Genomic DNA, 144,179 nt, shown 5'->3' on the forward strand with positions numbered 1-144,179 from the left:
AGGCTTTTCTCCTAGTTGGTTTATGTTGTAGTGGAATATTGTCTTAGTGGGCTTTTCTCCTAGTTGGCTTATGTCCTAGTGGAATATTGTCTTAGTGGGCTATTCTCCTAGTTGGCCAATGTCCTACTGGAATATTGTCTTAGTGGGCTTTTCTCCTGTTGGCTTATGTCCTAGTGGAATATTGTCTTAGTGGGCTATTCTCCTAGTTGGCCAATGTCCTACTGGAATATTGTCTTAGTGGGCTTTTCTCCTGTTGGCTTATGTCCTAGTGGAATATTGTCTTAGTGGGCTTTTCTCCTAGTTAGCTTATGTCCTAGTGGAATATTGTCTTAGTAGGCTTTTCTCCTAGTTGGTTTATGTTGTAGTGGAATATTGTCTTAGTAGGCTTTTCTCCTAGTTGGCTTATGTCCTAGTGGAATATTGTCTTAGTGGGCTTTTCTCCTAGTTGGCTTATGTTGTAGTGGAATATTGTCTTAGTAGGCTTTTCTCCTAGTTGGTTTATGTTGTAGTGGAATATTGTCTTAGTGGGCTTTTCTCCTAGTTGGCTTATGTCCTAGTGGAATATTGTCTTAGTGGGCTTTTCTCCTAGTTGGCTTATGTCCTAGTGGAATATTGTCTTAGTAGGCTTTTCTGCTAGTTAGCTTATGTCCTAGTGGAATATTGTCTTAGTAGGCTTTTCTCCTAGTTGGTTTATGTTGTAGTGGAATATTGTCTTAGTAGGCTTTTCTCCTAGTTGGCTTATGTCCTAGTGGAATATTGTCTAAGTGGGCTTTTCTCCTAGTTAGCTTATGTCCTAGTGGAATATTGTCTTAGTAGGCTTTTCTCCTAGTTGGTTTATGTTGTAGTGGAATATTGTCTTAGTAGGCTTTTCTCCTAGTTGGCTTATGTCCTAGTGGAATATTGTCTTAGTGGGCTTTTCTCCTAGTTGGCTTATGTCCTAGTGGAATATTGTCTTAGTGGGCTATTCTCCAAGTTGGCTTATTTCTCCTAGTTGGGTTTTGACGTCTTGTCTGTGATAGGCAGGCTTCATAACCTCAGATCCCCTTTCAAAATTCCATTTTATTTTACAGTAAAAACTGTTTACAGTGACCTTCGATGGGAGAAAAGAAAAAAGGTCATTATAGACAGGGAGTCACTGTGAACAGTCTCTATAGATGTTGGATATTTGAACATATTTTGCCAATACTTTGTTGAAAAGCAGGATTATACATACCATGCTGAATTATATTTTTATGCTCCCTGTAGGGAGAGCATATAGTCGCCACCTTGTCAGTCTGTTGTCTTGTCTGGAGCATAACTTGAAAACCCTTGGAGATAATTTGTTTAAACATCATACAGTGTTAGAGGGCATTGAGGGGGAGTGCAGTGTCAAAGAACCATAACTCTATTTTGCCCGTTTTTTTTAATTATCTCCCCTTTTAGAAAAATCTTGTCCGGGACATAACTCTAAAACTATAAGTGATATCAACATGAAACTTTGTAGGTAAATAGATCTCATAATGGGTAGATGTGCAGTGCACAAGAACCATAACTCATTTTTGCCTAATTCTGGAGTTATTGCCCTTTGTTAATTTGAACACTTTGAACTTTGTCCCGAACATAACTCTAAAACTGCAAGAGATATCAACATGAAACATTGTAGGTAGATATATCTCATTGAGTAGAAGTGCATTGCCAAAGAACCATGACTCTGTTATACCCCGGTCACATATTCACGGAATACGCCCATGTAAGAGCCACGGATTAATTCCGGCATCGTCCGTAGCTACCCGTACTGGTCAGTAGCTCTCCGTACTGGAACCGTAATCATTCGTAGTAGTCCTTGTATATCCGTAGCGATCCTTGACAATTTTTGAACATGCACAAAAATTTGCTACGGAAAAATCAACCGTAGCGTATCCCTACTAGTCCGTATTAAACCGTACTGATACGTACTGGTCCGTACGAAAACCGTACTAGTCCGTACTGATTCGTAGTCCAAGGATTTCCACGGTTTGGTACGGAGAACTACGTATTTGTACGGTTACCCTACGTATAAGCTACGGTTTTAATACGGATTAATACGGCATTGTCACGGAAAGCCACGATCGTAATACGTTGTACTACGGAGAGACAGGGATTAGCACGGTCTTATACGGTTTATTGCGTTTCAACACGAAATGGTACGGAATGGTACAGTCCACCACTGTTTAGTACGGATGAATTAAAAATCTGGTAACAAAGTGATCCCTCGGAAGCATTAATTACAACAAAATTACAAGAGAATTGCAGACTCGGTTGTATCATGTACTTTTTCAAGGGTATAAATACTACCTTCTTGTTAAAAACAGACAGGTTTGCGAGAACAATCAATAACTGATAATTGCCATTTACTGGTTGCAACTTTATAATTAAAAGGACCAGAATGCTGAGGCAGTGGTCGAGCTGCTTGATGACATGCATAGAGGTCAAAATATATCAATATCGTACTAGAATTCATAAGTAATAGAATAACATTTAATGTTACATATTTTACAAACATTGGATCGTGAAATTGGAGTAAATATGTACATATAAGTGTCTCATAAGCCTCGGACGCTGGCCCTTGAGTGATAATTAGATTAATTAACAAGCTTTTTACATATTTTTAAAACATAAACATTCACGATAATTAATGTTATTGTAAAATGAATTAAAAGAGAAGCAGTATTGATCAACATTTTTCATTAATGATTACTAGTCCATATCTAATCAGGTAAGAGAAGACACATGAGATGGTGGACTAGAGATGGGCTTTTACAACGACCGCTTCATGTTTAGTATGAGGTTCTCATGTCCGAACTTGTTAAGGATCCAGCGTCCTTCAGAATTTCACTTTAATCGGACCTGATGTGTCTCAGGGGTCGGACGCGATTAGGCCGAAACCTCTCCACCAAAATCATTGAACTCTGCAATTCGTTTTCTAGATGTTCTTTTCTTGTGAGGCATTTTGAAAATGAGCATGCAAGAGAATGTGGACGGATGTATTAGGTCCGTATAGATCCGTGGCAATTCGTTCTTCTCCGTATCAATTCGTTCTTCTCCGTATCAGACCGTACTTATTCGTACTAACCCGTGCTTATACCGTAGCAGACCGTAGTGTATCCGTAGTGCGTCCGTCCTGATTCGTGTCGCTCCGTATCAAACCGTGTCGGTCCGTAACAATCCGTGTCTCTCCGGGGGCTTTTGGTGGTAAATACGTCGGACTCCGTACTCATACTGTTGTTTGTCCGTACTGGAACCGTAGCGGACTACGGAATTTCACATTTCCGTAGTAATCCGTGAACGATTAGACCGTAGCTCTTCCGTGGCATTTTCCGTGAATATGTGACCGGGGCATTAAGCCTTATTTTTGAATTATCTCCACTTTTAGAAAAATCTTGTCCGGGACATAACATAACTCTAAAACTATAAGAGATATCAACATGAAACTTTGTAGGTAGATAGATCTTAATGGGAAGATGTGCAGCGCACAAGAACTTGAACTCCCCTTTTGTAGTTATTGCCCTTTGTTCATTTTACATTTTGAACTTTGTCAGGGACATCACTCGGAAACCATAAGAGTTATCAACAAGAACTTTTGTAGGTTGATTGATCGCTTGATTAGAAGTGCAGTGCAAAGAACAGTTACTCTGCCTTGCCTAATTTTGGAATTAATGCTCTTTGAACTTTTTCCAGGGTCATAACTCTGAAACTACAAGAGGTGTACTTTCCTTTTTCCAAAACCTATTCGGAGAGCATCACCCGGCTCAAATTGGGCTCTTATTTATTTATTATCCCCCGCCGATGGAATCGGGAGGGGGATATAGTTTTGGCGTTGTCCGTCCTTCTGTCCGTCCGTCCGAGCCAACATTTGATTATTATGAGCTTCATTCCGTAGTTAAATAAAGAACATAACTCATAAAATTCAAATTAAGAGCTATTTTTTCGCTTTTATGAGCTTATTTTGCTTATGGACGTTGGTCCAGGTGGTGTTTATGAGCTCATTTGCCTCATAAACATCAAATTTTGGTATGTCCGAGCTCACTGAAATGACGATGTGGGGTGAATATCCATGTTCAATCCGTGGAATTCAACGAAACTTTATGCAAATCATCAATATCAAGAGGAGATGCGCATATCGTCGGCTTGTTCCGGTCCGACCCTTTAACTCAGAGTTATGGCCCTTGATTAGTTATGTAGTATGCATATAGAGTAAAAATTTTTTCCGGAGTAGTTCTCTGCAACTACTGGCTGGAATTCAACGAAACTTTATGCAAATCATCAATATCAAGAGGAGATGCGCATATCGTCGGCTTGTTCCGGTCCGACCCTTTAACTCAGAGTTATGGCCCTTGATTAGTTATGTAGTATGCATATAGAGTAAAAATTGTTTCCGGAGTAGTTCTCTGCAACTACTGACTGGAATTCAACGAAACTGTATGGGAATTATGAATATCAAGAGGAGATACGCATATCGTCGGCTTGTTCCAGTCAGACACTTATAACTCAGATTTATGGCCCTTGATTAGTTATGTAGTATGCATACATCTCATTGGCATTTCCAGATTTTACTATTTAACACAAAGTTATGGCTCTGTTATTGCCCTGAATATTTATCAAGTTCAAAGAATATTACTGTTTATGCCATGATTAATATATAAATAAAGCCTTATGTCTTCAGTTGTTGTGGTAATAATAACCAGTACTCGGCGGGGGATAAAAATTCAACGAATTTGCTTGTGTTAAACATGACATAAACATACCACATAAAATTTATAAAAACAAGACAGTATTATAATTGCATGTATAATTGGATAAGAACTACACAATTACATTAGTATTTTAAAGTCACATATTGATTAAAAATGTAATTTATATTGATAAATCTGTTTGTAAAAAACAACTTTGCTTAAATCCAATTTTACTAATAAGATACACCATCTACAATAAAACACATAAAAATGAATACAGGTATAGGATTCTGTATTGATGTACATTTATTAAAAAATTTTGGGAGAAAATGGTGTTTGAAACCTTTAGTTAAACTTTTTATGTACTCATTCTGGTTTCCCAAACCGTAATATTCACCTATTTTAATTTCATAATCATGGTCGTTGTACGGACTAAACAGGGAGTCTCTAAATACAGACCATTTATATAGTAAATACTGTTCGGCTAAGCTAACTATGGTCACTAATGACAGAACATCTAGTTAAACTTTTTATGTACACATTCTGGTATCCCAAACGGTAATATTCACCTTAATTTTAATTTCTTCAAAACGTGTTTTTTGGTAGCCCAATTCGAGTTACTCCACTTAGAAAAGTTGCTTTGCACAGCTTATATGCCGTTACAGGAGAGGCTAAATCATGGTCGTTGTACAGACTAGACAGGGAGTCTCTAAATACAGACCATAAAGACAGAACGTCGCTATATAAAGGGGGTCACTAAGACAGTATTTACTGTAGTTCCGCCTGTTGTTTTCTCATTTAGGGCACACACATTCTTTTACTTGGGGACCATACACCGCTTTTTATGCCACCGCAGCATCTGCAATGCGTTGGCATATAGCGATTCACCTGTGTGCGTGTGTGTGTTATATAGATTATATAGTGAAACTTAAAAATCTTCTTGTGAAAAACCACTTGTCCAATTTCAACCAAACTTGGCAGGATTGATCATTGGGTGAAGGGCTTCCAAACTTGTTCAAAGAATTTCATTACATGCAGAAATCTGGTTGCCATGGCAACCAAAAGGAATTATAAGAATAAATTTAAAAAATCTTCTTGTAAAGACCCAAAAGGCCTAGAGCTTAGATATTTTGCATAAGGCATTGTCTGGTAGACCTCTACCCAGATTCAGAGCTGCATCAGTACTAAGGGTGTAGTACTTAAGTACCAGTACCAGTACTTGGCAAATTATGCAGTACCAGTACCAGTACTAGATTTTAGCTCGGTACTATAGTACCAGTACTTTTTTTGGTGAAGTAATTAAGTATCAGTACCATTACTTTTATATATTCATCAAAGTTTGAATAAATACAGTGTCAAACAAATAATTGCAAATATTATTCAGCGAAGAAATAAAATCATAATTTACTTTAGAGCTGCATGCCTCCAGATGACCCAAAATATTTCAAAAAAATTAAACTTGGAAAAAAATTACTAAAACTTTGACAAAAGTAAACAAATTAAAGATTTATTTGCAATTAATGACTGTATTTTGTAGTATTTATCACCATATTTCTACTGCGTTACTAACGGAGTAGGGGCTATTTATGCATGATTAATTTGACCTCTTTTTGGTAATTAACATGGATTTTAAGTGCCGATTGTAATGTGTCAAGTACTATCTTTGTTCATTTAACAATTTTTTACCTTTAAATACTTTTTCAAAATTTTCATGAAAATTCGGATGAATCTGGACTCTGGAGGCGTGCTGCTTTAAAGTTAACATAACATATTTACAACTTTATAGTTTTAACATACTTTTTACAAACAATATTTACAACATAAATTCATGTCATATCTAACTGTTTTGTAACCAGTCAACTGTATAAATACAATGCAAACATCTTTTATTTAAAACACAACCGTCTTCTGTTGCCTTTCACACCTTCACACCTCTGTTCAATTTAAACCAAAGTAATTAACAACTTTTAATGGTGCTTATAATAAACAATATCACTTGTTTCACTTGAAATGAGTTTTTTTAGAATAGAAGAAATTAATTAATATTTTATTAATATATAAATTAATATATTTTAGGGTAAAGATTTATTGAGTCTGTCTATCTTAATTTAATTTAATTTTTACTTAAAGTCTTTGGTGCTTTTTATGATGAATACTATGTTAACATTTGGAAGGAATATTGCAGCAAATTATCTTTAGATTTGATAACTTACTTTTTCACAAAAATAAAATATAGTTAATGTAATTTACAGCTTTATTATATGACAAAAATTGATGTTATTTTTAATTTTTATCAAAACCAAAAGTACTCACTGGGTAATGCAGTAGCAGTACCACTTTTTATGACAGTAATGCAGTACCAGTACCAGTAGTAGCAAAATTTTGTAAGAGTAATTCAGTATCAGTACTTGCAAAATCGCTGCAGTACGTACTGCAGTACCAGTACCAGTAATGCAGCTCTGCCCAGATTGTTCAAATTATAGCCCTGGGGTCAAAATCGGCCCCGCCCCGGGGGGTTATTGGTTTTCCTTATATGTATATAGTAAAAACTTATAGTAAAAACTTAAAAAAAAAAAAATCTTCTAGCAATTGACAAATGCTAGAGGTTAGATATTTTGCATGAAACATTGTGTAGTAAACCTCTAGCAAGATTGTTCAAATTATAGCCCTGGGGTCAAAATTGCCCCCACCCCGCCGGGGTCATTGATTTCAATATATACATATAGTTAAAAATCAAAAAATCGTATTGTCTGAAAGTACAAGGCTTAGAGCTTTAATATTTGTTAAATAATATCATCTATAGGTACTCTACCAAAGTTGTTCAAATTTTGCCTCTAGTGTCAAAATTAGCCCCACCCCAGGGGCCATAGATTTTCCTTATATGTATATAGTAAAAACTTAAAAAATCATCTTCTCTAAATTTACAAAGGCTAGAGTTAAGATATTTTGCATGAACATTGTGTAGTGAACCTCTAGCAAGATTGTACAAATTATAGCCCTGAGGTTAGAATTGACCCCACCCCAGGGGTCATTGATTTTCACTATGTACATATAGTAAAAAATTCAAAAAATTCTCTTGTCTGAAGGTACAAGGCTTAGAGCTTTGATATTTGGTATATAATATCATTTATGGGTCCTCTACTAAAGTTGTTTTAATCATGCCCCTATTGTAAAAATTGCCCAGCCCCAGAGGCAATAGTTTTCCTTATATGTATAAAGTAAAAACTTGAAAAATCTTCTTTTCTGAATTGACAAAGGCTAGAGGTTAAATATATGGCATGAGTTTTTGAAACTCTACCAAGATTGTTCAAATTATAGCCCTGGGGTCAAAATTGGTTCCGCCCGAGGGTCATTGATTTTCATTATGTACATATAGTGAAAAAAATAAAAAATATTTTTGTCTGAAGGTACAAGGCATAGAGCTTTGATGTTTGATATACATGTATATCGTTTTATATAGGTCCTCTACCAAAGTTAAATTTTTCCCCTGGTGTCAAAATTGGGCCTGCCCGGGGGCAGTGATTCTCATTATGTACACATAGTAAAAACAGAAGATAAAACAAATGTTTTCTGAATGGAAGAAAAGCTACAGCTTAGTATTTGATTTGAAATGTTGTTTGGTTGACCTGTATCAAGATTGTTTTGAATTAAACCCTTGGGTCAAAATTTTGCCTTGCCCAAGGGGACAGTGACCTACTTTCTTGTCCTTTGATGTACAGCAATGAAATTTTGACCATGTGCACAGTTTTAGTTGTAAAATTGAACTTTGATATCAGGTGACCTAGATTTTGATGATGTGACCTACTTTCTAGTCCTTTGATGTACAGCTATAAAATTTGAACCGTGCAGTGGCATAGCATTTTTCTCAAATGCAATCTTGTTATGGAATAGCACTACCGTGTCACATTGAAGGTTCCATGTTAATCACCGTATGTATGAACACATCTGCAGATATCTCTAAATTCATAATGTCACCATTTTTTGTGTTTAAATGTTGAATTCTGCATTAGATGGTGCTATGGAGCGTGGACGGTAACTTGCACTTTACAGTACCGTTCATGAACTGGCTCAATCAAACCGAGCCTGCAACATTTTTAGTCCCCTACCGGTTTACTGGAGGGGACTTTAGGTTTACCCTCCGTCCGTCTGTCTGTCAGTCCGTCAGTCCACAAAACTGGATCCCGCGATAACTTGAAAAGTACTGAAAATATTTTTATGAAACTTGATATATGAAGAACTGAAAATATTTTTATGAAACTTGATATATGGATAGATGGCAGTATGGAGATTATGCACGCCTTTTTTTTTCTTCCTATGTTGAAAATTCTGGTTGCTAAGGCAACAAATAGGCTGAAAATATGGCAAATTTTACACATAAACTGGATCCAGTGATAACGCAAAAAGTACTGGAAATATTTTTATGAAACTTAAAATATAGGTAGATGGCAGTCTGGAGATTATGCAAGTCTTTTTCTTTTCTTCCTATGTTGAAAATTCTGATTGCTATGGCAACAATTTAATAGACTGAAAATATGGCAAATTTTACACATAAACTGGATCCAGTGTTAACGCAAAAAGTAATAGAAATATTTTTATGAACTTGACATATGGGTAGATGGCAGTCTGGAGATTATGCACGTCTTTTTCTTTTCTTCCTATGTTGTAAATTCTGGTTGCTATGGCAACACATTAGACTGAAAATATGGCAAATTTTACACATAAACTGAAACCAGTGATAAAGTACTCAAAAAGTACTGGAAATATGTTTATGAAACTTGACATATGGGTAGATGGCACGGTCTGGAATTTATGCATGTCTTATCTGCTCTTCCTATTTTGAAAAAATATTGTTGTAAATTCTGGTTGCTTTGGCAACACATAGACTGAAAATATGGCAAATTTTACACATAAACTGAATCCAGTGATAACTCAAAAAGTACTGGAAATATTTTATGAAACTTGACATATGGGTAGATGGCAGTCTGGAGATAATGCATGTCTTATCTGTTCTTCCTATTTTGAAAAAATATTGGTTGCCTTGGCAACAAATAGGCTTAAAACATGGCAAATATAACAATATTTGTGATTAGTCAAAAAGAGCTGAAATTTTTTTATGAAATTGCATCTTTAATTCAAGAGTTATCTCCTCTTTAAAAATTTTGCTTTTAAAAATGTTTTATTTTGGTAACAGGGATGTTTCAAATATTAACTTTAGAGTGTCCTTCAGTCCGTCTGTCTGTTCATAAAAACTGTTTCCTGTGATCACTTTTAAAGAACTTTTCCAACAAATTTACTTAAAATAGAGAAAAATTGAAACATTAGTGAATGGCCAATGGCCCTTCAGAATGTTGATGGGGTTCTAACCGGTAGGGGACTTATGGATTGCTTGCAATACTATGATAATTGCTTGGATCAATTTTGTCGTTTTGTCGGGTTTTCTTTAGGGATTCTGTATTTCTCTATTTTATTGTCACATCCGTGTTATTTGTTCTGTGTGGCGGCTGTAAAAAGTCTCCCCGTACATTTAATCTGAATGATGTTATAGTTTCGATCCTTGAAGATCGTTCAACACAACATTATTGTTGTGTATACATGTTATGTGGTACTTTTAGTTTCTTCTATTTGGCCTTTTTCAACCTTGGTGGTTCCAGTATTCCTACTTGAATACTGTTTAATCACCCTTAGGATATGTTGCCTGCTTTTAAATTTGTCTTTTGACCTCTTGTCTGTGATAGGCAGGCTTCATAACCTCAGATCCCCTTTCAAAATTTCATTTTATTTAGTTCCGCCCATTGTTTTCTCGTTTAGGGCACACGCATTCTTTTACTTGGGGACAATACGCCACTTTTCATGGAATGGCACAACTGTGTCACATTGAAGGTTCTATGATAATCGCCGCATGAACACATCTGCCGATAATCGCCGCATGAACACATCTGCCGATGTCTCTTAATTAAAAATTTCACTTTTTTTTTGTGTTTAAATGTTGAATTCTGCTTAAGCCGGTGCTAGGGGACATGGACTGTAACTTGCACTTTCCAATTCAAATTTTACTTAGACAATTTATGAACATCAAGGTCAAATATTAAATTTGAATAATAATCTGTTAGTCAGTTATGTTTTCTAGGAGTAATCTTTACTGTGTTGTTTGTCTGGTGTTGGCTCATGTTTGTTATTTATTGATGGCATTCAAGTTAATACTTGGACAAAAGAACATATATATGTATAGAAATTTTGTCCAGAGCATATCTCCTCCACCAGGTTGGGATTCTAATGAAACTTCCTAGAAATGTTCACCACTATGAAAAGCAGTCTCACATGTATGAACCAGATCTCTAGGTTAAAAGTTAAGGTCACACTTAGAGTTCATTGAAAAATGCTTGTTCTGAGATGAACTTCTACATTCATCGGGGGATGTAACTTGGCACAAATGTTCACCATTGTGAGGCTTATTGCACACATAATCCAGGTCCCTACTAAAGTTTGACACATGTAATGTTGGTTAATATTTGCAAGGTCAAGGTCACTAGAGATGATAAAATATGTAGAGTCAGTGTACCCGGAGTCGTACACTTTTTTAAGGAAAAATAAGAAAATTATCTTATAGTTAAAAATTCTTCTTATAATTGATATTATTTTGAAAATTACATCCTTTGCCCATAAAAACTGATGACCAAAACGTTTCTATCTTAAGTAGGTCATACTTCTAGGCGCACTTGATTTTAAGCAACAGGTATGGGCCAAATATGATAAATAGTGGACTCGGTTCCGCACACAAGGCCATTTTTATACTGAAAGGTACATCTTAAACATGTTTTATAAATTATTTAACATCATAAGTCCAGATAAGTTATATTGTTTTGCAAATTTTCAGGAGTTCAAATAAATTTAAAGCACATTCTTACTACAGTATACAAACATTTATTTCCAAGCATAGTAGCACACAGGAAACATGTAACAGCAATTGAAATTACTTTTTTACCACTTGTAGATAGTAAACACAGACATAAAACATTATTATTGAAGGTTTTTTCATCTGTTTAGTTATGACTTGTTCGATTAAGAGTTTGGTATCATTTTAAACAAAAGATTCAAGGTGAAATGACTTGACGTTTGGTTATTGGGAGAAGTTAAATCATGTGCATATATTTCATAACTAACAGCAAATTTGCCAAAACAAAAGCATACATTTATTTTCAAATATATATTTTATAAATATCTTAACATTGAAATAGAAATTAGCATGGTTTAATTGCTGAAAAAGATTTTTTTATGTGTGACCTACACAGCCATGTACATGTATTTACATTTTCGTCTGCACTCTTTAGGGAAAGGCTGGGGTGCAAGATCCCAGATTATGTCATATCCTGCTGAAAACATGCCAGTTCAGTAAAACACAAATGAAAACTGAATAAAATCATTTGATTTTTAAAGAAAAAATGAAAAATGGGAAAGTGTGCGGGACCGGGTCCTGTGCGGAACCGGGTACACTGACTCTAGATATTTCAGAAAATGCCCAGAGCATATCTCCTATATGCATATCTATAATGCCCACATCACTGTCAAAAGCAGGCGTATTTTGCGTCAATGTTGCCCTAGTTACAGTGATAGATTTGCTGTCTGCTTGAATGCATATTTTTGTCCTACATACCTTTTTTTTTTAATTTGCCTCAGGAGACCTCTTGTTGCAAATTGGTAAAAAGACATTTGTGGCCCCTGGTTATTGGAACTCTCATTTTAGGAATTAAAGCTGTATGAAGTGTGTATTAATCACCTTCCTTGTTAGTTCTTGTTTACTGTATGCCAAGAGTATAGAATAAATTATTAACTTTGTAGTATAAGAAAGAACATCATCATAGAATTGTAACTATTCATATTCAATGGTGTAATTTCAGCTTACTTTGGAGTTTTAGCAGCAGCATTACAAGGTGGCCTTGACTTAGAGTGGGCTTTGAAAAGAGTTCAAGAGCTTGGCTTTGAGGTTAGTAAAGATGTTCGGCCAGACGTGTATAAGATGTACTGTGAATCTCTTAACACACGGAAAACAGATATGAAAGAAGAGTTGTGATACAGTAGTCAACATAATACTTACTATACAGCTTATACCAAATTTTAACATTTCAGTTTTGTTGTTTAACTCGACTTTTTTTTTTTGAAAAAAAAAAGTAGAGGTATTGTTATAGTCCTGGCGGCATTGCCATTGCCATAGCCGTCTGCAAACTTGTACCTGGATCATAACTTTTGAAGTTCTTGGTGTATTTATTCATACTTGGCCACAACAACCCTTGGGACAAGACCTTTTAGTAGACCAGACTAACCTTGACCTTCATCCATAAATGACTTTGACCTTCAAGGTCAAATGTCCAAATTTTGCTTGTTCTTGCTATTATTGGCTATAACTTTGTTATTATACCCCCACCACTTAATGTGGTGGGGGGCTATAATGGATTCGCTTTGTCGCGTCGGTCGGTCGGACCATCTCCATTATCGTGTCCGCTCTATAAACCCTATACCAATTGAAGGATTTTCTTCAAACTTGGCTCAAATGTTCACCTCAACGAGGTAATGTGCAGAACCCATGTTACTTTTGCCGGCTTAAGGTCAATGAATATATATAAACACACTTATGTATTATAGAAGAAAAAATTTAAATATATATATGCTACTTTAAATATATATTATGCTACTTTGGTACTTGGATATCTAGAGAAAACACTCTATGAAAGAATATCAACAATACACGGAAACGACTTTTCAAACTACATTAAAATGAACTGGAAGAGATTTTTGGATGATTGTTTTTTAATAGTCGGAAAAAATATCAACACAGATGATTTATTAAGAGAAATAAACAATTTACACCCCTGTATTCAATTTACGATGGAATAAAAGTGAAACGGGCATGCCATTTTTAGATGTATTAGTTATTGAAATCTGGAACACATATAACAACAGATATCTACAGTAAAACCGACGGACACATACAACTACCTCAACTTTAAATCGTGTCATCCGAAACATACAAAGTTAAACATTCCTTTCAACCTTGCGTCAAGAATCATAACTATAGTAAGAGGAGAAACACTGCAAGAAAAGCGCCTCTCAGAACTAACTACAAGACTTAAAAATCAGAATTACCCAGATGAAATTATTACATACGGAATATCTAAAGCCAAATTAAAAGGTCCATCAAAAACTGAAGAAAACATAACAGCTAACAACAAGTACAACGTTATCCCATGTGTAACAACATTTAATCCCAAAAATACCAATATTTCCCAAGCAATTCGATCTTGTGAGAATGTGTTACGAAAAAGTGAAAGGATGAACAGTGTTTTAGAAAAGAAGCGCTTTATAAACAGTAAAAGACAAGCAAAAAAATCTTCAAAAACATCTTAACCTCTTCAAAGTTCGACATGACAAATAATACTGTAACAACAGTTTCTAAGTGCAACAGAGTAGGTGTAAGACATGTCCTTCTCTAATAGAAGGAAATGAAATACAATTTTGTAACAGTAAGACATTTAAGATAAAACAAAGTATGAACTGTGTTTCAAAAAATGTGATATATTCAATAATTTGTGACAACTGTAAACAGTTTTATATTGGCCAAACAAAAAATGAATTATGTAAACGTATGACTTTACATAGGCAACAAACAAACACTGAAGAACTCAGAATGTTACAAGTAAATAAACATTTACATAATTGTTCAGGAGGTAAATTTAGCATTTTCCCTCTATATAAGATATTAAATCGAAAGTGACAATTTTAGAGAAGAAAAAGAAAAACTTTTAATCAAGTTATTAAAACCACAGCTAAAATGCTCATTGGTAATAATCGTTTAACAAGGTATATATATATATAAGTACATCATATTATTACAATCTCTTCATTTTTAATTATGAAAGAAACGCTTGCGATTTTATTCAATCCAATTGTCCGTTTATTTACCAATATTTATTGAGTAAAAAATTGTTAATTACCATACAATTTGTGGCCATAAAATCATTAACTTGTGAATTTTATTACCTCCCTTTAATAAATGTCATTAATTCACTGCCAGATTGTACGGATTATGCTCAATGTCCGTAATATTATAATTTTTCAGTATAAATAACCATATTGTGTTTGCCGGGAATTAAATTATTCATTTAACGTTCCCGCTTTTTTCATGACGTTACGTCATTTGTTTATATTTTATTGTTTATTAAAGTTTCGGCTGAAGATATGCGAAGAAAGCATTGAAAGCGCTAACCGAATTTACATAGAGTTTGTTATTTCTTAAACATTATAATTTTATCTATATATATATATATATATATATATATATATATATATATATATATTGCATTATATATATATGAAAGAAAGAAAGTCATGAGCGAGAAATTAGACATAGAAAAATCGCACGAAAAATCGGCGTGCCGATTTTTCTATATATATATTTATATATATATATATGTTTTTTTTTCTTCTTAATTTTGATAACATTGACATTTATTTATGGAAATGATTCATACTTTGACAAAACAAGTGTGACAAGACAGACCTATTCAAGTTATAAACAGGAAACGTTAAAAATTTTTCAAACGTTTCTTTGTTTGCTTTTAGAAAAAATAAAAAGGTCGAGCGTTGCCCCCGCCCGATGGTGGCTCTTGATATTTTTATAGAATTTTGTTAAAAGATAATAGAGAGAATCTTTTTATAATTCATGAAAATAAATGGTATTTCTTTAGAAGTAATACTGATTAGAATTTGGGTACTATAATATGATGTACATTTGTATTGTTGTGTTGAAAGAAAATGTTAACTTTTACTACAAAAGTCTCATACAAAATTTAAAATGATAATCTGCACAATTATTGATGCATGTAACTATAATCTTAAACTGATAATTACCTTGAAGCTTACAGAAAAAAGGAGATAGAGTTGAGTTGATACCACTTTGTGTAGGTTAAAAGGCTCAACAAGCCCAAGAAATACTTTTATTTTTCAAAATCTTTATATTTTTTGTGTCCGGTTATAGTTTACAAAAAGATATTCCATTGCGGAACCATTTTTTGCTTTCATTACTTTTTGGGGAATAGTACAGTTTTAGTGATTGAGTCTGGAGGTCAAAGTATTACTTTATTTACATTTTTGCTACTCTTATGGAAAATTACTTCACATCCATGCCGTTTTTGCAGGTAATAAACATTAACATACTCTATAACTATCATGTAAACCTTGTAAAACTTGTTTTTGACCTTTCTTGAAGAGAAAAAAACTATAATCTGAGGCATAGGTTAAGAGCCACACTGTTGTCAAAAATTGATATTGCAATTAACTTGCAATCTTTGATACATGTTGTTAGCAATAAATATTTCAAGAACAATTTGCTTAAAATTTTGTGAAACTTTGTAACAGCTTTCAGTGGAAGACTTTAACCATTACTTGATGTGTTTCATAAAGTAAATTATGTTGGGAATGAATATCATTTCATTGTATCTTTCTTTGCATGGATGAAATCACAATTTCAGGATTTTCAGACTACTGAAATATAAAACTTTGTAAAAAAAAAGTTTATGAAATATAAAGTACCGGTATGTTTAAATTTGTAAACAAAAGAGGAAATGTAACAAGTCACTGTTAATATTTGAATATATCTATAAAAGTTACCATACATTATATCATTTATTTGATAAAAATGAAATCTCTGTTACTGATTTTATAATCTTCGAAATACGTCCTGTTTCTAAGGTATCATTCTGTGCGAAAGTCAGTCCGTCCTCGGTCCTGGCTGAATAAAAATCATGCGGTCCGAGAAAAATTCCTTTCCGTCAGTCCTCATGTCCGAATAAAATTTCAAAAAGTTAAAAATATCAATGACCTGATTGATAACAAGTTCCCGGTGATGCAAAGAATTTATTAAAGAAGATATTGACCAACCGTAGAACTATTTTGTACCTGTCAAATAAATACCAGTCAACTCTGTCTTCAAAAAGTTTCATCAACAACGGTAAATTTTGCCGTAAATTACAGATTTGAAAATTTTGTTGAAATAGCCGATGGGTAAAAATCTTAAAATAATCAAAAAATTGTTTAATCTAATATAATCAAAACCAACAACAAGTAGAATTGTGAATGTTTCTGCTGGAAACAGACAAATTTTCAATTGTCACATATTTTCGCGATGCCGCTTTTTTATAATTAAAAAAATCGTAACCAAAAGGAAACATTGTTTTGTTAAAATGTGTGTAATAACACTTAAATGTAGTTTAAGAATTAAAATTACTAAAGATATTGTTCACATTAGTTGAGATGGGGGTATTTACCAGTATGTGTTTGTCATATACAATGAATATTTTCTTATGGGAGGGGCGTGTGTTGAGTGAATCTGGAAGAAAACAACATTATGGTCTGATGATGTAGAGTTTTTGAAATTATATTTTAAATCTTTTCAATCAATTTTATGGTACAGTGTATTTCATTTGGGACATACTACCATTTTCCTGAATAAGCTTTTCCTCTGTTCAAACTCTGACTCTCCAAACCCTAGCTTATTTATACTCTGCTAATATACATCATATTCGTCAACTGCATAAGTGCAGCAAAGATGGCTTAACATATTCAACGTGCTCTGTGCTCCTACTTTTCTGTGCTTGGGAGTCCAAGGACTCCTCCTTTGAAAATCCTAGTGAGAACCCTGCTTAAGTTATTTCAATTGGTCAGCATCTTCTTATTTTTCTATATTGATGGTCTCACTAATTTAAAGAAAGACAATCATTTTTACATTCAACCGATTTATTATAAAATAATGCTTGAAATGTCTGGGCCGGAAAAATATCATCCGGGCAGGAAATAAACCTAAGGGTCTCGTCCTTGTGGCCTGAAAAAAAATTGACTTTCGCATGCATTAGACTGAGGTATCATTCTTTTTAGCTCACCTGTCACAAAGTGACATGGTGAGCTTTTGTGATCGCTTTTTGTTAGTCGTCGGGCAGTAATCTTTTACTTTAAACAACATCTCCTCATAAACCGCTAAGCCAATTTCATCCAAACTTCACAGGGATGTTCCTTTGGTAGTCAACTTTAAAAATTATTCAAAGAATTAAATTCCATGCAAAACTCTGGTTGCCATGGCAACCAAAAGAAAAAACTTAAAAAATCTTCTTTAAAAAAAAACGAGAGCTAGAGCTTAAATATTTGGCATGAAACATTGTCAAGTCAGTGTCTACCAAGTTTTGTTCAAATAAAAGCCCTAGGGTCAAAATTGGCCCCGCTCTGGGGGGGGGATCATTGAATTTTCTTATTTGTATATAGTAAAAACTTAAAAAATTTCTTTTAAAAAACCAAAATAGCTAGAGCAAAAAATGAGTCAATTAAGCATGAATCATCTTCTAGTGGGTGTCTAGCAAGTTTTTTCAAATAAAAGTCATGGGGTCAATGGGGTGGGGTGATGGGGTGGGGTCATTGTTTTTTCCCTATATGTGTATAGTAAAAACTTAAAAAAAATCTTCTTTTGAAAACCCCAAAGAGCTAGGGCTTAGATATTTATCATGAAACATCTTCTAATGGGTGACTTCCAAGTTTGCTCAAATAAAGCCCCTAAGTTAAAATTGGCCCCGCCCTGGGGGCCTATATACAGTTGAGCGATATCAGGGCCATCATAACCCTAGCTCTTGTTTGTATTGTTAATTTTATTATAATTGTTTGATGAGTAATTACAAATTACTGATTTGTGTTACCCTGTTCCCTCCTTCCGTCAGTCTGTCTTTCCCCCATCATCAGTTTCCGTTTATCATAATCTTGGTAACAGTTACACAAATTCAATTCATATTTGACATTTGGTCTTGGTCCGATGATTTTTGAATTTTCAGTTTTCGTTCATTTTCGTCCCAAACGGTATTACACATTCAACTCAAATTCGACATATGGATATGTCAAAGGAATTTGCAGGTCAAGTACGAATTTGGTCATGGTTCGCTGATTTTTTTGCAGTTATGCACTTTTCACTTTGAAAAAAATAAGAAATTTTCAGGTTCTGTACATTATCTCCCCAACAGTTGTACACATTCAACTCAAATTTAACAAATGGATATGTCAAAGAATGCACAGGTCAAGTTTCAATTTGGTCATAGTTTGACCTAGTCATGAAACCTTCCTGGAATGTTCATCAGCAATTGTAGTTGTGCAACTGGGTATTTTTGTGTGGATATTTTTAGTATTTTTAGAGTTATTGCCCTTGACTTAGTAACAATTTCCAATTTTCAACTTGTGTCGCACATTACTAAAAAAGTATTTGACCTAGAGTCATGAAACCTTACAGGAATGTTGCTCAGCATATGTAGTTGTGCACCTGGGTATTTTCGTGTGAATATTTTTAGAGTAATTGCCCATGACTTAGTAAGAATTTACAATATTCAACTTGTGTTGCACGTAACTTAAAAAGTATTTGACCTGTAGGCCTGAAAGTTTACAAGAATGTTGGTCAGCATGTGTACTTACGCACATTGGGGTTTTCTTGTGAATTTATTCAGTATTTGTAGTATTTGCCCTTTACTTTATAAAAGATTTTGTTTTCAACTTGGGCACATGTAGCCAAAAAAAAAAAAACTGACCTAGAGACATAAGATTGACAAATCGGTGGAGTGTGGGGTGCACCCATGTCCTTTGGACACATTTCTAGTTTTAGGTCTATTTAGCCAAGAAAACTAGTGTCAGACATGATTTCAGGTCTATCTAGCCAAGAAATCTAGGGTAGGACATGATTTCAGGTCTATTTAGCCAAGAAATCTAGTGTCGGACATGATCTTGGGTCTATTAAGCCAAAAAATCTAGTGTTGCACATGACTTCAGGTCTATTAAGCCAAGAAATCTAGAGTCAGACATGACTTAAGGTCTATTAAGCCAAGAAATCTAGTGTCGGGTATAATTTTAGGTCTATTAAGCCAAGAAATCTAGTGTCGGGTATGATTTTAGGTCTATTTAGCCAAGACAACTAGTGTCAGACATAATTTCAGTTCTATTTAGCCGAGAAATGTAGTGTCGGACATGATTTGAGGTCTATTTAACCAAAGCCAGGACACCATGGAGGATAAAATTTTAATAAAGACAATCTACAATTCCTCACGGGAAGTTGTCAAAGTGACATAAGGGAGCATCCTTAATTTTCTTGATTTTCGTGTTTTGTACAATCACTATGTCTTTCTTTATACTTATTACTTTGCAATCAATGTTAAATATGCTTATATATTTTCACACACCAATTTCAACCAAACTTGGCAGGATTGATCCTTGGGTGAAGGGCTTCCAAAAGTTGTTCAAAGAATTTCATTCCATGCAGAAATCTGGTTGCCATGGCAACCAAAAGGAATTATAAGAATAAATTTAAAAAATCTTCTTGTAAAGACCCAAAAGGCCTAGAGCTTAGATATTTTGCATAAAGCATTGTCTGGTAGACCTCTACCCAGATTGTTCAAATGATAGCCCTGGGGTCAAAATTGGCCCCGCCCCAGGGGTCATTGATTTTCACTATATGTACATATAGTAAAAACTTAAAATACCTTCATGTAAAGACCCAAAAGTCCTAGAGCTTAGATATTTTGCATAAGGCATTGTGTGGTAAACCTCTACCCAGATTGTTCAAATTATAGCCCTGGGGTCAAAATCGGCCCCGCCCCGGCGGTCATTGGTTTTCCTTATATGTATATAGTAAAAACTTATAATAAAAACTTAACCCTGGGGTCAAAATTGCCCCCACCCCGGGGGTCATTGATTTTCAATATATACATATAGTAAAAAATCAAAAAAATCTTATTGTCTGAAGGTACAAGGCTTCAAAAACTTAAAATACCTTCTTGTAAAGACCCAAAAGGCATAGAGCTTAGGTAATTATGCGGTGGCATAGCATTTTTTTATGCTCCCCGAAAGAGCTAGAGCTAAGATACTTAGCATGAAAGATGTTCTAATGGGTGTCTACCAAATTTGTTCAAATAAGAGCCCTGGGGTTAAAATTGGCCCTGTCCTGGGGGTCTTTGATTTTCCTAATATGTGTATTACAAAAGCTTTTTAAAAAAATCTTCTTTGAAAAAACCCAAATAGCTAGAGTTTAGATATTAAGCATGAAAGATGTTCTAATGAGTGTCTACCAAATTTGTTCAAATAAAAGCCCAGGGGTCAAAATTGGCCCCGCCCCAGGGGATCATTGATTTTCCCTATATGCATAAAGTAAAAACTTAAAAAATCTTCTTTAAAAGAGCCCGAAGAGCCAGAGCTAAGATAATTAGCATGAAACATCTTCTAGTGAGTGTCTATCAAGTTTGTTCAAATAAAAGCCCTGGGGTCAAAATTGGCCCCGCCCCAGGGGGTCATTGATTTTCCCTATATGCATATAGTAAAAACTTAAAAAATCTTCTTTAAAAGAGCCCAAAGAGCTAGAGCTAAGATATTTAGCATGAAACATCTTCTAATGGGTGTCTACCAAGTTTGTTCAAATAAAAGCCCTGGGGTCAAAATTGGCCCCGCCCCAGGGGGTCATTGATTTTCCCTATATGCATATAGTAAAAACTTATAAAATCTTCTTTTAAAGAACCCAAAGAGCTAGAGCTAAGATATTTAGCATGAAACATCTTCTAATGAGTGCCTATCAAGTTTGTTCAAATAAAAGCCCTGGGGTCAAAATTGGCCCCGCCCCAGGGGGTCATTGATTTTCCCTATATGCATATAGTAAAAACTTAAAAATCTTCTTTTAGAGAACCCAAAGAGCTAGAGCTAAGATACTTAGCATGAAAGATGTTCTAATGGGTGTCTACCAAATTTGTTCAAATAAGAGCCCTGGGGTTAAAATTGGCCCTGTCCCGGGGGTCATTGATTTTCCTTATATGTGTATTACAAAAGCTTTTAAAAAAAATCTTCTTTGAAAAAACCCAAATAGCTAGAGTTTAGATATTAAGCATGAAAGATGTTCTAATGAGTGTCTACCAAATTTGTTCAAATAAAAGCCATGGGGTCAAAATTGGCCCCGCCCCAGGGGGTCATTAAAAACAGCTGCATGAACTTAGACAAATTAAATGAAACGGTAGCAATCAATCACTGGCAAATAATAAGATTATTAGCTAATGAAACAAATCAGGTACAACGCTGCCTTGTCCGTCCGTCCGTCGAGCTTTCCGTCCGTCCGTCCCCTTTTCTTGTCCAGGACATAACTTTGAAACAACAAGAGGTATCAACATGAAACTCTGTAGGTAGATAGATCTTATTGAGTAGGTGTGCAGTGCACAAGAACCGTAACTCTGCCTTGCCTATTTTTTGAATTATTCCCCTTTGTTTATTTTTACACTTTGAACTTTGTCCGGGACATAACTCTAAAAGTATAAGAGGTGTCAACATGAAACTTTGTAGGTAGATAGATCTCATTGAGTAGGTGTGCAGTGCACAAGAACCGTAACTCTGCCTTGCCTAATTTTTGAATTATTCCCCTTTGTTTATTTTTACACTTTGAACTTTGTCCAGGACATAACTGTAAAACTATAAGAGGTATCAACATGAAACTTTGTAGGTAGATAGATCTCATTGAGTAGGTGTGCAGTGCACAAGAACCATAACTCTGCCTTGCCTAATTTTTTAATTATCCCCCTTTGTTTATTTTCACACTTTGAACTTTGTCCAGGACATAACTCTAAAACTATAAGAGGTATCAACATGAAACTTTGTAGGTAGATAGATCTCATTAAGTAGGTTTGCAGTGCACAAGAAGTGTAACACTGTCTTGCCTACTTTTGGAGTTTTTGCCCTTTGTTCATTTTGACACTTTGAACTTTGTCTGGGACATTACTCTAAAATTATAAGAGATATCTGAACATGAAACTTTGTAGATAGATAGGTCTCATTGGATGGAAGTGCAGTGCTTAAGAATCATTACTCTGCCTTGCCTTATTTTGAAGTAATTGCCCTTTGTTTATTTTTACTTTTTGACTTTTGTCCGGGACATAACTTTAAAACTATTAGAGATATCAACATGAAACTTTGTAGGTAGCTAGATATAATTGGATAGAACTGCAATGCTTAAAGAACCTAAACAAAGCCTGGTCTAATTTTGGAGTTATTGCCCTTTGTTCATTTTTACACTTTGAATTTTACCAGGGACATAACTCTGATATCATCAGGAAACTTTATAGATAGATAGATCTCATTGAATAGAAGTGCAGTGCAAAAAAACATAACTCCTCCTTGCCTAATTTTAGAGTTTTTGCCCTTTGTTCATTTTTTTATACTTTCCTGTGTCCAGAACCTTCTCGGGGAGCATCACCCAGTTCAACCGGTTCTTGTCTCAAATGCAATCTTGTTTTATACAAAAAATAATTAAATATAGCTCCACTTTTCCAAGACCGTGTTGGCATTTGTTAATCTTTTTGTTTAGGTTTTTGTTTATGGTCATTAACCCTTTCGCTGCCAGAGGGTTATTTATTTATTGATCACCTATTTGCCAGAAGGTTTTCTAAGAAATTACTATATTATTAATTAAAATAATTATTATTATTTGTTATTAGTATTATAATAATTATATATATTTCAAAATCTGCTAGTAGATAATAATTATTGTCGATGGTATAATTATCTATATATTCAATATTATTATTATCATTATTAATATTATTATTATAGAAACGGCAAAAGCCATCCATATGGCAAATACGCCGAAAATAATAGGGCAGTGAAAGGGTTAACTTCAATATTAATAAAACCATTACTTCATAATTATGTATATACACCTTGATGAGTTTAACCTGTCACACTGATTTTGAGGTCAAATAGAAAAGGTCAAGGTCACTGTGACCATTGATAGGTAATAGGTTAGAGTAAATTTTCTCAGAAACTACCAAAGCTATTCACTTTGAACTTGGTTGGCTCTTTGATATCACTATCATCATATGTGATATCAAAGAGCAGAAAAATCTTAAAAGTCACATTTTGCAAAGTTATGTCCCTTTTTTCATTTGCATTTTTTGCCCTGATTAACATGTTTGCTAATTTTTTCAAAAACTACTTAAAATATTCACTTCAAACTTGAAATACATTTACTTGTTCACTAATGAATTTCTAAAAGGCAGATAACCCTTAAAATGTTTTGGTCAGTTATTTCCCTTTTTATATTTTCATGATTTTGTCAAAAACCATCACAGATATTCACTTCAGGCTTAAAATACATGTCAAATAGTTAATCAGAATTATGTCATTTAATGTATATTGTTTGGCCTGAGACCAGGAACATTTTAGAATAAAGTGTATGGTTAAGTAATTTTGAATTTTTATGAGGGGCATGTTCTAAAATCAAAGCAAATCCCTATTTACAAAATAAATGCTTGAAGAAAAATCTACCTATGGTAGAATGGTCATCTAATTTTGTTGTCACTGGTAGTATTTTATAACATTACTAAAATGATGTTTTATATTTAGATAGATCATGTGCAAAATTCGTGTTCAACTAAATGTTACATGCATAAACTAAATATGCACTCATTTTTGTGTAGAAACTTGGTAATAAATATTTACTTTATTTTAACAATTCCCACCTTATACTAAAGAAAACTTTGTTTACTGTATTATTTGTATTTTAACATGGAAAATATGATTATAGTTGGAATTAAGATGCTCATTCTGATAAAGAATATATTAAGGAAGTTTAATAAGAAAGCACCTTGAGTGATAATGATGCATCAGAGCTATTAGTATGAGACACAGTCATATTATGTCTGACCTGGTTATACGCTAATCACTGCTCAAACATTACATTTTCAAATTGAAAAGAAATAAATTTGGACACTTCCAAATTCAAATTAAGGAAATTTAGAGGGATAAATACTAAATAATTTGTAGTTGATTTCGGGGGAGCATATAGTCACCGCCTTGTCCGTCCGCACTCACAGGACAGTAATTATGTGGCTAGAGGACAATAGGTAACTGTTCTTTCTCTTTGATGCCATTCATTCCGTAATGCTTTTATGTGGCTACTTTCTTTTGTGTGGCTAGAGAGAACAATACAAATGTAGAGTAGCCACATTATTACTCTCCTGTTAGAACTTTCGTCCGTCCTTCAGTCCACTTTTCTTGTCCGGGACATAACTTTGAAACAACAAGAGGTATCAACATGAAACTTTGTAGGTTGATAGATCTCATTGAGGTGAAGTGCATTGCTAAAGAACCATAACTCTGTCTTGCCTAATTTTGGTGTAATTGCCTTTTGTTCATTTTGACACATTAGTCTAAAACTATAAGAGATATCAACATGAAACTTTGTAGGTAGATAGATCTCAATGGATAGAACTGCTATGCTTAAGAACCTAAACACAGCCTTGTCTAATTTTGGAGTTATTTCCGTTTGTTTATTTTTACACTTCAAATTTTAGCTGGGACATAACTCTGAAACTATAAGAGATATCATCACGAAAAATGTATAGGTTGATAGGTCTCATTGAATAGAAGTGCAGTGCAAAACAAGAAACATGGCAATGCCACGAAACCAGCTTTTCAATTATCACCATTGTAGATAAATATGTTGTAGTTGAAATACAAATACAAGCAACATATTGTAACTATGTGCAATGTAAATCATGAATAATGTAGGAGGAATTGCACACAGAAGAACAATTCACTATATATTCTGTAAAAGGAAAAAAAAACACTTGATGACAAAGCTTCTGTGAAAGTTTGAACAAAATCTGTTGAGAAATGTAGGAGGAGTTGCGTACAGAAGAAATTGTTCACTATATATTCTGTATAAGGAAAAAAAACAAAAGGCCATAACTAGGTCAAATATTATCTAATCACAAAACCCCGACAATATGCGTCAGGGCACTTGATAACAAAGCTTCTGTGAAAGTTTGGTCAAAATCCGTTGAGAAATGTAGGAGGAGTGGTGCACAGAAGAAATTGTTCACTATATATTCTGTATAAGGAAAAAAAACAATATAAGGAAAAAAAACAAAGGGCCATAATTAGGTCAAATATTATACAATCACAAAACCCTGACATTATGCCCCAAAGCACTTGATGACATGTAGGAGTTGGGCACAAAAGAAATTGTTCACTATATATTCTGCATAAGGAAAAAAAACAAAGGGCCATAACTAGGTCAAATATTATCCAATCACAAGACCCCGACAATATGCCCCAGGGCACTTGATGACAAAGGTTCTGTGAAAGTTTGGTCAAAATCTGTTGAGAAATGTAGGAGGAGTGGTGCACAGAAGAAATTGTTTACGCCCGCCTGTCCGCCTGCCGACATACCTCAATCTAATTACCAGTTTTTTTCCTTCGGAAAACCTGGTTAAAAAACATAACTCTGCCTTGCCTTATTTTGGAGTTTTTGCCCTTTGTTAATTTTTTTTATACTTTCCTGTATCCAAAACCTTCTCGGGGAGCATCACCCAGTTCAACTGGTTCTTGTTTTCTCTATGATTCATTCATTGCAGGGTTAAAATCTTTGTGATAAACTGTTGATTATAGTTCATGTTCTACTTGCTCAAATAAAATATATCAGAATCAATTTGATTTGCTTGTTATTTCTATGAATGGCTGTAAGCATGACAAGTTTATACCAGGTGTGTAAAGCTGGTGTGTAATCAAGCTACTACCTGTTCATTATGTAACCTAGTGCTCATTCTGGCCATAGAATTGCATGATTCTGCAGAACTATTGCATAATTCCTGCATTATTTGCATTACTGCATATACTCAATTATTCCTAATCAATTAAGAATGTACTGAAAACCACAGATCATGACCTGATACATGTAAAACTGAAAGAAAAATAAAATCAATAGAATACAAAATCTCATATCAATTAGTGTGTAACATTTCATAAGATCTTTTTTTTAAATACATGAATATTGCATCACATATGTGGGACAGTACATGCATGAATGCTGCATCAATAAATGCCAGAATGCTGCATCACATATGTGGGACAATAAATGCCAGAATGGTGCTTTGCATATGTGGGACAATAAATGCCAGAATGCTGCATCACATATGTGGGACAATAAATGCTAGAATTCTGCATCACATGTGAGACAAAAGTGCCACATAGGTGGGGCTTTATACAACTGGATGTAAAATTTCTTTTTTTTTTAAAGAAAATATGAAACCCTTCAAGGAGTGAGAAAATATAGAATGGATATAAAATGTACTTACAGACTGTAATATAACTAAATATATAACATACACAATGTACTTAAACAAAGACTGAATTTTGATACTCACTTAATGACAGAGTTATTTTTCTTTGTTCAATATCTGGTTAATATATTGAAATTGAGCATGTAATAGCAAGAAGACTTGTCATTCTACTGACAACTACATGTTAATGGCAGCATAGACCTACTAAAGTCACTGCTAGCTCTTGAAACCTTTAAGCCTAAATTGTAGTTTATTCTAAGTAACACTAATGACAGTTTTTAAGCCACTGTATTGTATTTGAGTCCAACATCAATGTTTGTGTATCAGTATACTGCAGAAATATCTTCTGTATTATCTTGTTCATATACAATGTAGTCCGGTGTACTGATGTATAAATACTGTTTCAACTTGTAAATCATTGATAAGTTCTTCTAGTCATAATCATTTTTTCAAGCTCTGTACAGTATTTTCATCATCTGCGCTGAAATTAAAGGGATATGTGAATTTCAAATTATTTTTATTACAATTTTTGTTTGCTTAAGACTGCATATACTTTTTGTATGAACTTTTGATATTGAAATTATGTATAAATATTCTGCATTTTAAATACCAGGTCATCCATTCATTCAGCCCTCATAAATTGAATAAATTAATAGATGTGCAATTTGATGTTGTAACATCTTTTTATCCAGAATGCCTCAGAATAATCCGCTGCTTCCAAAAAAAACCCTCAGTGCACCTCCTTGCCAATTAAAAAGGGGGGTAACTGTTACTCCAAAAAAATGCCCATTGTCTAACAACTACACCTTGTAAATGATAAGCAAGTATTCTAAGTTGTTTTTTTTGTTGATACCAATGTTTGAACAATGACCTACCATGACAAAAATGACACAGCGATCATAGTAGCTCAACTTTTTATTTAAAACAGACAAATTTAACAAGAGGGCCATGATCAAGAGGGCCATGATGGCCCTGACTCGCTCACCAGAAACAACTGCTTTTCAGTGTTGGAAATTATTTTTCAAATGAACTTTCTGAAAGGCAAGTCCAGTTCTTTTGGCAAGTTCAGCTCAACTTTAACTTGCCCCTCTAGTACACTTTAAAGTTTTTTTTCCATAATAAACAATAGGGCCCTAAGATAGACCTAGATCACTCATCTAACCCATCATTTCATTATTCACTATATAAATTGAAATAGTTTGCCCTAATATTTTCGAAAGGCTTTGTTAAAAATATCTAGGTTGCAAGTGTGTTCCTATGAGACTGCAAGTGTGTTCCTATGAGACTATGTAGAATAAATGCAGAATAAAAACCACTAAAGCAGGATTAATTATGATTGGACAATTTTATATGCCTGAAAGCATATTATGTTATACCCTCTGGTGTCCGCCCTTCTGTCTGTACTACCGGATAGGGATAGGGGGCCATTTAACTGTAAACAGAACACAAAGAAAACCATAGAATTCATTTCGTAACAATAAGAGGCCATGGCCCTCTATTAAACAAAAGAAAATAACAATAGAAAGGGCTTTTATCCCTATTTGGTCGGATGTCAGTCTGTCTGTTTGCAATTTGGTTTCCGGAGCATAACTTAAGTTCCATTTGACCCACAATGTTCAAACTTCATAGGATGATTGTCCATATTGGGTAGACGACCCCTATTGATTTTGGGGTCACAAGGTCAAAGGTCAACATCACTATTACCTTAAAACTGAAAACAGTTTCCGCTCAATAACTTAATACTTTCGGGCATATTATTTTATATACCCGGACGTCTGTCCGTCCATCTGCCCGTCCGTTAGCAATTTGGTTTCCGGAGCATAACTTAAGTTCCATTTGGCCCACAATATTCAAACTTCTTAGTATTATTGTCAATATTGAGTAGAAGACCCTATTACTTTTTGTATCACAAGGTGAAAGGTCAAGGTCACTATTACCTTAAAACTGAAAACAGTTTTCGCTCAATAACTTAAGTATTAATCAACATACAGCTGTAAAATTTTATAGGATGAAAAGGCATGTCCAAAACATGACCCCTATTTATTTTAGGGTCATAAGGTCAGGGTTACAATGACCTTTACACTTAAAAATTGTGCTTTCTGGAGCATAACACAAGTTCCATTTAGCTAACAGTGTCAAACTTTGCCTATATTGAATAAAAGATCCATATCTATATTGGTGTCACAAGGTCAGAGGTCAGTATCAAATGACCTTAATATTGTTAATAGTTTTACAACTGTCAAACTTCATAGGATGATCACTTATATTGACTACATTAATTATATGCCCTAAAAAGTAACAAAGGGCAAAAACTCTTAAATGAGTCAAGAAAAAATTATGGTTTCTAAACACTGCGCTTTTTTTTTAGACTGGTGTATGAAATTGTATTGAATTCCAATTAGTAGTTTTCAAGTTATGCTCTGGACAAGAAAAAACAATGGAAAAGTAACAAAGGACAATAACTCAATAATTACTCTGGACAGAGTTATGGTTCTTGTGTTCTGCATTTCCTCTTATTGTGCTTGACCATTGTATAACATTGTTTTGAATTCAAACCGGTATTTTTCAAGTTATGCTCCAGACGAGGAAAAGTACCAACGGGGAATACTCTGTAATTTTACAAAATGGAGTTATGGTTCTTGTGCACTGCACTTCTTCCTCTTAATGTGCTTGATGATTGTATGAAGTTGTATTGAATTCCAACTAGTAGTTTTCAAGTTATGCTCCGGACAAGGAAAAGTAACAAAGGGCAATAACTCATTAGTCAAGATGGAGTTATTGTTCTTGTGCATTGCACTTACTCTCAATGTGCTTGATCATTGTATGAAGATGTATTGAATTCCAACCATTAGTCTTCAAGTTATGGTCCGGGGCAAAAAAATAAATAGAAAGGTAACAAAGGGCTAACTCTGTAATTACTTTAGATAAAGTTAAGGTTCTTGTGCCCTGCACTTCCTCTTATTGTGCTTGACCATTGTAAGAAGTTATTTTGAATTCCAACCAGTAGTTTTCAAGTTATGCTCCGGACAAGGAAAAGTAACAAAAGGCAATAACTCTGTAATTAGTCAAGATGAAGTTATGGTTCTTGTGCACTGCACTTCCTCTCAATGTGCTTGATCATTTATGAAGTTGTATTTAATTCCAACCATTTGTATTCAAGTTATGCTCCAGACAAGGGAAATGCAACGGACCACTGAAACGACCGTCCAACCAACCACCAGATGACTCCTATATACACCCCCAAACTTCGTTTTGGGGTATAATAAAAATTATTAAAGGGCCATAACTCGCACAAAAATCATTTAACCTGAAAATGCTGACAAAATGCACAACTAGAATTGGTAATGATCATTCCTGTAAAGTTTGGATGAAATTGCACCAATAGTTTATGAGGTGTAGTCCAGACAAGTTTTGTGACAGACAGACAGACCGACGTACTTACGAAATGGTATTTATGTGACTTTTCCTTTGATCTTTTTAGCCATTTTTAGTCACACAAGGCTTAAAAAAGACACACAAGTAAAAACGGAATGAATAGGATCAAAGAGAATTTACTGTTACCCATTGTTCTCCAAGTCACACAAGTACCTCTGGGTTTGTACGACGGAGAAGTGATCCCTATACTCCGTAAAGGCAACACAAAAAACACTTCCGGGCATATAATGCTCCGTCTAGCGGTGCTCTTGTTTTATAACTATTTTGAATGAATACACAAAATGTCACATGCAAAATATGTAAGGTGTAGATGTTTAAAGTTTACAGTTTGGGACAACAAATTTTTTATACATTCTATATGGTAACATAACTGTACCTAAAAAAAGACAAAAGGTAAAACATTGTAAAATATAGGCCAGCTGATATCAAAATTCAATTCAGCATAAAAAATTACACCCCTACTCCAAATTTCAAGACTGTATGTCAAAAACCAAGAATGTGGGTCAAATTATATCAAAACAAGATATGTTTGTGAAACATGTATGCCCCCTATCGGCAGCAAATTAGTCATGTGATCAGTTTATTATGACTGACTTTTTACCTAGTGACCAAAAAATCAATAAGGGTTAATTACTGGTCATGACTTAGTCACTAGGTAATTGTGACCACAAAAGTTGTGTGCAGCAATTTTATGACAAAGTTATTTCAAATCATACCAAATAATATATGCATAAATTTTATGAATCATGTAGGCCTCATTAATGACAGCCAAGTTCTTATATTACATAAGATCTTGAAATGTGTATACCAAAAGGATTTTGAGTTTAACAAGCAAATTAGTTGAATTTATATCCCCCGCCGAGTACTGGTTATTACTTACACAACAACTGAAGACATAAGGCTTATTTATATATTAATCATGGCATAAACAGTAATATTCTTTGCACTTGATAAATATTCAGGGCAATAACAGAGCCATAACTTTGTGTTAAATAGTAAAATCTGGAAATGCCAATGAGATAATTATATGCATACTACATAACTAATCAAGGGCCATAAATCTGAGTTATAAGTATCTGACTGGAACAAGGCGACTATATGCACATCTCCTCTTAGTATCCCATAAAGTTTCATCGAATTCCAGCCAGTAGTAGCAGAGAAGTAGCGAGGAAACAAATATTTTTCTATATGGATACTGCATAACTAATCAAGGGCCATAACTCTGAGTTAAAGTGTCTGACTGGAACAAGCCGACGATATGCACATCTCCTCTTGGTATTGAAGGTTCCCATAAAGTTTCGTTGAATTCCAGCCAGTAGTTGCAGAGAAGTAGTGCGGAAACGATTTTTACTCTATATGCATACTACATAACTAATCAAGGGCCATAACTCTGAGTTAAAGGGTTTGACCGGAACAAGCCGACGATATGCGCATCTCCTCTTGATATTGATGATATCCATAAAGTTTCGTTGAATTCCAGCCAGTAGTTGCAGAGAACTACTCCGGAAACGAAATTCGGACGGACGGACAACGCCAAAACTATATCCCCCTCCCGATTCCATCGGCGGGGGATAATAAAAAAATATCAACCAAGGCAACTTGAGTTGTTGAGTTATTGGTCAGAAACAGTCTTTACATACAAGGTCAATATGACATGGACCTTTGACCCTAAATCAATAGGGGTTATTTACTGGCCAAGACCAATGCACCTGTGAAGTTTGAAGGTAAAGCGCCCATGAGTTTGGATATTGATCAGAAAGCGTTGTTACCTATAAGGTCAATGTGATCTTGACCTCTGAACGCCAAAAAAATCCATTGAGGTCAGCTTATGACCAAAAGCAAAGCATCTGTAAAGCTTGAAGGTCAAGGGTCCATGGGTTGTCCAGTTATTGATAGAAAACAATTTTGAAATACAAGGTCAATGCAACCTTGACCTTTGTTCCCCTGACCCCAAAATCTTTAGGGGTCATCTACTGGTCAAGTCCAATGCAACTACCAAGTTTAAGGGCCAACAGTACATGGGTTGTCGGATTATTGATTGGAAACCGTTTTTACAGACAAGGTCATTGTGACCTTGACCTATGACCCCTTGACCCAAAAATCAATAGGGGCCATCAGCTGGTCATGAACAATCATCATACCAAGATTGAAATCTTAGGCCTAAGGGTTCTTTAGTCATCACTCGGAAACAGTTTTTACCTACAAGGTAAATGTGACCTTGATCTTTGACTCCTTGACCCAAAATCAATAGGGGTCATCTGCTGGTCATGAACAATCATCATACCAATTTTGAAGTTCCTAGGCCTAAGCGTTCTTAAGTTATTAATCGGAAACCGTTTCTACCTACAAGGTCAATGTGACCTTGACCTTTGACCCCTTGATCCCAAAATCAATAGAGGTCACCTGCTGGTCATGAACAATCATCAACCAAGTTTGAAGTTCCTAGGCCTAAGCATTCTTTAATTAGTGATCAAATACTGCTTTTACCTGCAAGTTCAATGTCACCTTGACCTTTGAGCCTTTGACCCCAAAATCAAAAGGGGTCATCTAATGGTCATGAACAATCATCATACCAAGTTTGAAGTTCCTAGGCTTAAGCGTTCTTTAGTTATCACTCAGAAACCGTTTTTACCTACAAGGTCAATGCAACCTTGACCTTTGACCCAAAATCTATAGGGTCATCTGCTAGTCATGAGCAATCACCATACTAAGTTTGAAGTTCCTAGGCCTAAGCATTCTTTAGTTATCACTTGAAAACTGTTTTTACCTACAAGGTAAATGTGACCTTGACCTTTGACCCCTTGACCCCAAAATCAATAGGGGTCATCTGCTGGTTATGAACAATTACCATACCAAGTTTGAAGTTCCTAGGCCTAAGGGTTCTTTAGTTATCACTCAGAAACCCTTTTTTACCTACAAGGTCAATGTGACCTTGACCTCAACATAAATTGGGGTCATCTGCTGGTCATGAACATTCACCATACTAAGTTTGAAGTTCCTAGGCCTAAGGGTTCTTTGGTTATCACTCGGAAACCGTTTTTACCTACAAGGTCAATGTGACCTTGACCTTTGACCCCTTGACCCCAAAATCAATAGGGGTTATCTGTTGGTCATGAACAATCATTATACCAAGTTTGAAGTTCCTAGGCCTAAGCGTTCTTTAGTTATCACTCTGATACCGTTTTTACCTACAAGGTCAATCTGACCTTTGACCCCTTTACCCAAAAATCAATAGGGGTCATCTGCTGGTCATGAACAATCATCATACCAAGTTTGAAGTTCCTAGGCCTAACGGTTCTTTAGTTATCACTCAGAAACTGTTTTTACCTACAAGGTCAATGTGACCTTGACCCTTGACCCCAAAATCAATATGGGATTACTGGTCATGAACAATCATCATACCAAGTTTGAAGTTCCTAGGCCTAAGCATTCTTTAGTTATCACTCGGAAACCGTTTTTACCTACAAGGTCAATGTGACCTTTGACGTGACATCATTCTTCAGGTGTGGACATGCTTTCTGTGCTCCTCTAAAAGAGTGCTTTATAAAAGGATATAATGTGAATATATTGGATATTTTTATATCACGGAATTTCTTATAATTTTCTGCATAAGGCTATCTTCTACTTATAATTGAAATATTAACAGAAAACTCATAAATTACTGAAAACAGTTAAAAAAACAAGTGCTATTGAATTTAACGAAGGGTTAACAAGATCTTAAAATCTACATTCACAACATTCCTATCGATAAGAAAGAATAGATTGTGCTAAAAGGAATACAATTTTAAATCAACAATGGCCAATCAGTCTTCTATTGATATGGGCAGCTTTGAGGGATTTTCCCAAAGTGACTTAATTGGAGCAGAAGAAATAAGACCAGGAACAATAACAGTGGACAATATGTTTGACTTATATGTAAGTCCAGCAAGTGACAATATTACAATAACATTCTTTGACTTATCAACACAAGACAAAATGCGAGACATTCTACATTCAAATTACAACATGACTGAAACACCTGACAGAAAGGGAATAGTAACTATAATTACACTGTCTGGTAAAAAAGTGGTGATAAGAATTTATCATAATACCTGACTGTTCAAGGTACAGGCTGCAGGGACTGGATAGATACTTTTCTTGAGGATTGCAGAAAGAAACTGAAATCACATAAATCAACTCTGCTCTTCTGTCATATCCAGTGATAACAGAAATCAGACAACATCCCCAAAGCAAATAATTGAAAGTGAACAGTCTATCTATACAAACTCTGATGAGTCGGATAAATCCTCATTAAACCAGCATGAGTTAACAAATGAAACCCAGGGCATGAGAAACAAGGGTGATTTCAGTTATATGATCATACCTAAGCCTAAAGCAAAGAAGAAAAAGAAGAAACTATTCAGCTTTAATTTTGGAAAACAAATCACATCCACTCCAGTTAATAGTCATTATTATCAGAATCCAACAGTAGTATCAATAGAAAGTCAAAGTTCTGATAAAAAGCGTACATCTGTTACATCTGGAAAAGCACCAACTATGGCCAATCCTACATGTGAAACAACAACAAAAGTGGGGGACACTGATATTTACAATATCAATACTGAACAGTTTAGGAAGCTATTAGAACAAAATGTTCATATCTCTACAGAAAATACAAAACAGCAACAAACAGATGACTTTTGTGAAATAAAATCTAACAAGAGCTGTCAGTAGGACAGCACGCTCGACTATTCTAAGTGCTTGATAGTAAAAGAGCCTTGATAATGTTAAATTTTTTAAGTTCACAAAAGGGCTAATTTTTTATATAAATTCATGTAATAAGCCTTAGAGAGAGTCTAATTATACAGTATTGGCTTGACTATTTGGAAGGTAATGTCACAAGGGTGTTTTATTGAGTATAATAATACTAATTACCTATGAATACATAAATTTGACAGAAAAGGTACAAAGGCTTGTTATTAAGATGTTTTATCAAGTAAATCACTGCTTTATTATTATGAATGCATAAAATTGTCCCCAAAAAGGCACAAACCCTTCAGTAGTTATTGAGATAACAGCTTACAAGCAAAACTTTACAATGAATTTCTAAGTTGAAAAAGGGGAGAAAAATCAGCCTAAATGCAAGATAGAATAATGGATATTTGTCAGTAACCTACAATTATGACCCTAAATGCATATGTGAAATTTTAAATAAATATCTTTAATAGTTATTGAGATATGTAAAACTTGCATGTAAACATTAACCAAGAGACTAAGTAGAAAAGGGGATATGAATCAGCCTTAATGCAAGATAGAGTTATGGAACTTGGTCAGTGACATACAATTATGACCCTCCAATTATGACCCTAAGTGCATGTGTATAGTTTCAAGTAAATATTTTTGAAGACCTGTAACCTTTAACCAAAATTTCTAAGTTTCAAAGGGGCAAATAATTCTGCAAATATTGCAGGCAGAGTTATGCAATTTTGCAAACTGATGTACATTGTTACTATAAAAAAGTATTTTGAATTTCAATTGAATATCTCAAGCAATAATTGAGATATTTGACTTTACAAAAAAAACTTTAACCAAAATTTCTAAGTTAAAAAGGGGCATAATTCTGTCAATATTGTAGGCAGAGTTATCCAACTTGTCAATCTGATGGACCTTGTTACTATAAATAAGTATTGTAAGTTTCAATGGAATATCTCCAGCAATAATTGAGATATCTGACTTTACAAAAAACTTTAACCAAAATTTCTAAGTTAAAAAGGGGCATAATTCTGTCAATATTGTAGGCAGAGTTATCCAACTTGTCAATCTGATGTACCTTGTTACTATAAATAAGTATTGTAAGTTTCAATTGAATATCTCAAGCAATAATTGAGATATTTGACTTTACAAAAAACTTTAACCAAAATTTCTAAGTTAAAAAGGGGCATAATTCTGTCAATATTGTAGGCAGAGTTATCCAACTTGTCAATCTGATGTACCTTGTTACTATAAATAAGTATTGTAAGTTTCAATTGAATATCTCAAGCAATAATTGAGATATTTGACTTTACAAAAAACTTTAACCAAAATTTCTAAGTTAAAAAGGGGCATAATTCTGTCAATATTGTAGGCAGAGTTATCCAACTTGTCAATCTGATGTACCTTGTTACTATAAATAAGTATTGTAAGTTTCAATTGAATATCTCAAGTAATAATTGAGATATTTGACTTTACAAAAAACTTTAACCAACGCAGACGCCGACGCGGACGCTGACGCCGACGCCGACGCCGGGGCGACTACAATAGCTCTCATATTCTTCGAATAGTCGAGCTAAAAATGAAAACTTGAAAGCACAAAACCTTCAGCTTAAAACAGAAAACACCAAACTCCAGAATGAAATGGAAGCACTAAAAAATAATATTAATGCAACTGTCTAAGCTATCAAAGAATACATTTCAAAGGGAAATTGCTAATTTAAAGGCAAAACTTCAGACATCAGAAGAACAGATGGCTAGAGAAGTCTTCCAAACAATCTGACAAGAGTGACTTATTTTCACAGATTGTAACATATGAAGAAGAAATATCAAAGCTGAAACAAATAAATCAATCTATCAAGCAAGAAAACAAAGTTCTTCGAGAAAAAGTGGCATATAAGGATAAAGAAAAAGAAAATATGGACACAATCCAAACAGACATATTAGATGAAAATGGAGAACCAATCACTGATCCTGCTGAAAGCGCAACAAAATTTAATGAATTCTTCACAAGTATTTTTAAAAGGGCACCCAATGTCAACAACTATCCCCAATCATACAAAACTATACTAAGAGATCATAATTCAAATTGTTTCAAAACTGAATAATTGTTTCAACTTCCCCCAATATCTGAAAAATTTGTGAGGAACATGCTTGAAACTCTAGACTGTAGCAAAGCAACTGGCCTTGACCAAATAAGTGCTCGTTTCTTAAAACTAAGCTGCCATGCTATCTCAAGCCACTTGGTTAAAATAATTAACCTAAGTATTGATACAGGTAAGTTTCCTACTGCGTTTAAAATTGCTAAAGTAATTCCAATCTACAAAAAAGGGTCTAAATTTGATAAAAATAACTATAGACAAATCTCTCTTTTATCAAAAATCATTGAAAAGCATGTATCTGATAGTCTCAAACAATTTCTTGAAGACAATAACCTTTTTCATCAAAAACAGTCTGGGTTTAGAACAAATCACTCTTGTGAAACCGTTCTAACATCCATAGTAGACAACTGGATTGATCAAATCAATAACCACAATCTTGTAGGAACCATATTTCTTGACCTAACAAAAGCCTTTGATCTAGTTAACCATACACTACTCATTGAAAAACTTAGTTGTTATAACATCTCAGATCATACATTACAGTGGATCCAATCATACTTAACAGAAAGATCTCAGAAAGTATCTGTGTCAGGCACCACATCTGAGTCTTTGGGTGTATCAGCTGGAGTCCCTCAAGGATCTGTCTTACGACCCACTTTAGTCTTGATCTATATAAATGATTTACCTTTACATCTTGAACACTCAGAAATGGATATGTTTGCAGATGATGCTACAATAAGGGCAACAGGACATTCCACTGAAACTTTAAACGTAAAACTTCAAAAAGAGCTACACTCCAAGGCCGTCGATGGTCCGGCCGGTCCGGCCTTGGCCGGACCAATATTTTGGCCAAAAATTAGTGAATAAAAAAAACAAAAACAAAAAACACGCATCGCTGTTTAGCAATTTAACACTTAACTGGCCCCTTATGCAATGCGCGGTAATATACAAACATAACGCGAAGAAAAAACTGGACACAATTGGTATATGTAGGAGTCCTACGAATTCAAGTTCGAGTACTTTTTCGGTGTAATGCTCGCACACGACATCCTAGCATTGACAACCTCAGCAAATCTCCTCAACAAGTTTCATTGTCAGCATCCGAGGGTCAGCGGCTAGCAAAGATGACTCTAGATAGTTTGATAGACATGAGATCAGATGACAGTTTTGATTCTTTATGGATTAAACTTCAAAGTGAGATTGATTGCGTCATGTTAACGATGGAGGACAAAGGCGCCCACACGATTCGAGATGGGGCACGGTGTTGGCTACCACCCCGTTACAGTGCAGGACGTGTTCCGGCCTAGGTAGTTTGAAGCAATCGATCTTGCCATCGCCTGTGTTAAAGAGAGATTTGACCAACCTGGGATATCGCGTACTTCAAAACGTGGAGAATTTACTTATAACGAGTACACTAGAGAACTTGGTTTTGCTTGAGATTTCTGTGGTAACGATATTAACCGAGACATGTTATATGTGCAGATTCAGCTGCTATGTTCACATTTTGACAAATCAGAAAATAGTACTGTTACTCTACCTGACATTTTGAAATTTGCGTCAGAACAGTCAGCACTGTTCTCTGAGGTCGTTGTGTTGTTAAAGATTTTGTTAGTAATGCCTGCTACTAATGCTACCAGTGAAAGGACATTCTCGGCGTTCAGAAGAATTAAGACATACCTGAGATCGACAATGTCTCAAGTACGCTTGAACAATCTAATGGTGTTACATATTCATAAGTACAGGACAGATTCACTCAACTTACGTGTAATTGCCGATGAGTTCATTACTACCAGAGAATGACGGCGATGTATTTTTGGAAAATTTACATACAATAAGACTCTGTGTTGTGTAAGATTATTGTTAACAAAATAAAAGTTATTGCTAGACAAAAAGTGGTTATTGTTGACCCGTAATTATTCTTCCATCATGTCATCGATTGTTATTTAAGCTTATACCATTGTGTGATTAATGCTAAACAATAATACACGTACTGTAATATTTCTTTTAATTGTTTATTTATAATCATCAGATAAATTTCACCCTTAAAACTTACAACGCACTTAAATCTGTAAAAACTCGTTGACATATTACTAAAACATGTACTAGCGGCAGGCTGTAAACTGTGCCAAATATACGGGAAAACGCCCCTGAGAGCATCCTAGAATAAAAAAAATTCCAGGGGAGCATGCCCCCCTAGATTCTACCAAAAACCAATCAAATTGGCAGCACCAATCACAAAATCGTGACGACGGGCCTGCACTCTATTCAAGAATGGTGCACTCACAGTGCTATATACCTAATACAGACAAAACTAGAGCTATGTTCATATCAGCCTCAAAAAAGACCCAAAATTACACTCATGCATCAACAAGTACACCACTTCAATTATTTAACAATAATATAGAGTTCACTGAATCTGAAAAGCTTCTTGGAGTTCAAGTTGACAATTGCCTAACGTGGAAACTTCAAGTAGAACAAACAATAAAGAAATGCAATAGTAATCTCTATCTTCTTTTAAGGTTAAAACAATATCTAAATTTACATGCCAGGAAACTTTTCTATAATGCCTATATTTTACCTCATATAGACTATTGCTGTTCAATTTGGGGAAATTGCTCAAATGAACTTCTTAAGAGAATGCTAAAATTTCAGAAACGAGCAGCTCGCATTATTCTAGATAAAGCTGCAGATTCACCATCTGACCCTCTTTTCAAAGAATTAAGATGGTTGAAATTTAATGACAGGGTTGAGTACAAAAAGGCTATCCTGATATACAAATCATTACATGAAGAAAACTCACCATGCTACATGAAAGAAAAATTTCATTTTGTCTCAACTTTACATAACAGAAATCTCAGATCAACAAAAAATCTTAATCTACACGTCCAAAAACCTAATCTCGAGTTTTACGAAAATCACTTTCTTATTCTGGAACTAAAATCTGGAATAATATACCCCTCTATGTACGCCAGTCTGAAAGTACTGATAAATTCAAAAAAGCTTACATAAAGTGGAAGTACCCTGGTTAAACCAGTACCATAGTATTATGTTTATATAATTATGTTTACTGCAGTTTTCATTGTTAATGGTTAATGTTTATTTTGTCATTGCATTTATAACTGTTTAATTCTATGTTTTATATATTACATTGTCTTTTGTACAATTATTTGATGTAAATATGTTGAGGTACATATGGAAGATTGTTTTGGCGAATATGTAGCCTCGTTAAATAAAGCCTTATTATTATATTATCATTCATTATTATTAATACCTTTGACCCATCTACTGGTCATGAACAATCATCATACCAAGTTTGAAGTTCCTAGGCCTAAGCGTTCTTTAGTTATCACTCTGAAACCATTTGGTCGACGGACAGACAAATGCAAAGCAATATACCCCCACTTCTTTGAAGGGGGGCATAAATATCAAGTAGGTCTGCTGATATCAAAATTCAATTCAGCATTAGAAATTATACCCTTGGTCCCAATTTCATGTTTGTACCGCAAAAAGTAAGAAAGTAAGCAACTGCTTTTCAGTAAACGAAAAAAAGACTACCTAAGAATGCTACAGACAAAAAGTGGTGATCATGCATCAATTAGTTCTGTAGAAGCAGACTTTTAAAGGTATTTCTATTTTTAGCTTTAGCGGCCCCTAAAAGGGACCAATCAAATTAATATGAGCAAACTTGATAAAAGACTACCTAAGAATGCTACAGACAAAGTTTGGTGATCATCCATCAATTATTTCAGTAGGAGATGATGTTATCTACTTTTAGCTTTAATAAATATGAGCAAACATGATAAGAGACTAATTAAGAATGCTACAGAGAAAGTCTGGTGATTATCCATCAATTATTTTTGTAGGAGATAATATTCAAAGGTATTTCTATTTTTAGCTTTAGCGGCCCCTAATAGGGGCCAATATAATTAATATACTTCTTACTTCTTCCCACCGCTTCTTACTACCCCTTCTTACTTCTTACTACCGCTTCTTACTTTTTACCACTGCTTTACTTCTTACGAATGCTACAGACAAAATTTGGTGATCATCCATCAATTAGTTCTGTAGAAGGAGATGTTTAAAGGTATTTCTATTTTTAGCTTGAGCAGCCCCTAAAAGGGGCCAATTAAATTAATATGAGCAAAGGTGATAAAACACTACAAAAGAATGCTACAGACAAAGTTTGGTGATCATCAATCAATTAGTTCTGTATAAGAAGATGTCTTAAGGATTCTCTGTTTTTAGCTTCAGCGGCCCCTTAAAAGGGCCAATCAAATTAATATGAGCAAACATGATAAAACCACTACCTTAGAATGCTACAGACAAAATTTGGTGATCATTCATCAATTAGTTCTGTCGTAGAAGATGTTTAAAGGTTTTTCTATTTTTATCTCTGTTGACCCCTTAAAGGGGCCAATTGAAATGACATGAGCAAATTTAAGCGTGACTGGATCAAGGATGCTACAGACCAAATTTGAGGTAAATCTGCCCAGTAGTTTCAGAGAAGAAGATGATTGTTGACGCATGACGCCAGACGCCGGAGTATCCCCCTTTGATATTAATAGCTCACCTTGAACCTTCGGTTCTGGTGAGCTAAAAAATAAAAATAGATAAATATATAAATATTTATCAAGTAGAAGTAAAGAATAAGTAAAATCTTTTAAAGAAAAATTAAGGAAACGAAAAAAGCTTACTCTTCAAACATATGTTTATATAATTCTGCAATGGTGCCTTCATTTTCCTGGCAACCTATAAATTCTGTATGCCTCTTTGAATGAACACTTTTAATACAGTTAGTCCATATGGATAATAAGTTCTGCTTGGCTGAAAAATAAGAAATTAAATAAAAATGGTTGGTCATTCATTGCTAAATAGTTTAATTTCACATGAGATTTCAAATTATATTTGAATACAATAAAAAAGTGCACAAAAGTATAATAAATTTATTCTATTCCAACAAAGTAACAAATCAGTGTAGACTCTGCAAGTACAAACTATAATGTTTATAGAGTGTATAAAATAATGACTACACCAAATGTATAAATCTGTGCTAGCCTGCACTACAGTGGAGTATTATCAAAATCTATGCTGCACAGGCATGAAGTTCTAAACTAGTGATATAACCAAACTGTTATTGTTGTTTATACTAATACAAATTACCCCCAGTTCTAACAAGAGGTTCATTAAATCCTGGTCTCAAGCGTTTGTTTGGCGGGCCCAAATACTCTTGACTGTCATCCAGATTAAATTCCTTCTTCTCATGTTCTGTCATCTTCTGATACCTAAGAAATATAAAATAATTTTATCTTTACACAATTGGTATTGTAATAATATAACTTTGTAAACAGTTATTGTTTAATAAGTAATTTCCCATACGATCACTTTTCTCAGTCGAAATTTCTAAACATATTTTTCAACATTCCTAAAATGCTTTTTTAATCATTGTTACATATGTACACCAGTCTTCTTATTACATGACACAAAGTTAACTCATGACCAATATTTTAATATTGTATTTTCTTTTATTACTTATGTCATACATATTTCCTTGTTTCTTTACCTAAAACTATAATACATGTGCATAAAAAGCTTCATAAAATATACTAAATGTATACAGAAATGAACAGTTGGCTTTTTGTCAAAGTACAACTAATTAGTTCTAATACTTTACATTCAAGTATCAAGAATAATTGTTCATTATCATTAACTGATGACAAGACTTTTTTGACCCAGGCAGAGCCCTGGTCGATCCAAGCAGAACCCCGGCAGAGCCCAGGACATAGTCCCGGTCGATCCAAGCAGAACCCCGGCAAAACCCAGGACAATCCAGGCAGAGCCCCGGTCGATCCAAGCAGAACCCTGGCAGAGCCCAGGACAATCCAGGCAGAGCCCCGGTCAATCCAAGCAGAACCCCAGCAGAGCCCAGGACAATCCAGGCAGACCCACGGTCGATCCAAGCAGAACCCCGGCAGAGCCCAGGACAATCCAGGCATAGCCCCAGTAGAACCCCGGTGGATTGAAAACGTATGAAAATGAATACACTGATACATAACTTTTATTTAATATTACAGTCAAGACTGTCATATGTGACTTTCCAATGGATCTTCAGAAAAAGGTCACATATGACAGGGAATCTCTTAAAACAGTCTCAAAGAAAATTAAAGTAGATCTACCATCTATATACCATTGTGACGTAACATACATAACTGTGTGAAGGAATAATATCTTAGCAATTGCAAATACACATACAGTAGGTTCTTGATGTAAATAAAATAAGAATTCCTGAAAAAAGCAACAAATATAATTGCATGTATATCATATAAAATTTAATTTCATTTTTTGTATTAGGTTTATCTTGAATGATTATGGTACAAAATAAAATAGAATTTGATGCATTCAAATCCTTAGAATAAATATCATAATTTAAACAAGAGGGCCATGATGGCCCTAAAATAGCTCACCTGTATATAGGCCCTTAGAGCGGGGCTAATTTTAACCCACAGGCTTTTTTTTAACCAACTTGGTAGACACCAATTAGAAGATGTTTCATGATAAATATCTAAGCTCCAGCTCTTTGGGGTTTTTTAAAAGATTTTTTAAGTTTTTACTATATACATATAAGGAAAAGAAATGCCCCCAGGTACGGGGCCAATTTTGACCCCAGGGCTTTAATTTGAACAAACTTACTAGAAGATGTTTCATGCCAAACATCTAAGCTCTAGCTCTTTTGGTTTTTTTAAAAGAAGATTTTTTAAGTTTTTACTATATACATATAAGGAAAATCAATGACCACTAAGGTGGGGCCAATTTTGACCCCAGGGCTTTTATTTGAACAAACTTGGTAGACACTCACTAGAAGATATTTCATGCCAAATATCTAAGCTCTACCTCTTTGGGTTTTTTAAAAGGAGATATTTTAAGGTTTTTTCTTTTAGTTGCCATGGCAACAAGAGTTCTGCATGGAATTAAATTCTTTGAACAATTTTTAAAGGTGACCACCAAAGGACTATTCCTGTGAAGTTTGAATGAAATATGAGGAGATGTCATTTGAAGTAAAAGTTTACGGACGACGGACAGACGGATGATGGACGAAAAGTGATCACAAAAGCTCACCATGTCACTTTGTGACAGGTGAGCTAAAAACATATCCATATCCACAGTTTTTTCTCTTTAAATGAAAAACTTTTTTCCGTAGTATTCATGCAGCCATAGAAAGGTAAATTTAAGAAAAACGCTGCCTTAAAAAATCTTCCATTGTCACTCCATAAACAAGAGCTGTCATAGGAGACAGCCAAGCTCGACTAATAAAATACTGGACGCAGTAAGGAGGACAAAACTATGAAAGAAAAATCAACTATGTATAATTATGTATTAAGTTATAGTAAAAAAATATCATTTGTTAACATAAATTACAAGATCAAAGGGGAATAATTCTAGAAATAGTCATGCTAGAGTTATGAACCTTGTCACACAACATGTGTGTAATGATAAGAAATATATATTTGAAGTTTATAGTAAAAAGTAAAGAAATTATAATATTTCTTAAAGAAAATCCTAAGTTCAAAGAAAGATTAATCTGTAAATATTGCTTCAAGAGTTACGAACATTGTCACATAAAATGTAATTGATGATAAAGAATAAGTATTTGAAGTTTGAGGTAGATACCTTTAAAACTAAAAAAGTTATAAAAAAATAACATTTTCTAGTAAAAAAATCTAAGTTTATGGGGAGATAATTCTTGCAATATTAGTGCAAGAGTTATAAACCTTGTCACATAAGATGAGGATGATGACAAGGTACATATATTTGAAGTATGAGGTTGATCCTTTAAGAAATAAAGAAGTAACAGTAAAAAATAGTATTTTTTGAGGAAAATTCTAAGTTCAAGGGGAGATAAATCTGAAAATATTGGTGCTAGAGTTATGAACCTTGTAACATAAGATGGGGATAATGATAAGGTACATATATTTGAAGTATGAGGTTGATCCCTTAAGAAATAAAGAAGTAACAGTAAAAAATAGTATTTTTTAAGGAAAATTCTAAGTTCAAGGGGAGATAAATTTGAAAATATTGTTGCTAGAGTTATGACCCTTGTCACATAAGATGTGGTTGATGATAAGGAACATATATTTGAAGTTGATACCTTAAGAAATGACAAAGTTATAGTGAAAAATATTTTACTGCACCAAAACTTTAATCTGAAATCTGGACGCCGACGCCGGGGCGAGAAGGACAGCTCTCCATATACTTCGTATAGTCGAGCTAAAAATCTGACACAAATCTTAATCCAGTTTGCTCAAGTCATTATTATGTTCATTACACCTCAATTTGTTACACATTGATTGCATCATGCTTACCTTATTTGGCAGTAGGTAATAGACGCTACGTCCTTGATACCTGAATACATGTAAACCGTGTAATTGGCAGAGTTGTGTAAAGTTTGTATGAAGAGTACTGACTACTGGTTTATAATTTGATGTAATTATTTTGTCCCTCAGGGTGTTAAAACAGGTATTATTTGTCTGATTAACGGGCAATTAAAAGGTGTGAAAGTTGTTTAAATCAGACAAAGCAATACATTGGGACCAGACAATCAGGGTCGCTTGTCACATATGACAGAGAGTCATATACTTCAGACTATTTATATAGGAAAATACGTCGGGCGGACTGAAACAAGGTCGGATAAGACAGGGAGTCCTTGAAATCAGGGGGTCCCTAAGGCAGTCTCGACTGTATATCTATTGTTCCAGAATAGTAATTCAAGATGATTTTCTGAAAAATCCTTATGCAAGACTGAATAAAAGGGAAATGGGAAGGGTTTTAATACAAACAAGTGAAATCATCGCAAATTGTCATGATTCTTTTGACATGAAACGGGCTATGCCGGGGCTCTACCGGAATCAAACATAGCTCCATTGTCATCTTCCAGGGCTCTGCCGGCCTTCATCAGGGCTCTGCCAGCATTCATCTGGGCTCTACCCAGCATTCATCGGGGCTCTAACGTAGCTCTACTGACTATATTATGCCCTGGATCATCCCCGGTTTGTGCCAGCAGAGCTACAGTGCTTCCCCGGTGTAACCCCGGTTGTTCCTGGCAGAGCTAAGGATGAAGCCGGCAAAGCTATATTTCCCGGATCAACCCGGACCACACCAGTGATATTAAATATTTTATTACATCCTTGGTCGAATGTCGGATATTCTCGGATCATCCTGGACATTGCCAGCAGTTATGGACGTCTACTGGGGCTCTGCCGGGATGTTAGTTAGACTGTAGCTATACAGGGAACAGATAAATGAGGTGACACTAAAGGACATACTGCTTGGAGAAGTATACAGGGAAAATAAATGAGGTGACACTGGAGGACATACTGCTTGTAGAAGCATACAGGGAACAGATAAATGCTGCCTTATATGAGAGACACACTCAAAATCCTCATGGTCAATATAACACAGCGGTCATAAAGCTCTGTTATTGGAAATCTTGATGAAAATCATAGGCCCATAAATATGGTTACCATGTACCTGGAGTTCAATAATGATTATGTCCCCTCTATAAAAACCCACACACATTTGGTACTTCATCTTTACTTTATAACAGTACTGCAGAAACAAAAGTAGCCCATTGTCAAAATTACCTTGCATCATATATGTATCATTCACAGCAGTGAGCGTATAAAAGTAAATATTTTTGTATACTGTAAGTAAAGTTAATGTAATGTATGTTGATGGTAAAAACAATAATATAAAATACCGGTACAGCATCTAGAAATGAGATAACTTATTTTATACTCAAACTTTGTTTCATGAAAAAAATGCTACATTGTACATTACATCAAAATAACAATATCATACTTATCAAGATCTTTCCATGCACTTTCAACTTCACTAAGTTCATCCTTCACTGCCAGTTTATCAGCCTTACGTTTCTCATCTGAGGGTTTCTTACACTCTAGTAGACATTCAAGAATTTTCAGGTGCATATCAGAGGTGCCTGCATGAGCCTGTACCAATGCCTCCATCTCTGACCACATCTGTGAGTATTGCTGATCTCTGAAGTATGAATTACAATAAGATAAATATGTACATATGTACATGTAAGTTATGCAAGCGTTTTATTTGTAAATGATATTGTACTTGTGTTTTGCTAGCAAAGTGTCAAACACCGAGAGGCCAATCTCAAATGTATTCAAATTAAAGGCCTATTAAACAAAAGAAAATAACAATAGAAATGGCCCTTTATCCCTATTCGGTTTGACGTCCGTCCATTCCTCCCTCCATCCGTGATAACACAAAAAGTACCAAAAATATTTTTATGAAACTTGATATATGGATAGATGGCAGCCTAGATAGTATGCACGTCTTTTTCTTTTCTTCCTATGTTGAAAACTTTGGTTGCTATGGCAATAAATAGACTGAAAATATGGCTTATTGAACACATAAACTGGATCCAGTGATAAATATAAAGTACTGAAAATATTTTTATGAAACTTGAAATATGGGTAGATGGCAGTCTCGAGATTATGCCCGTCTTTTTCTTTTCTTCCTATGATGAAATAATTGTTGCTATGGCAACAAATAGGCTTAAAACATGGCAAATATAACAATATTTGTAATTACTCAAAAAGTACAGTAAACATTTTGATGAAACTTTAATTTCGGATGGAGTATGGAGATTATGCACATAATTTTAATCTTGACTATAGGGAGTATATTGAGAGCTGATCTACTTGCCGTCGGCGACCTCGTCAACATTCTGTTTTTACGCATTTTTGCTATAAGTTCTTTATTTCTTAAGATATTTACTTCAAACTTCAAATATATATGTTTCTGATCATCAACCACATCATATCTGATAAGGTTTACAACTCTAGCACAATAATTGTCAGACTTACCCCTGTTTTTTTTTATAATTTCTTTATTTCTTTAAATGTATCTACTTCAAACTTCATATATATGTTTCTTATTATCACTCAAATCATTTGTAAGAAGGTTCAATATTCTAGCTTGACTATTTTCAGAATTATTTCCCCCTTGAACTTTTTTCTTCTTTGTGACTATTAATGGTATCTTCTTTATACTTGTTACACTCACATCTTGTATGACAATGTTCATAAGTCTAGTATCTTTACATTAAGAATTATCTCCCCTTAGTTTAAGAATTTTGCTTTAAAAATGTTATTTTCTTGAAACAACAAAGGATGTTTGAAGATTTACCATCAGTCTCAGTGTCCTTCAGTCTGTCTGTCTGTCCGTTCCTAAAATCTGTTTCCTGAGATCACTTTTAAAGAACTTTTCCAACAAATTTACTAAACAAATTTAGAGAAAAGTTGAAACTAAAGTTATACATCATATTCATTCTGAGAAAATTGGATCTTTTGATTATCTGTTGTATAAACCTAATTTCCTTACTAGGCAGGGAAAGATTTCTTTGATATCAATGACCAATGACCCTCTAGAATGTTGCTGGGGTTCTAACCAGTAGGAGGCTTATGGATTGCTTGCAACACTATGATAATTGCTTGTTTTATATAATTTAAACATGTAGACAGATCTTGAATCTTTTAAGTCTCTAATTTAATAAACAGTATTTCTTTTAAAAAGAGTCATTATTACTAAGAATGTCAGAAATAAGCCATGTCTGAATTTGTATCTGTACAAACCTCAAAACCTAAATTGTTTAAACTTGTTGTTTAACAACAAAAGACAAGGTTGACATTGTCTCAAAATACGCCCATCACAAAACTTCAGGTGGAGAAAGTTGGTCCCTATACATATTTTCATGTTGTTTTTTTTCTGTAATTTTACTTCTGTGTGACCTTGATCTTGGTTGCAAGGACCTGAATTTTATGAGCTATACTCAGAGTCAGAATGATGACATTTTTTGCCAAGTTACATTAAAATCCCTTCAATGCTTGTAAAAGTTTGCTCTGGACAATTGTTTTTCAAAGAGATATAAATGTGACTTTGACCTTAGACCTGGAGACTTAGCATGTAACGTCTCATGGAGGTGAACAATTCTATAAAATAACATTAAAAGTCTTTCATGCATGTAGAAGATATGCTCTGGACAATATCTAGATATTTAATCATCTCTAGCTACCTTGACCTGTTGTCATGATAGTTACCATTTGTGTTAAAATCCATCAATAAATGTTGACTAAATGGTCCCTATACATATGGTCACATTTTATCTGAAATTTGACCTCTACAAAAAGTCATGTGACCTTGCCGCCAGGATCTTAATTTTGCGTGCGACATTCTGCCTCACAATGGTTAACATTTGTGCCAAATCATAGTGAAATACCTCCATGCATGTAGAAGTTGTGCTCCGGACAAGCAACTCACAATGACCTCTAAGAGTGACCTTGTCATTTGACTAACAGACCTTGTTCATGTGCATGACACAGCTTTTCATAAGGGTGGACATTTGCGTGAAGTTTCATTAAAATCCGTCTATGCATGTAAAAGATATGCACCGAACAAAATTGGATGACAACGGCCCGCCAGGGGCATTCCCATTATACAACCTGTTTTTTAAAATGGGCATATAACAAGAATGCATTTGTGAAAAAATGCTATGCCACCGAATTAATATAACAGAAGTAGATTTTTTTTTTGTTACTTTCGATTGAACTTTGCCATCATGCAGTAGTGTCTAGTAAATTTGGAGGTCAAGGTCATATTTCAGCATGTCAAATCATTTATAGACACATGTGCAGATGTGTCTAATGTTAAGATAGAAAAGGCCATAGTGCAATAATTTATTCAAAAATAAAAGAATTTTATTGACAAAAAAATAGGTATTAACTGTATAATATAGCTGTATGAAACTTTGAAATGCGGGGACAGTAACTTTTTCTTAAATTAAACATAACCAATTTCTAAAATCATAATCATTATTATATACAAAGTGTGAATCATAATGTTCTTATATTGTGCTAAAATTGTTTATTTTAATATCTCTACAAAGCTCACAATTGTCTTGCTAGAGTTTATGACCTGAATCACTGAAAATCATGACCTTTAACACTTACTGTTAGCTATTGAATATTACATAAAAATTGCATAACATGTAAAAGACATTCCTATGTAAGTTGTTTTATTTCATTCAAGAAGTTTTTACTATATGAACATATTGAAAATCAATAACCCCCCCAGGGTGGGGCCAATTTTGTCCCCAGGGTCATGATTTGAACAATCATGATAGAGGTCAGCTACACAATGTTTCATGCCAAATATCTATCCTTTGTCAATTCCAAGAAATAAATCTTTTAAGTATTTATCATATACACAGGAAAACCTTTACCGCCAGGGAAGGGCCAATTTTGACACTAAGGGGCAAAATTTGAACAACTTTGGTAGAGGACCTATAAATGACATTATATACCAAATATCAAAGCTCTAAGCCTTGTACCTTCAGACAAGAAGATTCTTCAAGTTTTTACTATATGTCCATAACGAAAATCAAAAACTCCCAAGGGTGGGGCCAATTTTGACCCCAGGGCTATAATTTGAACAATCTTGATAGAGATCAACTACACAATGTTTAATGCCAAATATCTATCCTCTAGCCTTTGTCAATTCAGAGAAAAAGATTTTTTAAGATTTTATATATGGAAAACCTATGACCCCGGGGCGGGGCTAATTTTGACACTAGGGGCAAAATTTGAACAACTTTGGTAGAGGACCTTTCATATACCAAATATCAAAACTCTAATTTGTACTTTAGAATAAATTTTTTTTTAAAGTTTTTATATATGTACATAGTGAAAATCAATGACCTCTGTTATGTAAAATATCTAAGCTCTAGGCCGTGTGGGTCTTTTCAAGAAGATTTTTTAAAATTATTAACTTAATTCCTTTTGGTTGCCATGGCAACCAGATTTCTGCATTGAATCAAATTCTTTGAACAACTTTGGAAGCCCTTCACTCAAGGAACAATCCTGCCAAGTTGGTTGAAATTGGACAAGTTGTTTTTCACAAGAGGATTTTTTAAGTTCACTATATAATCAATATAACACACACACGCGCACATGCACACACAAACACATGTGAATCGCTATATGCCACCAAATCACAGATGCTGCATTGGCATAAAACAACATATATACACCAATAAATATATGTGGTCATTTAATGCACAAATCAGTGAAAATTCAATAATTTAACCTTAAAGGTCAAGGTCATAAAAGAGCCAAGGTCAATTTGAGTTTGATAAACATGAAGGTCTTGTCCTTAAAAATGTTCTTTAATAATATGGAGTCAATCCATTCAATAATAGCAAAGTTACAGCCAGTTACAGCAAAAAAAGAGGAAAATTTCAATAATTTGACCTTCAAAGGGTTATCCTTGAAGACTATTAAGTTCAAGTTTGAAGACAATCCATTCAAAAATAACAGTTACAGCCAATAATAGCAAGAACAAGCAAAATTTGGACTTTTGACCTTGAAGGTCAATGTCATTTATGGATGAAGGTCAAGGTAAGTGTGGTCTTCTGAAAGGTCTTGTCCCAAAGGGTTGATGTGGCCATGGTATGAGACATTATAAACCAAGAACTAAAAAAGTTATGATCCAGGTACAAGTTGGCGGACGGCAACGCCGCCAGGACTATAACAATACATCTACCTTTTTTTAAAAAGTCGAGCTAATAATGGGTTATTTTCATCAACAGGTATTTGAAACATACTATTAAACCCCTCCCAGATATACCATAATATAAGCATTGTTGATGTAGAATGAATGAATTTGCCTAGAAACAATTAAAGCCTGTTGTTATTTTCTCAATACCTCAGATATTTTGTTTCACCAATTTTAACTAACTTTTCATTATTTTTTTTATAAATGCTAGAAACAGGATTTACAGAAACACATTATAGATGGAAGACAAACACACTTTGACATATTGTCTAATTGTGCACAGCTTCCCAGACAAGTATATTAGGAAACTTTCAGCACCGATTGTGATTATTTCTAAGATGATCACAAACATTGGTATAAATACTCTCTACAGCCATCAATAGATTTTACAGCAAAAGTCTAATTATTGAGAAGATAATACAGGCTGATGTTAGAATCTTATCATCTGTTCAAAAATAGACTGACACTAATAAGAACAATGAGTGCCATAACATATTCAACTTTTGTAAAGAAAAATATTGGTATACGAGGATTGATCAAAAAGTTCTTGGCCCGATGTACTTCCGGTAGTCAGAGAACCCCTATAACTAATGGTCTTACTTTTCAATATAATCACCCTCAACTTTGCCCACCTGTGCTCCAACTTGTTTAACCCTTCAAAATAGAACTCTATATTTTGGTTCTCAAAGAACTCATTGACCAAATCCATGTCACCTTCATTGCTTTTGTTATGCCCCATATTTTACATCAAATTCTTTAAAGTTAAGATTTCTAAAAAAATCTATTATTGTAAAAATAGCTTGCATGTAAATAGTTGATTATATTTGTAAATTCAATTTTTTTGTATGTTTATAAATGGTTTTATGCATTTTTTCTGTTAAATGAAAACTGTTAAATAACAATTATGATTTCTTTTCCAAAACCCTAAACTATTGAAACCTTTTTGAAAATTATTAATCCTATGGTTTAAGACCTTATTAATAAAATAAACATGCCATACCCTTGGCTTCCAGCTTGTTGGTCACCTGGAATCAGTATTTTCCTATTAAAACAACTGAAAACCATCCGACTTCATCATTTGAAGTTTGGAATTGGATATTAATAAAATAAAAAGTTGAATTTATTTTCAACTCTTGATTCCATGTATGTTTAATTTCTTACAATATTTCTTTATTGTAACATTATAAATATTGATTGTAACATTATAAATATTGTGTTTTTCATATTCATAATTAGAATTTGTACTTTTGTAAATATAGTTTAAAACTTGTTAACATTTTTAATTACAAGTATTACAACATAATATTTTTATAATCATGTTAAGTCAAACATGAACCTTTAATTATAAGTATTATTTTATTTACTTCATTTTAATATTTCATGTCTTGAAGATATAATATCAAATTACAATATGTTGTACATAATTTCATTTACTGTACATTTTTGATTTACAAAGTAAATTTTTCATCGACAAAGTCTTGTACAAGTAAGCTTTGTTATAATTATAATACAAATAGTTTTAAGTTAGAAGCTTCTTGAATTCATAGTAAAATGTTATTGTAAAGTTATTTTTTTAATATCTCGTTGTTGACAGGTACTTCTCACTAAGTTAATAAGCGAGTTATTTCCCTTGATATATTAATTCCCTATTTTTATAAACTTTGTAAAGTTTTGTACACTATTTTGAATTATCTGCTGTACATGTTTAATGATCATGTAAATGATTGTGTACTTTGTAGTTTCATTTCATTCTATAGTTATTCCCCTTTAATGTGTTAATTCCCTGTTCTTTTAATTCAGGTAATTTTAAGGTATTGTCTTATACTATTTTGAATAATAAATGATTTACTGTACATGTTTAATGATCATGTAAATGATTGTGTACTTTGTAGTTTCATTTCATTCTATAGTTATTCCCCTTTAATGTGTTAATTCCCTGTTCTTTTAATTCAGGTAATTTTAAGGTATTGTCTTATACTATTTTGAATAATAAATGATTTACTGTACATGTTTAATAATCATGTAAATGATTGTGTACTTTGTAGTTTCATTTCATTCTATAGTTGTTCTGTTTTATTCTTCTTGTAATTATAATCATTCGAAGTTTTGAATTGGATATAAATAAATTAAAAAGTTAAAATCGTTTTGAATTCTTAATTCCAGCCCGGCACCTTCCATTTGCTAAGTCCCTTAGACGTCCAAAAGGTGCTCCTCGTATCATAGTGCATATAACCAAGAAATTTCTGCAGCCTATCAACAACAAAATCATCGCACATGTCAACGAAATTTCTAACGCATATCAACAGAAGTTTTGTGCATATCAATAAAAAGTCTATGACACATAACTAGAAAATTCTTATGCATATCACTTCCAAAACGTCTACCACGAGGCTTGGTTTTCAGTTTCGGAAACAGGTAGGAGGGTATTGTCTTCCTAAAGTTAAAGGTTCTGGATCAAAGTCTTTTAGTTTTATTGGTGCTAAGCTCTGGTACAGTCTTCCAACTTGTATGACTGAAATTAACAAAATTCATCGTTTTAAGGTAGCCATCAAAAAGTCACTTTTTAAGAATCATGTTAAGTGTTTTTCTTAAAATTTCTTGCAAGAAAATTTTATGTTTTCATTTTTTTTTTTAATTATTTTCGGCTCAGGTTTACTGTTTCATTTTTTGAATTTTTTTTTTTTTATTAAGATTTTAAAAACTTTCTCTTTTTTTGAATAGTGTAATCTATGGCATGTTCTTTCCTTACATACTCATAACTGTATGATCATATTTTAGTTACTCTTAACCTTTTCCCTGATATAGACGTGTTTGGACGGCTTTTTGTCCCCCCCCCCTTTTGGGGCCTCAAACAGTGAAAAATGCCCTATTTAGGCCCCCAAACACTGTTTTTCGTTTAAGAAATGTTATTAAAAAAAGTGATCACTTTTTCAGCCCCCCCCCCCCCCATCAAAATGATACAACATAGGATTTCCAAAAGGGGGCTGGACCCTTCTGTTTTGGGTGTTTGAAGGGGGGCAGCCGTCCCCCTCATCACCAAGAATATTTTGGACATGTGACAGGCTAAAAATAGCCTCAGGTCGATCTTAAGGTAATGTGTAACCAACGCTGAAAAGCCTTTTTAAAAACTTTTCAGCGCGCCCCCCATCAAAATGATACAACAGGGGGTTGCCAGAAGGGGGATGTGCCCCCTTCTGTTTGGGGTGTTTGAGGGGGCGGTAGTCCCCCTCATTGCCAAGAAAATTTTGGACATGTGACAGGCTAAAAATGGCCTAAGGGTGATCTTAAGGTGATGTGTGACAAACGCTGAAAAGCCTTTAACTCTATCTCAATGCACTGCAGCACTTTGAAATCAGTTTTGATTGAAAAATACAATGCACAATAGTGATTTTTTGCAATTTTGAGTTGCCATGGTAACAGCAAATTAAAGATTGAGCATGCTGTTGCAGAGGTTATGATTCAGTCAACATTTGTACCAAGTTTCATCAGTATTGAAGCATTTTTCATAGTTTTATAGTAGTTTGAACTTGTAACAGGAGGCTTTTCAATGAAAACGGCCATTTTTCACAATAATTATGCTCATGTGGTAAAAGGTTAATAAACCATGGTCCCTGTGATAAATCACAATAATCCTTTAAACTGTGATAATTTTTTTAATGTAATCTTTTTTTAATATGCATGTGATTATTTCTGAATGTGATATTGACTTTTTAATGAATTACATTACATTTTAAATTGTGATAATTTTAAATGATATCCTTCATTAATGTGATTTTTCTTAAGTAATATTTTTTTTCTTTTATGAAATACCTCTCTTTGTCGTGCCTCCCAATGCTAAGAACCACAATGGAAATAAGAGCTTGCCCTTTTTTGTGATCTATCCTTGGTTTTGGGAACATGTCATAGTTTAGATAATATAGTATTTATTCATTTATTTATTCGTAATTGTTTTAATTTATATTGTGTTTGTTTATCATGCAACATGTTTACCTTTTGGAAATAAATCTAAGTCCGGAGAATATGGGCCATGGGGAAGAATTTCAAAGCCGCAGTCAGTTGCAGCAGCCATTGCAACTTGGGATGTGTGAGCTGGCGATTGTAGTGCAGGAGCAGAACGCCTCGAGTCAGCATGGGCGGCAAAATCAATTGTCCAAGTTGCCAGAGTCGTACAATTGTAGGTCCGGGACAGTAAAATTCTACAGTTTACTTGTCTGTGGACAAGTAAATTTTGGCCGCTAATAGAGGAATTCTGAAGAAAAGATCTTGTTCTTTTCAAATAAATCAGAAGGAAAATCACATCTTGATATGAAAAATAGCATGTCAAGTCTGATATCATAAAGATCATTCAAAAGGGCATTTCATGCATAATATTAGGGTATTACTATATTTCAAGTGTTTACATAAATAGCGACCAACCAGTGTAGGGGTTTTCCTTATGTCACGCAGTTACTGCATGCGCATGGCAATTAACTTATTATAGGACATATCAAATTGAAGCATGGAATAAAATGTTTGTTCAACTAATGTATATTAATCAAGCATTTTTATGATTACTAGTTGACCACGTCATAGTTTTGATGCGCTTTGGGGTACATATTTGTTTTAGTTTATGACTGCCGACACAGATTAATAACTTAGCCCCTGCAATAAAAATATCCGGTAGCAACGAGGATTCTGCCATAAAATTGACTTATAAATTAAATATTTGGAAGCAGTGGTTTTTTCAGGTGCATTATTGTTTTGATGGCAGACACAGCATAGTGTCAAGTATTGCACAATCTTCAAGATCATATCGCAACAATTTGTCTTTGAAATACTGCTGTGTTGTATGAAAATTAAACACATTTTTTCCAGGTCGTTCGGGAATATTTACGCATAATTAGTTGAATCAGATCGGCAATTTGACTGCTTGAATATATATATACAAAGTCATTTTATATTTTATCTTATGTAAAGATTTCTAGTGAATATATCTTTGTTTTTGACTGTCTAATACTGGTGTAAATGTATACATGTCAGTTTTGTCATCACCGATGATGATGATGTCCAATTTTCATAAATCATCTGCTGCAACCATATGATACTTCCGTTCTGTGATAATCATATATCATTACCCCCATCATCAATCTGACAAATCTAACACAAGAGTAGATTTGATTTTTTTTACAGGATTCAAATCATTATTCTAACACGCCACATGCTTTTGTCACTATAGACAAAGAAGGAATTAAACTGCCAAGGGACTACTTGTATAGGCACCTGTTATGTTTTCACCCTCAACTATACAGTTTACAAAGCCTTTTAAAGCAACAATAAAAAGCATTTTTATTTATATTTTCAGTTCTTATAATGTTTTCTTTTCATACAATACCGAAATAATATCTCACACTAACGCCACATATTTGATCCATATCAGTTAATAAATATTTTGACAAAATGGTGCCAATCCGTAATCAGCGTAATGACATCATCCTAAGTATACAACTCATTCATAAACAAGCTGACGTTATTTCATATATACAATAATGATAAATGGGGCACTGATTATTATTATCATTATTCTAACACGCCACATGCTTTTGTCACTATAGACAAAGAAGGAAAAAAAAAACGGTGTTAAACTGCCAAGGGACTACTTGTATAGGCACCTGTTATGTTTTCACCCTCAACTATACAGTTTACAAAGCCTTTTAAAGCAACAATAAAAAACATTTTCAGTTCTTATAATGTTTTCTTTTCATACAATACCGAAATAATATCTCACACTAACGCCACATATTTGATCCATATCAGTTAATAAATATTTCGACAAAATGGCGCCAATCCGTAATCAGCGTAATGACATCATCCTAAGTATACAACTCATTCATAAACAAGCTGACGTTATTTCATATATACAATAATGATAAATGGGGCACTGATGTTAACACAATACAATCCATTCTAAGAAGTAAGTTTTTATTGTTGAAAACTTGATAAAATAACTTTTTTCTTATTATTTCTTTTGTTTGATAATTTCTATATTTTGCGACAGTAGGGTGCGAAAATCGAACAGCGTTATACGAAAATCAGCACCGGAAGTTATTTCCGCTTGAAAAAAATAACATTAGTGATCTTCCTTATTTTATCCTGTTAGAATCAAAATAATATCGGTCTTAGCTGTGTTTATCGGATATTTAACACTGGTTGTGTCGTTTAATGCGAAAAAATTAACCACTAAAGCCTACGGCCTTTGTGGTCAATTCATACGCATCAAAACTCCAAACCGGTGTTAAATAGCCGATACACTGCTAAACCAATATTGTTTCTTAATTATATAGATGAATAGAATAAAGAGTGAATGAAAGAGAAATGGTACATGGATGCAAAAAATGTAGAGATATTTTTAGAGCAATTTGGGTGCAACTGACACAAGAGAAAATCTGAAAGGAGCGCTGGCAAAAGAACAATGCTCCTTGCAGTAAAATACACATAATTTGTCCATCACGTCTTCCTTACTTTAATGTACTGCCTAAATATTTCAAAAATGATATATATTATTGCTAAACATATGACACAGAATGTTAAATAAAATTGAAGAAAGTTCATAATCATATTTGCTCTTCTTTATTGACATTTGCAGTAAATATTACATATAAATATAGTAAAGTGAACATTGAGTACGGACAAGTAAATTTCTTAAGTTACTTGTTCGTGGACAAGTACAATTTTCTGAGATTTTGCCAGCCCTGGTCAGTTTGCCCCTTTTTACGCGTGATTTCTTGACGCAGACTTCTCAATTTGTCTACATAGTACGTACCGTTTATGGAATGACCTTGGTCAAGATAGTCAATCATGATTATCCCCTGACTATCCAAAACAAGAGGGCCATGATGGCCCTGAAGTCGCTTACCTGTATATAGGCCCCCGGAGCGGGGCCAGTTTAAACCCCAGGTCTTTTATTTGAACAAACTTGGTAGACACCCATTAGAAGATGTTTCATGCTAAACATCTAAGGTCTAGCTGGTCAAATTTTTTCTTTACACATATAGTGTCAATGTCCCCCGGGGCGAGGCCAATTTTGACCCCAGGGCTTTTATTTGAACAAACTTTGTAGACACTCTTTGAGAGATGCTTTAAGAGATCTAAACTCTAGCTATTTGAGTTTTTTCAAAGAAGATTTTTAAGTGTTTGTTATACACATATAAGGTAAATGAATGACCCCCTGGCGGGGCCAATTTTGACCCCAGGGCTTTTATTTGAACAAACTTGGTAGACACTCACTAGAAGATGTTTCATGTTAAGTATCTAAACTCTAGCTATTTGGTTTTTTTCAAAGAAGATTTTTTAAGTTTTTGCTATACACATATAAGGAAAATCAATGACCCCCGGGGCGGGGCCAATTTTGACCCCAGGGCTCTTATTTGAACAAACTTGGTAGACATCCATTAGAACATGTTTCATGCTAAATATCTTAGCTCTAGCTCATTGGGTCTTTAAAAGAAGATTTTTAAAGTTTTTACTATATGCATATAGGGAAAATCAATGACCCCCTGGGGCGGGGCCAATTTTGACCCCAGGGCTTTTATTTGAACAAACTTGGTAGACACCCATAAGAAGATGTTTCATGCTAAATATCTTAGCTCTAGCTCTTTGGGTTTTTTAGGAGAAGATATTTAAAGTTTTTTGTTTTGGCTACCATGGCAACCACAGTTTTGCATGGAATTAAATTCTTTGAACAATTTTCAAAGGTGACCACCAAAGGAACATTCCTGTGAAGTTTGGATGAAATTGGCGTAGTGGTTTATGAGGAGATGTCATTTAAAGTAAAAGATTACGGACGATGGACGGACGGACGGACGAAAAGCGATCACAAAAGCTCACCCTGTCACTTTGTGACAGGTGAGCTAAAAATTGAAGCCATCGCCTTCCCTCTTGAATTTCTTCGGAGGGGGTGAGCCAGGGTGCTTCCACTTTCACTGCAAGTTCTGTTTTTTTTTATTCTGGATCGAAGGATGGACCCATGTCATCCTGAGTTACGATCCGGTAGATAAAATCAGGTTCAGACAAAAGATATCTTGAAATGTCAAGCCTAGTCCGTTTTTGGTCGTCAGTCAACTGTCTGGGGACCCATCTAGCAGAAACCTTTGACATGCCATAGCCATCAGTTGGATCTGCCTGAACTGAACCAAAGCTTGTACCGAGCAATGCTTCGCAGGTCTCAACTTCTGTAGCACATGACTAGATCATGCACAGCTTCGGCAATTTCATCGTTGGCGCCCTCTTTTGGCCTTCCAGGCTGTTCATCATCTCCAATGCCCTCCCTGTCCCTCTTAAATTCAGCAGCCCAATTTTTCACAGTGCTATAGGAAGGGGGCTCCTTCCCAATTGTATCCATGAAGTCTTCATGAATTTCCTTTGGGGACATCCCTTTCTTACAGAGGTACTTAATGACGGCTCTGATTTTAACTTTCTCCATTTTGTCTAAATGACACAGCCCTCAACTGATCAAAGTGTGTTTTATGTTACTTAATCTGTGTAAAACCACATGTAACTCAGTCAGTTATCTTCAATAAGATATCAGTATCACCGTATCATGTGTAAATGTTAGTGTAGTGGCTAGAAGTAAATTGGGCGAAGAACTTTTTGATCATACCTCGTATATGTACTACTTTTTAAGAGTTTGTATTCAAACTGTTCAGGATTAATATTCTATTCAATCATCTAAGCTACATGTTGTATTCAAACATATGCTCAATGTATTGTTCAACACTCTAGACTCAATAAAGTGCTAAACTTTTTGAATTGATACAAAACCAGGTTTACTACCAATAAAAATACATGTAGCCTAATTTCCCAAACAGGATAAAATCATGAAAAATAAAAGAAACCCCTTAAATAAGCATTAGGAAACTTATTGACAATATGTCTGTGACAATTTGATTGAAATGTAGAATAAGTCTCTATAATGTTATAAAGGATTTCAACGGAAATCAAAATACGAAGGCTGATTGACAAATTCGCGGAATTGTATTACTTCCTAAACATTAAAAGAACAAGATTCTGTGTTTGATAAACCCAAATGCCCCCGCGCTCACTGTTGTCAATAATTTAACTTTAGAGAGTGAAGTAGCTAATTTGTACAGAAGAAAACCGTTCATGTGTAGAAATCTGTAATTGGCACCCTTGACCTTGACCAACTGACCCCTACCTCTATCAAAAGGAAGAATATCATGCAAGTTATTTTCCTACCAAATATGAAATAAATCTGTCAATAATTAAAGGCTGTATGGGCAAAAGTGTAAAAAATCTATTTTTAGCACTAATGACCTTGACCCAACTGACCTCTAACTCCATCCAAAGGAAGAATATCATGTAACTTATTTTCCTACCAAATATGATATAAATCTGTCAATATATAAAGGCTGTATGGGCAAAAGTGTAAAAATCTATTTTTAGCACTGTTGACCTTGACGCAATCGACCCCTAACTCCATCCAAAGGAAGAATACCATGTAAGTTATCTTCCTACCAATATAATACAAATCTGTCAATAAATAAAGGCTGTATGAGCAAAAGTGTAAAAATCTATTTTAGCACTCGTGACCTTGACCCAACTGACCCCTACCTCCATCCAAATGAGAATACCTCAATTTTATGTTCCTACAAAATATACAAGACATCTGTCGATAGAATAAGGTTAATACACCTGTAAAAGTGTAAAAAATCTATTTTTGACATTGGTGACCTTGACCCAAATGACCCTTACTAAAGGAAAAGGAAGAGGACCTCCCTTGGTATGACTATTATAAACATGAAAGACATTAACTTAAAAATAAAGGCTGTATGAGCAGAAATGTTTAGATTTATTTTTTTACACAAGTGACCTTGACCTTGACTTAGAGACGCCTAACGCCACAAAACATTAGAGGACCGTTAAAGGTATCCACCTACCAAATATGAAAGATATCATTAAATAAATTAAGTAATTAGGTGAAATTTTTTGATAAATCCAACTTGGCGGAATAGGTTAACCATTCAAGGCCCTATTTTCAAAATGATAAAAAGGGAAATTACTGGGAAAATGGATGGCACATTTATATAACTTGGCAATATCATGAACATTGTATTGATAAGTAAGTGTTAAGTTAAGCCATTAGTTCAAATGGAACATAAGATATTTCCAACTTGCCGGTTTAGGTTAACCATTTTTCATTTTTTAAGTGCTGAAAAGGGCCATAACTTGGTGCAAATGGAAGCCATAGTTATGTAACTTGCCCAGATCATATACTTTGTATGGATAAGTAAGTGTGTAAATTATGAAGCCATTGGTACAGGTAGAACTTAAGAAAAATCCAACTTGCCGTTCTATGTTCACCTCGTACGAACAGACGGACGTCCGGACAGACGGACGGACAGTTCCATCACTATATGCCCGGGGGCATAAAAACTAACAAATAAATTACATCATGAGATACCTTTACTCTCTCGACTGACAAAAAGCCAAATAAATCATTGAGATATATTAAACAATAAAGTTTACATGCAAAATCAAAACATTACACTATCCTACACTTGAAGCACGCCGATGCGACGCTGTCACATGATGACATCACCTAAACATCAAAGTCTAATGTCCGGTTCACTATTTCAACGTAATTACCCCCAGTGGCGACACATTTCTTATGCCTGTGTATCCATTGGTCAAAAGTCACTTTAAACCAGTCTGAAATAAACAACGAAACTATCTCACGCACCCTGGTGCGTAGCTGTAATGATGTTTCAAAATGTTGGCCCCTCAGCTCCTCCTTCAACAGTAACTGTAGACATTGGCAGACCAGTTCTTTCGTCATCTTACACGCATGTTCTTCCTTCTCTAAACCACTCATGCCATTTATACACAAATGTCTTTCAAGCAGTAGGCAATGTTTTTGAATTTTCTATCTTTTTAAGAATTTTGCTCGGTAAAAGTTTCAGTGCCACACAAAACTTGACTACAGTTTGTAATTCAATTTTGTCTGCTGACGTAATTCGCCGTTTGGTAGACATCAAGGTTAACGCTGCTGTGAAACAACCGTTCAACACATCGTCTATAATTTTACAGGAAATGACGTCAAGACGTCACTCTAACGTTTCACGTGTTAGTGCCAAATTTGCTTTAATTTTCTTCCTGCAGTGACATTTATACTATATCATGTATACTTTAAAATACAGCGTGCTTCAAGTCACAGGACAATGGTTGCTATGGAAACGGTGTATTCGTAGTAAAATTTTGATTTATATTCGGCAATATGGAAATGTAATTGCAAACATTTTGGTTTACCTCTATTCGAGTTTTCATGTAATTCAATAAATGTAATTTGGTTTTTAGAGGATAGTTACACAAATTTATCAATCAGCCCTCGTATATAAATAAATAAAGAAGAAAAAAAAGACATCAAGTATTACAAGGCTGGTAATCAACAGAAAAAAAAACAGAGAGTAACTAGAACTATTGCTGAATGCGATTCATACCCCCACCAATGTCCTTGACAGAAGACGACTTGGAAAGGTAGTTAAAGGAATAACTTTAGTGGCACAAATACATATACATAAAAAGAAATTATCTCTAGTGAAAAAAAGACAAATTGTACTTGTAATAGTATAAATATATATTGCCAAATCATGTTCGAAACAGTAACAAATAACGTTTCATATTCCCAATGTACTAAAACAAACAAAAGCAGTGAAGTTAAGAAAATAGCATAATTATGTCAAAATGTAATTAGGAGTGGAAAAACTTTGCTGACTGAGCTTACTTGTGACCCTTCATATATTATATAGTTTCAAGTGAATAGTTGTTCTAGTTTCAGAAACATCTAAATATTAATGGTTATATCTGAACATTTTCTAAGCCTAAAAGGGGCATAACATGTGTCATAATTCAATGGAATTGTAGAATTTTCGTCATCTGAGCTTGCTTGTAACCATATTCATATAGACTTTAAGTTACAAGTAAATAATTGTTCTGGTTTAAGAAATATTATAGTAAATAAATTTAAAGACATAACAAGAAACATGGCAATGCCACGAAACCAGGTTTTCAATTATCACCATTGTAGATAAATATGTTGTACTTGAAATACAAATACAAGCAACAAACAATGTAACTATGTGCAATGTAAAACATGAATAATGTAGGAGGAATTGCCACAGAAGAAGTGTTCACTATATATTCTGTATAAGAAAAAAAAACAAAGGGCCATAATTAGATAAACAAGAACTGTCGGAGGACAGTAACGCTCGACTATTCGAAAAGTTGTCACAAGGTTGTTTCATTGAATATAATAATGCTTACCTATATGAATACATAAAATTGTCCGAAAAGGTACAAACCCTTCAGTAGTTATGGAGATGCCAGCTTACAAGCAAAAATTTACCTAGAATTTCTAAGTCAAAAAAGGGGCATAATTATGCAAAAAAGCAAACCAGAGTTATGGGACTTGTGCCAATCATCTAAGATAATCACAGAGAACAAGTGTGTGAAGTTTCAATCCATTCCCTTCAGTAGTTATGGAGATACCAGCTAACACGCAAAAACTTAACCAAGAATTTCTAAGTCGAAAAAGGGGCATAATAATGTAAAAAAGGCAATCAAAGTTATGGGACTTGTGCCAATCATCTAAGATAATCACAGAGAACAAATGTTTGAAGTTTCAATCCATTCCCTTCAGTAGTTATGGAGATACCAGCTTACACGCAAAAACTTAACCAAGAACTTCTAAGTCGAAAAAGGGACATAATTATGTAAAAATGCAAATCAGAGTTATGGGACTTGTGCCAATCATCTAAGATTATCACAGAGAACAAGTGTGTGAAGTTTCAATCCATTCCCTTCAGTAGTTATTGAGATACCAGCTTACATGCAAAAACTTAACCACAGGGACGCCGACGCCGACAAATGGGTGACTGCATTAGCTCGATTATTCTGCGAATAGTCGAGCTAAAAATTATCCAATCACAAAACCCCGACAAAAAGCGCCAGGGCACTGGATGACAAAGCTTCTGTGAAAGTTTGAACAAAATCCGTTGAGAAATGTAGGAGTTCAGCACAGAAGAATTTTTTCACTATATATTCTGTATAAGGAAAAAAAAACAAAGGGCCATAATTAGGTCAAATATAATCCAATCACAAAACCCCGATATTGTGCACCAGGGCACTTGATAATAAAGCTTCTGTGAAAGTTTGGTCAAAATCCGTTGAGAAATGTAGGAGAATTTGTGCATGGTAAAAATTGTTCACTATATAATCATCTGTATAAGGAAAACAAGAAACATGGCAATGCCATGAAACCAGGTTTTCAATTATCACCATTGTAGATTATTATGTTGTATTTGAAATACAAATACAAGCAACAAACAATGTAACTATGTGCAATGTAAAACATGAATAATTAGGAGGAATTGCCACAGAAGAAGTGTTCACTATATATTCTGTATAAGGAAAAAAAAAAAAAGGGCCATAATTAGGTCAAAAATAATCCAATCACAAAACCCCGACAATATGTGCTAGGGTGCTTGGTGACAAAGCTTCTGTGAAAGTTTGAACAAAATCCGTTGAGAAATGTAGGACGAGTTCAGCTCAGAACAATTTGTTGACTATATATTCTGTATAAGGTAAAAAAACAAAGGGCCATAATTAGATCAAATATTATCCAATCACAAAACTCTGACAATATGCCCCAGCGCACATGATGACAAAGCTTCTGTGAAAGTTTGAACAAATTCCGTTGAGAATTGTAGAGGGAGTTCAGCACAGAAGAAATTGTTCACTATATATTATATATAAGGAAAAAAAACAAAGGGCAATAATTAGTTCAAATATTATCCAATCGCAAAACCCCGACAATATGCCTCTGGGCACTTGGTGACAAAGGTTCTGTGAAAGTTTGGTCAAAATCCGTGGAGAAATGTAGGAGGAGTTGCGCACAGAAGAAATTGTTCACTATATATTCTTTATAAGGAAAACAAACAAAGGGCTGTAATTAGGTCAAATATTATCCAATCGCAAAACCCCGACAATATGCCCCAGGGCACTTAATGACAAAGCTTCTGTGAAAGTTTGGTCAAAATCCGTTGAGAAATGTAGGAGGAGTTGCGCACAGAAGAAATTGTTCACTATATATTCTATATAATGAAAAAAAACAAAGGGCCATAATTAGGTCAAATATAATCCAATCGCAAAACCCCGACAATATGCGCCAGGGCAGTTGATATGACAAAGCTTCTGTGAAAGTTTGGTCAAAATCCGTTGAGAAATGTAGAAGGAGTTGCGCACAGAAGAAATTGTTTTACGCCCGCCCGCCCGTCCGCCCGCCCGCCCGTCCGCCCGCCGACATACCTCAATCTAATAACCAGTTTTTTCCTTCGGAAAACCTGGTTAACAAGAGGGCCATGATGGCCCTGAGGTCGCTCACCTGTATATAAGCCTCCACCCCCCCCCCCCAGGGCCAATTTTAACCCAAGGGCTTTTATTTGAACAAACTTGGTAGACACCAATAAGAAGATGTTTCATGCTAAACATCTAAGCTCTAGCTCATTGGGTTTTTTCAAAGAGATTTTTTAAGTTTTTACTATACACATATAGTTAAAAACAATGACACCCCTGGGGCGGGGCCAGTTTTGACCCCAGGGCTTTTATTTGAACAAACTTTGTAGACACTTACTAGAAGATGTTTCATGCTTAATATCTAAACTCTAGCTATTTGGGTTTTTTCAAAGAAGATTTTTTAAGTTTTTGCTATACACATATAAGGAAAATCAATGACCCCCGGGGCGGGGCCAATTTTGACCCCAGGGCTTTTATTTGAACAAACTTTGTAGACGCTCACTAGAAGATGTTTCATGCCAAATATCTAAGCTCTAGCTCTTAGGGTTTTTTAAAAGAAGATATTTAAAGTTTTTTCTTTTGGTTGCCATGGCAACCAGAGTTCTGCATGGAATTAAATTCTTTGAACAATTTTTAAAGGTGACCACCAAAGGAACATTCCTGTGACGTTTGGATGAAATTGGCTGAGTGGTTTATGAGGAGATGTCATTCAAAGTAAAAGTTTACGGACGGATGACGGCCGGACGCCGGACGAAAAGCGATCACAAAAGCTCACCCTGTCACTTTGTGACAGGTGAGCTAAAAAACAAAGGGCCATAATTAGGTCAAATATTATACAATCACAAAACCCTGACAAAGCCTCAGTGAAAGTTTGGTCAAATTCCGTTGAGAAATGTAGGAGGAGTTGCGCACAGAAGAAATTGTTCAATATATATTCTATATCAGGAAAAAAAACAAAGGCCCATAATTAGGTCAAATATTATCCAATCACAAAACCCCCACAATATGCACCAGGGCACTAGTCTTGATGACAAGCTTCTGTGAAAGTTTGGTCAAAATCCGTCGAGAAATGTAGGAGGAGTTGCGCACAGAAAAAATTGTTTACGCCCGCCCGCCTGCCCATCCGCCCGCCCGCCGACATACCTCGATCTAATAACCAGTTTTTTCCTTCGGAAAACCTGGTTAAAAATGGACTTAACTTTGTCAAAATACAATACAAAGTTATCCTTCCCACTTTTTTCAGTTATGAAACTTGATCTGCATGTCTTACTTGCAACACTTCATATATTTGAAGTTTCAAATGATTATCTGTTCTAGTTTTAGAAATATTCAAGTACATGTTAAAATTTCAGAACATTTTCTGAGTCAATTTTTGACCTTCAAGTGTGGCCTTGACCTTAAGCTGGCACAAGGGTAAGATGGGTTCTGCACATTGCCCAGTTGAGGTAAAAATTTGAGTCAAGTTTGAAGAAAATCCTTCCATTAGTATAGGATTTATAGAGCGGACATCACATATTGTCTAATATTTGATTGTATGTAAATTTGAAGACTTAAAAAGGGGCATAACTTTTATCAAAATACAATACAGAGTTATGAAACTTGACCTGCATATCTTAATTGTGACACTTCATATATATTTTTAAGTTTCAAGCAAATACCTTTTCTAGTTCCAGAAATATTCAAATACATGTTAAAATTTAAGAATATTTTCTAAGTCAATTTTTGACCTTCAAGTGTGACCTTGACCTTAAGCCGGTAAAACGTTAACATAGGTTCTGCACATTACCTTGTTGAAGTGAACATTTGAACAAAGATTGAAGAAAATCTTTCAATTAGTATAGGACTTACAGAGCGGACACGACATACTGTGTAATATTTGATTGTTTGATATTTGACCTTCAATTGTAACATTGACCTTGAGCTGACACATAGGCAACATGAGTTCTGCACATCCCCTTGTTGAAGTGAACATTTGAGCAAAATTTGAAGAAAATCCTTCAATTGGTATAGGATTTATAGAGCGGACATGAAAATAGAGACGGACAGACGGATCGACGCGACAAAGTGAATCCATTATAGCCCCCCACCCCATATTTTGTGGTAGGGGTATAACAACAGAATTTTCTGGCTTTTATATATACTTGTATACTCTGATTTTCAATGATTGTGGCATAAAACTGCCAACAGATTGACGGACAGACCACCAGGGGGATAACACTTTACCCTAAAAGTTCTGTGGCTCACAATGGTTTTGTGAAAGTTTGTTTGAATTTTCTAGAAAGCATAGAAGAATAGTTCTTGGTATATATTACATATGTAAAAATAAAATAACAGGCCAAAACTTGGTCAAAATGAACAAATCACAAAACCTTGATGCTCTTCATGAGTAAAATCAAACTCAATGAATTTTACCATCCAGACTCAGCAAAAGTTACAAAGCTCTATACTATTGTCTGCTTTATCTTGGTATTTTACTCTTTAAATGCCCTACATTAACTAATTATCTAGTCCAGCAAACAGGTACATAACAATTAGATCAAACTGGTATGATAATTTGTAGAATAACTTAACCTTTTAGCACCTTTCCCTCTGATGCCAGCTGTGTTTATTGGCAATGGTTCACTCCTGCTCTCCATACCTACAATATGATATATTGCCTTTTTACAGTCAATAACTTCATCCTCTGTCAGCTGTTCTTTCACAAGTAATGTAGGTAATGGATCAATATGCTAAAAATACATATAAAAATTGAACAGGTTAAGATTATATGAAAATCTGAAACAATTAAAGATTAAAAATGTGAGATCTATTTAAGATTAGAGATAGTGCATTTTCTTTGGACTAATACATTGTTGAACAAGAGCAACATTGCCGCAAAATACATCTGTCACAAAAGCTTTTGACAGAGATGTAGGCATTATAGACATGCATTTAGGAGATATGCTCAGGACAATATCTGGATATTTTATCGTCTCAAGTGACCTTGACCTTGCAAATATTATCCTTAATTACATGTGTTACAATTCATCAATATATGATGAATAAATGGTCCCCGATCACAAACTTTGAATGTAGAAGTTTAGCTCCAAACAAGCATTTTCCAATGACCTCTAAGTATGACCTTAACCTTTAACCTAGAGCCCTGGTTCAGGCACATGACACTGCTTCTCATAGTAGTAAACATTTCTAAGAAGTTTCATTAGAATCCCACTATGCGTTGGGAAGATATGCTCTGGACAAAATTTCTCCGGACAAAATTTCTTTATTTTATCATCTTTAGTGACCTTGACCTTGCATATATTAACCTAAATTACATGTTTCACACCAGTAGTTATGATAATGGCCATTGTCTTTCAATCCCTCAATAAATGATGACTAAATGGTCCCAATACACATTTTCATATTTTTATATGAACTTTGACCTCTATGTGTGACCTTGACCTTGTTCACAAGGACCTAAATGTTTCACGCGACACTCCGACACACAATGGTAAACATTTGTGCCATGTTATATAGAATCCCCTCTATGCATGTAGAAGTTTAGCTCCAGACAAGCATTTTTCAATGACCTCTAAGTGTGACTGTGACCTTTGACCTAGAGACCTGATTCATGGGTGCGAAAATTTTAAATCTCTGTTTAAAAATCCTCGATATGCTCCAACAAAAATTGGATGCCACCCGCCCGTCTGCTCTTCAGGGAGGAAACTATCATACAACCTGTTTTTCAAACAGGTGTATAAAAAGCATTTTGTGAAAAAACTTAAAAAATTATTGAACCATTTATTGTCACATGATGCACCATATACAAGAACTAACCTAACTCAATATCACATCAGATACTCATTCTGTTAATTTTTTTTCAACTTGACAGAATTCAACACCTTGATTTAATATTGAAACAAATCTTTAATAGCTGTAATCATACATAATTTAGATTTTGTTCTATTCTCTTTGCAGCCTTTTTAACTAAGACAAAAACAACTCTTATTATTTAAATTTTTCTTATTTTCTATTTCTATATTGTTTTTATTTTTCGGTATATTTATTAAAAAATAAAATAGTTCTGCAAGTTTTAAAATCAAACCTAAATGAATTATCAGAAAAGTCTATATAAGTAGTTGCCTATAAGACTTGATTAATCAGCAATTATATGGGACATATTTGACGAGTGATGTTATTCCCTGAAGTATTTCACTCTTATCTTTAATCCATCAATTCACATTGCACAAGGACAAAACACTATTCATTTAATCAGTCAAAAGATCCAAAACTGTGTTGTTTTTTTTTCAGTTTCTTATTTTTACAAAAACTAGTGATGGAAACATAAGTAACAAGAAATCTCTATTAAAATCATTTTTGTTTGTCTGGCTTTTTTTTCATGTTTGTTTTAGGAAAGGTTAAGTAGGCTTTTAAGTCCAACGCTTTAAATGCTATACAAAAACAGTCTAGTTTTATCAATTAAGTAAGATAGGTGGATGGAAGAATGAAAGAGCTCCATGTGTCAGTGACGATTTGTGGATGGAAGAATGAAAGAGCTCCATGTGTCAGTGAGGATTTGTGGATGGAAGAATGAAAGAGCTCCATGTGTCAGTGAGGATTTGTGAACGGAAGAATTAAAGAGCTCCATGTGTCAGTGAGGATTTGTGAACGGAAGAATAAAATGGCTCCATGTGTCAGTGACAATTTGTGGGTGGAAGAATGAAAGAGCTCCATGTGTCAGTGAGGATTTGTGAACGGAAGAATGAAATGGCTCCATGTGTCAGTGAGGATTTGTGAACGGAAGAATAAAAGAGCTCCATGTGTCAGTGACGATTTGTGGATGGAAGAATTAAAGAGCTCTATGTGTCAGTGAGGATTTGTGAACGGAAAAATTAAAGAGCTCCATGTGTCAGAGACGATTTGTGGATGGAAGAATGAAAGAGCTCCATGTGTCAGTGAGGATTGTGGATGGAAGAATTAAAGAGCTCCATGTGTCAGTGAGGATTTGTGGAGGGAAGAATTAAAGAGCTCCATGTGTCAGTGAGGATTGTGGATGGAAGAATTAAAGAGCTCTATGTGTCAGTGAGGATTTGTGAACGGAAAAATTAAAGAGCTCCATGTGTCAGAGACGATTTGTGAACGGAAGAATGAAATGGCTCCATGTGTCAGTGACGATTTGTGGATAGAAGAATGAAAGAGCTCCATGTATCAGTGACGATTTGTGGATGGAAGAATGAAAGAGCTCCATGTGTCAGTGACGATTAGTGGATGGAAGAATGAAAGAGCTCCATGTGTCAGTGAGGATTTGTGAATGGAAGAATTAAAGAGCTCCATGTGTCAGTGAGGATTGTGGGGGGAAGAATTCAAGAGCTCCATGTGTCAGTGAGGATTGTGGAGGGAAGAATTAAAGAGCTCCATGTGTCAGTGAGGATTTGTGAACGGAAGAATTAAAGAGCTCCATGTGTCAGTGAGGATTTGTGAACGGAAGAATTAAATGGCTCCATGTGTCAGTGACGATTTGTGGGTGGAAGAATGAAAGAGCTCCATGTGTCAGTGAGGATTGTGGATGGAAGAATTAAAGAGCTCTATGTGTCAGTGAGGATTGTGGAGGGAATCATTAAAGAGCTCCATGTGTCAGTGACGATTTGTGGATGGAAGAATGAAAGAGCTCCATGTGTCAGTGAGGATTGTGGATGGAAGAATTAAAGAGCTCCATGTGTCAGTGAGGATTTGTGAACGGAACAATGAAATGGCTCCATGTGTCAGTGACGATTTGTGGATGGAAGAATGAAAGAGCTCCATGTGTCAGTGAGGATTGTGGATGGAAGAATTAAAGAGCTCCATGTGTCAGTGAGGATTGTGGAGGGAAGAATTAAAGAGCTCCATGTGTCAGTGAGGTTTTGTGAACGGAAGAATTAAATGGCTCCATGTGTCAGTGATGATTTGTGGATGGAAGAATGAAAGAGCTCCATGTGTCAGTGAGGATTGTGGAGGGAAGAATTAAAGAGCTCCATGTGTCAGTGAGGAATGTGTGGACGGAAGAATTAAAGAGCTCCATGTGTCAGTGAGGATTTGTGAATGGAAGAATGAAAGAGCTGCATGTGTCAGTGACGATTTGTGGATGGAAGAATGAAAGAGCTCCATGTGTCAGTGAGGATTTGTGGATGGAAGAATGAAAGAGCTGCATGTGTCAGTGACGATTTGTGGATGGAAGAATGAAAGAGCTCCATGTGTCAGTGAGGATTGTGGAGGGAAGAATTAAAGAGCTCCATGTGTCAGTGAGGATTTGTGGATGGAAGAATGAAAGAGCTTCATGTGTCAGTGACGATTTGTGGATGGAAGAATGAAAGAGCTTCATGTGTCAGTGACAATTTGTGGATGGAAGAATAAAAGAGCTCCATGTGTCAGTGAGGATTGTGGAGGGAAGAATGAAATGGCTCCATGTGTCAGTGAGGATTTGTGAACGGAAAAATTAAAGAGCTCCATGTGTCAGAGACGATTTGTGGATGGAAGAATGAAAGAGCTCCATGTGTCAGTGAGGATTGTGGATGGAAGAATTAAAGAGCTGCATGTGTCAGTGAGGATTTGTGGATGGAAGAATGAAAGAGCTCCATGTGTCAGTGAGGATTGTGGATGGAAGAATTAAAGAGCTCCATGTGTCAGTGACGATTAGTGGATGGAAGAATGAAAGAGCTCCATGTGTCAGTGAGGATTGTGGATGGAAGAATTAAAGAGCTGCATTTGTCAGTGAGGATTTGTGGACGGAAGAATGAATGAGCTCCATGTGTCAGTGATGATTTGTGGATGGAAGAATGAAAGAGCTCCATGTGTCAGTGAGGATTGTGGATGGAAGAATGAAAGAGCTCCATGTGTCAGTGACGATTAGTGGATGGAAGAATGAAAGAGCTCCATGTGTCAGTGAGGATTGTGGATGGAAGAATGAAAGAGCTCCATGTGTCAGTGACGATTAGTGGATGGAAGAATGAAAGAGCTCCATGTGTCAGTGAGGATTGTGGATGGAAGAATTAAAGAGCTCCATGTTTCACTGAGGATTGTGGATGAAAGAATTAAAGAGCTCCATGAGTCAGTGAGGATTGTAGATGGAAGAATTAAAGAGCTCCATGTGTCAGTGAGGATTGTAGATGGAAGAATTAAAGAGCTCCATGTGTCAGTGAGGATTGTAGATGGAAGAATTAAAGAGCTGCATTTGTCAGTGAGGATTTGTGGACGGAAGAATGAAAGAGCTCCATGTGTCAGTGATGATTTGTGGATGGAAGAATGAAAGAGCTCCATGTGTCAGTGAGGATTTGTGGTTGGAAGAATGAAAGAGCTCCATGTGTCAGTGAGGATATGTGGATGGAAGAATTAAAATGCTCAATGTGTCAGTTAGGATATGTGGATGGAAGAATTAAAATGCTCAATGTGTCAGTGAGGATTTGTGGATGGAAGAATTAAAGAGCTGCATGTGTCAGTGAGGGTTTGTGTAAGGAAAACTTAAATGGCTCCATGTGTCAGTGACGATTTGTGGATGGAAGAATTAAAGAGCTCCATGTGTCAGTGAGGATTTGTGGATGGAAGAATTAAAGAGCTCCATTTAATGTGGATTTGAAGCAACAATAGTGACAAATATGAAGTCACAGCTACTTTAATTGCTCATTCATTACAATGATAAATGCCAGTATCACACTAGTGATAGATTAACATTTTAATGACATAAGACATTAAACTTCATGTTTATTATTTATCAGACAATCAGTTTCATAGTCTGGAAATATTGTATGACACTGTTTTTAGCCAAAAAGACATTTGTTGTTGTTAAAAAGGCTGCAAAGAGAAAAGAACAAAATCTAAAATATGTATGCTTACAGCTTTTATAGATTTGTTTCAAGATAAAGGCAAGGTGTTATTCTTTTGTACCTAAGTATTCTGTAGAGTTGGAAACAAGTTTACCCTTTATCTGCTTAATTTCTAGAATAGACTTGTCCAGATAATATTTTGGATAACTTTATTATCAATATTAGGGAAATCAATTCATGATGAATATTGGATGTTGTTCAGGTAAGAGTATAGAGCCTCCTGTTCAGACTGCCAAATGGTGTTGTAGGCATCACAAAATAACAGTCATCATGGATGTATATGTTTTACATCACAGATATGTTAGCTTTATATCAAGGATGTGTACACTTTACATCACACATGTGTCGGCTTTACATCCCAGATGTGTTGACTAGACATTACTGATGTAAAGACTTTACATCACAGATGTGTAGACTGATACATCACATATGTGTAGGCTTTACATCACAGATGTGTAGGCTTTACATCACAGATGTGAAGGCTTAACATCACAAATATGTAGACTGAGACATCACAGATGTGTAGACTGGTACATCACAGATGTGAAGGCTCTACTTCACAGATAGTAGCATGGATATGTAGCCTTTACAGCACGGATATATAGCCTTTACAGCAGATATGTAGCCTTTACAACACAGATATGTAGCCTTTACAGCATGGATATGTAGCCTTTACAGCATGGATATGTAGCCTTTACAGCATGGATGTGGACTTCACAGCAAGGATGTGTAGCCTTTACAGCACAGATATGTAGCCTTTACAACACAGACATGTAGCCTAGACTAGACAGCAAGGATGTGTGGACTAGACAGCAAGGATGTGTAGACTAGACAGCATGGATGTGTAGCCTTTACAGCATGGATATGTGGACTAGACAGCAAGGATGTGTGGACTAGACAGCAAGGATGTGTAGACTAGACAGCATGGATGTGTAGCCTTTACAGCATGGATATGTGGACTAGACAGCAAGGATGTGTGGACTAGACAGCAAGGATGTGTGGATTAGACAGCAAGGATGTGTATACTAGACAGCAAGGATGTGTAGTCTTTACAGCATGGATATGTGGACTAGACAGCAAGGATGTGTGAACTAGACAGCAAGGATGTGTAGACTAGACAGCATGGATATGTGGACTAGACAGCAAGGATGTGTAGACTAGACAGCAAGGATGTGTGGACTAGACAGCAAGGATATGTAGCCTTTACATTTTTTGGATATGTAGACTAGACAGCAAGGATGTGTGGATTAGACAGCAAGGATGTGTAGACTAGACAGCAAGGATGTGTGGACTAGACAGCAAGGATGTGTGGACTAGACAGCAAGGATGTGTGGACTAGACAGCAAGGATGTGTAGACTAGACAGCATGGATATGTAGCCTTTACAGCATGGATATTAGGACTAGACAGCAAGGATGTGTGGACTAGACAGCAAGGATGTGTAGACTAGACAGCATGGATATGTGGACTAGACAGCAAGGATGTGTAGACTAGACAGCAAGGATATGTAGACTAGACAGCAAGGATGTGTGGATTAGACAGCAAGGATGTGTAGACTAGACAGCAAGGATGTGTATGCTATACATCACTGATGTAAAGTAGACATCAAAGATGTGTAGGCTTCACAGCACAGATGTGTCAGGTTTACGGCACGGATTGTAAACTGGACAGCATGGATATGAAGGCTAACCTGGCTGTATACTAAAGGTAAATGCTTTGGAGTTTTGATTTCATTGTAAATTGTGTAGATGCTTACAGATGCCATATTGAAGATAATTGTGTCACTTATAACCATTGGCCAGCATCTACTAGTCCTCTCTATATGTTGTAATGCTGAAAATATAGTAACATTTCATTAAGATTACATGATTGCATAGTGTTAGATATCATTATGATGAAGTTTTCATCTTTTTACCTGTCACTGAATTTATATGATGAACATGTCTTGCTGTTAAGTTGAAACTGCCATTGATAAATAGCCAAAAATATACAGCCTAGCCAGAATTTAAATATATGTAGGCTAGTCTGACTGTAAAATGTTGACATAATTATACTAGTTGTTATCACTGCTAGAATAATCTTGCAGTTAACCCTTACCCTGCTGAATTTGTGAAATGGACTTGTCCCATTTTGAATAAGAAGGCTAATCCCATTCAGTTCCAATAGGTTAAATGTTTAAACATACAATACTGTATAAGCAGGCTGGTCTCACTCTATACAGGACGATGGAGGCCAGTATTTTTGCAGCTACCCTTAAAAGAAACTTCACTGGGGTCCAGAAGCATAAACACACATTGGAAATTTTACATTGTCATGTGTAAAAAACAGAAAGATATGCAAAACAAGAGGCCCCAGAGGGCCCTGGATCGCTCACCTGAGAAATAGGTAAAAATGTTTAAGTGGAGCCCCTTTCACCCCAGAAAAAATAGCAAAAATCAAAACATTGCAAACAAGAGGGCCATGATGGCCCTGAGGTCGCTCACCTGAATGTAGGACAAAACCCCACCAGTTAAAACCCCACCACTCAAAATTTTATAGAGCGGACAAAACCCCACCACTAAATTTTATAGAGTGGACAAAACCCCACCACTTAATTTTACACAGTGGACAAAACCCCACCACTTCAGTTTTATAGAGTGGACAAAACTTTCTTGTAAACATTGTGCATCAGCAAAACTCAAAAGAATGTGTGAACAACTCATCAATAAGGAGAAGACCGTACCCGAGTTTCTATAGGCTATCAGCCACAGTATCCACTTAAACTAAGTACAATGAAGGAAAATTGACTGAACTGAATAAATTAAAAAATGTGCTATAAAAATGTGCTATTTTTTAATCATTAATTGATGAAAATGTGCTTCATTCTTGATTATAGTAAGTAGTTTATTTTCTATATAAATAAATTGAAGAAATGAATTTGAAGAAACTAAATATAATGGATAATTCAAGGTCATAAATGTGGCACAGTCTCAAATAAATGACTGCTCTTTGATGTTGATTTAACAGTTTGTAAATTATTTGTATAATCTCTTAAAATTGAAATTAAAAAATAAAATGTGAAGATGTGTACTGTATATTATATATATTTTAATTCATCAAATCTTGCCCAATAATTGGTAAGTGGTGGGGTTTTGTCCACTCTGTAAAATTTAGTGGTGGGGTTTTGTCCACTCTATAAAATTTAGTGGTGGGGTTTTGTCCACTCTATAAAATTTTGAGTGGTGGGGTTTTAACTGGTGGGGTTTTGTCCGTCTTCCCGCTCACCTGTATATAGCCCCCCCCCACACCCATAAGAAGATGTTTCATGCTAAACATCTAAGCTCTAGCTCATTGGGCTTTTTAAAAGAAGATTTTTTTAAGTTTTTACTATACACATATAGTTAAAAACAATGACACCCCTGGGGCAGGGCCAGTTTTGACCCCAGGGCTTTTATTTGAACAAACTTTGTAGACACTTACTAGAAGATATTTCATGCTTAATATCTAAACTCTAGCTATTTGGGTTTTTTCAAAGAAGATTTTAAGTTTTTGCTATACACATATAAGGAAAATCAATGACCCCCTGGGCGGGTCCAATTTTGACCCCAGGTCTTTTATTTGAACAAACTGTGTAGACACTCACTAGAAGATGTTTCAGGCTTAATATCTAAACTCTAGCTATTTGGGTTTTTTCAAAGAAGATTTTAAGTTTTTGCTATACACATATAAGGAAAATAAATGACCCCCGGGGCGGGGCAAATTTTGACCCCAGGGCTCTTATTTGAACAAACTTGGTAGACACCTATTAGAACATGTTTGATGCTAAATATCTTGGCTCTAGCTCTTTGAGTTCTTTAAAAGAAGATTTTTTAAGTTTTTACTATATGCATATTGGGAAAATCAATGACCCCCTGGGGCAGGGCCAATTTTGACCCCAGGGCTTTTATTTGAACAAACTTGGTAGACACTCATTTGAACATGTTTCATGCTAAATATCTTAGCTCTAGCTCTTTGGGTTCTTTAAAAGAAGATTTTTTTAAGTTTTTACTATATGCATATAGGGAAAATCAATGACCCCCTGGGGCGGGGCCAATTTTGACCCCAGGGCTTTTATTTGAACAAACTTGGTAGACACTCACTAGAAGATGTTTCATGCCAAATATCTAAGCTCTAGCTCTTAGGGTTTTTTAAAAGAAGATATTTAAAGTTTTTTCTTTCGGTTGCCATGGCAACCAGAGTTCTGCATGGAATTAAATTCTTTGTACATTTTTTGAAGATGACCACCAAAGGAACATTCCTGTGAAGTTTGGATGAAATTGGCTTAGTGGTTTATGAGGAGACGTCGTTTAAAGTAAAAGTTTACGAACGCTGGACGGACAGACGCCAGACGAAAAGCGATCACAAAAGCTCACCATGTCACTTTGTGACAGGTGAACTAAAAAGTTATTAAGAAATATACTCAGCAATAAATTGCTAATTGTATTTACATGCTTTCATAGCCCAATTGGTGAAATGCTTTCAAATTTTGTGTCCTTTTTCATGATAAGAATAATAACTTTGGAAAAATTAAGTGAGTGAATTTTGCACAAAAGTTGTTGGTCAGTCTCTCTTCAATTTGAATATAAATCTCCAGAAATTATTTCAAGTTTTGTCATGTCAAAAAACCCTTTTATATCAAAATCTTTGCTATATGTACATAGAACAAGAGGGCCATGATGGCCCTGAGTCGCTCATCAGAAACAACTGCTTTTCAGTGTTGGAAATTATCCATTGTCAATATTTTCTTATATCAAATTTGAGCAAAGAATATATTAAAACAATAATTTGACCTAGGGCATTTAAGCTTTAGCTTAAACGGGGCCAATCAAATTGATATGAGCAAACTTGATAAAACACTACCTAAGAATGCTACAAAGTTTGGGGATCATCTATCAATTATTTCAGTAGGAAATGACGTTCAAAGGTTTTTCTATTTTTAGCTTTAGTGACCCGTAAAAGGAGTTACTGTATGTGTAGAAATATTCGCGGGCTTCAAATTTTCGCGATCTTTGCGGTGACATTCGATCCGCGAATTCATGTTGAGCGCGAACATTTCTACACCAATAATTTCTAAATAGTCATATTTTCGCGCTTCTATAGAACAATGTATATCAGTATGTGATATGCTTTCACACATTTTATTTAAATCTTTACTGTGTAATTGTGTTTTGTTTTCCAAGTTATTGATCATTTAAAATCGTTTATGTTTGTGTTTTTTTAATTGTTTGTTCAGAAAAACCAAAACATGCTCTGATCAGATGTCAAGACGTTTATGACGCAAACTGTGAAAAATTATGCACGTTAACGGGCATTCTTTTGTTTTCTATAATCTGTCCGCTAGACAATGTCTTTTTTTCTGTACAATAGAGTATTGTTTGACACCTGGTTTTAAAAATAACTGTAACTCCCACGATGATTACAGTAATTTTCCTTTTTTAACCTGAGTGGTCTACGCGAATTTATGATTTTTGGCAGTCACCTCCGCGAATTCAAAATAGCGCCAATATTTGTATAGACCCCCAAAGTGGACCTTTCCGCGAAAATTTGCTTCCGCGAATTTAAATACACATACAGTAATCAAATTAATATGAGCAAACTTGATAAAAGAGTACCTAAGAATGCTACAGACAAAGTTTGGTGATCATCCATCAATTAGTTCTGTAGAAATAGACCTTTAAAGGTATTTCTATCTTTAGCTTTAGAGACCCCTAAAAGGGGCAAATCAAATTAATATGAGCAAACTTGATAAAACACTGCCTAAGAATGCTATAGACAAAGTTTGGTGATCATCCATCAATTAGTTCTGTAGAAATAGATGTTTAAAGATATTTCTATTTTCAGCTCTAGAGACCCCTAAAAGGGGCCAAACAAATTAATATGAGCAAACTTGATAAAAGACTAATGCTACAGACAAAGTTTGGTGATCATCCATCAATTAGTTCTGTACAAATTAGACGATTAAAGGTATTTCTATTTTTAGCTTTAGCAGCCCCTAAAAGTGGCCAATCAAATTAATATGAGCAAAATCGATAAAAGACTACCTAAGAATGCTACAGACAAAGTTTGGTGATCATCCATCAATTAGTTCTGTAGAATAAGATGTTTAAGGGTTTTTCTATTTTTAGCCCTAGTGACCCCTAAAAGGAGCCAATCAAATTAATATGATAACTTGATAAAAGAGTACCAAAGAATGCTACAAAGTTTGGTGATCATCCGTCAATTAGTTCGGTAAAATTAGACGTTTAAAGGTATTTCTATTTTTAGCTTTAGCAGCCCCTAAAAGGGGCAAATCAAATTAATATGAGCAAACTTGATAAAAGACTACCAAAGAATGCTACAGACAAAGTTAAGTGATCATCCATCTATTAGTTCTATAGTAGAAGTTTAAAAGGTCTTTCTATTTTTAGCTCTGTTGATCTCTAAAAGGGGCCAATTGAAATGACATGAGCAAATTCAAGTGTGACTGTCACAAGGATGCTACAGACCAAATTTGAAGTAAATCTGTCCAGCAGTTTCAGAGAAGAAGAAGATTGTTGACGCATGATGCCGGAGGATCCCCCTTTGAAACTAATAGCTCACCCTGAACCTTTGGTTCTGGTTAGATAAAGGGGAAGAAGTAGATTATAATAAATTACTTTTCCCTTTCGTCAGTTTCAACATGACCTGATTCTTTTTTATTAATACAACTATCTAATGATACTGGAAGTCATTTCTACAATATTGATAAATTGGAAACAATCGGACAAACTGATTAATTAATCATTGAAAGGAAATTATAAGATAGAACAAAACTTTTTTGCATGATTGATAAAACTATCATGTACTTTGTTCGTTCGAACTCAGAGAGACCGTGAAAATTTGTTCCGGAGATCGGTAGTTCAAGCCAACCGAGGTTGAAATATTTGCACCTATAATAAGATCGTACATAGATGCATAAAATATACCTGTTAGAATGTTATCCTTGTTTTTATCTATGTGTAGTGTTGTTATGTTGTAACAATGATCGAAGAATTCAACAAGAGGGCCATGATGGCCCTGAGGTCGCTCACCTGTATATAGGCCCCCCTAACCCCCACCCCACCCCCCAACGTTGCAGGGCCAATTTAACCCAAGGGCTTTTATTTGCACAAACTTGGTAGACACCCATAAGAAGATGTTTCATGCTAAACATCTAAGCTCTAGCTCATTGGGCTTTTTAAAAGAAGATTTTTTTTAAAGTTTTTACTATACACATATAGTTAAAAACAATGACACCCCTGGGGCCGGGCCAGTTTTGACCCCAGGGCTTTTATTTGAACAAACTTTGTAGACACTTACTAGAAGATGTTTCATGCTTAATATCTAAACTCTAGCTATTTGGGTTTTTTCAAAGAAGATTTTAATTTGCTATTTTTTCAAAGAAGATTTTTTAAAAGTTTTTGCTGTATCTTAACATATAAGGAAAATCAATGACCCCCGGGGGGTGCCAATTTTGACCCCAGGGCTTTTATTTGAACAAACTTGGTAGACACCTATTAGAACATGTTTGATGCTAAATATCTTAGCCATAGCTCTTTGAGTTCTTTAAAAGAAGATTTTTTAAGTTTTTACTATATGCATATAGGGAAAATCAATGACTCCCCGGGGGAGGGTCAACTTTGACCCCAGGGCTTTTATTTGAACAAACTTGGTAGACACTTATTAGAACATGTTTCATGCTAAATATCTTAGCTCTAACTCTTTTGGTTCTTTAAAAGAAGATTTTTTAAGTTTTTACTATATGCATATAGGGAAAATCAATGACCCCTGGGGCGGGGCCAATTTTGACCCCAGGGCTTTTATTTGAACAAACTTGGTAGACACCTATTAGAACATGTTTGATGCTCAATATCTTAGCCATAGCTCTTTGAGTTCTTTAAAAGAAGATTTTTTAAGTTTTTACTATATGCATATAGGGAAAATCAATGACCCCCCGGGGCGGGGCCAATTTTGACCCCAGGGCTTTTATTTGAACAAACTTGGTAGACACTCATTAGAACATGTTTCATGCTAAATATCTTAGCTCTAGCTCTTTGGGTTCTTTAAAAGAAGATTTTTTAAGTTTTTACTATATGCATATAGGGAAAATCAATGACCCCCTGGGGCGGGGCCAATTTTGACCCCAGGGCTTTTATTTGAACAAACTTGGTAGACACTCACTAGAAGATGTTTCATGCCAAATATCTAAGCTCTAGCTCTTAGGGTTTTTTAAAAGAAGATATTTAAAGTTTTTTCTTTCGGTTGCCATGGCAACCAGAGTTCTGCATGGAATTAAATTCTTTGAACAATTTTTAAAGGTGACCACCAAAGGAACATTCCTGTGAAGTTTGGATGAAATTGGCCTAGCGGTTTATGAGAAGATGTCGTTTAAAGTAAAAGTTTACGGACGACGGACGAAAAGCAATCACAAAAGCTCACCCTGTCACTTTGTGACAGGTGAGCTAATAAAAATAATACAGTCTTACATACCTTAAGCTGGCACAAGGGTAAGATGGGTTCTGCACATTGCCCAGTTGGGGTGAACATTTGAGTAAAGTTTGAAGAAAATCCTTCCATTAGTATAGAATATATAGAGCCGACACAACATATTGTCTAGAATTGATTGTATGTAAATTTAAAGACTTAAAAAGGCGCATAACTTTTTCAAAATGCAATTCAGAGTTATGAAACTTATCCTGCATATCTTATTTGTGACACCTCATATATCTTTTAAGTTTAAAGCAAATACCTGTGCTAGTTTCAGAAATATTCAAGTACATGTTAAGATTTAAGAACATTTTCTAAGTCAATTTTTGACCTTCAAGTGTGACCTTGACCTTTAACCAGCACAAAGGTGACATGAATTCTACACATAACCTTGTTGAGGTGAACATTTGAGTAAAGTTTGAAGAAAATTCTTCCATTACTATAGGATTTATAGAGCGGACACGACATATTGTCTAATATTTGATTAAATGTAAATTTGAAGACTTAAAAAGGGGCATAACTTTGTTAAAATGCAATACAGAGTTATGAAACTTGACCAACATATCTTAATTGTGACACTTCATATATATTTTAAGTTTCAAGCAAATACCTTTACTAGTTTCAGAAATATTCAAATACAATTTAAGAATATTTTCTAAGTCAAATTTTTATCTTCAAGTGTGACCTTGACCTTAAGCCGGCTAAAGGGTGATATGGGTTCTGCACATAACTTTGTTGAGGTGAACATTTGAGCCAAGATTGAAAAAAATCTTTCAATTAGTGTAGGACTTACAGAGCGGACACGACATACTGTCTAATATTTGATTATTTGACCTTCAATTGTGACCTTGAGCTGACACATGGGCAACATGGGTTCTGCACAAAGCGAATCCATTATAGCCCCCCCCCACCCACATTTTGTGGTGGGGGTATAATAACAAAGTAATAGACAATAATAGCAAGAACAAGCAAAATTTGGACTTTTGACCTTGAAGGTCAAGGTTATTTATGAGTGAAGGTCAAGGTTAGTGTGGTCTACTGAAAGGTCTTGTCCCAAGGGTTGTTGTGGCCAAGTATGAAGACAATACACCAAGAACTAAAAAAGTTATGATCCAGGTAAAAGTTTGCGGACGGCAACGCCGCCAGGACTATAACAATACCTCTCCTTTTTTTTTTTCAAAAAAAAGAAAAAAGAAAAAAGTCGAGCTAAAAATGAAAATACAATAGATTAACAGCGTTAATCTAGGAATCAAGATTACATTTCTTGGTCTAACTAATCGAACCACGTCCGTTCTGTACAGTATCAAAATGTGTACTGAATATTCTTGGTCACAGTATGAGCACATCTCATTTGAGATGGACAGTTGGTATGACGTAATAGAATAATTATGAGTTAAGATGAATTCACTTCTATTAATCATGGTATAGCATGTTATAAAGTAACATTACATATTTTGAACTATATTTAATTTATATGTCTCATTTTGGAAAATATGCACCAGAGACACTCTTTGGCCTTCGTTGATATATCAAAACAGTCTTCCCAAAATTTAAACATTTAGGGAGTCTATAACTTGAATTCTCTGATAAAACAGTTGTATAGCTTCTGTATGTACTGAAGTAATTTAAAACACTTATTTCCTATTGATTGTTAATCCTCTTTAGTATTGCTTTAGTTTATATGATATCTATGATAATTGTTAACCTCTAAAAGGAATTCAATTAATCTCAATATATATATGTTAAACCTCCGTCAGTCAGACAGACAACATGTTCCCTCATGACTAAAATAGAAAACAAGCCATATATATATTGAAGTGATGATTTTTACCTTGTTGAATAAGAAACAAGCCATATATAAAGTAAAGTAATGATTACTTCGTTGAATAGGGAAAAAGCCATATATAAGGTAAAGTGATGATTTTTACAACGTTGAATAGGAAACAAGCCATATATAAGGTAAAGTAATGATTCTTACCTCGTTGAATAGGAAACAAGCGATTTATAAGGTAAAGTAATGATTCTTACCTCGTTGAATAGGAAACAAGCCATAATTTATATAAGGTAATGATTTTTACCTTGATGGTTAGGAAACAAGCCATATATAAAGTTTTACCTCATTGAATAGAAAACAAGCCATATATAAAGTAAAGTAATGATTTTTAACTCGGTGAATAGGAAACAAGCGATTTATAAAGTAAAGTAATGATTCTTACCTCGTTGAATAGGAAACAAGCCATATATAAGGTAATGATTTTTACCTTGATGGTTAGGAAACAAGCCATATATAAAGTTTTACCTCATTGAATAGGAAACAAGCCATATATAAGGTAAAGTAATGATTCTTACCTCGTTGAATAGGAAACAAGCGATTTATAAGGTAAAGTCAGGATTCTTACCTCGTTGAATAGGAAACAAGCCATATATAAGGTAATGATTTTTACCTTGATGGTTAGGAAACAAGCCATATATAAAGTTTTACCTCATTGAATAGGAAACAAGCCATATATAAGGTAAAGTAATGATTCTTACCTCGTTGAATAGGAAACAAGCGATTTATAAGGTAAAGTCAGGATTTTTACCTCGTTGAATAGGAAACAAGCCATATATAAGGTAATGATTTTTACCTTGATGGTTAGGAAACAAGCCATATATAAAGTTTTACCTCATTGAATAGAAAACAAGCCATATATAAAGTAAAGTAATGATTTTTACCTCGTTGAATAGGTTGTTGAGGAGCCATCTCTGCTACTGCTGGAGAAGCTGGTGCCAATCTATTCTCTTTCATAAACTCTCTAAAGTCCTGTTAGTCAAAAATTAAACAATCTTGGTATTCTATAAATATCAAACTCTGGGCATTGTAGTTTCACACAATAAGACTCAAATTACTTTTCATGTATAAGTTTAAATAAAACAAGTGACCCCAGTCTGGGGCTATATTGACCATAGGTGCAGTAAAAGTGACCCCTAGGATAGGGACAATATTGAACCCAGGGGCACAATTCAAATCAGTTTTGTAAAGGTCAATAAAGCAATGCTACACATGATGAAATTTAAATGTGTTTTCCTATATATAAGTCTATACAAATCAAGAAATCCCTCGGGCAAGCCAATTATGACCTCTGGAAACCAAAACCTATGATCTGCACATCATCTCTTTTTAACTAATGTTTTGGCTAAATAATTTTAATTTCTTTCTATCAGCTCAATTTTAAGATAAAGTTTGTGCTCTGCATATTTTGTCATTATGGTTCCCATTTCTGCCAAGTATTTTCAGTCATCTTCCATTGGTTGAAAAGATACAGATCAGACAACATTGCGAACAATGACAGATGGACAGATGGACAGGGAACTAGGTGCACAACAATGTATGCCAACATAGTTTACAGTGTAGTAAGTTGTAATATAAACTTTACAGTGTCTATGTGAACTAAAACCCAACAGCTAAACACATAAAAAAGAAAAAGGCTAGTACATACAGGTATTCTGTAATCTGTCACCCTACCACCAGGACCTTCACTAATAGATGGTGGATCTTCTAGTATTGACCGTCCTGTTGGTATACAATGTATAAATATCTCTCCACCATGACTTGTTAGCATATGAGATATTACCTTGAGCCCAGTTTTTCGAGGCTGTTCTAACATTACTGCTCTTCCTGAAGCAAAATTTAACCAGCACTGTTTTTTATTTCTTGTTTTTCTTTTATCCTTAAATACACACTATTCAATTATTGTCGAAGTATATAAGCAATATCACACATGTGCTTTAAAAATGGTTAGATTTTGTAACCGGTTGAATGCCTTATTAACAAAATACATGTATATAGTAGTGGCTATTTAAGTTATAGAAGCAAGAACAACTAAAACATTGCCCAAACCCAACTTTTCTTACAATCTAACAAATGCAAACACAATGATATAGGCCTTCATGAGTAAAGGTATTTCAAAGGTCATGGTCATATTTTGAATAGTTGTTTTGTCCAAATTTAAACAAATAACACACCATAATTAATATCAATACATTTATAACCAAGATTTTGCTAATTTATGAAAATAACAGTGAGCTGCTATGACAAACTATATAAAATGTAAAAGACAATTAAGACAGAACCCTCGATTTGCTCAAAATGACTAATATACCTTGCTAGGAGTAATGTATATTTTTTCTGGTTTCTGATGTATATACTTAAATAATGTACGCTGGACAGACAGGAAACACATTACTCGATCGATTCTATGGTCATATGGCCAACGACAGAACACGCAATTATAACTATCAAACCAATTTCCCGCAATTTTAATAGTCCGGGACATTCGATCAACGACGTCAATGTCATCATTATCCAAGACAGTAAACGTAAAAGTTGATCCCAACACCAATCTCGCCGTTACCACCTACTCCAAAGCATAGCAGACCAGCAACACCAACCACAAATTTTGGGGAACCCCCTCCATCCTCCAGTACAGAGACAGTTTGTCTAGACGAGTATGGTATGTTTAGTGAAAAAAATAAACTCATAATAAACATTGGGGAGGGGCAAATTTTGACCCCAGGGCTATAATTGAACAATCTTGGTAGAGGTTCACTACACAAAGTCTCATGCCAAATATCCTACCTCTAGCCTTTGTCAAATCAGAGAAGAAGATTTTTCAAGATTTTCTATTTACATATAAGGAAAACTATCGCCTCTGAGCCAGGGTCATTTTAACACTGGAGGCATAATTTAAACAACTTTGGTAGAGGACCCATAGATGATATTATATAAAAAATATCAAAGCTCTAAGCCTTGTACCTTCAGGCAAAAAGATTTTAAATTTTTACTATATGTACATTATAAGTGACTGAAAATCAATGACCCCCAGGGCAGGGCCAATTTTGACCCCAGGGCTATAATTTGAACAATCATGCTACACAATGTTTCATGCAAAATATCTAACCTCTAGCCTTTGTCAATTTAGAAAAGATTTTTTTTTAAAGTTTTTACTATATACATTTAAGAAAAACCTATGACCCCCCGGGCGGGGCTAATTTTGACACTAGAGGCAAAATTTTGGTAGAGTACCTATAGATGATACCATATACCAAATATCAAAGCTCTAAGCCTTGTACCTTCAGACAATAAGATTTTTTTACTATATATGTACAAAGTGAAAATAAATGATCCCCGGGGCGAAGCCAATTTTGACCCGAGGGCTATAATTTGTACAATCTTGGTAGAAGTTCACTACACAATGTTTCATGCAAAATATCTAACCTCTAGCCTTTGTCAATTTTGAGAAGATGATTTTTTAAATTTTACTGTATGCATAAAAGGAAAACCTATGACCCCCGGGGCGGGGCTAATTTTGACACTAGAGGCAAAACTTGAACAACTTTAATAGAGTACCTATAGATGATATCGTATACCAAATATCAAAGCTCTAAGCCTTGTACCTTCAGACAATAAGATTTTTTAATTTTTTACTATATATGTACATAGTGAAAATCAATGACCCCCGGAGCGGAGCCAATTTTGACCCCAGGGCTATAATTTGTACAATCTTGGTAGAGGTTCACTACGCAATGATTCATGCAAAATATCTAACCTCTAGGCTTTGTCAATTTCGAGAGATGTTTTTTTAAGTTTTACTGTATGCATAAAAGGAAAACCTATGACCCCCGGGGCGGGGCTAATTTTGATGCTAGAGGCAAAATTTGAACAACTTTGGTAAAGTACCTATAGATGATATCATATACCAAATATCAAAGCTCTGAGCCTTGTACCTTCAGACAAGAAGGTATTTTAGTTTTTACTATATGTACATATAATGAAAATCAATGATCCCCGGGCAGGGCCAATTTTGACCCCAGGGCTATAAATTGAACAATCTTGGTAGAGGCCTACCAGACAATGCCTTATGCAAAATATCTTTTCTCTAGGCCTAAAATGTGGGTCTTTACAAGAAGATTTTTTTAATTTATTCTTATAATTCCTTTTGGTTGCCAGCATGGCAACCAGATTTCTGCATGGAATGAAATTCTTTGAACAACTTTGAAAGCCCTTCACCCAAGGATCAATCCTGCCAAGTTTGGTTGAAATTGGACTAGTGGTTTTTCACAAGAAGATTTTTTAAGTTCACTTTATAATTTATATAACACACATACATACAAACACACAGGTGAATTGCTATATGCCACCGCATCGCAGATGCTGCGGTGGCATAAAAATCTATGACCCCCAGGACAGGGCCAATTTTGACCCAAGGGCTATAATTTAAACAACTCTGGTAGAGGACCTATATGTGATATTATATACCAAATATCTAAGCTCTATGCCTTGTACCTTCAGACAAGAAGATTTTTATGACCCCCAGGGGCTCAGGTGAGTTATTTATTCAAAGAAGAAATTTTAAATAAGTTTGCCTAGTGTAAATCCCAGTGGTAGCCAGTGGCATTATTTCTATAACTTTTGCTGAGAACCAACAGTTGATGCTATATGCCAAACAAGGGCAACATTGTCGCAAAATACGCTGTCACAGAGATGTGGGCATAATAGATATGCATATAGGAGATATGTTCTGGGCAATTTTTGGAAAATATCTGGATATTTATCATCCCTAGTGACCTTGACCTTGCAAATATCAACCTTAATTACATGTGTCACACTTGTATAATTACATATGTCACACTTGTAGTCATGATAGTTATCTTTTGTGTTACAATCCATCAATAAATGATGACTAAATGGAGCCCATACAGTGATTTTTTTCACTGTATTTTACAGCCGAATAAAGGTTGTTTCCCCTAGCCCATAACAGGTATATTTTCCCCTAAAAATGCTAATATTTTTGCTTAAAATGACTCGTGCTCTTCTTTACCAGAACCACGACTTAAAAAGCATCTGACTTATATCAACTAGAAGACAGAAATCTGTCCCTTTATATAGCCTATGCTATGTACCATGCATGTTAATATCATATTCTTTTTATCATTATCTTTGAATTTTATCTACATAATAAATAAAGTGCCAATGAGCCAGTCTATAGTCGATCGTTCTAAAACTTGTCCGTTGAGGGAGGTAACGACTGAGGCAGTGTCACTCACTTCCTTTCGCTCCGCCTCTGTTGAAGTTCGGCTCCGCCTTACATTGTCGCCAAATTTAATATGATGCTCCGGTATGCTAGCAGTTAGTCTTCGTTGATGGGACGGAAAGGAACCAGAACAACTTTGATCAATATCACTTGTCGAATCATTAAATTACAAGTTACAAAGCCTAAACCACGCCCACTATCAGAGAGGCAGTTCTCCCTTATTTTTTTACCATTAAGAAAGTACGCCAAACTGTGCGCACCGGTTACGCTACAGCCAGTAAGGGGAGATCACTGCAGAACAGTTCGTTCTCAAAATCATTCGAACATTTCACACCAATATTTAAATGGACATATTCTCGGCACATATTATCTTGAATTTATTTTTAGTATACCAAACATTTCAATTTTTTTTGTTATCCAATTCATTTTGCTTCGACCAGATGTTTCAATCTTTGTTGCAACAAGCAAACATTTCAGAATTTCAGACATGGCATTACTTTGTGAATTTATGCATAAGGTTCTACTTTATCACAAAAATATGCAACTAATTAATTATTAAACAATGAGCACATACCAAGAACATGGAAAATTGATTTGTGCTTCGGATATTCAACTGTAATAGAGAACGATTTTCAATGCTGATTGACTGTTCACATCATTTTGCGGTGTATTTGATGTGCAGCATCAACATTTAACTTGTAAACTTATGGATAGATAACAGGATAAAAACAAACTGAGAGAGCATAAATGAGTGTAAAAACACACATTACTGTTTAATAAATTTTACAAGAGAAGTAATTTTGATTATAAATGATGAGAGCTATTGCTTTAAATGGCAAGATCATATGATCACAACAGCAGTGCTAACAAAAATACATACCACTGAGTAAAAAATTTGTGAGACATGATGATGGCCGGCTGTTTACATCTACTGGAGTAATTCTATATGCACCTGTGCAAGCTGGTAAATCTGTAAAATATACAACTTCTTTACCAAGTCTTTTATGATTAGCTAAAAATTACATTACATAAGATGAATTCAGAGGTTACAGATTTTTATACATAAATTAGAACTGCCACTGTCATGGCGTGAATACCCCCGCATACCACTTTGTCAGAATCAACAGTAGTAATTTAGAGCTCAAGGACAACCTCCCAGCCAAATCTTAGGGAAGTAAGCCAGTGCATTGCTAAATTATGTATTCTACATATTTTTAGTGGCAAAGTGCCCTTTACCTTTGACCTACTGACCTCAAAACTGAAACTGCCACTGAATTACTTCAATACCCCCCCCCATTCATGCAGCTTTGCCTGGAGGTGTTTTATGATCAATAAATGAGAACACAAGAAAAGCATTGATGCAAAGCATCAAAGGGCTACGCCAAAAGAATTTGATCCAGGTTTGCACCTAAATACTTAACAAAAGATGTGTACTTTATAGTAGTACCATTACTGGATGTGACCATGTGACCTGGAAGCTAGGCCCAGTTTAAATTGAAACTTAAACCAAAAGAATAGACTCTGTCTTGCCAAGATTCAAAGACAATTTATAGTCAATTAACCAATCTTATAAGACTCATAATAATAAGAAAGAATTTCTTATATAATAAGAAAGAAATTCTTCAGATTTATTGTACCAGACACAAGGATTCCTGAGTCATCAGCATATAATCACAGGCACCAGTATCGGACTTGGGAAGAAAATTGTTAAAAAAAAAACTGTGTTCATAAAAACCAAAAAAAATGTAAATAATGACCCCCTTTAAGAATATACTTAGAATAATTAACTTAAAGTATATTTTTAATGGGGGTCATTATTTACATTTTATTTTGGTTTTTGACACTTTTGAGATGAACACAGTTTTTTTTTATCAATCTGGTCATATTTTTTCTTCCCAGGTCTGATACTCGTGGCTGTGCATATAAATAAAGCTTATTGCTTAGGGTTGCAGACATGTCATTGACATATATTAGACATAAAAGAGGACCTAAAATGAACATCAGGGGGACACCATAGGTACTCAGAGCAGTAGTAGAATGGGTACCAGCCACATCCACCAGCTGCTGTCTATCAGAGATAAGACTTAAACCATGTAAGAATGTCATTACATATGGCAGATGCTTGAAGTTTCATGAAGAAGAAGAAAAAGAGCTTCTTCATGTGCAGTATAGTGTGATCAACTGTATCAAATGCCCTTTGTAGATCTAAAAGTATCATGCAATACTGCCTTTGTACATTTCAAATTTATTGCAATCTGTTAAATGAATCAAACATGAATTGTGTCAGTTGAATAACCACTTCTAAACCCTGACTGAAACTGCCTGACGGGATATGGCATGTATGCTAGACAATAGTTTTGCCTCCTGTATTTCTAAATCAATATAAATTATTAATAATATGTTTCCCTTTTAATCACCTAGACATATTACAATAACAGAGAGTGCAGTCTTATCAGTGGACTCTCTACATTACCTACCTACACCTATTGCCAAGGCTAGAAGACCCCCGGTACTTGTTCCACCTATCCAGTCAAACATATCCTTGAGTGGTACTGACCATGACTCGAACCCATGACTTTCAAAAGACCAACTGAGCTATCCGGCCGGCTACACATTTTCTCTTCAATAATGAACAGTTCTAAACCACAACATATTTCCCCACTATATTGATTTGTGTCCTTGAATTTCTTATGTTTACAGAGCATAGTGAATTGAACTTATGCTTATATGCAGTCACAGGATGAGAAAACTTTTCAGCTTGACCAGAACTCGAACCTGTGACCCACAGAATAATGTACGGCAGCTGTAGCGATTAAGCTATCTGGCCACTTACATATTTTCTCCCCTAAATAGTGAACAGTTCTAAACCGTGACAGATACTTTTAGATTTTTAAATTAACAGATAATTAGTTCTTAATTAATAAATAAGAAAAAAAAAAACTTACATACTCATTGTCTTAATTAAAATAACAATTTATATATTATTGTATACAATAATAATTTTTACTAAAAAGGGCTTAGGCAGTTATTGGTTGTGCCATTATTTATAACAGGTCAATTTTAAAGTGAACATATTAACTGTGCTAATACATGTACAATATCTATTTTTTGTACAGATAAAAAACTAACCTTTTTTCTATGATTAGAAATTTTATGAAGCCTGATTTGTATTTTGCATCCAGGGCAAAAACATGAAAAATGCAACAAACAAACCACTTTGTGGTAGATTGTATTTCATGTTTTCATCTGGCGCCCAGTTACTTTTTGTACTATGTTGGTTTTCATGTGGCACAAATCACCCACAATAAATTTAGTGCACAAATTTATTCAAGGGCAAGTACAATCTACTCTATGTAAAGTCTGTAGTTGGGTTGACTCAGGAGACCTGGAGGTTGAGACCGGTGTCCCTCCATTACAAATAGATAAGACAGAAGCTGTCCTTTTCAAACTATGCACATGTTATTATGTTAAAATTAGAATAAGTTCTATTCAGAATATGATTTTTTGAGACTTTATTAATTATATTGCTTGATCCAAGTTTAAGGACATTTTCAGTCAATACATGTATTATCATTTATAACTTTAAATGAAAGTCTCATCCCTTTAATAATAATGACATAACTGTAACTCTTTAAATATTATAAGTTTCATCATATCAATATACTAAGATATACATGTATGCACATAACATTAATAATTCCCAGTTTCTATTAAATAAATATGAAATCCTAACATTAACATGCTTTTGATGACCTTACAACTGGTAAATTTTATACAACAAAAATAGTTTGATAAGTAATACCTAAGATTGACAGAAAAGAACAAATAATTTAGTAAACATGAGTTACTTCCCCTTAAAATAGAGAAAATCTGAAACCCAAAAGAACACCCTAAACAGCAAAATTATAGTTGTTGCAGGCTCAGTTTTATCAAGCCATGCAAATTAATGGTAAAGTATTCATAAAAGAATAGATGGCCATGTGACAGCAGTAATTGCAGAAAATCGGATAGCTTTCAACATCCGGATACTGGTACACTTTGTAAAAACAAACATTCTGCGCAACAGATAAACGTAATCAATAGGATAATCGTTTACAACAGTTCCATTACCTATCCTTATACTCATTTGCAGGTGAACTTTCTTCTTGTAGGACATTTTTGAAAATATATAAATGAATGAATGAATGGATACGGCATCAATGTAGACCACAACGATATTCGAAATCCGGGTTTTAGTATTGTCAATAAAACTAAGGGACTAGCTGTTAAACTTAACCTGCAATTTCGTGGAAATAATATCACAATTCACATGCGTTTTACATAAAGTTATTAAATACAAATATAACAACATATTTGTTTACTTGATTTTTACGAATCAAAATAAAACTGATTAACACAACATGATATTAACTGCTAATAATAACAGCTCCTTCCATAGGCCAAAATAAAAAGCATTCCATAAGAGACGCCGCCGCTCACCGGCGTCGCCAATAATAATATATAGTATAATTATTATATTATACTGTGAACAGGCATTCTTAAGCATTTGAGCAGACAAGCTTATTGTAATAAAAGCCCCTGTGACCTAAAATTATTGGGCGACAAGCTTTTTAAAGTCAAGGCCCCTGTGACCTTTGACCTGGTGACCTCAAAATCAATAGGGGTCATCTAATAATCATGACTAACCTCCATGCCAAATATGAAGACTGTGGGTCAAAGGAATCTTAAGTTATTGGGCGGACAAGCTTTTTGAAGTCAAGGCCCCTGTGACCTTGACCTTTGACCTGGTGACCTCAAAATCAATAGGGGTCATCTACTAATCATGACTAACCTCCATGCCAAATGTGAAGACTGTGGGTCAAAGGAATCTTAAGTTATTGGGCGGACAAGCTTTTTGAAGTCAAGTCCCCTGTGACGTTGACCTTCAACCTGGTGACCTCAAAATCATTAGGGGTCATCTACTTATCATGACTAACCTCCATGCCAAATATGAAGACTGTGGGTCAATTGAATGTTAAGTTATTGGGCAGACAAGCTTTTTTAAGTCAATGCCCCTGTGACCTTGACCTTTGACCTGGTAACCTCAAAATCAATAGGGGTCATCTTCTAATCATGACTAACCTCAATGCCAAATATGAAGACTGTGGGCCAAAGGAATCTTAAGTTATTGGGCGAACAAGAAAAAAACCGACGGACGCCCGACGGCCGAACAGCAGGACGGATAATCTGATTCCAGTATACCCCCCTTACAACTTTGTTGTGCAGGGGTATAATTACAGTATAATTATAATCAAGATAAAGAGTTACTAAGCCAGTGCATTGCTAAGTTATGTATTCTACATGCTTCAAATGTGAAAATGTCAAAATCAATACACTGCAAACTGGCATTCTTAAGCATTTGAGCAGACAAGCTTATTATAGTAAAAATCCCTCTGACTTGATCTTTGACACAGACACCTTAAATCAATATGGGTCATCTACTAGTCATAAACAATCTCAATACCAAATATGAAGACTGTTGACCAAAGCATTCTTAAGCAATTGAGCGGACAAACTTTTTGAAGTCAAGATCCCTGTGACCTTCACCTTTGACCCAGTGACCTCAAAATCAATAGGAGTCACCTGATGGTCAGAATCAACCTCCATGCCAAAAATGGAGGCTGTAGGTCAAAGGAATCTTAAGTTATTGGACGGACAAACTTTTTGAAGTCAAGGCCTCTGTGACCTTGACCTTTGACTCAGTGACCTCAAAATCAATAGGGGTCATCTAATAATCATGACTAACTGTCACAAAGTAAACCATTTTGTAAATGCTCAGAAGTGCTTTCAGTACTTTGATTTTTACATATATTGCGTAAATGTTCAGAAGTGCTCTCAGTACTAAATACAATGTAAATTATTATATATATACATCTTTTTGTAAAATTCAGAGTTATCGAGTAAAATTACTTATTTCAGTATTTTTATTTATTGCTTAAATTTCTTGATATCATTCCAAGCATTTTGATATATTTTTCATAAAATTTGGTCCAGTAATAAGAAAGTTAGATTTTTGAGATAAAGTGCAAATTTATTTATGGTCTATAAATTTGATATTACGGGCTTGTATATTTTGTTATACATGCGTTCTGGAATGCAAAAAAATTGTGAAAGTTATGTTTCACGCATTCTGCTCAGTGTAGCTATGCATATATATTGAACAATTTTAAACTCACATTTAGATGTGTAAAGATGCACAAGGTCATTATGACAGACACATTTATTTTTGTGGTGTAAATTTTTAAGCTTGCGCAAGGTAAATTTTTCTTTTCTTGTTGTTTTATTTATTAAATTTTTGTTATTTCAGAATATCGTAACTATTACATATTTGTTTTATTGAAATTTTATTTTGCATTTTGACAGTTATTTTTGTTCTCTAATTTTTCGTCTGCTGTAGATTTATGACTCTAGTGTTTAATTAATTACTTGAATATTTGTAATCTGTTTATTATCATTGATAGTTGTTGTAGGTATGGAAGGCCTTTAACGCCTTTAGTGCACGTTATTTTATCATGCATACGTTTCATGTATATTTACTAAAACAAGCAATTATCATAGTATTGCAAGCAATCCATAAGTCCCCTACCGGTTAGAACCCCAGCAACATTCTGATTGGCCATTCAATTTTACCAGTGAATGAATGACATGAATGAACTTAAATCTTTTGAGTTCTAATGTGTTAAGTTTCCATGCCTAGTAAGGAAATTATGTTTATACAACCTTGTCATATTATTACGATGTGGGATTTTAAAGTAAATCCTATAAGGAATGAAGAAGTTGGAGTGAAAAATACCAATTTCTCGAAAAAAATCTAAGTTCAAGGGGGACATAATTCTGGAAATAGTCTTGCTAGATTATTTAACCTTCTCAAAAATGTTGAGTGATAATAAGAAACATATATATGAAGTTTGAAGTAGATACATTAGGAAATAAAGAAGTTATTTAGAGTCGCTCACCAGAAACAACTGCTTTTCAGTGTTGGAATGTCAATATATTCTCATATTAAACTTGAGCATAGAATATGTTTAAACAATAATTTGAAGAAATGCCATGACCTGGGGCATTTAAGCTTTAGCTTAAACGGGGCTAATCAAATTAATATGAGCAAAATTGATAAAAAACTACCTAAAAATGCTACAAAGTTTGGTGATCATCTATCAATTATTTCTGTAGGAAATGATGTTCAAAGGTTTTTTTTTCTATTTTTAGCTTTAGTGGCCCCTAGAAGGGGCTAATCAAATAAACAAAAGCAAACTTGTTAAAAGATTACCCAAGAATGCTACAGACAAAGTTTGGTGATCATCCATCAATTAGTTCTGTAGAAATAGACAATTAAAGATATTTCTATTTTCAGCTTTTGCGGCCCCTAACAGGGGCCAATCAAATTAATAAAAGCAAACTTGATAAAAGACTACCCAACAATGCTACAGACAAAGTTTGGTGATCATCCATCAATTAGTTCTCTAGAAATAGACATTTAACAGTATTTCTATTTTTAGCTTTAGTGGCCCCTAAAAGGGGCCAATCAAATTAATATGAGCAAACTTGATAAAACACTACCCAAGAATGCTGTCGTCAAAATTTGGTGATCATCCATCAATTAGTTCTGTAGGAGAAGATGTTAAAGGTTTTTCTATTTTTAGCCCTAGAGACCCCTAAAAGGGGCCAATCAAAATAATATTAGCAAACTTGATAAAAGACTACCCAACAATGCTACAGACAAAGTTTGGTGATCATCCATCAATTAGTTCTGTAGAAATAGACATTTAAAGGTTTTTCTATTTTTAGCTTTAGCGGCCCCTAAAAAGGGGCAATCAAATTCATATGAGCAAACTTGATAAAAGACTACCCAAGAATGCTACAGACAAAGTTTGGTGATCATCCATCAGTTAGTTCTGTAGAAGATGATGTTTAAAGGTTTTTCTACTTTTAGCCCTAGAGACCCCTAAAAGGGCCAATCAAATTGATATGAGCAAACTTGATAAAACACTGCCTAAGAATGCTTTAGACAAAGTTTGGTGATCATCCATCAATTAGTTCTGTAGAAGAAGATGTTTAAAGGTTTTTCTAATCTGTTTATTATCATTGATAGTTGTTGTAGGTATGGAAGGCCGTTAACGCCAAGAGTGCACATTATTTTATCATGCATATGTTTCATGTATATTTACTAAAATAAGTTTTCATGTTCTTGTTTAATACAGTAAGTCTTTTATAATTAAGTCTGCTGCAGATGTTCTCTTTAAATAATTCTTATTTCTTTAAGTAATTTTCATATCACATCAATATCATTATTTTTTTGGTACGAAATAATATGGATTCGATTCAAGGAAGGATTTTGTCGATATTTAGGTGGCAACCGGTCTGGCTTTATGTTTTATATCTTACAATGTGCTACGATATATAATCAACGTTGAATTTATTACACCAGTGTGTATGGCGTTCCATAAGGGACATTATATTTTTAGAAGCTTTGCTTATAGGAATCCGACAAAGGTCGGACATACTTATACCCTTATATTTGTGTACCATGGATATTTACTGTGTTTATATTTTGTAGCTTCTACTCGGAGGATTCACCTTCAATTTTGTATCACACATGTATTCAACATAGCGACGATAGTGGATATTGTGACGTAACGACAGAGTCTTGGATATACACCCTGTAGACAGTACAGAATCGATCTTCCTGCTTTGAATGGGCCACATTTGGAGATTGTGACGTAGAGACCCCACATCCACAGTCTTGGATCTGCACTCTGTAGACAGCACAGAATGGATCTTCTGATTTGGATGGGTCACATCTCGAGCATCAGTGTATTTGTTTTAAGTTAAGCCACCGGGACAAAGTGACATAGTGTTATTCGACAGGACACGGAACTTTATTTATTTTGTTTACTCATTCATTCATTTAATTTCATTTATAAATAATCATTTATTTTTGTAATTATATTGTTAAATAGTTTCTGCCGAGTTGTGCTGTGTTCCACCGTAGTCCATAATGTGACACTAACCTCCATGCCAAATATGAAGACTGTAGGTCAAAGGAATCTTAAGTTTTTGGGCGGACAAGCTTTTTTTAGTCAAGGTCCCTGTGACCTTGACCTTTGACCCAGTGACCTCAAAATTGATAGGGATCTTCTACTAATCATGACTAACCTCCATGCCAAATATGAAGACTGTGGGTCAAAGGAATCTTAAGTTATTGGGCAGACAAGCTTTTTTTAGTCAAGGCCCCTGTCACCTTGACCTTTGACCCAGTGACCTCAATATCAATATGGGTCATCTACTAATCATGACTAACCTCCATGCCAAATATGAAGACTGTGGGTCAAAGGAATCTTTAAGTTATTGGACGGACAAGCATTTTTTAGTCAAGGCCCATGTGACCTTGACCTTTGACCTGGTGACCTCAAAATCCATAGGGATCATCTACTAATCATGACCAATCTAAATACTAAATATGAAGTCAAAGGAATCTTAAGGTATTGGGCGGACAAGGAAAAACTGACGGACGGCCGTTCTAACAGGAGAGTAATAATGTGGCTACTGTATTGTTCTCTCTATTGTTCTTTTTAGCCACACAAAAGAAAATAGCCAATTAAAAGCATTACGGAATGAATGACATCAAAGAGAAAGAACAGTTACCTATTGTCCCTCCAGCCACATAATTACTGTCCTGTGAGTGCGGGGAGATGAATGGACAGGGAGATGGCCGGACGGTCAAGCTGATTCCATTATACCCCCTTAAAAACTTCATTGTGGGGGAGTATAATAAGCAAAAGCAGAAAACTGTTGAATTGAATTTGATCTTTAAGGTCAAGGTCAGTTATGAAGGGCAAATTTACTTTTGTTTTTCTTCAAAGTCTTGCATTAGAGGTTGTTGTGTCCAAGAATAAAGATATCCCATTCACGAATACCAATTAAATAGTCAGTTTTAGCAAAATTCAAGCAAATTAAAAACGTTTGACCTTCAAAATCAAGATAACCAATAAGTCAATGTCAAGTTCAGTCTGGTCCTCTTAAAAGTCTTGTAAAAAGGGCTGTTGTGTCCAAATATAAAGTTTATTTACGTGTCAATAGGACACAGTTAATAGCATTTTTATCTCTTGACAAACTTGACCCTGGTGTTTAGCATAACACCCTGATGAAGACAGCTGCCAAATGTTTTGACAACATATTAATGAATAAGAAAGCTTAGTAATAAGCAGATCTGTGGACAAACTCAATACTTGATTTAACCTTGACCATAAACATGTGGATGTGGGTCCTGCACATAACAAATTGTCTACTCATAGTGGTCATGTGTACCAATTTATTTCAAGAACTCATTATGCTTGTAGAAATTATGGCCTAAACATGAAGTACATGTATACATTTTCTAACACACTTAACTTCACAGGGACAAGAGTAACACTATATCCCCCAATTCACATTCCCCTAAAATTATGGCAAGGTCATAATTATTATGATCAACATTAAGTTTTTGGGTTTGCAACATCAGGAAAACCATAACTATCAGAAAAGTTTGAATATCTTTACAGTAAAAATTTTTAATGTCTAACTGAAATGAATAGGTGTTCCTCATGAATGACTACTACTTCTTCAGGAAGACCACCCTATATACACTTTTGCCTATACTAAACAAGAGCCATATATATAATATATGTATAATTTAACCCAAGAAATATGGTGCTATATCAGTCAAATATATTTCATATTTGTAAAAAATAAATATGAAATATTAATATGAAAGTGGGCAGAGTCAAAAGTCATATTCATTTTAAGGGACTTCTTTCGCCATTTTGTCTGAAACATCTGATAAATAAAAACAACTTTTTTTTTACCTTTAATTTTACTTTTCAGATATTTATTATATTTTTTTTATTGATTTTTGTGTAGATATTGATCTTTTAGTAACATACTGTCCAACATTTTTGGGAAATCAATGTAAGTCATATGAATAGAAGCAAAACAAGAGTCACTGGCTTCTAAATTAAAGGACTAGAATATTAAATACATTCAGATACTAAGCTTGCCTTAAACATGATGATGATAAGTAATAATGTGTGTAAGATATACAGTCAGTGCACTCGTATATTAATCATTGATACATTTCAGGTAATGTGTGTAAGATATACAGTCAGTGTACTTGTATATTAATCATTGACAGATTTTCTGTAATGTCTGTAAGATGTACAGTCAGTGCATTCCTATATTAATCATTGACAGTTTTTCTGTAATGTCTGTAAGATATACAGTCAATGCATTCGTATATTAATCATTGACAGATTTTCTGTAATGTCTGTAAGATATACAGTCAGTGCATTCGTATATTAATCATTGACAGATTTTCTGGTAATGTCTGTAAGATATACAGTCAGTGCATTCCTATATTAATCATTGACAGATTTTCTGTAATGTCTGTAAGATATACAGTCAGTGCACTCGTATATTAATCATTGACACATTTCTGGTTATGTGTGTAAGATATACAGTCAGTGCATTCCTATATTAATCATTGACAGATTTTCTGTAATGTCTGTAAGATATACAGTCAGTGCATTCGTATATTAATCATTGACAGATTTTCTGTAATGTCTGTAAGATATACAGTCAGTGCATTCGTCACAATATTAATCATTGACAGATTTCTGGTAATATGTGTAAAATTTACAGTCAGTGCATTCGTATATTAATCATTGACAGATTTTCTGTAATGTCTGTAAGATATACAGTCAGTGCATTCTTATATTAATCATTGATACATTTCTGGTAATATGTGTAAGATATACAGTCAGTGCTCTTGTATATTAATCATTGACAGATTTTCTGGTAATGTCTGTAAAATATACAGTCAGTGCACTTGTATATTAATCATTGATACATTTCTGGTAATGTGTGTAAGATATACAGTCAGTGCACTCGTATATTAATCATTGACAGATTTTCTGGTAATGTCTGTAAGATATACAGTCAGTGCACTCGTATATTAATCATTGACAGATTTTCTGGTAATGTCTGTAAGATATACAGTCAGTGCACTTGTATATTAATCATTGACAGATTTTCTGGTAATGTCTGTAAGATATACAGTCAGTGCACTTGTATATTAATCATTGATACATTTCTGGTAATATGTGTAAGATATACAGTCAGTGCACTTGTATATTAATCATTGACAGATTTTCTGGTAATGTCTGTAAGATATACAGTCAGTGCACTTGTATATTAATCATTGATACATTTCTGGTAATGTGTGTAAGATATACAGTCAGTGCACTCGTATATTAATCATTGCCAGATTTTCTGGTAATGTCTGTAAGATATACAGTCAGTGCACTCGTATATTAATCATTGACAGATTTTCTGGTAATGTCTGTAAGATATACAGTCAGTGCACTCGTATATTAATCATTGATACATTTCTGGTAATGTGTGTAAGATATACAGTCAGTGCACTCGTATATTAATCATTGATACATTTCTGGTAATGTCTGTAAGATATACAGTCAGTGCACTTGTATATTAATCATTGCCAGATTTTAAGCAATGTATGTAAGATGATTTTGTTTGCTCCAAAAATATAGTTTGAACTCAATTTAGTGTTGTTAATTACATGATCCCTCTAATATATATTAAGTTTAAGTTTATTTATTAGTTACTTATTAGTTATATGAACATTAAGCAATAAATACTACTATTTTCCATTGCAATTGTCAAAAATTAAATGTGTATAGGATAAACAATGTTTCATAATTGGTTTTTAATTGGAGTTCATATTTTTCTTATACTTGCCATCTATTCGTGGAACAAATATTTTGAGCTGTATTGTATATATAATAGTGTGAGACCGTCATTTGAAGTGTCTTGTGTATATATAATATACTGAACATCATAGCTCAAAATTTTTCTCAATGACGTATGTGATGTAAGATCATGTTATATTGAAGACATAAAATATACAAACATTAATAATTATGAAAGGATGTAAATGTAATTTTATTGGAGCAGATGCACAACTAATTCGTTGTTGTCAGCGCATTCTTAGAAAAATCAGTCATCAGTCAATAAGCTACTCTGCAAATGGACTCTACACTAAAACCATTTCTTGTAATAAAAAAAACCCAAAACAAAAAAACAACAAAACGAAATACAACATTTTGTTCATCTTTCAAGTACTGGACATGGGAGCTTTTGGTATAGAACAATTTTTCCATGATTATGATAAAAAAATAGGGAAATGTTAAGAGCAGACACATGAGGTTTGCATGTTTTAAGAGCAATTAATGTACGGATTCCTAGTGCCTTTAGCAACTACATGAGACACATCTCAAGGGATTATATGTAAACAGGCTGATTAACTTTCAATGTACAAAATAATTTTCATCAACAATTAAATGAATAAATGTTAAACACAGCGCCTGGACAATATATGTGCACTATTTTTCGATGAAAACAACATTCCATGTAAATTTCTGATCAACGCAAGTCCATAATTCTGAAGAGTTATTCTAAAAAACCTTTCTGGAGATGTTTATAGAAAGAAAAGAAAAACACGTAGGCATGAAAATTGCTTTGGTAGTCTTCGGAAAAAAATACTTAGAGATTTATTTCGAGAAACAGATGTCCGCTTCATTTTTTGTTTTGTTTTGCAAAAGACTGTCATTTTAAATGTTGGTATACTGAAAAGATTTATTCCATATCTTTCACTTCTATGCAGTCTAAGAAATTATTTTCTTTTATAAAAGGCATGCATGACTAAGTGCGATTTGGAGAATCAACGCGATTATTTTACAATGTTACATAACCAAAACGCAGTCGTACTGCGCCGCTAATTTCATTGTTTCTTGTCTGGTTTTGCAACATGATTACTCAATCTAACAATAACAAGATATGTTTGTAAAACATGTATGCCCCCTATCGGCAGCCAATTAGTCATGTGATCAGGTTATTATGCATGACTTCTGACCCAGTGAACAATTAATAAGGGTTATCTAGTATCCACTGGTCATGACTAGTCACAAGGTAATACTAATTGTGCAGCAATTTAAATTATTACAAATGTTACCAAATAATATATGCATAAATTTTATGAATCATGTAGGCCTCATTAATGACAGCCAAGTTGTTATATTACATAAGACCTTCAAATGTGTATACCAAAAGAATTTTTAGTTTAATATAAAAATATCAATCAAGGCAACTAAAGTTGTTGAGTTATTGGTCAGAAACCGTCATTAAGTACAAGGTCAATATGACATTGACCCCATGACCCCAAAATCAATAGGGGTCATCTACTGGTCATGACCAATCATCATACCAAGTTTGAAGTTTCTAGGCGTAAGCATTCTTTAGTTATTGATTGGAAACTGTTTTTACCAACAAGGTCAATGTGACCTTGACCTTTGACCTCTTGACCCCAAAATCAATAGGGGTCATGACCAATTACCATACCAAGTTTGAAGTACCTAGGCCTAAGTGTTCTTTAGTTATTGATCGGAAACCATTCTTACCTACAAGGTCAATTTGACCTTGACCCCTTGACATCAAAATCAATAGGGGTCATCTGCTGGTCATGACCAATCACCATACCAAGTTTGAAGTTCCTAGGGCTAAGCCTTCTTTAGTTATTGATCCGAAACCGTTTTTACCTACAAGGTCAATGTGACCTTGAACCCTTGACCCCGAAATCAATAGGGGTCATCTGCTAGTCATGACCAATAACCATACCAAGTTTGAAGTTTCTAGGCCTAAGCGTTCTTTAGTTATTGATCGGAAACTGTTTTTACCTACAAGGTCAATGTGACCTTGATCTTTGACCCCTTGACCCCAAAATCAATAGGGGTCATCTGCTGGTCATGACCAATCACCATACCACGTTTGAAGTTCCTAGGCCTAAGCGTTCTTTAGTGATTGATCGGAAACCTTTTTTACCTACAAGGATAATGTGACCTTTGACCTTTTGACCCCAAAATCAATAGGGGTCATCTACCTGGTCATGACCAATCACAATACCAAGTTTGAAGTTCCTAGACCTAAGCGTTCTTTAGTTGTTGATCGGAAACCGTTTTTACCTACAAGGTCAATGTGACCTTGACCTTTGACCCCTTGACCCCAAAATCAATAGGGGTCATCTGCTGGTCATGACCAATCACCATACCAAGTTTGAAGTTCCTAGGCCTAAGCATTCTTTAGTTATTGATCGGAAACTGTTTTTACCTACAAGGTCAATGTGACCTTGACCTTTGACCCCTTGACCCTAAAATCAATAGGGGTCATCTACTGGTCATGACCAATCACCATACCAAGTTACAAGTTCCTAGGCCTTAGCGTTCTTTAGTTACTAGTATCACTCGGAAACCATTTGGTCTACGGACCGACAAATGCAAAGCAATATACCCCCTCTTCTTTGAATTAGGGGCATAATAAGATAAAGATTGTTACTGCTTCAAATATAAAAGGTGTTGCTTTGGAAACTGAATGTAGAAAATCGGTAAGAAATCATGGCGCCTCTTCAGTTCTTTTTTAATAATTTTTTAAGTTTTTAGTATAGAACCAAAATTAAGATTTTTACCTTATTTCGATAGAAAATCAGAAAATAGTTTCTAACAATTAAATATCACAACTAATAACTTAAAATGTTGATCTCTTGCATAAATTCCGAGCATATTGGTAAGCCGGGAAAATGTACCGAGGAAAGTCGGGACAGTATCACCTTTAAATTCTTACCACCTTTTAAACAATTTTCATTAATGTACTATAGAAAGAAATTTAAAATTATTGTCTTTAAAATAAATCATAAAGTATATTGATGATTATAAATTGACAGGGGGGCCATTGGTCCCAATGCGCTCACCTGAGTACTAAATGCAATTGATATACAAAAATGAAGTTACCAGGTCTTAAATTCAATTTTGACCCTAGGGCTATAAATTGAACAATCTTGGTAGAGTTCCACTACACAATGCTGCATGCCAAAAATCTAGCCTCTAGCCTTTGTCATTTCAGAGTAGAAGATGTTTTAAGTTTTCACGATATACATAAGGAAAACCTATGACCCCCGGGGCCGGGCCAATTTTGACCCCAGGTCTATAATTTGAACAATTTTGGTAGAGACCTATAGATGATATTATATACCAAATATCTAAGCTCTAAGCCTTGTACCTTCAAAAAAGAAGATTTTTTAAGTTTTAACAATATACATATAAAGAAAACCTATGACCCCCTGGGGCGGGGCCAATTTTGACCCAAGGGCTATAATTTAAACATATTTGGTAGAGGACCTAAAGGTGATATTACATACCAAATATCTAAGCTCTAAGCCTGATGTACCTTCAGACAAGAAGAATTTTTATGTTTTTATTATATACATATAAGGAAAACCTATGACCCCACTGGGCGGGGCAATTTTGACACCATGGCTATAATTTGAACAACTTTGGTAGAGGACCTATAGATAATATCATATACCAAATATCTAAGGTCTAAGCCTTGTTCCTTCGAACAAGAAGAATTTTTAAGTTTTTACTATGAACATATATTAAGGCAAACCTATGACCCCCCTGGGGCAGGGCCAATATTGACCCCAGGGCTATAATTTGAACAACTTTGGTAGGGGGCCTATAGGTGATATTACATACCAGAAAATCTAAGCTCTAAGCATTGTATCTTCAGACAATAAGATTCTTTGAGTTTTTATTATATACATATAAGGAAAATCTATGACCCCCGGGGCGGGGCCAATTTTGACCCCAGGGCTTTAATTTGAACAATTTTGGTAGAGGACCTAAAGATAATATTATATACCAAATATCTTAGCTCTAAGCCTTGTACCTTCAAACAAGAAGAATGTTTAAGCTTTTACTATATACGTATAAGGAAAACCTATGACCTCCTTGGGCGGGGCCAATAGTGACCCCAGGGCTATTATTTGAACAACTTTGGTAGAGGACCTATAGGTGATATTACATACCAAATATCTAAGCTCTAAGCTTTGTACCTTCAGACAAGAAATTTTTTAAAGTTTTTATTATATACATATAAGGAAAACCTATGACCCATGGGGCGGGGCCAATTTTGACCCCAGCGCTATAATTTGAACATCTTTGGTAAAGGACCTATAAATAATATTATATAACAAATATCTTATAGATAATATTATATACCAAATATCTAAGCTCTCAGCCATGTACCTTCAAACAAGAAGAATTTTTAAGTTTTAAATATATAAATATAAGGAAAACCTATGACCTTGGGGTGGGGCCAATTTTGACCCCAGGGCTATAATTTCAACAACTTTGGTGGAGGACCTTAAGATAATATTATATACCATATATCTAAGCTCTAAGCCTTGTACCTTTAAACAAGTATAATTTTTAAGTTTTTACTATGTACATATACGGAAAATCTATGACCCTCTGGGGCTGGGCCAATTTTGACCCCAGGGCTATAATTTGAACAACTTTGGTAGAGGACCTATAGGTGATATCATATACCAAATATCAAAACTCTAGGCCTTGTACTTTCAGACAGAAAGATTTTTTAATTTTGCATTTTTTAAACTCCTTTTCTGGCCTTGTGACCTACTTATGCAACAGACCGGAACCATTTGAACAACTTTGGCAGGGGACCACCCAAGGATCATTCCTGTGAAGTTTGGTTGCTGTGCAGTCAATGGTTTCTGAGGAGATGTTGTTTAAAGAAATTGTTGACGACGCACAATGGATGGTGGGGGATCACAAGAGCTCACCATGAGCATGTTGTGCTCAGGTGAGCTAAAAACAAAACATTTTTCCGTTTTAGGCAGGAAAACATTTTAGGACAATTTTATTTCATAAATGTAAATCAGGAATTTTATTCATTTTATTAAATATCTGTCTTAGATGTTTTGTCTCATTTATATAATTCTGACAACTTTACTATATTTATGATGTATTCATTCATGCTTGCATATACTACGATTTTATCAATGAACTGTTATTTTTGTTTTCTATAAAGGAATGTATTATTTCATGAAAATGAACGATTTTGGAACTTTCAAAGCATTAAAACAACTATGCAAACAATATTTTAAGGATGTGTAGTCGGAATGTAACAGTACTGCAGGATGAAGAACTAGTTTCTATAGCGTTTGTTTTTATCCGGAAGTGGATGTTGTTCGGTAGAGGCTTAACCTGTAACGCCTGTGGAGATTTAGTTAATAACTCTGTATACATTGCAAGCAATGTATACAAAAACCTAGTAATACTTACATAATATTATGCTCTTAATTATTACACTGGGCAGGCAATATTTGCTTGTCATAACTAATTTATACTACCTTCAAAAAGTAATAATAAATACATGAACAAAAGAGACAAGTGGCTTCAGATATTTCCAGTATAACATTCTGCCAATATAATGTTATATTTCTGTACTTCTGTTGTTTTATTTATTGCAGGCATAGCTTTTACAAAACCTATTAATAGCACAAAATGTACTTAAATTCATTATGAATATTTTCTAAAAGCAATTTGCATAAAGATTTATGCAAATAATTACTCAACTGAAACATTTAAGTTTAACTCAAGCAGCCATCTTGTTCTGCAGACTGAAATGTTTTAAGCCATTTCTGTACTGCCCATGAACTTTAACTTGAACTTAATAACATTTTGCCGTAGAATTGAGGAGGAAATGCTGTATAAAGCTGTTTCTGGTGACCATCTATTAAGATGTTTATCATTTCCTGTAAATGAACATGAACTTAACATTCCTGTAAAGTTTCATCTTTATCTGCCAAAAGGTGTGGAAAATGAGACTGTTTACGACTATGATGACCATCTTGTTTATAAGACAGAAATGACTTCAGCTTTTTTTAGTAACATTAAATATTTAATTTGATTAACAAAAATGGAATATTAAAAGGAGAACATGATTTTTTGCTGCATCGCTTGAAAATAATAAAACAAAATCTGACTAGGGTTTGAGATATTTCACACACTGAACAAGTAAAATTATTATTTGAAAGCAAATAATAGTAAAATGACAGTATGAAAGGATTTAGATTTGGTATAATATAACAAATAAAACATGGCCTTTCGGGCAAAATGCAAATTTACGGACTGGTTGGTCAGACCTCGGAAGGAATATGGCCCTCAGCTGCGCTTCAGGCCATATACCTTTCTCAGTCTGACCAACCAGTCCGTAAACTTGCATATTGCCCTCAAGCCCATGTTTTATTTGTTAAATAAAACCCTTGCAGGATACTGCTGATTACTGGTGTTTGATTCATTACTATTGGAAAAAAGAGTTTCATCTCTTTAAATAATATTGTAAATAATTGTGATAATAATCATCTGATAAAGTAGTCTATCACTACATTATAGTATGTATCATATATTATTATTACTGATAGGAGAGAAATAATAACAATGAAATGGTATCACATCCTTATCTATTTCTAAACACAATGATAATATAAGAATTATCTTTTCATGCAAACTTATTTTGCTTACATGTCTGCAGCATTATTTTGAACTCTACACTCCTAAATTATCCAGTCCAAAAACTACCTTATAATACTGTGAACCAAGCAATGCCATGCAAAGGTCTTTGGTATGTTACAATGGTCAATTCACTTATAAACAAGGAATTAAGCAACATGAAGTAAGAGTCATGGTGACCTGTGATAAAAGTCATTAATTTGTGAAACAAAATGCAAAGTTACAATGACAAGAAAGTTATCAGGTCAACAACAGCTGCTCCACAAAGGTGGGTTACTATATGGCCATTGGCAACATTGCAGGAAGGTATCATGTGCCTCATAAGAAAGATTTATTAAGGTAAATGGCTCAGATAATGACTTTTTCATCATATCTTAAAGTAAAACATACAGTGTATTTTTTCAGGTAATATGTCAACATATAAGTAATACAAGACAATCAAACATAATCACTTGCTGTCATTTTCATTAAAAGAATCAGTTAAATAAAGTTTGCAATTAGTTAGGAAAATAAAACTTGACCTGTGTTTTGATAGTATATACTTGCATGCCACATTCAGTTAAATCCTTTCAAAGTTATTCTGTGTAAACTGAAAAGGTCAAGGTCACATCTGAATAATTTGCATGTCAGTTGTCGTATGTGTTCTTTTGTCCAAGTCACTAACTTGACGTTGACAGTCAAGGCCAAGAAAAAATCAAGGTCTTACAAAAATACAGTTGACTCTCTGTAACTCGAAATCCAGGGGACTGGGCAATTTACTTTGAGAGAAACGGAATTTGAGTAACAATGGATCTGCCGCCATTTCATTGGCATTCGTACATGTATATACATGTGCCTGATTGAATGTGGAAAGAAGTAGGTTTGTTAGTGTTGATAGAGGCAATGCTGCAATATTTAACCGTTGAAATGAAAGTAAATCACTTACAACTACAAATTATAAATGAACAAAAATATATTATACAAAATTTAATGCATGAATATCAAAAGTGAAACACAAACACAAACATTCGTAGCAATCATATAAATGCAAGTTTGTCAGTATTCATCAGTAAAGCACAAGTTTTTAATAAGCACTCATGACAATTCATTACAATAACAAGAGGGCCATGATGGCCCTATATCGCTCACCTTAAGGAATAGATCTTAAAAGTATTTTTCTTTTTAAAAACAAGCAACAGGTTTATAAAATTCTTTAATGTCATTTAAAGGTTAGTGTCAAATGTAAAGTATTTTTGGCCAACAGCAACAGGAATGCAAACAAGTGTATAGAAATATCTCTGTTTTCTTTTTGTTAAAGTACGGGTTGCTAAAAAATACACCCCTTGTAGTGTGTTTAAATCATGAAATTTTAACAATGACATCATAATTAACAAGACGAAGTACAAATTTGGATAATACTTCAATAAAAATGGGTAAAAGACAAAAATGGCTGGGTTGCATTTGTATACCAAATAACATGACTCATGAGGCTGTGATGTTACAAAAATTTCATACAATTGACCATTAATGTCAAACATTTAACTAAGTCGGAAAACAGGAAGTGGATAAGCGATAAACCTGAACTTTCGACCACGTGTTAATGCAGTCACAATACCAAATATCAAGAGGCTGTGATATGTAGTTGCTGAGAAAACTGTTACGGAAATTTCCTTCCATTTACAATTAATGCCGAAAATTTAACTAAGTCAGAAACGGGAAGTGGATGAGCCACCTACCTATGTGACTACATGTTAATGCTGTATACCAAATATCAAAAGGCTGTGATAAGTAGTTGCTGAGAAAATTGTTACGAAAAATTCCTACCATTGACCATTATTATGAATTTAACTAAGTCAGTAAACATGAAGTGGATGAGTGACAGACCTGAAATCAAATCCCATGGTATGGGACAATGTGTTAATGCTGTATACTAAATATCATGAGGCTCTGATAAATAGTTGCTGAGAAAACTTTTACCAAAAATGGCCCAACCAATTCGCCTGCCTGCCCGTAATCAAGTCTCAATACATGATGGCAGGGTCTTTCAAATAGAAAGCTCTATTTGAAAGACCCTGATGATGGTAAACAGTATTTTTTTTGCATATAATTATGTAAATTTTAAAAAAAAATTGAAAGTGTTTACTCAGGGGTATCATGATGGGGACAGGATCTAACCCACAAGCATGTGGTTTATCATATTAGAACACTCCTTTCTACAAAAACTTCTTCCTGTTCACATGAGTGGCTCTATACACAGGTTTAATTGTAAAATTAAATCTTGTAAAATGTTTGGGAAGTCATTTTGAGTAGATTTTCAAGTTTAAATTGATAAATATTGTGAGGTTAGGTAATTTTTAAATTACGTAAGCTTCTTGCTTAGTTAACAAAAAGACCGCCTCCGTGGTCGAGGGGTTAGAGTCGATGACTTCTAATCCAGTTACCTCTCTGGCGTGGGTTCGATCCCCGGGAGATGCTTTGGTAGTTTAGCTCGGAGGAAGGTAGTCTAGTACTGGTGTAACTCTCCAGGAACGATGGTTAAGAAACTACCCGCCTATATGACTGGATTACTGTTGGAAAAAGGCGTAAAATGAAACAAACAAACAAACAAAATAGTTAACAAAATGCTAAAGATAATTAAGTATTTCTAGCACCATGGATAATAACAATAATTATTGTTCCATTTTCACTTAAATTTGTACATATGTACATGTATAATTTTAGAAATCATAACACGGGAGGTGATATTTACATAAATACTGAGAGTCATGCCTTAATACTTCACAAATAGTTAACAATATACCTGTTTCAACCAAGCACACCGATAATTATATTCATCTTCACTTCTTCAGGTTATGAAATACGAGTTTATGTTACAAAATTTCTCAATTCTTGTGTGAAGGCTGCCATTTTGTCCTACTTCCGGTTTAGTTTTGTTTATAATCTCAACTCGAGGTCAGATTGATACAGATGTTTTCTGAGGCAAAATTGTTGAATGATATGCATTATTTAATGATTTGAACTGTATGTTTGTTCTCAGAATGAAATATTATGACATAATTCGTTCATCAGTAAGAGTTGAAATATATGATTTTTCCCGCAAACCGGAAGGACAGTAAAAGTAATATCCGTATTGTAAATTAAATTTTTATCTTAATCAACTAATTTTTGTGAAAAAAATACAACATTTTTTGTTCACTTTTGTTTATTTGTGCAATATCTTACACATAAAATGTGCAAGTCATTGTCAAGAACCGAAATATTTAACATTGTATTTCGGAAATGACACCTTTCTGATGGTGTTACGAAATTAATGGAAGAATCCATTATTAAATGGGGAAATCAACTTCACTGTAGCTCATCTAAGCTGTAGCCCTTTCCATTTTGAAGTATAAGAACTTTTAAGTTTTTTCTTTTAGTTGCCATAGCAACCATAGTTTAGCATGGAATGGCATTCTTTGAACAATCTTGATAGAGCTTCATACAAAGAGTATTCCTGCCAAGTTTCATCAATATTGGCCAAGTGGTATTACAGAAGATGTCGTTTGAATAAAATGTGGACGGACGCCGGACGCATTTGATTGGCCATCCTAAAAGCTCACCTGCACTATGTGCAAGGTGAGCTAAAAACACAATTACCATTTATTTCAACAACGGTTTATATAATATAGTGAATTGATCATCAGACGAAAATGAAAGTAGCAACTATTGTGAGCCGGAAGTACATATTAATGTATGCAATATGATGGAACATTAATTATACAAATGTCATTAACATTAATAACACACAATTAAGTCCTGAAACCGATTAAAGCCACTTTTACGATGTGTTAATAATACATGATGAACGGCAATTAAAATTACTATGAAACTTGTGAATCACGAGTGACAACATCTCACCTTGATGTCGCTGACCTTCCATCAGTCGGCTGTTTTTACATTTCGACTTATTGAGCTGAAAATAAGTTGGACTTTAATTGACAGGACCAAATTTTCTTTTCGACTAAACAGGAGTCTCAGTAAGTCAAAATTTGACCTAAGCAGAGTTAAAATACAAAGATAAAGAAGGACTTTAGAAAACTTTGACTAACACAGAATTTTGAGTAAAGCGATTTTGACTTATTGAGAGTCAACTGTATATCAACATGTCAGTTTTGTCATATGTGTTTTTTTTGTCCAAGTACAAGGAACCCCAAATATGAGTCATGTTTTTATATTACATAATGCATATTTTGTATATTTTGTATCTATATTTTACTGTTTTTGTATTTTATAATTTAAACCTTTAAATAACATGTATTTTTACAGTAATAACTTCTTCAAACTTTGGGATAGAAACCATCATTCTTAACATGTCAAACATACTTAAGATATTGTTAAATCTTAAGCCTAGGAAGCACTTTAGGTCTTTCTGGCACCTCTCTTTGTTTAACAAATGGACTGTTTTTATAGAGTAAATACAAACAAATACAGAATAATAGTTGAGTAAAGTAACACAGCTTTGTTTCCTTCTTAGTTTTTGACATTTATACAAACAATTCCAAAACATACCTATAAAAGAGACAGTTTAAGGTTAGACAGTCATAATTTCTTGGACTGTCAATAAAGGATATATTTTGACTTATACTGTCTATGTGTTTTTCTACAGGTATGTTAAACTTTATTTTATATTTTAACTCATGTTAAACTTTATTTATATATTTTAATTCTTTTTCTAAAATCTAAAGGAAGTGATATTTTGTAAACTTACTTTAGTTACTGACTTGTTAAAATGTAACTTTATGTTGTACTTACAACATATTTTTCATAGTTTGACTTATATTGTTTGAATACATGAAACTAAGTTCTTATTACATTTAATATTGATTTCTGTAATGTAAATTAAGTATTTTATTATATACATTTTGTTGACATGGTACCTGTTACCTATTTTAATTATCAAAATGTTAATCTAATAATGCTAAGTGAGTAATTATTTCCCCAACTTAATTTTAATTAATTATTGCTATTATCTTGAAATAAATTGTCTAAGAATTTTATATATTGACATACATGTATTGAGTATTCTTAATTAAGAATATTTCTTATTATACATTGTATTTGTAATATAATTTCTTGGACTGTCTAAAATATTACCTGTACGAAAATGCCTACCCTGACTACACCCTGATTTGACATGGGATAAGACATTTATTCCCAGCCAGATTTTTTAAGGTATTCAGTTGACTATAGAGGAGACAGAATTCTATTTTTAGATTTTTTAGTATACAATATATAGTGTTTTCAGGGTGGATTTCGCAAAATATTTAATTAAATGAGCCAGAAAAAATACCACCCTGAAATGGAAATCCAGGGCAGAATTTTCACTCACTCAGATTTTTAAAAATAGATTTACTTCTGGTTAAATTTAGAGCAATTTCAGGGTGGGATTAATTTGAAATATTTAAATGAGCCATCATTCACCCTGATTTCTTTTTAAAAAGTCAGGCCAGACTTTTTTCCTCCTGTACACAGCATGCCCATTCACGCACTACAGTGCGTAATTCACGCACAAATTTCTAGATGCACGCATAAATATTGTAAGCAGGGGGTACATGCACGCAAAGTAAAATCGTCAGAATGAATGTTTGGGATAGTCTAATATGCATATCAACTAAATGTCGTTGCCATCTACCAATGGTTAGGAACAGTCTAAACCCAGTCACAATTGCATACATGTCTGCTTTCAAAGTCATCTCAGTCTGATTCGTAAATATTTTAGTCATGTTTTGACGTCACATGTACTGTCTTAAGAAAAAATGTTTTGGTTATTTACAACTTCCAAAAAGTATTTGGAGTTCTCCAATGATCAGCAAAAATTTAGTCACTTGATTTTTTAACAACTACCTTCAATTGTGAGCTTTATGCATGTCATATGAAATGAAAATATAAACAATTGAGAATTTGAAATAAATGTACATAATTTCGGATATACAAAATTTTGGTCATGGGTAATAATTGTATGGACTAAACAAAATACCAGTGATTGTAATGGCTGTTATATTGCTACCTAAAGTGATTAGTTTGTGTAATACTAAGTGAAACAGCTGTTCATTAATATCATTATGACTAAAATGTTCTTACAAACAAAAACATGTTTAAACTTATGTGTACCCCCAGATTTTGAAATGTACCCCCAATTTTCAATGACAGGGGGTACATGTACCCCTACATTTGAAATTGAGTGGGCATGCTGTGTACATCCCGCCCAAAAAAATTGCAAATCCCACCCTGAAATTAAAACTAAAAATCCACCCAGATTCCTGTTCATTTTAAAACCAGCACCTGAACATATTCTTAAAATTTCATCATATTCTGAGCATTATGTGTATTTTAGAACAATAGGTGGTCACAAATTGCCCATAACAAACAAATTAATTTGATGAACTTAACGCTGAATTGGGCATCTTCACTATTCATTGGTGACTATTTTCTTATAAACTTTTTATCAATAATATTTAGCAAAATGATAAGTAAGTAAGAATTTTGTTTCACTTATCTGTATTTGATTTTCATACAATTAAATACATTTCAAAAGTCATTCTTGTTTGATATTTCCACTAGATAGCTGTCAGCTTTAGTATATATTTCCACTCTACGTATAGTATCTCACTAAGCACTTGTTGTAGCACAGTTAATCTGCAAAATATATGAAAGCAGTGTAGGAATATGTTATAGACAACTTTCAATTTATATATTAATCTAAAAGAAAAAAGTAACAACTTAAAATAGATCTCTTAAATAGTCAGGCAGAAATTTGTCCATACACTGTGTAGTTTTAAAGGTATAATATTGCATTAATTGCAATCAAAACTTCAAAAGAACATATTATTGATGAAATTATTTTATTTATTTTATTTATAAACATATATTTACAGAATTGCTGAAGCCATTAATTCTATAAAATTTGCAGGGATGAAATACTTGATTAATATTTAACCTAATTTTGATAGAAAATGAAAAATTAGATATTAATTACCAGTTATATTTCTTTCCTTGTATTCTTTTGTTCCTTTACACAACAGAACTACACCATTTTCTTCTTCTTCATCCTGTCATCCCAAAACATTTGGCTTCAACCTAAATTTTGGAAATAGAAAAAAACAAATATGCAATGTCATAAATTTTATTACATAAGACATGACTTTTGTTTTTAAAATGGAATGATCAGAATGTATAGTTTATTTTAATTACATTTATATATACAGTTTTTTTTCAGAATACTGAGTTTATAAAATGCATAATTATATGAAAAAATAAACAAGAGGGCCATGATGGCCCTGAAGTCGCTCACCTGTATATAGGCCCCCAGAGCGGGGCCAGTTTAAACCCAAGGGCTTTTGTTTGAACAAACTTGGTAGACACATTAGAAGATATTTCATGCTAAACATCTAAGGTTTGGCTCGTTGAGTTTTTAAAAAAAAGATTTTTTAAGATTTAACTATACAAATATAGTTAAAAGCAATGACACACCTAGGGCGGGGCCAGTTTTGACCCCATTTGACACTCACTAGAAGATGTTTCATGCTTAATATCTAAACTCTAGCTATTTGGGTTTTTTTAAATCAGATTTTTAAGTTTTTGCTATACACATATAAGGAAAATCAATGTCCCCCGGGGCAGGGCCAATTTTGACCCAAGGGCTTTTATATGAACAAACATTGTAGACACTCACTAGAAGATGTTTCATGCTTAGTAACAAAACTCTAGCTATTTGTTTTTTTTCAAAGAAGATTTTTTTTTTTAAGTTTTTGCTTTACACATGTAAGGAAAATCAATGACCCCCGGGGCAGGGCAAATTTTGACTCCAGGGCTCTTATTTGAACAAATTTGGTAGACATCCATTAGAACATGTTTCATGCTAAATATCTTAGCTCTAGCTCTTTGGGTTCTTTAAAAGAAGATTTTATAAGTTTTTACTATATGCATATAGGGAAAATCAATGACCCCCTGGGGCGAGGCCAATTTTGACCCCAGGGCTTTTATTTGAACAAACTTGATAGACACTCATTAGAAAATGTTTCATGCGAAATATCTTAGCTCTAGCTCTTTGGGTTCTTTAAAAGAAGATTTTATAAGTTTTTACTATATGCATATAGGGAAAATCAAGGACCCCCGGGGCGGGGCCAAGTTTGATACTAGGGACAAAATTTGATCAACTTTGGTATTGGACCTTCAGATAATACAATATACCAAATATCAAAGCTCTAGGCCATTTACTTTCAGACCAGAAGATTTTTCAAGTTTTCACTATATGTATATAATGAAAATTAATGACCACCGGGGCAGGGCCAATTTTGACCAGAGGGCCATTACTTGAACAATCTTGGTAGAGGTCAACTTTACATTGTTTCATGCATAATATCTAACCTGTAGCCTTTACAAATTCAGAGAAGTAATTTTTTTAGGTTTTACAATATACATATATGGAAAAACCTATGACCCCCAAGGGCGGGGCCGATTTTAATTCTAGGAACAAAATTTGAACAACTTTGGTTTTGGACCTATAGATGATACCATAGACCAAATATCAAAGCTCTAGGCCATTTACTTTCAGACCAGAAATTTTTTTCAAGTTTTCACTATATGTATATAATGAAAATAAATGACCCCGAGGGCCAGGCCAATTTTGACCCGAGGGCCATTATTTGAACAATCTTGGTAGAGGTCTACCACACAATGTTTCATGCCAAATATCTTACCTGTAGCCTTTGCCAATTCAGAGAAGATGATTTTTTTATGTTTTACTATATACATATTAGAAAAACCTATGACCCCCCGGAGTGGGGCCAATTTTGACACTTAAGGGACAAAATTTGTACAACTTTGGTATTGGACCTTCAGATGATACCATAGACCAAATATCAAAGCTCTAGGGCATTTACTTTCAGACCAGAAGATTTTTCAAGTTTTCACTATATGTATGTAATGAAAATCAATGACCCCCCGGGGCGGGCCAATTTTGACCCTAGGGCCATTATTTGAACAATCTTGATAGAGGTCTACTACACAATGTTTCATGCCAAATATCTAATCTGCAGCCTTTGCCAAATCAGAGAAGAAGATTTTTTTTAGATTTTACTATATACATATAAGGAAAAATCTATGACCCCCCCCCGGGGCGGGGCCAATTTTGACACTAGGGACAAAATTTGAACAACTTTGGTAGAGGACCCATAGATGATACCATATACCAACAAGAGCTGTCACAGGAGACAGCCAAGCTCGACTAATAAAATACTGGACGCAGTAAGGAGGACAAAACTATGAAAGAAAAATCAATTATGTATTAATATGTATTAAGTTATAGTAAAAATATAACATTTGTTAACATAAATTCCAAGATCAAGGGAAATAATTCTAGAAATAGTCACGCCAGAGTTATGAACCTTGTCACACAACATGTGTGTTATGATAAGAAATATATATTTGAAGTTTGAAGTAGATACCTTAAAAAGTAAAGAAGTTATACTATTTCTTAAAGAAAATCCTAAGTTCAAAGAGAGATAAATCTGTGAAAATTGCTTTAAGAGTTATGAACATTGTCACATAAAATGTAATTGATGATAAGGAATAAGTATTTGAAGTTTGAAGTAGATACCTTTAAAACTAAAAAAGTTATAGTAAAAAATAACATTTTTCTAGTAAAAAAATCTAAGTTTATGGGGAGATAATTCTTGCAATATTGGTGCTAGAGTTATGAACCTTGTCACATAAGATATGGATGATGATAAGGTAGATGTATTTGAAGCCCTTTAAAAATAAATAAGTTACAGTAAAAAATAATATTTTTTAAAGGAAAATTCTAAGTTCAAGGGGAGATAAATCTGAAATTATTTGTGCTAGAGTTACAAACCTTGTCACATAAGATGGGGATGATGATAAGGTACATATATTTGAAGTATGAGGGTGATCCCTTCAGAAATAAAGAAGAAACAGTAAAAAATATTATTTTTTAAGGAAAATTCTAAGTTCAAGGGGAGATAAATCTTAAAAATATTGGTGCTAGAGTTATGAACCTTGTCACATAAGATGGGGATGATGATAAGGTACATTTATTTGAAGTATGAGGTTGATCCCTTAAGAAATAAAGAAGTTACAGTAAAAAATAGTATTTTTTAAGGAAAATTCTAAGTTCAAGGGGAGATAAATCTGAAAATATTGGTGCTAGAGTTATGAACCTTGTCACATAAGATAAGGTTGATGATAAGGAACATATATTTGAAGTTTGAAGTTGATACCTTAAGAAATGACAAAGTTATAGTGAAAAATATTTTACTGCACCAAAACTTTAATCTGAAATCTGGATGCGGACGCCAACGCCGGGGCGAGTAGGACAGCTCTCCATATACTTCGTATAGTCGAGCTAAAAATCAAAGCTCTGGCCCATGTACTTTCAGACAAGAAGATTTTTTAATTTTGTGTTTTTTGAAATCCTTTTCTGGCCCTATGACCTACATATGCAACAGACCGGAACCATTTGAACAACTTTGAAAGGGGACCACCCAAGGATCATTTCTGTAAAGTTTGGTTGATGTGCAGTCATTGGTTTCAGAGGAGATGTTGTTAATGTTCAAAAGTTGATGACACACGACGCACGAAGACGGACGACGGACACAGGGCCATCACAATAGCTCACCCTGAGCATTGCTCAGGTGAGCTAAAAATATTAAGAACTGTAACTAAATTATAACTTACCATTTATCTGTTACAATTGGCTAATCTCCCTCCATTTTTTCAAAATAAATAACAGAGTTTACCACATCTAATGTTCCTTGTTATATATATGTTTAAGTTTCACAATAAATTTCCAAAGAAAATTCTGTAAAGCTGACAGGGGTAGTTGAATTTTTAAATCTCATTTTCTATATAATTATCAAAACTCATTTATGTATAAATATATGTAAGTTGATTTATTTAATTGAAATCACAACTTAAGCCTCCAATCTTTCTAAAGAAAATGACCATGATGCATGGTGTGATTTTAAACTTCTGTAGGTCAATCTGTGGTATCTTCTCTATTTTCATCTGCCAGATAGCCCAGTTTAACATAAAGTATTTTGAAATACTGGATAAAGTTCTGCTTGAAGGTAATATTTGTTTATATAAACTGGAAGCTGACCTTAGAAATACAAGATTCTGTGCAGATTGTGAGATGATGGATAAAAACTAAAAATCTTGTACATTACTTATTGGCAGAGCTGCATCAGTACTAAGCGTGAAGTACTTAAGTACCAGTACCAGTACTTGGCAAATTATGCAGTACCATTACCAGTACCAGTACTAGATTTTAGCTCGGTACTGCAGTACCAGTACTTTTTTTGGTGAAGTAATTAAGTATCAGTACCATTACTTTTATATATTCATCAAGGTTTGAATAAATACAGTGTCAAACAAATAATTGCAAATATTATTCAGCAAAGAAATAAAATCATAATTTACTTTAAAGTTAACATAACATGTTTACAACTTTATAGTTTTAACATACTTTTTACAAACAATATTTACAACATATATTCATGTCATATCTAATTGTTTAGTAACCAGTCAACTTTATAAATACAATGCAATCATCTTTCATTTAAAACACAACAGTCTTTTGTTGCTTTTCACACCTTCACACCTCTGTTCAATTTATACCAAAGTAAATAACAACTTTTTATGGTGCTAACAATATCACTTTTTTCACTTGAAATGGGTTTATTTAGAATAGAAGAAATTCATGAATGTAGGACAAAACCCCACCAGTTAAAACCCCACCACTCAAAATTTTATAGAGTGGACGAAACCCCACCACTACATTTCATAGAGTGGACAAAACCCCACCACTAAATTTTATAGAGTGGACAAAACCCCACCATTTAAGTTTTATAGAGTGGACAAAACTTTCTTGTTAACATGTTAAAAAACAAACAATTGTGCATCAGCAGAAACACAAAATAACGTGTGAACAACTCATCAATATGGAGTTACAGTTTGTAACACCTTTTTTGCAATCAAAACATCAATAAATAATCTGTTTAGTTCTTCAGGGATTAGGATTAAGTTTTTTGTGTACAGTTTGTAACACCTTTTTGCATATTGCACATGCAAGATGTACATGCATTGTTAATAAAATTGTTCATTCTGATATTACACAAATGTTAATAAAAAATAAATATAAAAAATGTTATATTGAAATTAAAAAATAAAATGTGAAAAAATATGTATATTATATACATGTATATTATAATTCATCAAATCTTGCCCAATAAGTGGTGGGGTTTTGTCCACTCTGTGAAATTTAGTGGTGGGGTTTTGTCCACTCTATAAAATTAAGTGGTGGGGTTTTGTCCACTCTATAAAATTTTGAGTGGTGGGGTTTTAACTGGTGGGGTTTTGTCCGTCTTCCGAAATTCATTAGTGTTTATTTTGCTCTTTTACTAGTAAATACAAAGTAATAAAAGGTTTTAAAAGGATATTTTAGAGTAAATAGTTAATGAGTCTGTTTATCTTAAATTAATTTTTACTTAAAGTCTTTGGTGTTTTTTATGATGAATACTATGTTAACATTTGAAGGAATATTGCAGCAAATTATCACTTACTTTTTCACAAAAATAAAATATAGTTCATGTAATTTACAGCTTTATTTTATGATAACAATTGATGCTTTTTTTAATTTTTATCAAAACCAAAAGTACTGGGTAATGCAGTAGCAGTACCACTTTTTAAGACAGTAATGCAGTACCAGTACCAGTAGTAGCAAAATTTTGTAAGAGTAATTCAGTATCAGTACCAATACTTGCAAAATCGCTGCAGTACGTACTGCAGTACCAGTACCAGTAATGCAGCTCTGCTTATTGCTGACCAAATTATGCATTAAATTAAAAATTATTTGTCTAAAGTAATATAAATACAAACAATTACTAAGTAACAATTATCAATTTTATAGACAACAATGAATCATGTTGAGCTAAATAATCTACATATTGAATTTTAAAAAAAAATATGAAAGAATAATTCAGTTAATTAACACAATTTTTGTTAAGTTTACCATAAATCAACTGAAACTTTCTAGAAATAGACACTATAATATTTTTTTCTTCTGAATATTAAACTTATCTGAACAGAAATGTAAAATGTATTACTTATTATATAAAAATATTGCAATATTCATTTCTAATAACTCTAACTAAGAAAAATCAGGCTGGAAATGAAGAACTTTTAAGACTGTAATGAAACAGGTTCTTGAAAATTTTCAAACATTGAAATATCTGGGTAGATTTTGCTTATATTTCTCCAAGTCAGTAAAATCTGTGTCAAAATATTTTCAAAGTGCAAATATTCCTGCCTCCACCCTGACTTTTACCAAAATGAAGACGATGTCAGGGTAGAAAAAACTTGAATTCCCATGTGAGATTTATTGAAAATTCAGGGTCCATGTCTATTTCACCCTGATTTTCACAATTCTGGCTCAAAACAGGCCTGAATCGGACCTGATTTTCGAAAAAGCCATGCTGATTTTTTGTATAGGAAAGGATATATTTTGACTTATACTGTCTATGTGTTTTTCTACAGACTGTAAACAAAATAACTATCCTTCCCCTCAAACATGCAGTTCGTTAAACAAGTATGAATCAAATTTGTAAACAAATAACAATGTAAGCAAATTTCAATAATTTGACCTTGCAGGATTCTTTTACCCAAGTATAAATCAAATACATAAATAAATAAACAAGAGGGCCATGATAATCCTGAAATCTTTCACCCGAATATAAAAACTCTCAATGAAAAAGAATAATTTTGACCCAAGGGCTTTTTTTAACAAACTTGGTAGACACCCACTAGAAGATGTTTTATGATTTATATCGAAGTTCTAGCTCTTGGGATTTTCAAAAGAAGTTTTTTTTAAGTTTTTACTATATACACTACAGCCTCATTATTACGCTCATGTTGGGGTCCAATGTCTCAACACCGCGTTCTAAGGAGGCTCTCATTAGAACGCTCATTGGGAAATTACCGCATTACCCCACCCACCGCCAACGCTGACGATTTTTACTTACTGTTCAATGAATATCGACATTATCTTTTTCTAAAACAATTCTATGATGTAAACATATATTATATTCACAAATAATACTAATTATATTTAAAAGAAACAAAAAAAAACTTTTGAAAGAAAAACATAAATCAAGATAGTAGTGTAAACATTTAGCCATTACACTGTAATTTACAGTCCAGCTTTAGTTGTGTCTCCTAGTTAATCAAACGCCATTTACTTCCTGTCTCGGCGGTTCTATTTACAGTGCAGGATTTTAAATTGATTTTGGGCTTGTGTGGGTTATTTAATTCAGCGAGGTTTACATGTCACAGATATGTGTGTGAATTTTAGTTTATTTATATTCACCACCGGTTGCCCATGTCAAAGTTATGATATGAATTTGAGATTTTGGAAACAATTTGATGCCTGACTGATGGATAGGTAAAACAACAAAAGAGCGGAAAAACGCTAACCTGTGCATGTTCTTCACACCTTTGGCAATCATAAATGTCCTTATTACAATTGTTTATTGTACTTGACTGTCAAATTGAACAAGCGTTATAGCACGCTGTAAATTTAGATCTTTCTTTTTTGGGAGCCAAGGTCTATGAGCGCTATACTGAGATTAGCATTATAACAGAGAGCGATATATCGAGGCTACAGTGTACATATAAGGAAAATCAATGACTCTCCAGAGTGGGTCAATTTTTCCCCGAGGGCTTTTATTTGGACAACAACTTGGTAGACACTCATTAGAAGATGTTTCATGTTAAATATCTAGGCTCTAGCTCTGGTTTTTTTTTAAGAGATGATTTCTTCAGTTTTTTCTTTCGGTTGCCATGGCAACCAGACTTCTGCATGGAATTAAATTCTTTGAATAATTTTCAAAGGTGACATAACTGTGAAGATTGGATGAAATTGGCTTTGTGGTTTATGAGGCGATGTCGTTTAAAATAAAAGTTTACGACAACAGATGGACAGACAGACACAGAAAGAAAAGCTATCACAAAAGCTCACTTTGTGACAGGTGAGATAAAAAATGATGACCATTTGTAGTAAAATTCACGTAATGCCTTAAGTTTTGCTTTATAGTGTCTTGTTATTGCATTGTCCAATATTGAATTTATCTAACCTGATATAAACAGGCTTTTGTATCTGAGTATAATTACCTTGAACACTAGATTTGGGTGTGCACCATTTGAGTGTTATAGTATTTATTGGAATGCCCTCCTTAGATGGAATCATCAAACCCTCCACAGTTCCTGCAATATATATTAAAATATATATATAATTATTATGTACTTAAATAATTCTGAAAACACATATCCAACAAACAGCTCCTGATAACAAAGGTTATGGTCAACCACACAGTTCCTAGAAACAGCACATTAAGATCAACAAGAGAGTACATATAGGGCTAACTGTAGTACTAACTCTCTGCAGTAAAATACCTCTGTACCACTGAGAAATACTTGTATATATTTTCTAAAAATAATTGAGCCGTGTCACGACAAAACCAACATAATGGGTTTGCGACCAGCGTGGATCCAGACCAGCCTGCGCTTCCGTGCAGTCTGATCAGGATCCATGCTGTTCGCTTACCAACATTATTACAAGTAGAGAAACTGATAGCGAACAGCATGGATCCTGATTAGACTGTGCGGATACGCAGGCTGGTCTGGATCCATGCTGGTCGCACACGCTCTGTGTTGGTTTTGTCATGACACGGATCAATTATTTTACAAGAGCTCCAGCGGGTTGTAATACGCCAATGGCAAATTTAAAAGACAAAAATGTGCTTCCAAGACAGTTTACTAATGTACTTTTGTAAATAGCACAAATGTGAAAGAAAAATATAGTCTAATTTTTGTTTGAGGTATAAAAGCATATTACCAGTAGAAGATAATAGAACTTGCTTCTTTTCGTAGTTCACTTATTCTCAGTACAAGAGCCTTAATAATGTAAAATTGCCCAAGTTCAAAAAGGGCCATAATTCTGTGTAAATCCAGGTTACAGTTATGGGCTTTGGCCAGTGACCTAACATTCTTACATGCCAAATATAAACAAGAAGCGCCACAATGTGACAAAACCAGATTTTCAACAACCAAATATTGATGTGACAGGAATTAGGAATGAAGTATGGCAGTGAAGTAAAAATGATGCTGTTATTTGTACAAACACAGAAAGTTGGTTTCAATAGTTCAGAATAAAAATATACCAGATATCTGAGAAGCAAATGCCAGGCTGTATTTTCATGTAAGCTACATACTTGCCAAGTTAAGTATCAATAGGTCAAAGTGTACTTAAGCTATTGAGTAAAAGCTGAAAATTCTATTATAAGCAAGTGACCTTGACCTAACTCCCAGATATCTAAGAAGCAAGCTGCATTTTAATAATTCAGCGTTTTAATTGTAGTAAATTGGCTATTAGACTAATTGCAACACTGATATTCAATCCAATGTTTATTTGACTTAAACAATTTGAAAAAAATTAGTTGCCTTTACTGGGATTTGAACTCCAGACCTCTCGCTTCCTAAGCGAGCGCGAAAACCCTTCAGCCACGGTGAATTTATATGTGAACGGCCTGAAGAAAACCATATTATTCTAAATCAGGGCTAACGACTTTAACTGTTGTTTAACACAGATGTAAATAATCCTGGAGCTTACTATAAGCATGTATATTTATAAAGAATCAAAGGGCTGCAAGTTCTGTGGTATTTTCTGATATTTGCAATCTAAATCGTACTGTATATCTGTATGTATTTTCCTGTATAAGTTTATTTTTAGCTCGACTATTCGAAGAATATGAGAGCTATTGTAGTCGCCCCGGCTTCGGCGTCAGCGTTGGTTAAAGTTTTTTGTAAAGTCAAATATCTCAATTATTGCTTGAGATATTCAATTGAAACATACAATACTTATTTATAGTAACAAGGTACATCAGATTGACAAGTTTGATAACTCTGCCTACAATATTGACAGAATTATGCCCCTTTTTAACTTAGAATTTTTTGTTAAAGTTTTTTTGTAAAGTCAAATATCTCAATTTTTGCTTGAGATATTCAATTGAAACTTCAATACTTATTTATAGTAACAAGGTTCATCAGATTAACAAGTTGGATAACTCTACCTACAATATTGACAGAATTATGCCCCTTTAAAACTTAGAAATTTTGGTTAAAGTTTTTTTGTAAAGTCAAATATCTCAATTATTGCTTGAGATATTCAATTGAAATTTACAATACTTTTTTATAGTAGCAATGTACATCAGTTTGCAAAATTGCATAACTCTGCCTGCAATATTTGCAGAATTATTTGCCCCTTTGAAATTAAGAAATTTTGGTTAAAGCTTAAAGGTCTTCAAAGATATTTACTTGAAACTTTACACATGTACTTAGGGTCATAGTTAAAGGGTCATAATTGTATGTCACTGACCAAGTTCCATAACTCTAGCTTGCATTAAGGCTGATTCATATCCCCTTTTCTACTTAGTCTCTTGGTAAATGTTTACATGCAAGTTTTACATATCTCAATAACCAGGCGCGTAGCTGCCTATACGCGAGTACGCAGGTGAATCCACATTATTTTGACCAAAAAAAAATTTTTAGTAAAAAAAATGTGGTTTGAAATTCAGCCGCGTTCGCCAGATCTGATAATTACCACACTGAATACTTTATAAATCATATAGCCTAAATCGTACACCATACCGTAGTATTTTTTTGAAAAGTTGTCGGCCTTTGCAGCTCTTCAAAGTCGGAAGTTTGCACGCGCCGTATTTTCGAAATGTAAACAAATGTTTACATCGAGTTCTTAAAGAAGTCATCAGCAGAATCAGCGATAGAAAAGAGGTAATTATAACTAAAATGTTACTATGTATGCCTAGTGTTTATTTGTTTCGGTCTGTTTGTTGAGTAATGACATGTTTGACCATGTCTGTGAACCGATTCTAGCGGGACTGACAACATTTTGAACTAACCAACCTGAATCAGTGAATTCATGATGCAAATGTGAAAAATTCTGGTGCATTTGTCGTATTACTCTGCATTTTTGAAATATTTCCTTCTTGGTAGATTAGTTATATTGATACATGGAATTTTTATGAAAAAAACATTGATAATTTATCATTAACGAGTTTGCGGCCAGCAAAGGCCGCAAGTTAGACTTGCTGTGAAATGTAGACTAGTTGAAATAAACGAAAGTAAAGCTATTCATCTCCATTTTTATGCTAAAATAAATGGATTTTCGTTGGTCAAGAAAGCTCTCTGGAGGCCCCAAAACGCACCAAATTGCACCATTTATTTCAAAATTTTCAGGGGGGGGCATGCCCCCTGACCCCCCTAGATTATTTTGAATCCGCATTCTTTATAGGCTAGCTACGCGCCTGATAACTATTATAGATATTTATTTAAAACTTCACATATGCATTTAGGGTCATTATTGTAGGTCACTGACAAAGATCCATAATTCTATCTTGCATTTAGGCTGATTTTCTCCCCTTTTTCAACTTAAAAATTCATGGTAAAGTTTTGCTTGTAAGCTGTTATCTCCATAACTACTGAAGGGTGTGTGCCTTTTTTGGGACAATTTTATGCATTCATAATAATAAAGCAGTAATTTACTTGATAAACATCTTAATAAAAAGCCTTTGTACCTTTTCTGTCAAGTTTATGTATTCATAGGTAATTAGTATTATTATACTCAATAAAACACCCTTGTGACATTACCTTACGAATAGCCAAGCCAATACTGTATAATTAGACTCTCTCTAAGGCCTATAACATGAATTTATAAAAAAAAAATAGCCCTTTTGTGAACTTAGAAAATTTAACATTATCAAGGCTCTTTTACTATCAAGCACTTAGAATAGTCGAGCGTGCTGTCCTACCGACAGCTCTTGTTATGTATTATAATTCATTTTGCAAGGCACCAGAGTTTGATACATACGGAATTCTGCATAACTAGAGTTGCATCAAAATATCATTTATGTTCATTTTTTACGACAGCTACACTTTATCCTTGCATATCATGGCTACTTCCTTAACAAAGACACTTAAAAAAGAATTAAAAAAAAAAAGTTTCCTTGACTGGGATTTGAACTCCAGACCTCTCACTCACTAAGCGAGTGCATTACCCCTGCACTACGGAGAAGTTATACAAACAATGTATTAATAACATCAGGTCATTCTTAATTTAGAACTACCATTGCATTTCGGGTTTGTAATCCTTATTTTTTTCGAGGTATTTTGTTCAGGATAAACCTGTTGTTTAAAATTGAAGTGAATAATTTAGCGAAAATCTTCTCGCCCAAACAGTCCGACATGTAGAATCTATATATTCCACTACTCGGTTTGTGTAGTATTCGGTAATCCACATCGCTAAAATAGTATTTTCATTGATAAAATCATATTCATCCGCGTAATTTGTGATTGTGCATTTATTGACAATTCTATAAGCCAACGCTATTTTAAACTTTGAATGCATTGTAATTTGTTGGATACTTGTAACAAAATAAAAATATTTCTTTCTTTTAAATCGCTAGTTTTAAGCTGTTTTGAGAACTACTTGTTGTTAGGTTTGTCGTTAACCACTGTGTCAGAGATTGAATGTCCGCTTTGTATTTACTTATTTTCGATCAGAAAATACAATAAAACAATATTAGAAATCTTCGACCATTCGGGAATTATTTTGCTTGAAAATTAATGTGTCTGTCTTTGACCATCTTTACGCAGTGATCTCCCCTGATTTTTTCGGCGTTAGTGTACATATAAAGGGGAGTAACCGCTTCAAAAAAGTGGACTACTTTTCGGCATTTGCAATTAACAGCATTAGACTCTGAAATTTCGCTACCATTATTTGTTTGGTCTGACGACCCAAACAAATAAAAACAAGAGAGTATTAAAATTGCATGTATAATTGGTTAAGATTATAAACTACACCATTACATTAGTATTTAAAAGTAACATATTGATTAAAAATGTAATTTATATTGATAAATCTGTTTGTAAAAAAAATGTTTAATTTCAATTTTACTAATGAGATGATAACCTGATCACATGACTAATTGGCTGCCGATAGGGGGCATACATGTTTTACAAACATATCTTGTTTAATTCTGTTTCAATATGTCGATCTTCATAGAGTTTTAATATTCTCTCTATGTTGTTTGTAATTCGTAGCGTTAGTACATATTCGCTTAGCACGGAGAGCAAGTCCATATGGTATTGATTTTTTTGTCGATTCCGGATGAGACAAATTTTTATGCAAGTACAGGTGTTTATCTGTGGGTTTAGTGTATAGGTTTACATACCAAGTTTGAAGTTCCTAGGCCTAAAGGTTCTTTAGTTATCACTCGGAAACCATTTGGTCTACGGACCGACGGACGGGACGGATCGACAAGTGCAAAGCAATATACCCCCTCTTCTTCGAAGTGGGGGCATAATAAAGTAGATAGTAAGAAAAGAAGTGACCTATTACAGTATAATGAAGATAAAGAAAACACTGAAAGAATCCCCTTGGTATTGACATTTTCCAGAGCGCTCCCGAATGTAGGACAATTAGTACGAAAACACCTACCTGAATTGCACACCTCAGATAGAATGAAGGAAATATTCCCGAATCCTCCAATTGCGGCATTTAGAAGAGATAATAACCTACAGGACATTCTCGTTCATAAGAAACACAATAAACTATTTTTTCAACAGCCGAATTCGAGTGCTCCTTGCAGATCTAAAAAGTGTGCGATTTGTCCGTACGTTATTGAAGCAGACACATTCAGTGGTGTGAACGGGGCCTCGTATAAGGTTTGAAATCAGATCACCTGCAAATCTACGAATGTTGTGTATGCAGTTTATTGTTAGCGTTGCGAACGTTATATTTATATTGGAGAAACAGGGGATACGTTGTACCAAAGACACCTTCTTAATTTATCCAGAATACGAACCCAGTACAACGATCCGTTAGCGGCGCATTTTTACACAAACGACCACACAGTTAATGATTTTTCGATAATGGGGCTGGAAAAGCTATACGGGAATGACCAATACAGAAAAACAATAGAAAATTTGTGGAAAAATAAATTAAGAACCTATAGACCGTAGCGGCAGACGGCAAACAACGCCACGGCGGGCGTCGTTCTTTGAGGTTACGTCACTTCCATTGTTTTGTTTGATATATTTGTATGTAAAATAAATGCTGCTGAAGAAGGCCGCAAGGCCGAAAGCTACGGCAAATTTAAAATAGCGTTTTTGATTATATACGGCAAGTTAGAGATTTTACTTTTATAAACCAACAACAAATATGAAACAGGCTACGGAAGCAGTGGAATTGAGCCGCCTACGGAAATTGATAGATAAATAAATCGATATGATAGTCATAAACATTTTTTGAAGGAGTGCTTAGAAAAACAATTAGTGCCAAACGGTTTTGATATCAAATGGAAATTGGACTTTGACATAAATGGAGCGGAAAAACGGCGGGTAGAAGATATACTTTTGTCTACTTCACGATCATTGATGAATGTAGCAGTAGATGTTTGTAACAGAGTAGTGTCTAGTGCAACAACAAAACACGATGAATTGGTAAATACATTTAAATTACATGTTAGTGAAGACATTTTCTCTACAGAAATGAGTAATCTCGAATCTATTTAATTACAATTGAAGATAAATCTTCTACATTTGAAAAAAAAAAAAAAAATGAAAAAACTTAAAGCTACGCGACAGAATAATCCAAATGGCAGTTTGATAGAAGTAGAAAAAGATGGGAATTGTTTCTTCCGTTGTGTTGCTTATGAGATTCTGGGGGATTCATCTAAACATAGAGAAGTTAGGAATACGACAGTAGAATACATAGAAAATAATGAGTTGTACTTTTCAAATTTGATTGATGGCAGTTTTAGAGATCATGTACGGAACATGCTATTACTAAATGGAGAAACGTGTTCATGGGCTACTGAGGCGGAAGTTACAACTGCAGCAATGTGTTATGGAATCGACATATATGTGAATGTGATATGTGGTCTAAAAAATAATTGGCTTAAGTTTCCTATGCAGGAGGGTGATTCATCAAGAAGTAGCTATTTATGCTTAAGACATATGAGTGATCATTTTGATGTTTTGCGCATGCCCCACAAACCGGAACTAGATGTACACAACCCCAATGACTTGATTCATTCCCCAAAACCGTGCACGGATAAATTAAAGAGGACGTCACCGGAAGCTAATGAAACTAGAACTGCCACTATCATGGCGTGAATACCCCCGCATACCACTTTGTCAGAATCAACAGTGGCCATTTAGAGCTCAAGGACAACCTCCCTGCAAAATCTGAGGTTACTAAGCCAGTGCATTGCTAAGTTATGTATTCTACATGCTTCAAATGTGAAAATGTCAAAATCAATACATTGCGGACAGGACATTCTTTAGCAATTGAGAAGAAAAGCTTTGTTTTTGTCAAGGTCCCTGTGACCTTGACCTTTGACCTAGTGACCTCAAAATCAATAGGGGTCACCTTAAAGTCATGATCAACATCCATGCCAAATATGAAGACTGTGGGTCAAAGGAATCTTAAGTAAATGGGTGGACAAACTTTTTGAAGTCAAAGTCCCTATGACCTTGACCTTTGATCCAATGACCTCAAAATCAAAAGGGGTCATCTTCTAATCATGACTAACCTCCATGCCAAATATGAAGACTGTGGGTCAAAGGAATCTTAAGTTAATGGGCGGACAAGCTTTTTGAAGTCAAGGCCCCTGTGACCTTGACCTTTGACCTGGTGACCTCAAAGTCAATAGGGGTCATCTACTAATCATGACTAACCTCCATGCCAAATATGAAGACTGTGGGTCAAAGGAATCTAAAGTTATTGGGCAAACAAACTTTTTGAAGTCAAAGTCCCTGTGACCTTGACCTTTGACCTGGTGACCTCAAAATCAATAGGGGTCATCTACTAATCATGACTAACCTCCATGCCAAACATGAAGACTGTGGGTCAAAGGAATCTTAAGCTATAGGGCGGACAAGCTTTTTGAAGTCAAGGTCCCTGTGACCTTGACCTTTGACCTGGTGACCTCAAAGTCAATAGTGGTCATCTACTAATCATGACTAACTTCCATGCCAAATATGAAGACTGTGGGTCAAAGGAATCTTAAGTTATTTGGCGGACAAGCTTTTTGAAGTCAAGGCCCTGTGACCTTGACCTTTGACCTGGTGACCTCAAAATCAATAGGGTCATCTACTAATCATGACTAACCTCCATGCCAAAACATGAAGACTGTGGGTCAAAGGTATCTTAAGTTATAGGGCGGACAAGCTTTTTGAAGTCAAGGTCCCTGTGACCTTGACCTTTGACCTGGTGACCTCAAAGTCAATAGGGGTCATCTACTAATCATGACTAACCTCCATGCCAAATATGAAGACTGTGGGTCAAAGGAATCTTAAGTTATTTGGCGAACAAGCTTTTTTGAAGTCAAGGCCCCTGTGACCTTGACCTTTGACCTGGTGACCTCAAAGTCAATAGGGGTCATCTACTAATCATGACTAACCTCAATGCCAAATATGAAGACTATGGGTCAAAGGAATCTTAAGTTATTGGGCGGACAAGCTTTTTGAAGTCAAGGCCCCTGTGACCTTGACCTTTGACCTGGTGACCTCAAAATCAATGAGGGTCATCTACTAATCATGACTAACCTCACTGCCAAATATGACAACTGTAGGTCAAAGGAATCTTAAGTTATTGGGAGGACAAGCTTTTGAAGTCAAGGCCCCTGTGACCTTGACCTTTGACCTGATGACCTCAAAATCAATAGGGGTCATCTACTAATCATGACTAACCTCCATGCCAAATATGAAGACTATGGGTCAAAGGAATCTTAAGTTATTGGGCGGACAAGCTTTTTGAAGTCAAGGCCCCTGTGACCTTGACCTTTGACCTGGTGACCTCAAAATCAATAAGGGTCATCTACTAATCATGACTAACCTCCATGCCAAATATGACGACTGTAGGTCAAAGGAATCTTAAGTTATTGGGCGGACAAGCTTTTTGAAGTCAAGGCCCCTGTGACCTTGACCTTTGACCTGGTGACCTCAAAGTCAATAGGGGTCATCTACTAATCATGACTAACCTCCATGCCAAATATGAAGACTGTGGGTCAAAGGAATCTTAAGTTATTTGGCGGACAAGCTTTTTGAAGTCAAGGCCCCTGTGACCTTGACCTTTGACCTGGTGACCTCAAAGTCAATAGGGGTCATCTACTAATCATGACTAACCTCCATGCCAAATATGAAGACTATGGGTCAAAGGAATCTTAAGTTATTGGGCGGACAAGCTTTTTGAAGTCAAGGCCCCTGTGACCTTGACCTTTGACCTGGTGACCTCAAAATCAATGGGGGTCATCTACTAATCATGACTAACCTCACTGCCAAATATGACAACTGTAGTCAAAGGAATCTTTAAGTTATTTGGAGGACAAGCTTTTGAAGTCAAGGCCCCTGTGACCTTGACCTTTGACCTGGTGACCTCAAAATCAATAGGGGTCATCTACTAATCATGACTAACCTCCATGCCAAATATGAAGACTATGGGTCAAAGGAATCTTAAGTTATTGGGCGGACAAGCTTTTTGAAGTCAAGGCCCCTGTGACCTTGACCTTTGACCTGGTGACCTCAAAATCAATAAGGGTCATCTACTAATCATGACTAACCTCCATGCCAAATATGACGACTGTAGGTCAAAGGAATCTTAAGTTATTGGGCGGACAAGCTTTTTGAAGTCAAGGCCCCTGTGACCTTGACCTTTAACCTGGTGACCTCAAAATCAATAGGGGTCATCTACTAATCATGACTAACCTCCCTGCCAAATATGAAGACTGTAGGTCAAAGGAATCTTAAGTTATTGGGCGGACAAGCTTTTTGGAAGTCAAGGCCCCTGTGACCTTGACCTTTGACCTAGTGACCTCAAAATCAATAGGGGTCATCTACTAATCATGACTAACCTCCATGCCAAATATGAAGACTAAGGGTCAAAGGAATCTTAAGTTATTGGGCGGAAAAGAAAAAACCGACGGACAGCCGGAAGGCCGAGCTGATTCCAGTATACCCCCCTTACAACTTTGTTGTGCGGGGGTAAGTCCGGCCGTCTGGACAAGCTGATTCCAGTATACCCCCCTTACAACTTTGTTGTGCGGGGGTATAAATATTCCAAATTCCGGAATTACAGATATTGGTAAACAGGAAGCTGTTGTTAACATGTCGTCGACAACGCTGAGTGATGCACAGCTATCTCTACTATCAAAAGGATTGAAATTTGTACCAACACAGAGAAATATAGATAAAGGCAAACTTGTAACTGATTTAAACACGTGGGAACGCCGAATGAGACTACATGACAAGAAAACAGAAAACGATACACAAAATGAATATGACAGTAAAAAGAAGCAGTCAACGTGGAAGCCAAGTGCAGGTAGGGATAAATGGTTAGACTCGTACATCAAGAAAGTAAAAGATGATATAATTAATGGGCTAAAAAGAAAATTTAAAACAAATATTACAAGAACTGAAGAACAAGCAATGAAAGAGCTCTTAAATAATAATACTTTAGTTATACGTCCAGCGGATAAGGGGTCTGGTATCATTGTTATGGATACAGAGGACTACAGAGGTAAACTTCAGGTTGAGATGGCTGACAATGTCACTTATATGGAGGTGAAAGAAGTTTTTAACTGGCTAAATTTACAAAAGTATGATATATGTTTTTCACAAGAAACGCATTTAAACACAAAACGATATCTTAAATGGACATCAGATAGGGATGGACCGGCTTTTTTCAGTGGAAATACTAATAATAATGCTGGCGTATGCTTCTAAATTAACAGCAAATTCGATTGCAAAAAGTTTAACATATACAAAAATAGTTTGTGGTAGATTAATAGCAATTGAGTTTGAAAAGACAATGAACACATATATAGTATAATAATATCTATGGAACAAAAAATGATGATATCTCAATTTTTGAACAGCTAGATATATTTATTTTGGAATATTTGCTGCCATGGCAACCAGAATTTTCAACATAGGAAGAAAAGGAAAAGACATGCATAATCTCCATATATACTGCCATTTATCCATATATCAAGTTTCATAAAAAAATTTTCAGTACTTTTAGCGTTATTGCGGGATCCAGTTTTGTCAGGACGGACTGACGGACTGACAGACGGACGGTAAACCTAAAGTCCCCTCCGGTAAACCAGTAGGGGACTAATAACAGTTTACTACTTAAATATGAATACCAAAACGTTATACGAAAAATTATTGGAGAAACCGCTATGATACCAAATACAATGTGGGAAAATGGAAGGAAATATTAGAAACGAAACTATTAATTTTGCAAGTAAAACCAAACAAGATGATGAAAACAAGAGGGCCATGATGGCCCTGAAGTCCCTCACCTGTACATAGGCCCCTGGAGCAAGGCCAGTTTAAAGCCCGGGGCTTTTATTTGAACAAACTTTGTAGACAACCATTTGAAGATGTTTCATGCTAAACATCTAAGGTCTAGCTCGTTGGGATTTTTAAAAGAAGATTTTTTAAAGTTTTTTCTTTACACATATAGTTAAAAACAATGACACACCTAGGGCAGGGCGAGTTTTGACCCCAGGGCTTTTATTTGAACAATCTTTGTAGACACTTACTAGAAAATGTTTCATGCTTAATATCTAAACTCTAGCTATTCGGGTTTTTTAAAAGAAGGTTTTTAAGTTTTTGCTATACTTGTATAAGGAAAATCAATGTCCCCCGGGGCAGGGCCAATTTTGACTCCAGGGCTTCTATTTGAACAAACTTTGAAGACACTCACTAGAAGATGCTTCATGCTTAATATCTAAACTCTTGCTATTTGAGTTTTTTCAAAGAAGATTTTTCAATTTTTGCTCACAGTAGTTTTACACATATAGGGAAAATGAATGACCCCCGGGGCAGGGCCAATTTTGACCCCAGGGCTTTTATTTGAACAAACTTGGTAGACATCCATTAGAAGATGTTTCATGCTTAATATCTTAGCTCTAGCTCTTTTGGTTCTTTAAAAGAAGATTTTTTAAATTTTTACTATATGCATATAGGGAAAATCAATGACCCCCTGGGGCGGGGTCAATTTTGACCCCAGGGCTTTTATTTGAACAAACTTGGTAGACACCCATTAGAAGATGTTTCATGCTAAATATCTTAGCTCTAGCTCTTTGGGTTCTTTAAAAGAAGTTTTTTAAGTTTTTACTATATGTATTAAGGGAAAATCAATGACCCCCTGGGGCGGGGCCAATTTTGACCCCAGGGCTTTTATTTGAACAAACTTGGTAGACATCCATTAGAAGATGTTTCATGCTAAATATCTTAGCTCTAGCTCTTTTGGTTCTTTAAAAGAAGATTTTTTAAGTTTTTACTATATGCATATAGGGAAAATCAATGACCCCCTGGGGCAGGGCCAATTTTGACCCTAGGGCTTTTATTTGAACAAACTTCCTAGACACCCATTAGAAGATGTTTCATGCTTAATATCTAAGCTCTAGCTCTTTAGGTTCTTTAAAAGAAGATTTTTTAAGTTTTTACTATATGCATATAGGGAAAATCAATAACCCCCTGGGGCGGGGCCAATTTTGACCCCAGGGCTTTTATTGGAACAAACTTGGTAGACACTCACCAGAAGATGTTTCATGCCAAAAATCTAAGCTCTAGCTCTTTGGGGTTTTTAGAAGAAGATATTTTAAGTTTTCTCTTTTGGTTGCCATGGCAACCAGAGTTCTGCATGGAATTAAATTCTTTGAACAATTTTTAAAGGTGACCACCAAAGGAACATTCCTGTAAAGTTTGGATGAAATTGGCTTAGTGGTTTATGAGGAGATGTCATTTAAAGTAAAAGTTTACGGACGCCGGACGGACGCCGGACGCCGGATGAAAAGCGATCACAAAAGCTCACCCTGTCACTTTGTGACAGGTGAGCTAAAAAGGAAAAAGAAATAAATTTAAAATTAATTAACTTAGAACAAACATTGAGTTCTTGTTCCTTATAAAGTGATATTGATAAAATAAAGTCAGAAATAGAAAAAAAATAAAGAAGAGTTATACGAAATCTACAATAAGAAGATAAATGGAATAATATTAGGATCAAAAGCGTTAAATGTAGAATATAATGAGAAAAATAGTAAATTGTTTGCAAATTTAGAAAAAAGAAATTCTGAATAAAAGGTTATGATTCAAATAGAAGTACCGTAAAATTCCTATTAAACGCCCCAGGGGGGGGGCGTAACATTTTCCAAAGGGGGGGCGCCCCGTTTATTAAAACACAATTTTTCCTAAATCCAAAAATCCTAAAATCAAGCTATGCCAGATTAATACATGTAAACAGCATCAGTTTATAGCCAACGTGACCTCAGTCATGTTTATCTGTCTCACAGGTGGCTCGATGACGTAATCGATCGATAAATGTGTAGACAATGTATATTTAACAACACACATAACGCTGATGAAATTTAACTGCTAAATCATGGAGCAAAAGCAACCAACACATCGATTTTACAGCGCTTCTTTAAATTAAAAGTTGTTGGTATTGCCGAGCAAGTTGGTAAACACAAGGCAAGCAAATTCTTTAATGTTGACAAGAAACGCGTTCCAGAGTGGTGTAAAGCTAAAGAAACGTTGCAAGCAGCTGCCTGCAAGAGTCGTAAACGTGCACCTGGCGGGGGTAGACAAGTTCGATACAGAGACATTGACCAGCAGCTGTTGCTGTGGTTTAATGAACGTCCGGGGAAAGGAGTGCGTGTTACTAGGAAGGCCCTAAGACACGAAGCACTTAGATTACACCTACAGAACGGGTCACAGTCATTTAAGGCATCCTGCGGTTGGTTTAGGTGCTTTAAAAGACGTCATAACATTTCATTCCGTCACACTACCCACATTGCCCAGAAATCAGTTGAAATTACTGATGGACTTATTGACAAATTTCTACGTTTTGTTATTCGTATTCGTAACTTGTCAGAAACAGGCAATATGGATGAAACGCCAATCTTGAAATGCCCGGGAAAGCAACGTATGACATTCGTGGACAGAATAATATAACTGTAAAATCTACAGGATGTGAAAAAGAGAAAATCACCGTTACTTTAGGCGCCTATGCAGACAGGACAAAACTTTCGCCACTGGTCCATTTGTCTGGAGTACGACCTTTACCTAGAGGTGACATTCCATGTGGAATTATCGTGTACATGTGCGGCAGCGGTAAAAAATCTTGGGCAAATGAAGAGAGCATTTTATTTTGGCTGAAAAAACTCTGGGGCAGAAATCAAACAAGCCGGCGCTTACTTGTTTGGGACGCATTTCGCGCGCATTTGACTGATAAGGTCAAGGATTATTTACATACACACTGCAACACTGACATGAGTGTAATACCAGGAGGCTGCACGTCATGTTTACAGCCGGCAGACGTTTCATGGAACAAGCCATTTAAGGGAAAGTTTGCTGAATTATATGATGAGTGGCTGTTTTCTGGGCCTGTGGACTTAACTCCTGAAGGGAATCGAAGGGCACCCCCCAAGTCTCTGATTCTCAAGTGAATTAAAACTGCCTGGGATACTGTTACCCCTGATATGATTCGGAAGTCATTTAAAAAGTGCGGGATTTCTACAGAGTTGGATGGAACTGAAGATCATCTCTTTAATCATGTTTCTGATGACGAAACTGTCGAATCGGACTTTGAAGGGTTCGATCCCGATGATGTGAACATAGGTGAGCAGGTGCTGGAAAATGTGGCTGCAGAACTGTCTGAATCTGATCAAAACAGTGATTCAGATGATCAGGTGTCTGACTGTGACAGTCCTGGTCATTAACTTTTCTAAAAACGTCAGACTCACGGTACATTTCTATGTACATGTACACGTGTCATTGGATATTGTAAACATTGTACTGTTACGTTTAGTGTTGAATAACGTTAAAAGTGTTAAAAGTTTTAAAACTTTTATGATTCTTTTTGTGTTATCTATTAAATAAAGTGGATTTTGAAGGATTTGAATAGTTATGGATTTACTCTTGAATTTTGCACTGGTGAGTATTTTTTTTTCCTTGTCAAAAAACCTGGGGGGGGGGGGCCTTTATTAGGGCAGGGGCGTTTAACCCTTTCCCCCATGAGCATATTGTGAAAAATGGCCATTTTCACTGAAATGCCTCCTCTTACAAGTTCGAACTGCTATGAAACTATGAAAAATACTTCAATACTAATCAAACTTGGCACAAATGTTGACTGGACCATTGCCTTTGTAACGACATGCTCAGTCTTAAATTTCCTGTTACCATGGCAACGAGGGGACATCTCAAAATTGCCAAAAATCACTATTTTTGCCTCGATTTTTTTTATCAAAATTTATTTCAAAGTGCTGCAAGTTCTCAAGGGATTGAGATAGAGGCAAAGGCTTTTCAGCATTGGTTACACGTTACCTTATGATCGGCCTGGGGTCATTTTAAGCCTCTCACAAGTCCAAAATTTTCTTGGCGATGAGGGGGACTCCGCCCCCCTTCAAACCCCCCAAACAGAAGGGGGCACATCCCCCTGATGTATCTTTTGGATGGGGGCGGCGCCGAAAAAGTGCTCACTTTTTTAGCAACATTTCTCAAACTAAACCATGTGTTTGGGGCCCAAATAGGACAAATTTTCACTATTTCAGGCCTAAAAAAGGGGGGGGGGTCGAAAGTGCGTTGTTTCCCGTATATATGAGGTAAAGGGTTAACAAAAAATGATGTAAAACTTTGGAATCACCCAAAATCTAGTTTTTCCATGTTAACATGTGGTCTTTTACCTAATTTTGGTGAAAAATTGTTGTTTTGTAACATTTATAATTTTTTTAGTTAACCCTTTCCCCCATGAGCATATTGTGAAAAATGGCCATTTTCACTGAAAAGCCTCCTCTTACAAGTTCAAACTGCTATGAAACTATGAAAAATGCTTCAATACTAATCAAACTTGGCACAAATGTTGACTGGACCATTGCCTTTGTAACGACATGCTCAGTCTTAAATTTCCTGTTACCATGGCAACGAGGGGACATCTCAAAATTGCCAAAAATCACTATTTTGCCTCGATTTTTTTCATCAAAATTTATTTCAAAGTGCTGCAAGTTCTCAAGGGATTGAGATAGAAGCAAAGGCTTTTCAGCGTTGGTTACACGTTACCTTATGATCCACCTGGGGTCATTTTAAGCCTCTCACAAGTCCAAAATTTTCTTGGCGATGAGGCGGACTCCGCCCCGCTTCAAACCCCCCAAACAGAAGGGGGCACATCCCCCTTCTGGCAATCCCCTGATGTATCTTTTGGATGGGGGCGGCGCCGAAAAAGTGCTCACTTTTTTTTAGCAACATTTCTCAAACTAAACCATGTGTTTGGGGCCCAAATAGGACATTTTTTCACTATTTCAGGCCTAAAAAAGGGGGAGGGGGTCGAAAGTGCGTTGTTTCTCGTATATATGAGGTAAAGGGTTAATTTTACGGTAAGTGGCCGAATAATGTCAAAACAAAATGAAATAATAGAAGAGCAGAAGCGCTTCTATAAAAATCGTTATAAAGAGGTTGAACAAAAAACAACTAAATTTAATTTAATGGATCCAACTATACCAAAAGTAAGTGATATAGAACGGACATCTCTAGATAGCGAACTTACTGAATTTACAACAGCTCAAAACTAGAACTGCCACTGCCATGGCGTGAATACCCCCGCATACCACTTTGTCAGGATCAACAGTGGCCAAGGACAACCTCCCTGCCAAATCTGAGGTTACTAAGCCAGTGCATTTCTAAGTTATGTATTCTACATGCTTAAAATGTGAAAATCAATACACTGCTGACAGGCATTCTTAAGCATTTGAGCAGACAAGCTTATTATATTAAAATCCCTGTGACCTTGACTTCTGTCACCTTAAAATCAATAGGGATCATCTACTAACCATGATCAATCTAAATACCAAATATCAAGACTCAGGGTCAAAGGAATCTTAAGTTATTGGGTGGACAAGCGTTTTTTAGTAATTTTGATAATACAATAATCCAATGGATAAAACTTTTATACAATGACCCACAAAGCTGTGTTATCAATAACGGACACATGTCAGATTTCTTTAAAATACATAGAGGCCCAGACAAAAATAACATAAGAAAATTGACAAAGGGCAATTACTAACAAGAGGGCCATGATGGCCCTGGATCGCTCCCCTGACCCATCAACCTCATCCAAGCAATGTCTTAGACAAGCATCCTAGCCAAGTTTGATGACAATTGAGTCAAAAATGTGACCTCTATTGTGTTAAAAAGGTTTTCCATATTAAGACAATGTGACCTAATTTTCGACTGGAGATGACCCATATTCAAAGCTGACCTAGAAATCATCAAAACAACCTTCCTGACAAATTTCCAGGATATTTTGATCAAAACTGCAGCCACTAGAGTGTTAAAAAGCTTTTTCTATTTTTAGCTTCAGTGACCTAGTTTTTGACCGGAGATGACCCATTTTCAAACTTGACCTAGAAATCATCATAACAACCTTCCTGACAAATTTCCAGAACATTTGGATCAAAACTGCAGCCACGAGAATGTAAACAAACTTTTTCTATTTTTAGCTCCTGTGACCAAGTTTTTGACCCGAGATGACCCATCTTCATACTTGACCTAGAAATCATCAAAACAACCTTCCTGACAAATTTCCAGAATATTTGGATCAAAACTGCAGCCACTAGAGTTTTTACAAACTTTTCTATTTTTAGCTCCTGTGACCTAGTTTTTGACCAGATGACCCATCTTTGAACTTGACTTAGAAATCATCAAAACAACCTTTCTGACAAATTTCCAGAATATCTCCATCAAAACTGCAGTCACTAGAGTGTTAACAAGCTTTTTCTATTTTTAGCTCCTGTGAGCTAGTTTTTGACCCGAGATGACCCATCTTTGAACTTGACCTAGAAATCATCATAACAACCTTCCTGACAAATTTCCAGAACATTTGGATCAAAACTGCAGCCACGAGAATGTAAACAAACTTTTTCTATTTTTAGCTCCTGTGACCAAGTTTTTGACCCGAGATGACCCATCTTTGAACTTGACCTAGAAATCATCAAAACAACCTTCCTGACAAATTTTCAGAATATTTGGATCAAAACTGCAGCCACTAGAGTGTTAACAAGCTTTTTCTATTTTTTAGCTCCTGTGACCTAGTTTTTGACCGGATATGACCCATCTTTATTCTTGACCTAGAAATCATCAAAACAACCTTCCTGACAAATTTCTAGAATATTTAGATCTAAACTGCAGCCACTAGAGTGTTAACAAGGTTTTCTATTTTTAGCTCCTGTGACCTAGTTTTTGACAGGAGATAACCCATCTTCATACTTGACCTAGAAATCATCAAAACAACCTTCCTGACAAATTTCCAGAATATTTGGATCAAAACTGCAGCTACTAGAGTGTTAACAAACTTTTTCTATTTTTAGCTCCTGTGACCTAGTTTTAGACCGGAGATGACCTATCTTCAAACTTGACCTAGAAATCATCAAAACAACCTTCCTGACAAATTTCCAGAATATTTGGATCAAAACTGCAGCCACTATAGTTTTAAAAAGCTTTTTCTATTTTTAGCTCCTGTGACCTAGTTTTTGACCAGAGATAACCCATCTTTATTCTTGACCTAGAAATCATCAAAACAACCTTCCTGACAAATTTTCAGAATATTTGCATCAAAACTGCAGCCACTAGAGTGTTAACAAGCTTTTTCTATTTTTAGCTCCTGTGACCTAGTTTTTGACCGGAGATGACCCATCTTCGAACTTGACCTAGAAATCATCAAAACAACCTTCCTGACAAATTTCCAGAATATTTGGATCAAAACGGCAGCCACTAGAGTGTTAACAAGCTTTTTCTATTTTTAGTTTTTGACCGGAGATAACCCATCTTCGAACTCGATCTGTATTTCATTGAGACAAACATTCTGACAAAGTTTGACAATGATCCAATCAAAACTGTGACTGCTAGACTGTTACAAACCCAATTGTTGACAACGCACGACGCCCTACGCACGACTACGGACGCCAGACATAGCCCCATCACTATATCGCTAAAAATCAACAAGTACAGAGTACAGGTTTTTGAAAATCAACTTTATCTAAGTGAGATCTATCATCCCATGAAGTTTCAAGTTCATAGCTTTTATAGTTTATGAGAAATGGCTCAGACAAAAATAAGGTATGAAAATAAACAAAGGGCAATAACTCAAAAAACAAGATTGCATTTGTAAAATATGCTATGCCACCGCATTATATAATACAACACTATATATGAGTGTAGGATTAGTGTTTCTATACATTTGAACTTTGAGTAGTTTGCAGGTGAGTCTAGTGAATTTGGTGGTCAAGGTCATATTTCACATGGCCTTAATTTATGACTGTACATCAACGGACAAGAAAATAGGTCACATCATCAAAATCTAGGTCAGCTGATATCAAAGTTCAATTTAACATCTAAAACCGTGCACATGGTCTAAATTTCATAGCTGTACATCAAAAGACAAGAAAGTAGGTCATGTCAAAATCTAGGTCAGCTGATATCAAAATTCAAGTTTACATCTAAAACTGTGCACATGGTCCAAATTTCATGACTGTACATCAAAAGACAAGAAAGTAGGTCACTGTCCCCTTGTGCAGGGCAGAATTTAGACCCAAGGGTGAAATTCAAACAATCTTGAAACAGGTCCACCAGACAATGTTTCATGTCAAATATCTAAGCTGTAGCTTATTCCAATTCAGAAAACATTTGTTTTAGTCTCTGTTTTTTCAAAACATGTATGTACATAATAACTAGAACTCCGCGAGTCGCCTTGTGAACAATATAGTTTAGGAGAAATGGCCAGGACAAAAATGAAATATGAAAATTAACAAAGGGCAATAACTCAAACTAGAAATGTGTCATCACGCCACGAATGCCCCCGCATGCAACCAAAATTTCAGATGTTATAATATTTAGTTCCAAATTTGTTTGCACAAATTATTTTTTCATTTTAAGTTCAAAGCCCTTAAAACTATTCAATGTTTATACAATCCATTTTTATAC

The 144,179-nt window shown here is 34.7% G+C and overlaps 2 protein-coding genes across 3 annotated transcripts in view; one reads left to right on the forward strand and one right to left on the reverse strand.

Annotated features, from left to right (window-relative positions):
* Positions 1-13,063, forward strand: part of LOC132725732 (uncharacterized) — a gene marked incomplete at its 5' end in the record, with an annotated part of 21,504 nt that extends 8,441 nt beyond the window's left edge. The window contains 1 exon segment of the mRNA XM_060710919.1: positions 12,587-13,063. Coding sequence (XP_060566902.1) covers positions 12,587-12,759 — 173 coding nt within the window. The 3' untranslated portion in view covers positions 12,760-13,063.
* A 13,794-nt stretch (positions 13,064-26,857) lies between these two features.
* On the reverse strand, positions 26,858-112,941 carry LOC132725733 (integrator complex subunit 13-like). Of its 2 annotated transcripts, none has more exons than XM_060710921.1 (10): positions 112,905-112,941; positions 90,389-90,478; positions 85,915-86,093; positions 85,151-85,238; positions 75,690-75,766; positions 68,671-68,828; positions 46,969-47,166; positions 42,277-42,398; positions 41,811-41,940; positions 26,858-27,332 (listed from the first exon to the last, which is right to left on the reverse strand). In XM_060710921.1, the coding sequence occupies exons 1-10, from the start codon at positions 112,924-112,926 to the stop codon at positions 27,293-27,295; spliced, it is 1,104 nt and encodes a 367-aa protein (XP_060566904.1). In that variant the 5' UTR covers positions 112,927-112,941; the 3' UTR covers positions 26,858-27,292. The 2 variants fall into 2 exon arrangements, with proteins under 2 accessions (XP_060566904.1, XP_060566903.1); XM_060710920.1 differs by lacking the exon at positions 112,905-112,941 and adding an exon at positions 91,986-92,061.
* Between the last annotated feature and the right edge of the window lie 31,238 nt (positions 112,942-144,179).

Source organism: Ruditapes philippinarum, unplaced genomic scaffold (genome assembly GCF_026571515.1).
Source record: "Ruditapes philippinarum isolate M1 unplaced genomic scaffold, ASM2657151v2 ctg884_1_1_1_1, whole genome shotgun sequence".
Classification (NCBI taxonomy): Eukaryota; Metazoa; Mollusca; class Bivalvia; order Venerida; family Veneridae; genus Ruditapes; species Ruditapes philippinarum.

Excerpts from the sequence above, each read along its gene's own strand:
- LOC132725733 (XM_060710920.1), bottom strand. The coding sequence starts at position 92,046 with ATGTTTGACTGGATAGGTGGAACAAGTACCGGGGGTCTTCTAGCCTTG. Across the intron at positions 86,094-90,388 it reads CACAAATTTTTTACTCAGTG|GAAGAGCAGTAATGTTAGAA; the intron begins GTATGTATTTTT and ends ATTTTGCTTCAG. Across the intron at positions 27,333-41,810 it reads TATAAACATATGTTTGAAGA|CGCAGATGATGAAAATACTG; the intron begins GTAAGCTTTTTT and ends CTTTAATTTCAG.